At 43.9% G+C, this 143,321-nt stretch overlaps 4 protein-coding genes, 1 long non-coding RNA gene and 1 pseudogene across 5 annotated transcripts; 4 read left to right on the top strand and 2 right to left on the bottom strand.

Annotated features, from left to right (window-relative positions):
- The first annotated feature begins 294 nt into the window (after nt 1-294).
- On the top strand, nt 295-30,062 carry RHBDL2 (rhomboid like 2). The gene is made up of 7 exons (XM_059044378.2): nt 295-555; nt 5,018-5,166; nt 9,429-9,541; nt 22,879-22,979; nt 24,638-24,698; nt 29,054-29,115; nt 29,883-30,062. The coding sequence occupies exons 1-7, from the start codon at nt 310-312 to the stop codon at nt 30,060-30,062; spliced, it is 912 nt and encodes a 303-aa protein (XP_058900361.1). The 5' UTR covers nt 295-309.
- LOC131765793 (protein LTO1 homolog pseudogene) lies at nt 3,827-4,899 on the bottom strand (annotated as a pseudogene).
- Nucleotides 19,384-47,350, bottom strand: LOC136792394 (uncharacterized). Its single transcript, XR_010836123.1, has 3 exons — nt 47,030-47,350; nt 25,033-25,300; nt 19,384-19,535 (listed from the first exon to the last, which is right to left on the bottom strand). It is a non-coding gene; the product is annotated as an uncharacterized lncRNA (long non-coding RNA).
- GJA9 (gap junction protein alpha 9) lies at nt 34,743-36,287 on the top strand. Its single transcript, XM_059044008.2, has one exon. The coding sequence runs from the start codon at nt 34,743-34,745 to the stop codon at nt 36,285-36,287; it is 1,545 nt and encodes a 514-aa protein (XP_058899991.1).
- Nucleotides 37,576-44,414, top strand: MYCBP (MYC binding protein). The gene is made up of 5 exons (XM_059044591.2): nt 37,576-37,664; nt 37,859-37,931; nt 41,491-41,539; nt 41,785-41,914; nt 43,180-44,414. Exons 1-5 carry the CDS (start codon nt 37,581-37,583, stop codon nt 43,222-43,224), a joined length of 381 nt encoding a protein of 126 aa, XP_058900574.1. The 5' UTR covers nt 37,576-37,580; the 3' UTR covers nt 43,225-44,414.
- A 160-nt stretch (nt 47,351-47,510) lies between the features above and the next one.
- RRAGC (Ras related GTP binding C) lies at nt 47,511-63,583 on the top strand. Its single transcript, XM_059044151.2, has 7 exons — nt 47,511-47,850; nt 49,579-49,782; nt 50,743-50,942; nt 53,441-53,555; nt 54,517-54,659; nt 56,669-56,817; nt 60,620-63,583. Exons 1-7 carry the CDS (start codon nt 47,614-47,616, stop codon nt 60,769-60,771), a joined length of 1,200 nt encoding a protein of 399 aa, XP_058900134.1. The 5' UTR covers nt 47,511-47,613; the 3' UTR covers nt 60,772-63,583.
- The last annotated feature ends 79,738 nt before the right edge of the window (nt 63,584-143,321 follow it).

Below are 143,321 nucleotides of genomic sequence, written 5' to 3' on the forward strand. Positions count from 1 at the left end.
CCAAAGTTCCAGTCCATCCTTTGGGTGGTGTCAGTAGGTGAATCCATAAATGACTTCTGGGGAGTCCTCTCCCTCAAATGGGGAGACTCTAGTACTTTTTCACCATTACACACTGGTGATGAGGGTATGGATATTACGTGTATTTGGGCACAAGATCTTCAGCTGCCTTCTATTAACACACAGGAAAGGCATTGGAAACCAATGGTTGTGCCAGAGAGCCCAGGAAAGAGCCATGGCCCCAAAACTATAGGGTCATCTGTTTTTCCCTGACATTCATGTCCCTTTCAGGTGGAGGGTGGACCCAGGACAATGGCTGCTGCTCATAATTTGGAGATGGAAGAGGATGTGAATCTGAATAGGGATAGAGAGATGAAAGAAATGCTGGAAGAGGAGAAAATGAGAGAGGACAGGGCAGATAAAGATCCCTTCAAGCCTAAAAAGGTCCACAGGATTGTCTCACAATGGATGCTTCCTGAACCGGTGCGAAGAACATACCTGGAAAGAGCTAACTGCCTTCCGCCCCCCCTGTTCATCATCTCCATCAGCATTGCTGAGGTAGGCATTCTGGGTGGTGGGCACTGGTGCAAGGACCCCTGGGGTGTTGCACACACACTGCGGCTTTAGATCAGGTCTAGATAAGAGACTGGAAAACGTAAGAGGAGATCTTGGCGATGGCAAGTACAGCACACACAGAACTCGACCTCACCCTCTCCAGAGTTCCCTTCCCAGGTTTTTCTTAGGTTCCCAGCCACTTTTAGGCAAGGGTTGAGTTTTATTTTTCAAACAACTCCCCTGCCCAGCAGTGACCACAGTTTTAGTGGTTTCGTTTCATTTTAGTTTGTGGGGACTTTAAAAATCAAATAATTTGGGGGTTACAAATTGGTTTGATCTCATGAACCAACTTTGATTGATTGGTAAGATCTATCAGGAGCCGTATGTTTAGAAGAATTATAAGTTGCCTCCAGATTTCAGTAGGAAAAAAAATGGGATCCTCTAATGATGTCTATTATGGGCAGCATGTAGTGGGTTTCAGACTCTGGTCTAGTCAGCCCTTTTGTTTTCCAGAAAAGAGTGCAAGGCCCAGGGACGTGGGGCAATTTGCCCAAGGCCACATACTTAGTTATTTGGCCAGGACTGGGCTTCTCCTGAGCCTCATCTCACCCAGCTTTTTCTCCCACACCATGATGCCTCATAAAGGAATTGACAGAGGATGGCTGCCTGTGAGGTGTGACTTTAGGGCCATTAGGAAGTCATTCTCTTAATTCCCACTGATGCCTCAACTTCCTTATCAGGGACTGTATTAGTCAGAATTCTTTAAAGAAGCAGAACCAATAGGATGTATACACCCTCGCGCGCGCGCGTGCGCGCGCGCACACACACACATTATCTATCTATCTATCATCTATCTACATACACATGTATATGGAGATTGATTTATTTTAAGGAATTGGCTCATGTAATTGTGGAGGCTTGGCAAGTTTAAAATCTACAGGGTAGGCCAGGACTGGAGACCTGGGGGTAAGACTTATAGTTGAAGGCCAAAGGCCATTAAAAAAAATTTTTATTTTATTTATTTAATTAATTTTTTTGGCTGTGTTGGGTCTTAGTTGTGGCATGCGAGGTCTTTTTTTGTTGTTGCACTGTGTGGGCTTCTCTCTAGTTGTGGTGCACGGGCTTAGTTGCCCCGTGACATGTGGGATCTTAGTTCCCCAACTGGGAATCAAACCCGCGTCCCCTGCATTGGAAAGTGGATTCTTTACCACTGGACTGCCAGAGAATTTCCTAATTAAAAATTTTAAAACAAATTTGGGAATTCCCTCGCAGTCCAGTGGTTAGGACTCAACGCTTTCACTGCCAGGGGCCCGGGTTTGATCCCTGGTTGAGGAACTAAGATCCCACAAGCCATATGGCATGACCAAAAAAAAAAAAAAAAAAATTCTTTTTTAAAACAAATTTTTTATTTTGGAATAATTTTAGCTTTATAGAAAATTTGCAGAGATAGTACAGAGAGTTCCTTATACCCCTCACACAATTTCTCCCATTGCTAATATCTTATATTTCCATAGTACATTTGTCAAAACTAAGAAACTCATATTAGTGTATTAGTATTAACTAAACTCTAGGCTTAATTTGGCTTTTACCAATTTTTCCATTAGTGTCCTCTTTCTGTCCCTTTTGTACCCTCGAACCCAGGGTATCATGCTGCATTTAATTTTCACATTCCCCCCCAGTTTACTGTGATCTGTGACAGTGTCTCAGTCTTTTTTTTTTTTTTTTTTTGCTTTAAAATATGCTGTTTATTTTTTCTCCAATTATAAAAATAATACATCGTCCAAACAGATAGTTGAGAAAACACAAAAATCCACCCAGGAAAATGACAACAAAAGCCCTTTCATCCCAGCAGCCAGAGATGAGCGCTGCTGGTGTCTGTACAAAGGCACATCTGAGGCCGTGCGCCCAGCCCTGGGCTCCGCAGAACTGAGGTTGGGACTGCAGGCTAGGAACCTACAGCGAGACACACATAAGACAGCCGAGCAGGATAAAGGCGGAGTCTTGTCCAACAACTAGAAGCTGTTTCTTCCTCCTCGGCACATGGTGAGGGCCAGCATCACAGGCCCCACAGAGATGCCCCCAGCAGCTGCCAGGGGAGCACAGTCTACCCAGACGCTCTGGAATGATTTTGAAATCTGGAGCAGATTCACGGCCTACCCGTGTGCTAATTTCACTCACGGCTTCCAGATCTGCTCCCTGGGCCAGTAGCGGGTGGGGAGAGGGCTCTGGCCGGGATGCCTGAGGGGCCTGGACACGGGCCATCACTTGCAGAGAAACGTCCGGGAGCCACGCATCTTACGGGGGACTGGCCTGCCGGGACCTCACCACATATAGGCGATGGCTTTAAGGCTCCAAAGTTTCTGCACATAGAGCAGTGGCCTTAAAATTCCCTCCCCTTGACCATTTTTGATGCTGCAGAGCCCCATCCACCTGGGGACACAGGAAGAGCACGTCTGGGCTCCCTGGGGACAGGGCTGTCCTTTCCTCCTCTCAGCCAGACGCCCACGTCCATGGCCACAGGCGACGCCCCAGGGCTCCACGGGGCACAGCGGGGATCTGCAGGCAGGGATCCCGAGCCTGTGGGTGCGACCACGGGTTCCAGGGCGGGCACCAGGAGATGGGGGTTGGATTCCCACCTCAGCCGCCCGCTGCTCTTGGACCAGGCAGTCTCTTGGGCTTCCGTTTCCTCGACTATAAAACAGGAATAACGCCCACCTCATGGGCTACTGAAGGGACTAAATAAAACATGAGAAGCAGGTCACAGCACTGGCGCATCTCAAGGGTCAATAAATGTCACAGTCCCCGTCACTCTTTCCCATTAACCTGCTTTGTGTCAACCCTGTGGCTCTCATTAAAAAAAAAAAACTGTCCCTCTGAGCACTGACCAAAGCCTGGTGGGGTAAATGGGAGGTTTATCCTATCCAGAGCCAACCTGAATCTATATCCAGCCAGGTCTGCCAGGTGGCAAGAACCCATGAGCCAACGGCCTGGACCCTGGATCAGAGACAGCAGCCCGGCGAGGGCTCTGCCAGGGCTGCATTCAGACTGAGAGCAGACAGGGCTCAACAAAGGACGGTCTTGTGTTGAGGGGCCCTGTGGGGGGCACCGAGGCGATGCAGGCAGACCTCGGGGGGAAGGAAGCCCTTTCACCGGCCAAGCTGGAACCCTCCCTGCAAAACAATGAATCCTCCAACATTGTTTTGCCTTTAATCACATTTTTAAACACTTAACATACGAACATCTGTTCCTTGATGTTTTGTCTGTTCGTCTGTCATCAAAATGAAAGCCCAGAACCTTCTGTACCAATTTTAAAGTCAGGCTGAACGTTTAGTAATGAACAAAGCTGCTTAAATTTCCCTCTAATTTTGTCTAAGTCTTCGTGAAGTTTATCATAAGTAGGGTCATCATAAGGGAATTTCTGAATCATTGCAATCAACGATTCTAAGACCTTCATCTATTTGCTGTCTTTCTCAGTGGAGCAACCGTGCAGGAGACATCTCCAAGCAAAAGCGAAACCTTGGTAGCACCTGATCTCAGATCCGATTTTAGCTCCATGAAACGTGCCATGCTGCATTCCTTCAGTCATACCCAAACTACTTCCTTCTTCATAGCCTTCCTGATACCCTTCCCCGTGAAACCTCTCATCCGCCATCACGATGGCGTCGAATGTGTCCTGACTCCCGGCCGTGGTGGCAGCCGCCCCGCCCCTGCCCCTGCCCTTACCCCTTGTAAGGGCAGACCTTAGGAGGTCTGCCGCTGCAGACCCGCGAGGCTCGTGCACGGATGCACCACTCCTGAGGAGGCGAAGTCCACTTCCCAGTTTCAGTCTTTGCTTTCCATGGCTTTGATAGTCTTGAGGAGTACTGGCCAGGTATCCTGTAGAATGTCCCCCAGTCTGGGTATGTCTGATGTTTTTCTCGTGATTAGACTGAAGTTATGGGTTTGAGGGAGGAAGACCACAGAAGTGAAGTACCCTTCTCATCAGATCACGTCAGGGAGCAGAGGCTAGGGGACATCCCCATGACATCCCTGTGACATTAACCTTTATCACTTGGTTAAGGTCGAATTTGCCAGGTTTCTCCACTACAAAGTTACTATTTTTCCCTTTCCCTCCTCTATTCTTCAGAAGCCAGCAGTGACTTAATTTCATATTAAGTTGTAAATGAACGACCAAATAGTGAGTGTGGGAAGATGAGGGCAGTGGGTATTGAAGAGGGGAAAGTGGATTCGAAAGATTCTTCTTTGCAGTTTGGTCTACGGCTGCTCCTAACCGCTGGAGGAAGTGCCCACAGTTGTATGGTCAGATATATGGCAGGGAATTGAATTCCTGTCATCTTCTGAGCACATGCTAGGGAGTGGCCCTCTTGAGAGCTAATTGTTTGAAAGAGGTAGTGCCCGTGGGCTTTAATGGGGCCTCTCTCAGCAGAAGGTGTGGTTAACGTCTGTGTCTGCCCCTCTCTGTCAGCTGGCAGTGTTTATTTACTATGCTGTGTGGAAGCCGCAGAAACAGTGGATCACCTTGGACACGGGCATCTTAGAGAGTCCCTTTATCTACAGTCCTAAGAAGAGGGAGGAAGCCTGGAGGTTTATCTCATACATGCTGGTGCATGCTGGGTAAGGACTGACAGTTAAGTCACTGATGTCACAGGTGACTGTAAGTCATTGTAACCCCGAGCATTCGTTCGGTGCTTTATTTTTTTATTTTAGTTTTTTTTGCGGTACGCGGGCCTCTCACTGCTGTGGTCTCTCCCGTTGCGGAGCACAGGCCCCGGACGCGCAGGCTCAGCGGCTATGGCTCACGGGCCCAGTCGCTCTGCGGCATGTGGGATCTTCCTAGGCCGGGGCACGAACCCGTATCCCCTGCATCGGCAGGCAGACCCCCAACCACTGCGCCACCAGGGAAGCCCCCGGTGCTTTGTTATTGATCAGGCACTTTCACGTCCATATTCTGGTTTGATCCTCATGGCAACCCTAGGAGGCATGTATTACTCCTGCTGTTTCATGTCTGAGGCTTACGGGATGTAGACTCTTGCTCCGTGTCCCACAGCTAAGTTGTAGAGTGAGGATCTCAACCCATTAGTGCTAACTCTAGGTCCAGCGTACTTTGTATTGCATTGTAACTGCCTAATATTGGTATGTATGTAGGAATATTAATGAGAAGGGAAATCGTTACCAAACCAAAAGTGTGTTCCTCAAGCTGTGTGATGTTGTTAAATGTTCCTTTGAAAATGTAAATCATCAGTCCCATCCTCCCCACCTCTGCCAAACACTTAAAAAATTAATTCATGAGCATTTCGATGAGTGTATAATAATGTTCATTTAGAATAATACAAGCAATAGGTGATGTAGAGCCTGCCATTTTTGGCAGGTACAGTTTTTTTAAAAAAATTAGTTTATTTATTTTTGGCTGCATTGGGTCTTCGTTGCTGCACGCGGGCTTTCTCTAGTTGCGGCGAGCAGGGGCTACTCTTTGTTGTGGTGCACAGGCTTCTCATTGCTGTGGCTTCTCTTGTTGAGAAGCACAGGCTCTGGGCACGTGGGCTTCAGTAGTTGTGGCTTGCGGGCTCTAGAGCGCAGGCTCAGTAGTTGTGGCGCACAGGCTTAGTTGCTCCGTGGCATGTGGGATCTTCCCAGACCAGGGCTCGAACCCGTGTCCCCTGCATTGGCAGGCAGATTCTTAACCACTGCGCCACCAGAGAAGTCCCTGCTTACAGTTTCTTAAGTTCTAATAGCCTTCAGTGACCTTGCTCAGAATCCGTGATTCACCATGCTCACTGCAGACAGTGAGCTGCTTGCTGCTGGCCCCTCCTCTCTGGTGGACTCCTGGGGTTTCAGATGAGGTCAACTTCATATATGCAACCTATCCAGCCCTGGACCTTGAAAGATAACTCTGGCCAGTGCCTAAATAGGGATCCATGGCAGGACATAAGGCTCAGAGGCTTGACAAGTTAGGGACAAAATCACCAATTGCCCCATTTCTGTGGATACTTCCACACTTTAGTTTTCCATTTAACAAGTATGTTCGAAGCAAATGTGGCTTCTGCACTCAAAGACTTTAAAATTATAAGGGGGAACAGTCAGTTAAGTAGTAATGCAAGGCAGTATAGTATCACAGTATAATGTAGTTATTTAACCTCTTTGTGCCTCAGTTTCCACATCTCTAAAATGGGGTAATAGTACCTACCTCATAAGGTTGCTGTGATTAAATGAGACAATGGTTTTAACAATTTTTACAGCATCTGACACATATAGTAAGGTGCTCAAAAAGAATTCGCAAGGCTGTGTAGGACATGTCACATATGGGGTTGTATAAATTAGGGATGCTTTTGGATGCAGGTGACAAGAAAATGTAACAGGGGCCTAAACAAATGTAGGTAAATCTTTTGCCCATATAAGAAGCCCAGCAGTAGCTGGTTGGTTCATCTGTTTAATGAAGCCAGGACTCTTGATCCTGTGTTGACATCTCTGCTTTTCCCTTCACCTTTCTGTCATGGTTTCAAGTTGGCTGCTGTAGCTCTGCATTCAAAGCAGGAAGGGGGAAGAGGTAGTACCAGGTACTTGTGACATCCATCCCTTTTGTTTAGATAGACGCTCTCTTAAAAGTCTCCTAGCAGTGTTCTTACCTGCGTCTCATTGGCCAGGACTACGTGACCTGGCTACCCCTAGCTAAGAGAGATTGGGAAAATCAATACCAGTTCTTCTACCCTCACTAGAGGAGGTAGACAAGGGATAAAGAAATGGATGTTGGGGCTTCCCTGGTGGCGCCGTGGTTGAGAATCCACCTGCCGATGCAGGGGACACGGGTTCGTGCCCCGGTCCAGGAAGATCCCACATGCCGCGGAGTGGCTGGGCCCGTGAGCCATGGCCGCTGAGCCTGCGCGTCTGGAGCCTGTGCTCCGCAATGGGAGAGGCCACAACAGTGAGAGGCCCGCGTACCGCAAAAAAAAAAAAAAAAAGGATGTTGGATTAGCTACATAAATATAAACAGAAAAATGGGATGATGAGGATGCGGATGGCTTCACAGGTGACATGGATTCAAGTTGGACCTTGAAGGGTGCATAGAATTTGGATGAAAAAAAATAGTATTTCTCTTCTGGGTATATGATAGGATCTCAGCATTATGCCACTTCTACTCTAGCTGTTGAGCAGCTCAAAGAGTGCTTGGGGTGATTCTTTGGGGTTTTGTGCTATTAGTCACTTTGTCCTCACACTATTCCCAGAGGACAGGATGGGACAGCTTTCTTTGAACTTGTTCCAATTCACAAGGTACACATATTTCAAAAACCTGTTTATGTCTGAGGTCTCCATAAGATTGGTGTAACTGTCCTGGCTAGACTGTTCTGTGCTGAATTACGTGTTACCTCTCACGTCTTTGAAGATGGCTTGCACAGTGATAGTTGTAGCTGGATGTACATGTGGCCTAAAGGTAAGTAATCTGTTCTATAGGGTTTGCCCAGAGAACCTCTTCAATGGTCTGCTGGATATCTGTTAAGTAAATTAGAATTCAAAAACACAATCCCTAAAACTAATATGAAAGCGGCTGCACTTTGTGGAAGATTCAACACCTGCGTTATTTTTTAACTTTTTGGTTTAACCCCAAATCTCTTTAAAAAAAATAAAGCATGTGCTACATGGCAAGTAAATTAAGGTTTACTGTAATGTGGTAATTTGCTAAATTACATTCAGAGATTCTCCAGAGATGCTTGTGGGGTTTGACAAGTAAAATAATGTGAATTTCACTTAAAAATATTTTTCCCGATTTAAAAAGTATAATAAAAAGCATCTGTACTCAAAAATGTTATATGCCAAATTATGGTACATGGGAGATACCAACTTTAGCTATTGTTACTAGGTAACTGCTTTTTTTTTTTTTCATTCTGGTAAACTTAAAAAAAAAAAAACTTTTAAAAGTAGAACTGGGAATGAAGTTTCTCTTCCCATCTCTGTTTCATTAAAGACTATCCTGAACTTGCAAGACAGGTTATTTAAAAATCTATGGAAATTTTGGGGCTTCCCTGGTGGAGCAGTGGTTAAGAATCCGCCTGCAAACGCAGGGGACACGGGTTCGAGCCCTGCTCCAGGAAGATCCCACATACCGCGGAGCAACTAAGGCCATGCACCACAACTACTTTGCCTGCGCTCTAGAGCCCGCGAGCCACAACTACTGAAGCCCGCGAACTTAGAGCCCGTGCTCTGCAACAAGAGAAGCCACCGCAACGAGAAGCTCACACACCGTAAGGAAGAGTAGCCCCCGCTCCCCGCAACTAGAGAAAGCCCGCGATCAGCAACAAAGACCCAATGCAGCCAAAAAAAAAAAAAAAATCTATTGAAATTTAGACTCAACATGAGTGAATTAGTATTTTCTCAGTACTACTGTGCAACCGAAACAAAAGCAGATGCTCAAGCTGACATATGATGGCAGTTGTCATCTAAACCCCGTAACTGCAAGCTTATTTTCCTTAAAGAAGCCTCGTTGCTCTTTGTTTGACATTATCAGTAGTTGTTGTAAAACAGAGCTTATAAAATACATGTATACTTCTGGAACTTCCCTGGTGGTGCAGTGGTTGAGACTCCGCACTTCCACTGCAGGGGGCACGGGTTCGATCCCTAATCCGGACACTAAGATCCCGCATGCCTCACAGTGTGGCCAAAACAAAAAACAAAAGTGTACTTCTAAAATGTCCTTTTATCTGCTTTACATATGGAAGCTTCATGTAAATTTTATTTTTTAAAAAAGTCGCCTAAAAAAATTGGAAAGTGGAATTCAAGTTAAGCAAGTTCTTAACTAGAAAGAACACATCAGTGCCTGTTAATCTCCCAAGGAAATAACTGCCTGGGCCAGTCATAATATTTGACAACTGTGTTTGTCTCTGCAGAGTTCAGCACATCCTGGGGAATCTTGTTATGCAGCTCGTTTTGGGTATCCCCTTGGAAATGGTCCACAAAGGCCTCCGCGTGGGGCTGGTGTACCTGGCAGGAGTGATCGCAGGTTAGTGCTCTGAATGCAACACAGAATCAACACCTCTGGACTCTTAGGAGCTAATAAACAAAGGTAATAAACATTTTTTTAAAAAAAATAAATTTTAGTTATTTATTTTGGCTGTGTTGGATCGTCGTTGTTGCCCACGGGCTTTCTATAGTTGCGGGAGCAGAGCTTCTCACTGAGGTGGCTTCTCTTGTTGTGGAGCACAGGCTTTAGGCGCGTGGGCTTGAAGAGCTGTGGCTCGCGGGCTCTAGAGCGCATGCTCAGTAGTTGTGGTGCACGGGTTTAGTTGTTCCACGGCATGTGGGATCTCCCCGGACCAGGGCTCGAACCCGCGTCCCCTGCATTGGCAGGCGGATTCTTAACCACTGTGCCACCAGGGAAGCCCGGTAATAAACATTTAAATCAAGATTTATTGCATTCCTCATATGTGCTAGGGTACCTGATAAGTTTAGAAATAACGTTAATTAGAGATAAGATTAGAGTATAGAGAGGTCTTTGTGCCCATTCTCAGGTACCTCACAGTCAGACAGGGTTTTGTGCCATTAGAAACTGAGTAGTTTGGTGTTCAGGTGTATATATTGGATAAAGAACTAAAGCCAGAAGGTCCTTATTTGTCAAGACTAATGATTTGGGGAAATAAGGTGATCAAGATTGCATTTAAGGAAGATAACTTCAAGAGAATGTTGAGAATAGCTAAAGGGACCCAAAGACTGGGTAGGACTATCACCCCAGGACTAGCAGCGTATGCCAGTGATCTCTCATGTGGGGCGTGCCAAAGATGATTCATTAGGGTGTGGGCAGAAAATATTTGAACTCCTATCTATCCATTTATTTCTTAGAAACTTTAAAAAATTAAACTTTTTATTTTGAGATAATTATAGATTTACACCGTAAGAAATTAAGTACCTAGAGGTCCCATGTACCCTTTAACCAGTTACCCACAATGGTAACAGCTTGCAAAACTATAGTACAGTATCCTAATCAGGACATCTACACTGATACAAAGTACAAAATATTTCCGACACCACAAAGATTCCTCACAGTTGCATTTTTACAGCCATACCCTCTTCTCTCCCACCCCTTACATGTTCCTTTACCCCTGGCAACCACTAATCCATTGTGTCTATCATTTCCTCACTTCAAGAATGTTATATAAATAGAATAATACAGTATATAGCCATTTAGGATTAGCCTCCTTCACTCAGCATAAGTCTGTGGAAATTCACGTAGGTTGTTGCATGTTTCAAGAGTTCATTTTTATTGCTGAGTAGTATTCCATGGTGTGGATGGAAAACCACCACAAGTTTAATCCTTCATTCATTGGAGGACATTCCAGTTTGGGGCTATTACAAATAAAGTTGCTATAAACATTTGTGTACAGGGTTTTGCAAACATAAGTACAGTTTTGTGAACATGAGTTTTCATTTCTCTAGGATAAATGTCCAGGAGCAAGTTGGTTGGGTTGTATGGTAGTTGTATATTCAATTCAGTTTTTTAAGAACCAGCCAAAATGTTTTTCAGAATGGCTGTTTCATTTTACTTTCCTCCCAGGTTTGTATAAGTGATTCAGTTTTCTGCATCCTCACCAGCATCTGTCACTATTTTTAATTAATTAATTAATTAATTAATTAATATTTTTGGCTGTGTTGGGTCTTCGTTGCTGCTCGCGGGCTTTCTCTAATTGCAGCGAGCGGGGGCTACTCTTTGTTGTGGTGTGCAGGTTTCTCATTGCGGTGGCTTCTCTTGTTGCGGAGCATGGGCTGTAGGTACGCGGGCTTCTGTAGTTGTGGCACACGGACTCAGTAGTTGTGGTGCATGGGCTTAGTTGTTCCGCGGCATGTGGGATCTTCCCGGACCATGGCTCGAACCCATGTCTGCTGCATTGGCAGGTGGATTCTTAACCACTGCACCACCAGGGAAGTCCCTGTCACTATTTTTAATTTTAGCTGTGCTCACACATGTGTGATCTCATCATGGTCTTAATTTGCATTTCTCTAATGGCTAATGATGTTGAACATCTCTTCATGGGCTTATTTGCCATCTGTATATCCTCTTCAGTGAGATGTCTGTTCATGTCTTTTGTCCACTATCTAAATAATTAGATTTTTTTAAACTGTTGAATTTTGAGAGTTCTTCATATATTCCAGATCCTAGTCCTTTATCAAATATGTAGTTTACAGATATTCTCTTTCAGTCTGTAGCTTGTGTTTTCATTGTCTTAACAGGGTATTTCACAGAGCAAAAGTTTTTAATTTTGATGAAGTCCGGTTTATCAATTTTTCCTTTTATGAATTGAGCTTTTGGTGTCATGTCTAAGAACTCTTCACCGAGCCCTAAGTTTTGAATATTTTCTCCTATGTTATCTTCTAAAGTTATGTTTTGCACTTTACATTTAAGTATGTGATCCGTTTGAGTTGGTTAGTTTTTGTATAAAGTGTGATGTTTAGATTTTCTTTTTGTTTGTTTATTTGCCTATGGATATCCAAATACAATGGAATAATCTGTTGAAAACACTATTCTTCCTTCACTGAGTTGCTTTTATACCTTTGTCCAAAATCAGTTGGCTGTAGTTTTTTTTTTTTAATAAATGTATTTATTTTTGGCTGCGTTGGGTCCTCATTGCTGTGCTCAGGCTTTCTTTAGTTGTGGCGAGCAGGGGGCTACTCTTCGTTGCGGTGCATGGGCTTCTCACTGAGGTGGCTTCTCTTGTTGTGGAGCACAGGCTTTAGGCGCGTGGGCTTGAAGAGCTGTGGCTCGCGGGCTCTAGAGCGCATGCTCAGTAGTTGTGGTGCACGGGTTTAGTTGTTCCACGGCATGTGGGATCTCCCCGGACCAGGGCTCGAACCCGCGTCCCCTGCATTGGCAGGCGGATTCTTAACCACTGCGCCACCAGGGAAGACCTGGCTGTAGTTTTGTGGAACAATTTCTGGGTTCTCCTTTTTGTTTCATTGATCAATGTGTCTACCCCTCCACCAATACCACATAGTACCACTGTAGCTCTATAATAAGTCCTGAAATCGGTGAGAGGGATTCCTCTCATTTCTTGCTCATTTTAAAGATTACTTTATGCATTTTTCTTTTACATAAAGATGGGTGTCTAATTTTCTTTTTTTCTCTGATAACAAAAAGCTTTCAGTAGTAAGCTACTTAACAGACGTTGCTGAAAAGACAAACACAAAATATGTCTCTTCAAAGACATAATCGTATATTTCTCTTAAGGAGTGATAATGTAACTACTTTTCCAAAAATACTCATGCTATGAAAGGGGCATTTTGAAAACTGGTCAATGGAAATCATTCCATCATTATGTGATTTTGCTCCTGAAGAAGATGCAATAACTCTCACAAGTTCACACTTAAAAAGCCAGGAAACAATTTTCTCAACTGATTTAAAATTTCTCAGTGAAGAGTTTTAGCGGGTTTTAAACTTATTGACTGTAACACTTTCTTGATTAGTTTGCAAGAACACATGACTGATGTTAGGGAAGGTGGGAATTAATAGCCACATGACAACAACATTTTTGCCTAATTGGAATAAGTATAGGCAATGATGCAATTCTTCCATTTGAAACTGGACATTGTTTTTAAATTTTATATTTTGGTAATGACAGTGATTAAGAGAAAACTTCCATGGAAAATAATTGAACTTAGAAGTATATCTTTGCATTTCTGTGTCATGATATTTAACCAGGACTTTTTAAAATAATGAAGCTTATTTAATAACACTGCGCATTGAAAGGTTTTTCTTTTTTTTTTTTTTTTTTTTGCGGTACGCGGGCCTCTCACTGTTGTGGCCTCTCCCGTTGCAGAGCACAGGCTCCGGACGCACAGGCTCAGCGGCCATGGCTCACGGGCCCAGCCGCTCCACGGCATGTGGGATCTTCCCAGACCCGGGCACGAACCCGTGTCTCCTGCATTGGCAGGCGGATTCTCAACCACTGCGCCACCAGGGAAGCCCGAAAGGTTTTCTTTTTAACGACTATTTTTTAGAGCAGTTTGGGGTTCACAGCAAAACTGAGAGGATGCTACTGAGATTTCCCATTCACCCCCTGCCCCCACACAGGCACAGCCTCCTCCATTATCGACAGAATGGTTCACTCGTTACAACTGATTAACCTGCACTGATGTATCACAATCAACCAAAGTCCATGAAAACTAGGGTTCACCCTTGGTATTGCACAGTCTATGGTTTTGGACAAATGTATACTGACATGTATCCATCATCACAGTATCATACAGAGTAACTTCACTGTCCTAAAAATCCTCTATGATCCACCCATTCATCCTTCCCCATCCCCCAACCCCTGGCAACCACTGATCTTTTTACTGTCTTCATTGTTTTCCTTTTCCAGAATGTCATATAATTGGAATGTCATGTAATTGGAATCATACAGTATGTAGCCTTTTCAGATTGGTTTCACTTAGTAATATGAATTTAAGTTTCCTCCATGTCTTCTTTTTTAAAAAATAAATTTATTTATTTATTTTTGGCTGTGTTGGGTCTTCGTTTCTGTGCAAGGGCTTTCTCTAGTTGCGGCGAGCACGGGCCACTCTTCACCACAGCGCATGGGCCTCTCACTATCTCGGCCTCTCTTGTTGCGGAGCACAGGCTCCAGACGCGCAGGCTCAGTAGTTGTGGCTCATGGGCCCAGCTGCTCCGTGGCATGTGGGATCTTCCCAGACCAGGGCTTGAACCAGTGTCCCCTGCATTGGCAGGCAGACTCTCAACCACTGCGCCACCAGGGAAGCCCCCTCCATGTCTTCTTACTGCTTGATAAGAATTTTTTATATCATTAATGAAGTAAAAATAATTTTAAAATATTGTGTAGCCAATATATCCCATCCTTTAAAATTCTGTTTTTGTGTTTTTAAACACATATACATGTAGTGGTACATATACATGTCATTTGTAAGTGAATTTACCTATACTGCAGTGGGTAGTTGTATTAGTTTCCTAGGGCTGCCACAGACTGGATGCCTTAAAACAGTAGAACTGTATTGTCTCACAGTTCTGGAGGCTAGAAGTCTGAATCCAGGTGTCAAGGGCCATGCTCCCTCCAGAACCTATGTGGGAGGATCTGTCCTTGCCTCTGCCTGGCTTCTGGTGGTGGCCATCAGTCTTTGGAGTTCCTTGCCTTGCAGCTGCAGCATTTCAACCTCTGCCTCCATTGTCATATGGCGTTCTCCCTTCATGGGTCCCTGTCTCCTCCTCTTACAAGGACACAGTCATGTTGGTTTAGGGGCCCACCATACTCCAATATGACCTCGTCTTAACCAGTCACATCCGCAACAATCCTATTTCTACATAAAGTCACATTCCGAGGTGCTGGGGGGTTAGGAGTTCAACATATTTGGCGGCGGGGGGGACACCATCTGACCCATGGTAGTACTGAAAATTTTACCCATCACAACTGTGCCTGCTTCCCAGAGCAGGGGGGACAGAGAGCAGGAAACCATCTTGAGACATGGTAAAGGGAGGCTTGGCCAGGCTTAGTGATGCAGCTCCCCATCCTACTTTCCTCCTACCTCTGTGGATCCTGTTCTTCCACCTCCTCCTGTTCCTGCACACACCCGTATTTCCTGGCTCCAGCACATATACCCGTTTCTCCCACAGCTTGATTTCAACCTGTGGAATCAGCTCTGCCCCAGTTTCAGAGTAGAGAGAGAGGAGAGAACGTGAATAACCTGTTCCCATCCTCTGGCTATTTCTGCAATAACTTTTGGCAGGTATCTCTTTGCCATGCCAGTCTCTCCTTCACGCTGCTGCTGGTCACCTTCCTCAAACACAGATTAGATCGTATTACACTCTTCCTAAAACATTTACGGTGGCCGATAGAAAGCTGAAATGTCCAAGGTTGCTCTGCGTTACCCTCCACTGTCTGGCCCCACTGCGTTTCATTCTTTTCTTCTTCTCCTCCTTCTTCTTTTTTTTAAGGAAGAATAAACTTCTTTATTATGTTTTAAAAAAAGAAATTATATATGAAGAGGTTAGAGGGAGACGACGTAAAACTTTTTAAAAATCACTTTTGAGGTGTGATTGACATACAGAATTTTGTATATATTTAATGTATACAACTTGATGAATTTGGACATAAGTACACACCCGTGAACTCATCACCACATTCTAGGCTGTAAACGCATCACCTCTGAAAGTTTCTTCCTGCTCAGTGTCTTTCTTGCTTTGCTTTTTTTTTTTTTTTTTTTAAATGAGAAAAGCAGTAATACTTTATTTTTACCTTTTGACCCCTTTCATCCATTTCTCCCATTGCTTTGGTTTTTTCCTAGATTCCTTCATATGTAACATCATTTTAGTTTCCCCGCCCTTGCTCTTGGCAAAGTGTGGTCTTGAATTAGCAGTATTGGTATCAACTGGGACCTTGTTAAAATGCAGAATTTTGAGCCCCACACCAGACCTACTAACTTGCATTTGAACAAATCCACAGGTGATTAGTAAAGATTGAGGAGCGCCGGCCTGCACTCCGCTCAGGGTCCCCCGACCTGACTGACGGTCAGAAGCACCTGGAGAGCTTGTTACAACTAAAGTTATCCAGATCCCACCCAGATCTACTGAATCAGAATCTCTGAGAACATGGCCCTAGGATCTGTGTTCTTTTGTTTTTCTGTTTAGTGAGGTATAATTGACATATAATAACTGCTGATGTTTTGATATGTGTATATAACCATGAAACTTATCACCACAGTCAAGGTACTGAATGTTACTCCCCTCCAACAGTTTCCGGTAACCTGTTGGAATCTCACCTTCCTGCCTCTCCCTGTCCTTCCCTCACCTTCCCCTGGAAGCCACTGATTATCATAGGTTCAGTTGTATTTTCTAGAATTTTATATAAATGGAATCATGGAGTATTTTTTTTTTTTCTGGTACTTCTGTTATTCAGCATAATTATTCTGAGGTTTGTCTACGTTGCTGTGTGTATGAATAGTTGATTCCTTTTTGTTGCTGAGTAGTATTTCATGGTGGGAATATACAGCAATTTGTTTATCCATTCTCATGTTGATGGACATTTGGGTTGTTCCCAGTTTGGGCCTATTACAGATGAAGCCACTATGAACACTGGTGTACAGTCTTCGTGTGGACAAATGTTTTCAGTTCTCTTCGGTAAATACCTAGGAATAGAATGGCTGGATTCTATCATGGGGTTACATTTAACTTTTAAGAAACTACCAAACTTTAAAAATAGGTTTACTGTGATAAAATTCATATACCATACAGTTCACCCATTTAAACTGTATAATTCAATGTTTTAAAATTAATTTACAGGGTTATGCACCCTTTATCACAATCTAAATGTAGAATATTTTTGTGCCCCAAAGAAACCCTGTGCCCATTAGCAGTCACTCCCCACTCCTCACCCCAAATCCCTTCCCCAGCCTTAGACAACCACTAATCTACTTTCTGTCTCTTTAGGTTTACCCATTCTGCACATTTCATATAAATGGAATCATAAAATGTGATCTTTTTTGACTTTTTTTTCCACTTAGCATAATGTTTTCATCCTTCATCCATGTTGGAGCATGTATAAGTACTTCATTCCTTTTTCTTGCTGGACCACATTCCATTGTATGGATATACCACATTTTCTTTATCCATTCACCATTTGGTGGACATTTGGGTTGTTTTCACTTTTTGGCTATTATGCATAATACTGCTATAAACATTTGTGTACAAGTTTTTGTGTGGATCTCCTGTGTATATACCTATGAGTGGAATTATTAGGTCACATGGTAACAAAGTGGTACCATTTTACATCCCCACCATAAGTTCCAGTTCCTCCATATACTCATCAACACTTGGTATGGTTAGTCTTTTAATTTTAGCCAATCTGTTGGGTATATAAAGGTATCTCATTGGGTTTAAATTTGTATTTCCTAATGAGAATGATGGTGAACACCTTTTAATGTGCTCAGTTGCTATCCATATATCTTCTTCCGTAAAGTATCTGTTTAAATCTTTTGCCCATTTAAAAATTGAATTACGGGGACTTCCTGGTGGTGCAGTGGTTAAGACTCTGTGCTCCCAATGCAGGGGGCCTGGGTTCGATCCCTGGTCAGTGAACTAGGTCCCACATGCATGCCGCAACTAAGGGTTTGCCTTCCACAACTAAGGAATCCCACATGCTGCAACTAAGGAGCTCACCTGCCGCAACTAAGACCCAGCACAACCAAATTTTAAAAAATTGAATTGCATTCCTTATTATATATTATATATTTTTATTACAATTTCTTTTTTTTTTGGCTGCGTTGGGTCTTCATTGCTGCATGTGGGCTTTCTCTAGTTGCGGTGAGCAAGGGGATACTCTTCATTGCAGTACGCGGGCTTCTCATTGTGGTAGCTTCTCTTCTTGCAGAGCATGGGCTCTAGGCACTTGGTCTTCAGTAGTTGCAGCATGCGGGCTCAGTAGTTGTGGCACGCAGGCCCTAGAGTATGTAGGCTTCAGTAGTTGTGGCACATGGGTTTGTGGGCTCTAGAGCACAGGCTCAGTAGTTGTGGCACACAGGCTTAGTTGCTTTGCAGCATGTGGGATCTTCCAGGACCAGGGATTGAACCCTTGTCCCCTGCATTGTCAGGTGGATTCTTAGCCACTGTGCCACCAGGGATGTCCCTATTACAAGTTCTTTAAGACATATGTGACTTACAAATATTGCCTTCTAGTCTGCTGCTTGTCTTTTCATTCTCTTAACAGTATCTTCTGAAGAGTCAAATTTTTGAATTTTGATTAAGTATAATTTATCAGTTTTTAAATTTTAGGAATTATGCTTTTAGTGTCATATTTAAGAAATTTTGCCTAGCCCAAGGTCACAAAGATTTTCTCTGTGTTTTGTTCTAGAAGTTTTATAATCTTAGGCTTTACATCTAGGTATACGATCCATTTTTATACATGGTGCAAGTTATGGATTGAAGTGTCACTTTTTTGAATGTAAATGTCTAACTGTTCCAGCATCATTGGTTGAGAAGACAATCCTTTCTTTACTGAATTGCCTTTGCATCTTGTCAAAATCAGTTGTCCATATATATGTGGGTTTATTTCTGGACTTTCTGTTGTGTTTCCCTCATATATTTGTATAACTTTACACCAATACCATACTGTCTTGATTACTGTAGTTTTCTATTAAGTCTTGAAACTGGGATGTGTCAGTGCTCCAACTCTTCTCTTTTTCAAAGTTGGTTTGGTTATTCTAGGTCCTTTGCATTTCCATGTGAACTTTAGAATCAGTTTGTCAATTTCTACAAAAAAGTCTACTGGGATTTTGTTTGGATTGCAATGAATCTTTAGATCAACTTGGGGAGAATTGACATTTTAACAATATCGGAGTCTTCCAACCCATGAACAAGGTATAGATTTCTATTTATTTAGGTCTTTCAAAATTCCTTTCAACATCTTTTTTTTTAGAGAATAAACAAACTTTATTTTATAACAGTATTACAGAAAGCAAAATATCATTTAATACAACTTGAAGCTGCTAGGAATCTAATCTGGCATCATAACTATACATAGGGCCAAAGCAAAGGAAAGACTGTTCAATACATTTAATAAGTCCCTTCAACATCTTTTTTATTTTTCAGTGTTTAGGTCTTGCACATTTTTGGGGTCAGATTTATTTCTGTATTTCATATTTTTGATATACTGTAAATGGTACTATTTTTAAAATTTCTATTTCTGATTTTTCATTGCTATTACATAGAAATACAGTTGATTTTTTGTATATTGTTCTTGTATCCTCCAACCTTGATAAGTTCACTTATTATTCCTAGTAGTTAGTCTAATAGTTTAACTGCTAAACAATGAACTTCTAAAGAGATTTAAATAATAACAAAATCTTGTATATTTGCCCACGTCCTTACCATTTCTAATGCTCTTCATTCCTTTGTGTAGCTCCATATTTCCACCTGATATCTTTTTTTGTCTTCCTGAGGATTTCCTTTAACATTTCTTTTAGCATGGGTCTGTTAGTCATCAATTCTTCCAGCCTCTGTATGTCTGAAAAAGAATATTTATTTTGCCTTCATTTTTGTAATATATTTTATTAGGTTTGGAATTCTAGCTTGACAGTATTTTTCTTTCAGTACTTTAAAATGTTGCACTAGCATTGTTTTCTCATTTGCATTGTTTCCAATGAGAAATCTGTTGTCATCCTTATCTTTGTTTCTCAGTATGAAGCATGTCTTTTTGTTCTGGATGCTTTTAAGACTTTTAACTGTTTTGAGAATGTGATTTTGTTATGCCTTGGTGTGCTTTTCTTCACGTCTCTTGTGTTTGGGATTTGTTGAGGTTCATGGATCTGTGGGTTTATAGTTTTCATAAAATTTTGTAAAAACTTTGGCCATAATTTCTTCAAGTATTTTTTTCTGTATCTGCTTTCAGTCCTCTTTTCTGGGGACTCCAATTATGTAATTATTATTATACATATCAGAAGACTGCCTGAAATTGACCTATAGCTCATTAATGCTGTATGCATTTTAAAAAATATTCTTCTGTGTGTGTTTTATTTTGGATAGTTTTATTGCCATGTCTTCATGTTCACTAATCTTTTCTTTGGCAATGTCTAATCAGCCAATCAACTGAACAAGTTTATGTTTTCATTTTAGACATTGTAGTTTTCATCTTTAGAAGTTTGATTTGAGCCTGTTTCATTTCTTATATAGTGCTATTTAACTTTTGAACATATAGAATATAGTTGTAATAATTATTTATTGCCCTTACTTGCTAAATCTTACAGCTGTGTCAGTTTTGGTAGGTTTTTTTTTTTAAATTGAAGTATAGTTGATTTACAATATTGTGTTAATTTCAGGTGTACAGCAAAGTGATTCAGATGTATATATATATATATATATATTTTTTTTTTTTTTTTCCAGATTCTTTTCCCTTATAGGTTACTACTAGATATTGAGTATATTTCCCTGTGCTATACAGTAGGTCCTTGTTGGTTATCTATTTTATATATAATAGTGTATATATGTTAATCTCAAACTCTTAATTTATCCCTCCCCTCTTCCCTTTTGATAACCATAAATTTGTTTTCTATGCCTGTGTGTCTATTTCTCTATTGAAAATAAGTTCATTTGTATCATTTTTTAAAGATTCCATATAAAGCAGAAACTAACACACCACTGTAAAGCAATTATACTCCAATAAAGATGTTAAAAAAAGATTCCACATATAAGTGATATCATATTATATTTGTCTTTCTGTCTAGCTTACTTCACGTTGTATGATAATCTCTCTGTCCATCCATGTTCCTGCAAATGGCATTGTTTTCATTCTTTTTTTATGGCTGAGTACTATTCCATTGTGTATGTATACCATTTCTTTTTTTTTTTTTTAACCTCATCTTCTTTATCCATTCATCTGTTGATGGACATTTAGGTTGCTTCCATGTCTTGGCTATTGTAACTAGTGCTGCAGTGAACATTGCAGTGCATGTATGTTTTCAAGTTATAGTTTTCTCTGGATATTTGCCTAGGAATGGGATTGCTGGATCATATATGGTAACTCTTTTTTTAGTTTTGGTAGTTTTTTTTGTCTGTTTGTTTTTGGTTTTTGTTTTCTGGCTGTGCCATATGGCTTGTGGGATCTTAGTTCCCCAACCAGGGATTGAACCCAGGCCCTCAGCAGTGAGAGCTTGGAGTTCTAACCATTGGACTGCTAGGGAATTCCCAGTTTTGTTAGGTTTTAATTGATTTTTTTCTCTTCATTATGGGTCATATTTTCCTGCTTCTTTGCATGTCTGACAATTTTTGTCTGGATGCTAGACATTTTATCTTTGGATGGTGGATATTATTATATTCCTATAAACATTCCTTAGATTTGTTCTGTAACTCAGTTAAGTTATTTGGAAGCAGTCTGAACTCTAGCTGCCTGGATCTATATGGACCTAGACTCTAGACTCTATCTCATCAACTTAAAGTTTACTGTGATCTGCCTAGGTTCCCCCTTCATGTACTGCAGCCTACAGTCTCTCTCAAGGCAGTAAGCTGGGCAATTAGTCAACTCATCTTATTTATTTCTTGTTTCTCAGGATTCACTGTCCTTTGTTATCTGATGTCCAGTATCTTGAAGACCATTGTTTCCTGTATTTTGTCCACTACTTTCAGCTGTTTCAAGCAGGAGGAAAAATTTTATCCTTGTTACTTCATTGTGGCCAGAAGTGGACATCTGTATTTTAAAAATAAATTTCTCATGATTTAGACACAACCACCCCAGCCCTAGTTTGTAGGTTAACATTTGAAAACCACTGCATTAATCCTAATGGCCTACTTCTCACTGATCTTCAGTCATCCATATAACTTTGTTTCTATGTCTTTGCTATTCCAGATCCCCAAGTCCTGACCTTCTTCCCCCTTATTTTCCCTGTCCAATCTTAAAGGGTCTTCAGAGTTTAATCAAAATGCTGTCTCCCTCCTCTCAGAGTAGCAGGGCTTCCACATCTCTGCTGAGAAAGTCATTCTTCCCCAAATGCTTCCATAGCAAATTTATTACATTAAAAAAATCATAGTAGTTGTTATATTCTGAATTTTATGATAACCATTTGCTCATCCATTTTTAAGATTCCTAAGGTCAGACACTGTCTTTTTTGCATAAAGTAGTTATTGTATTGTATTGTATCCTAAGGAATGAAGGAGGGCCTTGAAGGCAAGAGAATGAGTAATAGAACTAAGCAGTACAGAGAGAACACCTCAGAGTTTCATAAGGTGGTTCTAAAGTCTTATTTTGGTTCAGGCAATATAAGATTGGGTTAGCAATAGGTTTCATCTTGCCTGGTGAATGTGACTGAATAGTATGTTAAGAAGGATTCTGAGACCACATCTTGACTCCATGAGAAAGCTAGCCTTTAGGTAATAAAATGGTGGAATGTCTCAGGTATTTTGATAGTTTTGGCTGAACATGTAGGATATCTTGAAACAATGGCTAACAAGTATAAAATACATGTCACAGAGTGTTCTAAGCATGATGCACATATAAACTCATTTACTTCTCCTGACAATGCATTGAGGTAAGTTCTATTAATACCCCATTTTGTAGACAGGGAAACTAAGGCACAGAGACATTAAGAAACTTGCTCAAGTCACATTTGGTTATTCTGGCTCCAGAGCCTGTGTTTTTATCACCGTTATACTGTCTTCATATTGAACATTTAATGTTTCATAAAAATTGAGAGAGTTAGCCCACATAGCTATACTTTTCTAGTATGGAAGGGACAAAGTGAATTTGTTGTTTGTTAATATAATTGTCCAAGCTTCCCCAACTTTTACCTTAGATTAGAAAGATTTATCCTTCATGATTTCTATAGTCATATCTGATTCTTTGTGTTTTATTTCTTTAGGATCTCTTGCCAGCTCCATCTTTGACCCACTCAAATCTCTTGTGGGTGCTTCAGGAGGAGTCTATGCTCTGATGGGAGGCTATTTCATGAATGTTCTAGTGGTAAGAACTTTGGAAGTGGAATCTATGGACCTTAAATTTTTTTAAAAAAAACCAATTACTGGTATTTGGTTCAGGGGTTCTTCATTTATCAATGTTTACTAAGAACACATCTTCCATTTGGCCACAAGAGTTTTCCTTTTATATTTTATCTTTATTTTTTCTCCCGATCTCAAAAATAATGAATATTAAATAAAATTCAAAATTGAAAAATAGGAAGTCAAAGTTCCCAATTTAGTATCTGTTAACAGTTTGATATACATCCTTTCAGACATTTTCTATGTGTATTCAAAATTCTACCAATAGTAATGCTACAAAAATGGAACTACCCTTATATTGTTCTGCAACTTAACATAAAGTATCCTATCTATTCATGGCATACACAGAAATCCAGCTCAGTCTTTTCAGGCGCTCCACATCATGCTCTATATAGCTGTATCCCGACATTTAATCCTTAATTGAAAAGAAATCTCGGGTGATTACAGCTTTTCACATTTCAAAATAATGCTGTAAGGAATGTTCTTTCACACCTATCTTTTGCATTTGTGTGATTCTTTTTGCAGGTAAATTCCTAGAAGTGGATTTACTGGGTGAAGGCTTTACATTTTCATTGATAAATGCCTCCAAAGTTGCATACCATTTTACACGCCCATGGTATAGTATGTGAGATGCCAACCACTTTTTAAAACAGGCTAAAATCCTGACTAAATTAACCCTTTAACCACATAGGTGTGCTTTAAAGATCCTTTAGGAGGAAGAAATATGAATCAATTAAAAAACTGTTCAAAAAATAGAAGTCATTTAGAAAAATGTTTTTCAAACTTTGGATTGCAACCCATTAGTGGTTGTGAATGCAGCTGAAGGGACTGTGAAAATCCCTTTACAAACAAAAATTTCAGTACACATCACGTGTAATAAGGATAAGTACTATTTGATTTATGTGTGTTATGTAAATTATTTCTTACTGTAGGTCATGGTCACAACAATTTGAAAATAATTGATTTAGAATAAACACAGCTACTTCATCTCTACTCTCTGGGAAGAGAATTAACTTGAAAGGGAAGGGAGAGGTAACTCGGGCTGAAGTGGGAGTATCTTTCTGAGTCTGCTCTGTCCTCTAGTAACACAGGAGGGAACTGCAAGCTGGTGTGAGATTTTTCAAAGCTAAAATTCAACTGGGTTGTTTTTAGACCGACATTTAAAATTTTTTGAAATTATCTAGAAAAATAAAGGTAATACTCAAATTTTAGTTGTATTTGCTAACTCCTACTTAGAAAGAGGGTAAAGATGTATCGAATGAATATTAACCAGAAGACTTGGAAATATTTCATCAGATTTAGTTTGACAACATGCATTAACTATTTATCCATGACATATTAAGTGTTGATTTTTTATTACTTATATTTAGATTATTTCCTGCTAATAAAATTGTGTTTACTTTATATCAAGGAATCTAATATCATGTTTCATTTTCACTCCAAAATGCACTACCATTGTGCTTCCCAAATACATTTGAAAACTGGGCTGTTACACCGATGCTTTGTTTTGCAAATATTTGACACTCACACTTTATTTTAAATGATAAAGCAGATGAAGGGGGAGGACAATTGAAGTTTCATTTGCCAATAGATAGCTTATATTATTATTTATCTCTTTGCAAGAATTTTCGAGAAATGATTCCTGCTTTTGGAATTATCAGACTACTCATCATCGTCCTTATAAGTAAGTGTGTTTTGTGAACACTTCACACCTTCAATTTTATGGGTTCAACCTTCAGAAGGCCTTCTCACATTTCCCAGACACTAACAAGTAGGATGACCATCAGCCTAAATTTAGTCAGAAAGAATGGTTCAGCTTCATGGCCCTAAGCAGAAAGGTGTGAATGGAGTTTTCACAGACCCTGATGGGTGGTTCTTAGAGGTGCCTCTGTTTCTTTCTGGAGTGCGGGGAGTCAAGAGAGTAGGGCTCGAGGCACTCCGTCCACTTCAACCACAATACCATCGTTTATGGATTTAAAAATATATATATATATATTAAAAAATATTTATTTATTTACCTTTGGCTGCGTTGGGTCTTCGTTGCTGCACGCAGGCTTTTCTCTAGTTGCGGTGAGCGGGGGCTACTCTTTGTTGTAGTGCATTGGCTTCTCATTACGGTGGCTTCTCTTGTTGTGGAGCACGGGCTCTAGGTGCGCCGGCTTCAGTAGTTGTGGTGCACGCGCTTAGTTGCTCTGTGGCATGTGGGATCTTCCCGGACCAGGGCTCGAACCTGTGTCCCCTGCATTGGCAGGCAGATTCTTAACTACTGTGATGCCAGGGAAGCCCCTGGATTTTTAAATTAAAAAAAAAAAATTTTTTTTTAATTGGAGTATAGTTGATTTAAAAGGTTGTGTTACTTTCTGCTGTCTTTTATGTTTTATATACTGGATTTTTCTTGTTCACACATTAGATTCTGTGTATGATTTTGTCAGAAAGGGAAAGCTTGAAAACCATTCATATAATCCATTTTCTTCCTCAATTTCAGATAAAAAAAACAAACTGATCTAGGTTATAAGCATGGAGTGGTGGCTGAGGATTGAAGATGAGAGCAGAGGTGAAGGAAGAGAGGGGTCAGGGAACTAGGAGCATGACTGATGTGGCTTTGGAAATCTCCAAGAATGACAGTCTAGAATTACATGCTGAAAGAATTTAGGAAGTACGTTCAATCTGGGTTCAATCTGGAGAAGAGGTGGAATTTTAGGCGGGTCTGAAAGTCCGGATTTTGGCCGGGTGGCAGGCCATACAGAGTAGAAGCAAACAAGAGTGAAGGCAGGGCTGGTAACTTGTATTTCTGGATCTGCTCCTGCTGAAGCTGTATCTGCATGGAGGGTGCGGGGAGAAGGCTGACCCTGGGGCCAGACTGTTGGCTCAGACTTGAAGGCCAAGACAGAAGTGACACTTGATACAGGCTAAGCTTTTGGCTGTCCACATAGTAGGAAAAAATGATTCTGTAACTTGGTATCAAGAATTCAAAAGAGAGACTAAATTAAGTTTATGAACGGTTTAACTGTAAAAACGATATTTCATCCCAAGAGAAAAGAAGTGACTTGTTTCTAGTTTATACCATAACATGTATACTGTTTTTCTCCATAAGAAATCAAAGAAGTGAGGGAAACTAGTCAGCACAGAAAGGAGGACAGATGTCTGGGGGTTAGTTAGGAGAGTTGCTGTGTAGGCAGAGCTGTCTGAGTCACAACCAGAACCAAGGGACAAGTCCTTAGACAGAAAAATATTCTTACACAAGTTACCTGGGTCATCAGTCAATCTGTTTCTTTCAGGTAATTATGAATGACTTTTGTAAAATAAGCCTCAAACCCTAAATGAGGGAGAGGTTTTAATACTCTAATACCCTTTAATGCTGGAGTAAAAGCCCTTTCCTCATGCTCAGGGCTATCTCCAAATATAGTTTATGTAACATTCTGTCATTCTTTCTCTTCTTTTTTTAATTGCGGTATAGTTGCTTTAAACATTCTGTCATTCTTGAGGTAAGTAATACAATCACTGAACGATGTGCTTTTATTATATCCTACAAACATAGGTAGGACACACTACCATCAACCTTCCCCACAGGCCATTTCTAAAAGTTCTTTGGCCTGGTTTACCTACTACTGAAAATGAGAGAAGTTAGAACAAACTCCGGATTAATGAAATACAAGTACATTTTAATTTTAAACATGTTTCCTTGGGAAAATGTATCATTTCTTTTTTTAATGGTAAATATGATTCCTAATTGTGAAGGACAATTGGCCCTAGGACCTTCCTTCATTAAGCATTATTTGTTGGATCTGTTTTCTTGCAAAGCAACTGAGCTTCCCTGGAAAAAGTTCAGGAAATCTCACATTTTCATCCTTCAAAAAAATCCATATAAAGGCAGCTCCCTTAAAATGAGTGTCAAATTTTATTGAAGACAATGATTTGGTTTATTGGAATGAGGGCTTCTTTTCAGGTGGGAAGACAGGTCTCAATTTAGAGACTGCAGCATCTTAGAAGTAAACTCCCCTGGGAAGCAGATAGGGCCAGGCAGGTGTTAGTCAGAAGGGGCCAAAAGAAGAGAGAAATTGAATGGAGAAATTGCTAAGGGTTACAAAGAGTTTTTGAAAGGAGGTCTCCTACTGTGGAAGACTAGACCAAAGTAACTGTTTCCAGTAAGTCAACCCTGTTTTCCAGCAGTGGTTTTCTTATACTTTCCTAGTCCTATCTCTGTTATTTACACTGGATCAGGAATTGCAAATGATCGAAAAAACAGTATAGCCACATTTATCCAGCATTTTGTGTGATAGTCATTTACAATTAAATTAACATTGAGTACTTCTCCTCGACCTCAACTTCTATCCAGTGACTTCAGTGTCAATACTGTATTGAAAGGGAAACTAGCCAGAACACATGGTCCTGATGCTGTTTTCCCAAAGGCAAGGACTAGGTCTTTCTGTCTCCTAGGACATTCACTAAGTAGAGCACAGGGAATTGGGGGATGGGTGTGGAATGTGACAGCTGCAGGAGATGTTTCCAAGTGCACATGTAGGGCAGAGTTCTTCTAAGCCAAGAAACCTGGAAGCTCTTTTAGCATCAGAGGTCTGACTTATTTGAGGAATGTCTAAGTTCTGGCTCTCACTGTTCCATTAGAAAATGTGGACTCATTTCCTTTTTTGGCCCATCTTCTGTACTCCTGATGGTAATTAGAGGCGATTCGTGTGGTGGGTGACAGTGAAGCTTCCCACAGTCAGGCTGCTTAAGGTTCAAATCCCACTACTGCCTCTGAGATGGGCAGCCTTGGGCAAGTACTAAACTCTGTGTTTTGGTTTCTTTATGTATAAAACGCCACCATCATTCCTCACTTGGGTTGCTGCAGTAGTAGTAATTAGCTTGTCTGCTTGCTCTTGTCTTTGCTTCCTTAGAGTATGTTTCCTGTACAGCAGCCAGCTAGTGGGAAGCAGCCGCAGGGCACAGGGAGATCAGCTCGGTGCTTTGTGACCACCTAGAGGGGTGGGATAGGGAGGGTGGGAGGGAGGGAGACGCAAGAGGGAAGAGATATGGGGACATATGTATATGTATAACTGATTCACTTTGTTGTAAAGCAGAAACTACACACCATGGTAAAGCAATTATACTTCAATAAAGATGTTAAAACAAAAACAAAAACATAAGTCAGACATGTCACTCCTGTGCTCAAAAGCTTCAAAGCGTAAAAGTCAAAGTCCTTACAATGGTCCATAAGGGTCCTACATGATCTGCATCTGCATCTACTACTTTATCCCTAACTTTAGTCCAGAATCACCTGAAGGTCTTGTTAAAATACAGACTGCTGAGCCCTACCTTTAGAGTTTCTGGTTCAGTAAGTCTGGGGTGGGCCTGAGAATTTTCATTTCTAGTAAGTTCCCAGTGATGCTGGGATCCCAGTGGGGCAGGGAACCATCCTTTGAAAACCACCTATGCGATCAGATCAACTGCTTTGGTATTCCTCAAACACACCAGGCGGATGGTCCTGCCTTAGGGACTTTGCACTTCCTTCTGCCTAGAGGACTCTTACTTCAAAGGTCAGCATGGCTTGCTCCCTTATCTCTATCAAATGCTGCATTCTCCTTGAGATCCTTCCTGACTCTCCAGTTAAAAATCACACCCTACTCCCAGCATTCCCAATTCTCCTTCTCTTTGTGTGTTCTCCATAGCACTAAGCACCATTCGACAGTACTGTTTCACTTATTCATTTGCCTTCCCCAACTAGACTTTCAGTTCCATGAGGCAGTCTGATCTGTTCACGGCAGTATCTCCACGGTCTAGAATAGTGCCTGGCACATGGGAGATAATCAATAACTTCTTGTTGGATCAACACATCTATAAAATGGGATAATGATAGTACCTATTTCATGGGGTTGTTGTGAGGATTAATGATGCAGGTTAGTACATGTAAAACTCTTAGAACAGTACCCAGCACAGAGTAAGTCTCAGTAAACGTTGCTCCCATTGCTAGAGGGGAACCAAAAATAACTGGCGCACTATTTTGGAGATCGTGGGGCTTCACTGGGCTGTTTTCCCTTCTAGTTGTGTCGGACCTGGGATTTGCTCTCTACAGAAGGTTCTTTGTCCCTGCAAATGGGTCCCCGGTGAGTTCAGTTTATTATTTTTAAAATTACCTATCATATCAATAGCTAAAAAGGGTCACCAAATAGGGGCAACAATTCTGAGATTTAGGGCAGTCAGTTTTACACTTGGAAGTTAAGAAGATTCCTGAGGAAATCAGCCTTTTGGATTGTTCTTTTCACTTTTCTCTCTCATAGCCCTGACAACTGGCTCTAGTTCTCTGGTAGCTATTCCAAAAAAATCTGGTAGCTATTCCAAAAAACAGGAGTGAAGGGACTTCACAGAGAATAAAATGCAGATTGGAAAGCAGCAATAATTTGGGTCCAGATGAATTTACAATAAAAAGAAAACTGACAAAGATTTCCAGTTTTATTGAAATTGGTCTTTGAATTTGGTAGTTTCCGTTTGACTATCTGTGTGTATTTTTAAATTTAGACATTCCATTTATGTGGGATCAGATTATGCTCCTATAGAGATCCCTCATGGCACCTCAACTCTTACTCTCTTGGTTGGCCTTACATAGAACCATCCTAAACAGAATGATGACCAAGAATAAAGAGAAATGATGGCTCTGTCTTGTGTATTCAGAGTCAGTGAACTGATATTTTTTTTAGCTTTGCATGATTTGGAATATCTCCTCTCTTTGCACATGGAGTTTTTTTGTCTCACCACCTTGCTCTTCAGACTTTTAAGACTCTTTGACTGGGATGGTATTTGTTTTTTAAACAGCTGAAATATGCAATTAACATTTTCTTCACTTATTCCCATTTTTTTCCCCTTTTTTCTCAAGGTGTCTTTTGCAGCTCACATTGCAGGCGGATTTGCTGGAATGTCCATTGGTTATACCGTGTTCAGCTGCTTTGATAAGGCACTGCTGAAAGATCCAAGGTTTTGGATAGCAATTGCAGCTTATTTAGCTTGCGTCTTATTTGCTGTGTTTTTCAACATTTTCCTATCCCCAGCGAACTGACTTGCCCCTAACACAAACCAATTAATAAAAAGAGCCATCTGGGAAAAAACTGGAGAACTCTCTATGAAGAAACAGAGAAGTCCCAGCAAATGCTAACAATTTTATAAAGAGGACAAAACACCCTTGAAGTCATCAGTTTCAAAGACTGCATACAAAAGGAGTTAGGGTTTAAGGAAGGGGCTCTTCTGTGCATGAGGGGGAAGAGGAAGAAAGAAAAGGGAAGGGAAGTGAGAACCAGACTGGCTCTTTCCCAGACGTGCCGCATGAGGGTATGTATCTTCTAAAAGAGACTTGCTCTCCTAGGAGGGTATACTATAGAGATTGCTTGATAGAATCCACAAATAATGTTCTATGCTGAAAATAAAAACTTTTCACATCTGTCAGACTATTGATTATCACTTTCCATCACTGTTCGAGTAGATAAGTCACTGTTTGGGGTGCTTTATATGCATTATTGCTCATCTTTTTAACAACCCAGAAAGTTATGATTATTATAAACAACAAGAATAATATCTTTGCTTACACTTTAAAATGCTTTGGATTGTTGGGTCAAAGCGTATAGTACTATTAACATAATAGAGTCAAATAGAAATGTTCTCTATCTCAGGAATACAACTCAATTTTAGAAGTTTGATGCTTCTGCAAGTCTTTTGAACTATATAAAGCTTTCAAAAAGGAACTAAAGACTCTAGAACCTGTTATGGCTTGTGGGATCTTAGTTCCCCGACCAAGGACTGAACGCTGGCCATGGCAGTGAAAGCTCCAAGTCCTAACCACTGGACCACCAGGGAATTCCCTAAATTACCTTTTTTTAAAAAAAAATAATTAATTAATTAATTTTTGGCTCAGTTGGGTCTTTGTCGCTGGGGCTTTCTCTAGCTGTGGGGGTTACTCTTCGTTGTGGTATGCGGGCTTCTCATTGCGGTGGCTTCTCTTGTTGCAGAGCATGGGCTCTAGGTGTGAGGGCTTCAGTAGTTGTGGCACACGGGCTCAGTAGTTGTGGCTCGCGGGCTCTAGAGCGCAGACTCAGTGGTTGTGGTGCACAGGCTTAGTTGCTCTGCGGCATGTGGGATCTTCCCGGACCAGGGCTCGAACCTGTGTCCTCTGCATTGGTAGGCGGATTCTTAACCATGCACCACCAGGGAAGCCCCCCTGAATTACCTTTTAAACAGCTGTATACATTTATATTCTTACTGATAGCATGAGCGTAACAGTTTCCTCATACTTTTGCCAAAAGCAGGTATTATAAATCTTGAAAACATTTACATTTTGATAGTTAAAAAATAATACTTTATTTTAATTTGTATTTCTCTGACTACTAATGAAGCTTAGTTTTTTTTTTTTTTTTTTTTTTTTTTTTTTTTTTTCGGTACGCGGGCCTCTCACTGCTGTGGCTTCTCCCTTTGCGGAGCACAGGCTCCGGACGCGCAGGCTCAGCGGCCATGGCTCACGGGCCCAGCCGCTCCACGGCATGTGGGATCTTCCCGGACCGGGGCACGAACCCGTGTCCCCTGCGTCGGCAGGCGGATTCTCAACCACTGCGCCACCAGGGAAGCCCCGAAGCTTAGTTTTTTAAAGTTTACTAATAATTTATAATTTATATATTACACATAATATATAATTTATATAATACATAATATACAAATATGAATATATATATATTTTCCTGATGAAAGGGTTGCATTTAATTTGAAAATTAGCTATAGTTGGCAAAGAAGCCCAGGGAAGAAATATTTATCTGCCATCACCAACCCACTAGGTCACTAGCTCTGAAGACAGATCTTTAATGACCTAAAGTGCAATGTAATTGTTAATAATAGAAAACTAGACAGAGAAACAGGATTCATCTAACTATGAAATCGGACATGACCCATTGATTATTCAGACTGATGACTAAGAAGTGATTATCTAGCTAGATTATTTTGGTACTAGAAACATCGTTCACATTACCAAAAACTGTGATGTCTTTCTGGGTTCCCCGGGGGGCAAAGTTACCATTAAAAAAGCACACAAACATCTGGTGTTTTAAATGTGACATCTCTGAATTATAGAGGAGCCATTTATTCAGCTTAATTTGGGGTTCATAATTTTAGTCTCCTAAACTGTGTAGTATTAGAAATGTTGGAAATATTCTTTATGTGTGCTGCCCAATAAGGTAACCACTAAGCACATGTAGCTATTTACATTTAATTAAAATTAAATAAAATTAAAAACTCAGTGCCTCTGTTACACAAGCCACGTTGCAAGTGCTCAATAGCTATGTGTTTCTAGTGGCCATCTTATTGGACAGTGCAGATAGAGTCTATTCCAACATTGCTGCAAAAAGTTCCACCGGATTAAAAAAAAAAAAGTTCTATTGGGTAGCGCTGTTTTAGAAGCAGGAATGAAGACGGAGATGGATTTTAGCTGATGCCTGACTCACTCACTGCACTGAACCAAACTGAATCTACTCTACATCTGCAAAGGGACACATTCAGAGATTAAGCTGAAGATGACTGTGGTATAACTTTTAAGCATGATCTGCTTCAGATTTACCTAAACTGAGAAAGGTCTGTGTTAATCTCTCTGTCTTAGCTAATTAAGAGTCATTTGAAATTTTTTTTTCTTTTAAATTCTAGAGTACTGTATCTGTGTATATTAGTATTTGTGTCATTTGCTATGAAAGCTTTAGGACCTAAGATTTGAAGCTAAATAACAGTACTTCTTCTTTCAGGAAATACCATGCACTTGTCCTTTAAGGAAAAAAAACCCTTTAATTTCTTTTGGTGATTTTAACAGTAAAGTGCTCATGGTAAAAGAAAAAATTTAAAAATATATAATTATAAAAAATTAAGTCAGTTGTAATCACACTACCCAGAGATAATCATAGTTAATATTTTGATGAATATCCTAGGCTTTATTGGATGCATCTCTACATATAAATAAATTTACAATAATGGGGCCATATTATTCTATATTTTGTAATGTGAATGTTACTGAAACAATATATCAATGTCTTTTTATGTTAGTATATATTTATTATTTCTATTGGTTGCGTAGTACCACACTGTGGATGTACTATTATTTATATGTACAATACAGTCTTTCTTGTATTCATAATTATTTTGGATATTTTCAAGTTATGATTATTATAAACAACAAGAATAATATCTTTGCTTATACTTTAAAATGCTTTGGATTGTTGGGTCATTTATTAACATAATAAAGTCAAATAGAAATTTTCTCTATCTCAGGAATACAACTCAATTTTAGAAGTTTGATGCTCTGCCTTTTGAACTATGTAAAGCTTTCAAAAAGGAACTAAAGACTCTAGAACCTGTTATTTAAAAAGTCAAAACTTTCACTATTTGACATACCTAATTTAAATAATTAAACTTGTAAGAGAAAACAGATGATTTCTTAATATCTCTTTAATGTAAATTTCAAGTGTGCTTAGAGAGGAAAAATAACAGTTTAGTAAAACAGTTAACAGCTGACTTTAGAGCCACAGTGATTGAGTTTGAATACCAGTTCTAGCTGTGTAATCTTGGGTAATTTAAGGTGTGCCTCAGTTTCCTGATCTGTAAAATGGGGGAACAACATACCTACCTCATAGGATTTTTGTGATGAACATATCTTGTAGCTATAATATCCCAGTATGTTGTTTGATTGTGTAACATTTCCCTTTCTATAAGGGATATAGGACATACATTTATATGTTAAATGAAAGTGAATGAAAACATTCACTCTTTTTTTCTTTCCTTTGGGATATATTTTCTCTTAGATATCCTAGGGTATCAACTCTAATATGGAAACTACTGGCTCATAATCCAAGCATCTATATTATAACTCGCCCCACTGCTCCCTCCACAAAGCAAGCTACATGTCTTAAAAAGGTCAAATACTGTTATAATGAAAATTTCTATAATACTACCACCATACCAATGATCCATTTATTTCAAGCAATATCTAATAACATCCTGGTAGTACAAAATAGTTGAGAATTTTGGGAAAAATTTCACAGCAAAGTTAGTAATAATTTCATAAATATATTACTGAAATGATTTCTGAAAATGCTCAAAAACTGCCAGAAAGAAACTAGAATTTAGACATTTGAATGTGGATTAAAAAACTAATCTACATTGTTATAGCGAGAGCCAGATTTGTTTCTTTTGGTTTCTTTAAATGCTGTATTTTACTGGATTATTAAATGAAACATGCCTTTTCCTTTGTGCATAAATGAGATTTTAAAATCATTGACTTTGGTTATAGTTTTAATATAAAATAATCTTAATAGGTTTGTAAGATCAAGTCAGTGGTTTTAGGAACCTCTCCAAAAGTTCTCCGTTAAAAAAAAAATAAAACAACAAACTTCAGGTGAGTAAGAAGACTCTTTTCTTACAGGAATTCCTATAATTCTATTCTTCATAGGAGGGAATATATACACCCCTCCTCCAGGTATCTTTTTTTCCCCATTGCATTGTAAGGTCTAAACATAAATGATTTTATATTCCTGACATTAGCAGATTATTACAACTTTCTAGGGAAAAAAGCAGAGCAACCAGCATGCTGAAAGAGTGATGCTTTGTTCATATTTTGGCCATAGGTTTGCCTTAAGAAAAAGCACACCCTTCAGAGTGGAAGAATTCATCTGCCTCCTATTTGATGGGGTTCAGAGCTAAGATGGCTGACTAAGTAAACATGGGGGACTGGAATTTCCTTGGAGGCATTCTGGAGGAAGTTCACGTCCACTCCACCATGATTGGAAAGATGTGGCTCACCGTCCTGTTCATATTTCGAATGCTTGTTCTGGGTGTAGCTGCTGAAGATGTCTGGAATGATGAGCAGTCTGGCTTCATCTGTAATACAGAACAACCTGGCTGCAGAAATGTATGCTATGATCAGGCCTTTCCTATCTCCCTCATTAGATACTGGGTTTTGCAGGTGATATTTGTGTCTTCACCATCCCTGGTCTACATGGGCCATGCTTTGTACCAACTGAGAGTTCTGGAGAAGGAGAGGCAGATGAAGAAAGCTCAACTGAGGGGTGAACTGGGGGAGGTAGAGCTTGAAATGCCTGGGGATCGGAGGAGACTGGAGCAAGAACTGCGTCAGCTTGAGCAAAGGAAACTGAATAAAGCTCCACTCAGAGGAACCTTGCTTTGCACTTATGTGATACACATTTTCACTCGCTCTGTGGTTGAAGTTGGGTTCATGATTGGACAGTATCTTTTATATGGATTTCATTTAGAGCCTCTATTTAAATGCCACGGCCACCCGTGTCCAAATATAATTGATTGTTTTGTCTCAAGACCCACAGAAAAGACGATATTCCTATTATTTATGCAATCCATAGCTACTGTTTCACTTTTCTTAAATGTTCTAGAAATATTCCATCTAGGTTTTAAAAAGATTAAAAGAGGGCTTTGGGGACAATATAAATTGAGGGATGAACATAATGAATTTTGTACCAACAAGTCAAAACAAAACCTTGCCAAATATCAAAACACATCTGCAAATTCACTGAAACGATTCCCTTCTGCACCTGATTACAGTCTGTTAGTGGAAAAGCAAACACACACAGCAGCGTACCCTGGTTTAAATCCACTTGCGTTTCAGACAGATTCTGATAATCACAGTGGAAATGATGACAAAGGCATTTTGGATGAACAGGAAACGCTACTTTCTGAGATGTGTATGCTTAGTACTACCTGTGGTCATCTTCAAAACATCAACTCAAGTAATAAAGAAGACACTCATAAAATATCTGGAAAAGAAGTTAATGGTAACCAGTTGAGGGGAAAAAGAGAAATTGATGGCAAAGACAGCAAAAGGAACCACTCCTCTAAAGGTCACTGTTCTATTCCAGGTGATGCTATAGATCTGAACAACCACACGGCGCAGTCACCCCAAACAGCTTTCTCTCTGCCAGCTAACTACACCTGGAAACCGAAATGGCTTCGTGCTACTTGGGGTCCCTCTGCAGAAAATGAAAACCAGGCATTACCTCCTAAAGGTAACCTCAAGGGCCAGCTCAGAGAGGGCACAATCAGAACGCTTCCCCCTTCACAGGGAGACTTCCATCCACTTGACATTCCAGACACTCCTGATTCTTTGGGAGGGTTGTCCTTTGAATCCGAGTTGGTCAGAACCTGCAGTAACCCTATTGCTTGTCCTCCAAATCATTTAGTGTCGCTGACAAACAACCTCATTGGTAGGCGGGCTCCCACAGACCTTCAGATCTGAACAGCTGTTGGCTTTTAGACATTCTGTGTATTACATTATCAAAGAAGTAGTTAATGATGGTTGAGCACAGAAAAAACAGATAGGGCAGCTCTACAGACCAGCTGTTTAGACAGGGCAGCTCTACAGACCAGCTGTTTAGACAGACAACTGCAAACCCATTTAAAAAAGGGAAAATGGCTCTTATTCTGAATTGGGAAGTAGTTTCAAGTTCAAAGACATAGAGTTACCAAATCAGGACTACTTTTCTACAGGCTTCCTTCAGAATAACACTAATTTTGGGAAAGTCACATGTTGGAATCGAAGCTAAATGGAACCAGGTTTTTCCTTGAAGGGAACACAGCCTTCAGAGATTGTTCTTAATCTATGTAATTCTCTCTTTTGGTTATTAATATTTTACTTCTGGACACTGATTATGCTTTGTTTGCCCCTGGGACTTAACGCAGTTTCTTCATAGACTGCAACCTGATCTGTCTTGAATATAATCATAATGTTGCTATCTAGGGGAATAAAATCCTAAAAAGATTGGTCGCTTTCTTTCACCAGTTTATAGATAGCATCGTGATTCAGTGCCAGGATCAGAGTCTTGGCTCTACTACTCACTGGTTATCTATACTTGACAGTTTACTAACAGTACCTACCTTACAGGGACGGTGTGAGAATTAAAATAAGAAACGTATGTGTTTAATGCACTGCCAGGCACACAGTAAGCGCTCAAAAGTGCTAGCTATTATTAGCACATTACTGCTCACCCTCCGGAGGCCCACATCAAGTTCGCCACAAAACAAGGAAACTCCAAATATAAGAGCTGGAGCCCAAACAGACGATTCTAAGCAGTCCTCCAGCCATTGGAAATCCAAGGGTTGCCCTCGTTAGTGCGCCCTTTTTCAAGGTGGGAGTCGACAAGCCAGTACACACACGCTGCCAGAGCTCCTGGGGTCCTAGTTGAGACAGGTCCGCCCACTCCCGGTGTCAGGAGACCCCAGTCTCCGGAAAGAGTTCTAGTGTTCCAGGGCTCAGTAGGCCCCGCCCCCTAGCGCCAGGCCCATCTTTGGCCCCACCTGGACATTTGTCCGGAGTTACCAAAACCCAGCCTCCTACTAAGTAACCGAATCTCTGCGAGAACCGGAAGAGGAAGGAGAAGTGCTGCTTTCAGAGGGGCGGGCGTACGCAGTCTCCTTTGGCTCAGCTCACTATGGGGCATTCAGAGCGTCCTGGTCGCCATGAAAACGAGCCACACCCCGGCGGTCCCGGACCGTGGTTCGCAAGTGCGCAGGCGCGCGCGCCCTTCCGCGCATGAGCACTGCTGCTCCGAGCCCGCCCGCCACGGTCTCCGGCGCCAGCTACGCCGCTGCCGCTGTCACTATGGCCCATTACAAAGTGAGGGGGGCGCGGCGTGGCTGGGGGCGTGCGGGCGGTAGCCAGCCGCTGGTCGGCTCGGGTGGGAGTGGGGGCGCGCGCGCAGGTCTGGGGGGCTTGAGGTGGCGAGGCGGAGGCGGCGTTGCCGGACTCCCAGCGCCTTCTTCCTGCTCCGGCCCCCGGGCTTCGACCACTGACCCGCCGTGTCTCCTCAGGCCGCCGACTCGAAGCGCGAGCAGTTCCGGAGGTACTTGGAGAAGTCGGGGGTGCTGGACACACTGACCAAGGGTGAGCATGGGCCAGAAGAGGGTGCCTCGTGACCTCGTCGTGCTCCTCGGCACTGCGCCCCAGACGGGCTGTGGCGTGGGGCAGGAGGGGAACAGGTGGGACCCGTCCCGGGTCCAGCGAGGTGGGCCTCGGTGTTTAGCGGGAACCGGCTCACGCCTGGCTGCCGGCCGCCGCCGGGGTCGGGTAGCCTCGCTCTCGCTACCGCTCTCGCCGCAGGGAGTGAAACTCTTGCAGCTGTTGCGAAGTCCCTCCAACTTCCGTTGCTTTGCCTTGAGCAGCCGCAGTGAATATGTTTGCTAAAGATCTTGAGAGCCCAACTCCTCCCTCCTGATACTTTTTTCGGAGCCCTCAAAATCCTGTACAGAAACACTTTCCTTTGAACAAAGGGCAAGTGGGGAAATGACCAGGTTTGAAAGCGGGCTATAAAGTAGCTAAGTGAACCTAATCCCCGAAGTAGCGGTTTGGCTGTGGCTTTTCAACCGAACCCCGTTTCGTAGTCTATATCAATTCCTACTTTGTGCAGATTTCACAATTAAAGTAGAATCACAGCTTAAAGAGCTGAGGGCACATCAAAATGGTTATATTGTTTTCACTTTAAAAAATGGAAGCTGTTACACTGTATCTCTTACTCTGGGGTTCAAGATCTAAGTAGATGAATAAGGTGCTTGAAACTGGAGGGTTCCAAGAGGTAGTGTGGATACTGCTTATTTCATTAGTTAAGCCGTAAGGCGAATGCCTGTTATGTATCACTCAACTCACTGGCTGGAACTTCCAAGGGTGCAGAACAGAGGAGTTGGCAGCGATGATGATCTGGGTCCATATGAGGAGTACAGTTAAGTATCTGGGAGATAATTTGGTAACTTCTCTTTGGCCAGAAGCAAAAGTTAGGAGAAAATTCTAGGAGAATAACAACTCTGGGTCTTAGCAGAATGCAGGGCTTGTAATTCCCAAGCATGGTCTGGTAATTTTGAGTTGCTACCTTAGGTTCAGGTACCAGTTTCCTACTTCTTTGCAAATAAGTTTCAGTAAACATTTGAGGGACTACGTGAAAGCACTTGCGCTGTCATCTGGGGAGGTATCACAGACTCTTGGAATTTCATCGACCTCCCCCACCCCTCAAAAAACTCCACAAGCGCACTTCTTTCATTTATTTAAGCATTTTATTCAGGTGTCTGTTCTAGGCACCGGGGATACAACAGTGGGGGAAACAAAAAGTCCCTGCTCTAAACTTATATCCTAGTTGGGGGAGACAGATAAACCATAGTGTCAACCAGCGGTAAGTGTTATGAAAAAAACATAGCAAAGTAAGGGGATAAGGAGGATGGGTGTGCCATTTTATATAGGGTGGTGAGGCAAGGCCTCTCTTAACATTTGAGCAGAGACCTGAATGAAGTGTGATGTTGAGTTTCAGGAAGTGTAAGGAGGCCAAAGTGGCTGGATGGAGTGAATGAAACATACACTGGTAAGGACAGAGAAGTGACGATAGTGGGAGGCAAATGAAGATATTCAGCCTTGTGGCCATACATGGATTTTTCCTTCATGAGAGACTGGAAACCACGAGAGGCTTCTTTTCCCTTTCTGACATCTACTGGTATTCCCCCTCAACTTTCCCAGATTTCCAGTCTCCTAAGTAACATCAGACAATAGAGTATCTACTGATAAGATCTATTTAAAGTTTGATTTTGTGTACTTTACACAGATTTAACTTATAATTTTTATCCAGCTTATTTCCACATTAAAATGCTATAGGGATGGCTAAAGATAAAGATAAGTCATTTGGAAGAAGAGGCATTTTAGTTATTCTGAGCACTGTATCAACCTCTAAAAATCCGGGCTGCTAAGGCAAAAAGGGAAACACTGGGTATAGAGTTCTTGTCTGTTTAAAAGGAAGTATATTTCATCTATAGAAAAGCACAGGAAACTTGACATTTACATTATGTTCTGTAATTATCAACCTGTAACTACCATTGACAGAAATTTACAAGCTAAGAGAAAGGGTAGGGGAAGAAGGGAAGAGTAAGAGTAATCATATCTTATAAAGTTAGAATTTGGTAGAGATCAGTGGAAATTAATGGAAGACGAAACAGAGGCTTGAGTACATAGTTTCAAAAAAAAGGTAATAAGAGGAATTAAAGTGTACTGTAACACTGAAAGAAGAGGGAAGGAGAGGAGAGGGTAGTGATGATGTAAATATGCCAATTTCTCAAAAAACAGTGCTGTAAGTACGTTTAGAAGAGTATCAGAACTTAAGTTGTTAGTATTAGTTGCCCATTTGATTTTTTTAATACTGTCTATATTTGAAGGGTTATTACAACTCAGAAAAATAAAAGGGAAGCATGTAAGTTGGTTTATGAGGTGTTCTTAAACTGGTGTCTGGATATGCACATTTTTTTGTGTGTAGATATTTTTTTGTCTTTGATCAGATTTTTCAAAGAGTTCCGTGCACAAAAAAATTAACGACTGGTTTAGAGAGATTTTTACTTGAGTAGTATATCCTAGAAGGAATGTGTTCAATAATAAGATGGAAAAGGCAGTGCTGACATGAACTATTGGATATGAAACCACTAAAGTATATATTTTAATATTGATTTGAGCATGTTGATTACTGGTAAAGTTTTTGGTTTGTGTTTGTTTAGCATCTTGTGTGTGAAACTTCATTCTTGAATTCAGAGCTTCTTCCTTCCAACAGTTAACTGTAGCCCTGTTGATTCTCTACAGAGTTTTTCTTAAATGTTTCATCCCTCTATCACTCTAGTGCAGGTCACACTCTCCCTTTTTTTTTTTTGGCTGTGCCACGAGGCACATGGGATCTTAGTTCCCCAACCAGGGATTGAACCCGTGCACCCTTCAGTGGAAGCGCAGAGTCGTAACCACTGGACTGCCAAGGAATTCCCAGGTCACTCTCTTTAAACTGGGTTATTACCATATCAGCCTCTTAATTGCTCTTCCTGCCTTTACATCCTTGTCCCACTTGTCAGTCTTCCACACAGGAGTCAAGAGTGATCCTGTCACTCCCCTGCTTATAACTGTTTAATTACATGCCATTTTGTTCTTAGGACCAAGGCCTGACTGAACTTGGAGGATCCTCTAGTCTCCTCCCTAACCACCTTTCCAGCTTCCTTTCCTGCCCGCCTTTTCACAACTCCATCTAGACACACTTGAATTTTCAGTTCCTCAGTATGTTGTTCTTTTGCCCCTGGCCTTCCCTTTTTATCTGAAACCACTGCCTAGGTCTCAGGTCTTATTTCTCTTTCTTGGGGACGCCTTCCCTGGTGCCCTGGGCTGAGTTAGGTGTTCTTCCAATGTGCTCCTATAACCCATTACCCTATATTGCTGCTTGATAGTCTTTTTATGTCTAGTTCCTTGTTTATCTTTTGCACTAGACTATAAATTCATTGAGAGGAGCGACCTTGTCTGTCTTGTTCACCATGGTATGGACAGTCCTAGCAATGTGCGTGGTGTATAATAGACACTCAGTAGACACTGGGGTATGGAATATAATTTAAGCCATTTTAATTTAAGACTTTAATTGTTATTTTTTCTGCTTTTTGATTTGCAGTTTTGGTAGCCTTATATGAAGAACCAGAGAAACCTAATAGTGCTTTGGAGTATCCTTTTCATTTTTCAAGTCAGAAAAAGGCCTTTATTTTTTTGAACTCATGTTTTTTCACATAGATAATAACCTTTAAAATACTTTTGATTATTGAAAAAATTACTTTCTTTTGAGTATTTGGATTTTGATCTCTGGGTAAATATTTGTGGTAGGGTGGGGTAACTCTCATCAGAGAATTATTTCAGAAGGCTATTTCATTAGTTTCATTGAGCTCAAGTAAATTCTTAACTTTTATATTAGTTTTTTAAAGCATCACTTAGGAGCTGCTACCCCAGAAAATCCAGAAATAGAGCTGCTTCGCCTAGAATTGGCAGAAATGAAAGAGAAATATGAAGCTATTGTAGAAGAAAATAAAAAACTGAAAACAAAGGTAAAATTTTTGAAAGAATTCATATTAAAAATAATGTCACCTTTAATAATTATATGACCAAAACCTCACTAAAATGGACAGTAGGGGAGGGAGGTGGGTGAATATCAATCTCAGTTAACTGCAAGGCCAAGCTGATGCCCTGTCTAGAAAACCACAAGCAAACTGTAAATAGGATGAGCAAAGCGTGGTCAAGAAGAGGTTCTTGGGAACCTTCATCGACAAAAAGATGAAAATATTGGTTAATGATTAGTGGTTTATAAGTAAATGGAGATTTCTTAGAGTCTTAGGCAGTTGACTTAATAGGTCAATACAGGGCCACTGCTTTGCTAATGGAACCCCTTAGATAGTGCAGTGCACAATCTGCATAGTCACGTGGTGGCCCTGTAATGTGTTAACTCTGTAAACTTGTTTGCACTTAACCTCCGTACATTTGCTTGTCCTTAATTTTGTCTAGTGCTGGAGTTTTTTCTTTGTTTAAGCTCCCGTGAGAATTTTCATAAAGTTCAAACTAGTCAACTCTTAAGTCTTTGAGGTTTTACCAGATCTGAATCACATAATGCATTTCACGTGACTCTAGGCATTTCTCACGATGTGTTTTATCTTCTCAACCTTGTGAGATAAGTGACACAGGTGCACAGACCATTTTGTAGGTGAGGAAACTAAAGCACAGTGAAGTCTAATTAGCTTCTCAAATCTGACAGCTAACTGGAACAACTCAAATCTTAGCGCAGTGTTGCAGCAGACCTCAGCTCGGCATAACAGAAAATTCAGTGTCTGAAATTATCCGAGATCCCACAGTGTGTAGATGCCACACAACTTTTTGGCACCTTTTAAGTCAAAAGCGTTAGCTGCTTCTCATTGACTGGCTAGATTAATGTACATCACGTAATTCTTTTTTGCTGCTTTTTAGGAGAAAGTTCAGTAAACTTATGGTGGAGAGGAAGAAAGTACCTTACTATCAGCCACAACATCTTTGGGAAGATATAGATTATTGCATATCAAATATTTGTGTAGTGCAGTCATGAATGGGAATTAAGTTTTATTTTCCCAGTAATTTTAAAGGTTTATTTAAAAAGAACTTTCACTAGGTTTGATTATATTAAATATTAAAATCACTGAGTGGTTTAAAAAGGATAGGCTTTTAATATAAACTTACTGATTCAGTAATTAAATGGAATATAATAGTTAACTCGTTTTGTTACTATTAAGTTTTTTACCCAATTTAGAATCAAATTCACCTAAACTCCTCTGTCTTTGCCCCATAGCTTGCTCAGTATGAACCACCTCAGGAGGAGAAGCGTGCTGAATAGGATTCTTCTCAGTTGAAAAGACACTGAAAAATGGTTTTGTATGACTTGAATAGTTTGTATAGTATATAATCTTTTCTGAACAGATGCTATAGCACTCTTTTAATATGTTAAATTCACCTATCACACTCTTTAACTGTTATAAACACATATACTTAGAATCACCAATAAAAACTCAATATAACTTTCTTTGGGTCTTAAAAGCAGGAGAATCAAAAGGGAATCCTGACAAAAATCTAAACACAGCCATCTAATTCATTACCTTAAAAGACATTCTGTTTATTAGTCTGACTAGGAATGATGGTACTGGTTGTATTTTAGCCAAGGAAGTTTAGCATGGAGCTATTCCTTGGTTTAGTTCAGGATATGAACACAGGTACAGTCATTCTTTAAAATGAAGATGACACTGTTGTTTATATTCTCTGTAGGCAGCTGGAGAGATCTGTGTGACATAAGATACTGTTACATGGGGTCTCATGAATCTTCTGCTCTTGTTTATATAATGTGGAACAAATGACTCTTCTTTGCCACCACTTTGCCTTAGATAACTGTGTGTGTGCCAGCGTGAACTCTCTGACACCACGTTTCCTTCTATGCAATCATGCCGTATCTGATAATGTTGCCTTGCTTTACTGTGTGCTTCCGTGGGTCCCAGTTGCACATTGGCCTTTCTGTGTTGTTTTTCAACTTGCTATAATAGCAGTTATCCTGATTGTAATTTATATAGCTTTAAAGAGAATCACACTGTTCCCCTGCCTTACTTGTTGCTTAGCTGAACACAGAACAGAGGCAATATAAAATTCTGGGTTCACGCACAAGCTGGGACAAGAAGGGGAATGAGCCATATATTGTGGAAAATTATAGTTTGCGGGTATAATTATATAGTGCTTTTTTCCCTCAAGGTATTTTTCTAGCCTTGAATTCATTTTATCTTCATTATCCCTGTGAAGTAGGTAGGCAAATATGAGGGGAGGTGGGGTGTTGAATTTTTAGGCCAAAGACTGATATGAATACAAATTATTTACTAATTGTAGAACCTTGGGCACATCAGTTAATTGCTCTGAGATTCACTTTCCTCATCTGTTAAATGGGAATAATATCTGTGCTGCCTACCTCACAGGGTTGTTGTGAGGGTCAAATGGAATGTATGTGAAAGATTTGTAAATGGTAAAGCACTATATTCTTGTTTGTTAGTCCTTTTTCCTTTCTTGGAAGACCTACAGTCAGATGTGTTGTGTTACTGATCACTTAAATTTCCTTATTGATCGACTAGCATTATTAAGAAGTAGTCCTATTTCATGTATTCTGTCCCTATTGTTAGAGAAATGTCTTTATTTTTTGGTGAAAACACACATAGAAAACAAAATCCAATGAAAGCTGGTTTAACTAGCAAAAGCCTCAGCACCTGCTGGAAACTGTGACCAAGCCAATCATAAGGACATTTTAATCAGTCATGTTGGCAGGAATGTGGCAATGGTCTGTGCCTCTTCTAGTCACAAGTCTGTTTTTGGAGGGGAGTCAGATACAGTTGGAAGAACATTTACTTGAATTGGTTTATGTTTTACCAGTTCGGGTGCCTCCTACATGGACAGCAGTGGGCTGAGTGCTAGGTGTTATAAAGGTGAATGACTTGAAGTTAGCTATAAGCCAGGTATATAACCAACTACAATGTGGGACAGGATGTGCTAAGAACCGTAAATAATAATAAAACATGGCCCCATGGGGGTTTTGGAAGAGAGGGAGACTTGGCTTCCTTAAGCAATTGGTATGACAGTCCCTTTGTGGACAGGCAAGTAGGAATTTTTTCTGGCAGCCAACCCTCATTTGCTTTTTCCCCAGTGGGACTGGTATTAATATTTATGTAAGTCAGATGACTGTCTCTTGTATCATCCTTTTGAACAGAATGGCAACCTGTGGGTTGGATAATCAGATCTTTTGGGGGAACTGACCTGCTTAAACTGCTGTATCAGTCAGTGCTATGAATTCAGGGCCAGCCTGGCCTCTGGAGGTCCTTTTCAACATTTCTATCAAGGATCTGGATGAAGACAGTATACAAGAAGCTGCTCAGTGGAGTAAAAAAGGATCCAATCCATTTAGTTCCTGTTTGTTTTAGCTGCCTTACCTATAAAATGTAGATTTCGTTATCTTGCCTACCTCACAAGGTATTGTAAGGATCAAATTAAGCATAATGGATGTAAAAGTACCTTGCAAATTGTAAAGGACTACATATGGGTCAGATGGTAGTAATGCTAATTCTCTACGTGCCACAAAGTTGGAAGGGCTGGTTGGTAGACTATATTGAAATGAGCTTGAAAATGATCAACAACTTGAACTACCTAAACTTCACAGCCTAAGCCAAAAAGTTGAAATATCAAGTCTTACTTTTAGGTTAAAAAATGTAGCTATACAAGTTTAGGCACTAGGATTGCTGACAAAGTACTAGTTCCAGTGACCATCAATGGGAACCACTTATACTCCATGGATATTAAAAAAAAAATTCCATTCTGGAAAGCATTAATAGAAATATTGTCCAGGTGCCAGGTGCTAAACAGTCACCCCGAAGGCTGTATTGGTCAGTATTGCATTGTAGGTGTCAGACATTTGATGGATGTTGACAAGCTCAGTTGCATATAAAGGAGAGTGCATTTGAAACTATAAGGCTGTGTTGTCCAATACGGTAGCCACTAGCCACATCTGGCAATTAAAATTAAACAAAATTAAAAATTCAGTTCCTCAGTCACACTAGCAACAATTGAGCAGTGTAGATGTAGAACATGTCTATCATCACAGGAAGTGCTATTGGACATTACTGTAGAAGGAATGGCTGAAGGAACTGAGTATGTTTAATGTGGAACAGAGAAGACAGTGGGTAATGAAGACTGTAATCTAATATTTGAGGTACTGTCATGAAAAAAATGAAGACCACTGCTTATAGACTCTGGTATATAAGCTCCAGGGAGTGTGATTTTTGTCCTGAATAAGAGACTTAAAGTTTTACCACAGTGGAATTGGATGCCTATTGAGATAGTGAGCTCTCTTCCCTGGGATCTATTGAAGTGTATGCTGCATGTCTATCAGAGACACTGTAGAGTGGATTCTCTTTAGGTGAGAGGTTGGACTAGATGACCTCTAAGTATGTGTCCTACCTTTAACTTCGACTTCAGACAGAACCAGGTCCCAGATTTGCATACATGCTTTCCCTTCATAATCAAGAAGTTAGTTTCCTTGGAAGATCAGTACCACCACCCATGTCCCCTTCAGGAAGAGGATCCTCTTTTGTCAAATTTCCAATTCTAAAGCCTGACCAAAGAGTAAAAATTCCTCTAGCTTTCCCAAACATATTGGTGATAAGCATTTGCTTTGGTTTGCTTTCTTTATTCATTCCTTTGGTTTCTGATCTGAAGGCGGTCATAGAAGATGCAATGTTCTATGGGTGGACAGAATTACTGAAGAAATAGACTTTGGGTGGGGAGGAGGGGGAATCTGGTCCTGATGAGTGTGAAGTGGCAGAAGTATTCACTGTCAGTGATTTGCTGAAGAAAGAGGATAAGACATCCTCCCTTGCTTGCACTTGCTTTCCTATCAGGGTCCAGTTACCTGCTAGAATGAACTATCTCACCCATGACTCTGCCTTGGTTGAGGCTTTGCCCGCTCCTCCTCCATACCTTTGCACATCCCAACCATATCCATCCTTCTAGAACTATTCAGACGCCAGCTCCTTAGAGATGCTCCCATCCACCCAACTCCCGAGCATTTTAATCTGTACCTTTGACCTTACGATTTGATATCTCGTACGGAAGCTACTTACGCAGAAGTCCGATCCCCATTAATCTTGGAGCAACTTGAGGGCAGGCAGGGTCCAAGGAGGTTCCAGTTCTGTGCCCCTTGTGCCCCAGGATTTCGCGGGCATCAATAAATATTGGTTGGGCGAGCACAATGGTAGTAGGAGGACAGTCAATTGTCCCAAGTGCCCAGAGAGCATCTCCCATTGCGATGGCCTCCGGAGTCCGGAAGAAAGCAGGAGATCGGTGAGGAGCAAGGTACGTGGCTGGGCAGGGCCGAAGTGCGGGATGGGGCGGAGGGCAGAGGGCTCAGCGCTCAGTCGGGCAGGGCCACCCTCCTCGTGACTCCTCCTCCCCCCTTCACGGCTCCGAGTCAGGTGATTCCGGGCACGTGACGGGTACCACCTACCTTGCTGCTCCCGAGTGGCAGCTCGGGCGGCCAATGAGAGGCCGGGCCCGGGCGCCGAGCCTATGAGAGCCGGGCTCCGGGGGGCGGGCCGCATGGCGGTGGCGGCTGCCGGGGGCGGTGGCGGCGGCGGCCGGGGGAGGCGGCGGCCTGGCTCGGCCTGGCGTGGCCTGTCAGGGCGCGGGCGGCGGCGGCTCCAGCACCATGTCCCTGCAGTACGGGGCGGAGGAGACGCCCCTCGCCGGCAGTTACGGCCCGGCGGACTCGTTCCCAAAGGACTTCGGCTACGGCGTGGAGGAGGAAGAAGAGGAGGCGGCAGCCGCGGGCGGCGGGGTTGGGGCGGGGGCCGGCGGAGGCTGTGGCCCGGGGGGCGCTGACAGCTCCAAACCTAGGATTCTGCTCATGGGGCTCAGGCGCAGCGGCAAGTCCTCCATCCAGAAGGTGAGTGGGGCCTCGCCGGCCCCTCCGCCCCTCCCCCTCCCTCCTCTCCCTGGGGGCGCGGGTGGCCGCTGGTGGGGAGGCCCAGAGGAGGGCGGCGGCCGGGGTGGCCGGTCGGGCTGTCCCAGCGCACTTTCTCTTCTCCTCTTGGGAGCAGAGCCCAGGTGCGGCCCTCGCCGGGACCCCGATCTTGGGAGTCCACGCCCAGGTCAGCCGAGGCCGACTGGGTCCCCGCGCTCCCCGAGTGGCCGGAGCGAGGCAGGTGCCCGTGGCACCACCCGGGACCTCGCCTCCTGGGACCCAGCCCCTGTGCCATTCACGAAACTGAGACTTGCTCTCCGGTTCTAACTTGGAGAACTTCCCACACTCCCTCCCTGGACCCGGTTGCGTTTGTGCCTTTCACTTCAGGTGATCTGAGTTCTCAGGGCTTCCCAGGTGAGCCCCAGGGAGCAGCGTCAGAAAGAGTAGTGCCTAACTCTTTGGCCTTTGTAATGCCTGCTCTTGTACTAGTACGAAGGAGACTTCACTATGACATTTGTGGGATTTGGGGGCTGTTCTTCCACCTATTTTAGTACTTGTGGCCCGGTGAGTATAATTACTAGTGATTTTCCCCCGTTTGTGTGTGGCTCCAATCTTGAGACCTGGAGAATATTTGCAGACCTTTGTCAGTCCATGTGCTTTTACTTGGGGAATGTCGGGAACGGATGGAGGGTTCCTCACTTTTTAATAAGGAGGAAATAGAGGTAGGGTTGACCTCCTTCATCAGCCATGGCTCTTACACACAGAGTGAGCTGGTGATAAAATGCTAGATACCTGGCCTTTTGCCCTTTCCACTCTGTTGCAGAGGTCTCTCCAAAATAAATCTCTGCATGATATTCTGTAGACATGATGTTTTTAAAAAGTAGCCTTCTTCCACATGTAATGGATTACTGTGTTTTATTTATCTTTCACTTTTACAGCAAAATCTGAGTACATTTATGGTAGGTTTTTAGCAAACTGGTTTTAATTCTTTTCACTTGTTACTCACTATCTAAGCCGTGGGAGTAACTATCCATTTTCCTCATCTAGAAGGTAACAGAGAGGCAAATTAGTTTTGTGTTAGAATTGTATAGATTGTGATAATTGTGATTCTTAACAATTGCCTTTACCATTTCTTTGGGAGCTGTCTTTTCCCTGTAAACTCCCATTCTTTCCCCTCCCCAGATATATTCCTCCTCCCTCAATATGTCACATTCTGCTTGGTATAATTTGCCTTTGTTTCATTTCTTCCACACGACTGCAAACCCATTGAGGGCAGGGTCCAGTCAGTTTCATTTCTGATTATTTCTCAGAGCCTGATGTGGGCATTCCGATAAGTTTTCAGTGAACAAAACTGCTTAAACTTTAGCTATAAGTTTTCATAATTTTAAAGCAGATTTTGGCAGAATTGATAGTTTTACAGAAAAAAAATCAAACTGAAATGAGAGACATTGCTACTGCTAGTATTGAATACAGACAGAAAATAGCAGAAAAGTTTCAGCTTTTCTGGTGATTTGGTTTCAATAATTTGGTGTCTTCTGTTAGAAGTTAAAGGGTAGTGGGTACCAGTGGATACACCATTCACTTTTTACCTCTTTTAAAATTTTTGCTATAGGATCAAGTTCTTTAAATTATGTTAATCCAGGGTGGAGTTCTGTATTTTAAATAAAAAGAAGTGGAGTAGTCATTAAATTGTTTTCTTTCTTTTGACAGGTGGTGTTTCATAAAATGTCACCCAACGAGACCCTCTTTTTGGAAAGTACCAACAAGATTTACAAAGATGACATTTCAAATAGCTCCTTTGTGAATTTCCAAATATGGGATTTTCCTGGGCAAATGGACTTTTTTGACCCTACTTTTGACTACGAGATGATCTTCAGGGGAACAGGAGCTTTGATATATGTCATTGATGCACAGGTAGTTAGAAATGATAATGTTTACTTCTCTGGTGACAGAAGATGTAGGAACAAAGGAAAGTTGTTTATTTGTCATGTGCTTCTTGCAGCTTATTTCTTTGCCAGTAGATTCCCTAACAGTGCGAGAGATGTACCTGCAGAGGTGCTTTGGGAACAGGCATGCCATTGTACAAGTACAGAATATCAGATGACTAGGAGATATGGTTTATATCCCTGAGTTCTAGTTAGTGAGCAGTGTTCCATTTTTGTTAATAGTAGATATTGCTGTACTCTGTTAACTATTACAGTAGTGATGTCACTCACTGAAAAGGTCTCATCAGTGCCCATAATATAAGGAGGAATGTGAGAACTGAGTCGGTAAATACTAAAGTGAATAGTTTCTTTAGTTGACCAAGTAGGGTTTAGCCCAAGGAGCACTTATTGAGGGCCTAGCATGTGGCGGGCACTCAGACTGATGGGACGTGTCTCCATCCTTAAGAATCTTACTTTTTCTAAGCTTAAGCATTAGTTAGGAATGCTTTCTGAGTGACAGGGTCTGTAATGGCTGCTTTCATGTATATGACCTAATTAATTTCTTCACAAAACTGGGAGGTAGGTACTGTAATTTCGATTTTATTGATAAGTAAACTGAGATCACAGTTTAAGCAACCTGCTTAAAGTCACACATCTAATAAATGGCAGAGCTGGGATTACTTTAAAAATTCTATTGGGAAGAAGTGTCCACTTCCCATTTCCTTTCCTTACATTATCAGTATTAAAAATTACAAGCATTAACTTGGTAGTTGAATTCTTTACCTTGAGCGAGTGAAGATCTGTTTAGTGGTATAAGTTAATGTATTTGGATGTTTGAATATTCATGAATAATTAGGATAATATATTTTCTGTGGTTGGGGAAAGAGGTAGTTTGAGGCTTTCTTAACGTAAGATTTCTTTTTAAAAACTATTTTGTTCTGACTTACAGGATGACTACATGGAGGCTTTAACAAGACTTCACATTACTGTTTCTAAAGCCTACAAAGTTAACCCAGACATGAATTTTGAGGTTTTTATTCACAAAGTTGATGGTCTGTCTGATGATCACAAAATAGAAACACAGAGGGACATTCATCAAAGGGCCAATGATGACCTTGCAGATGCTGGGCTAGAAAAACTCCACCTTAGGTAACAACCTGTGTGTTTGATATGAGAGCCCTGAAAAGTGTGTAAATGTATTCCCATCTCTGTCATTACAAACACGTAGCTTTCTTTTACCTGTATACCCTTCACAAATCTGTAATGGTTTTGATCTCTGTTGTTGAATTCAAGCAGGTTTGGGAGCCTGATGTTGTTGAGAAGTTACTTTCCCCCTTTTTTGCATTTTCCCAGAGGTGGAAGTCATGTGAAGTGTGTTTCTGTAGGTGTGTTTACAAATTTATCTCAAGAGACTGGAGTCAGGCTGTTTCCTCATGGCATAAATCTGCTTTGGGGCTTCCCTCTCATGGTTTCATTATTATTATTATTATTATTATTATTTTTCCTTCTTGCCTCAGTTTAAGGAATCTCTGTCGCATTTGTTGTAAAAGTTTGTAGCTTGAGCTTTCACAGTATCTCTTGCAGTAGGAAGAGCTTTTTAAAGAGGGTACACTTTAATGTCTGGACTCTAATGTATCTTTATGTTTTTTAAAACATTTATGCTTTTATGAATCTAAAAATTGGGTTAAGTGAGTGTATCTTATCAAGTTTAAAGAACTCTCAAGTTTAAAGAACTGCTGATTCATAATTAAATATTAAGAAATTATTAAAGAGCACCTACTAGATAGGATTGATGATTTGTGTACTTGTGTTCTGAAAGTGTATAAGAAATACTTCCTACATCTTATTTATTTTTTTATGGCTTAGGTAGAAATGACTAATAAAAAGTACCCAAGAAAATGTTCTTTTGATGATATAAACAGCTTAAAGGGGAAGAAGGCGAGAGACAAACCATAGCTATTTCCTTATCCCTGATCTGTTACAATGACTTCTCTATAGGCTCAAGCCAACCCCCATTTTTCAACCCCTAATATTCTCTAGGGCCTCTGGCTCCAAGATCTTTCTGTTATTCTCCTAGGAAACCACATAGCCTCTAGCCTGGATTAAAATATGTGCAAGTAATTCAGGCTTTAAAAAAATTCAGCAGTAATTGTAGGAGAAAGTGAAAGTATCTTCCCATAAAATTCTTCAATCTTATTCTTCCACCATGAATGATGGATTTTAAGCCATGATTGTCCTGTGTTCTCCAGTGCCCATGGGAACCCTCCTCTTAACACCATGTCTGTGTCCCTTTCCAGGGCATCCCACCTCATTGGTACGCACCATCCCTTTTTCCAGTTCTCTGTGGGGCCCTAGGCCTTGTTAACAGCATTAAGCTTTATTAATAACTAGCAGTCCTATGGATGAGGCTGTATTTGATTTCCAGTTTCCAGAAACTTAGCTTACTATAAAATGCCCTGTGGCTTGGAGGTTCTTCCCTGTCCCCATCCACCTCCAAGCCTCATAGTTCCTGCAGGACCTTCTCACATTGCTAAAATATTCCTTTGACCTTAGTGCCTGTGGGGGGATCATCTTGGTCTCACCTGTGCCATTGTTCTAACATCTAGATTCGAGCCGCATCTAGGTTCGCTTCTTAGGTGAGCTCTTTGAAAGTATCTTTAAATTAGGTACAAAGTGTGATATAAATGATTATGTGTCTCTGACTTTGTAATTTGTGTTTATAATTATATGATGGATACAACTTTATAATGAAGAGTATATTTCCTGAGTGAAAAAGTAGGTACAATTGACCACACTGTTATTGTTGAAGGTATCTCTCTCTCAAATACGTGCTTTGTTAAATCTACAAATTTTACTTCTCTGTGCATCTTCTTAGGCCTCCAGATAGCTGTTCCATTCTCTCTAGAGCCCCTGCTCTCATCCTCCTTAATATGTTAGAATTTACATAAATTCTAAGCTCCAGTTTTATTCATTCATTTATTCACCAAATGTTGATGAGCACTGTTCAGGGTAGTGGGCCTGCAGCTGTGAGCAAGGCTGACAGGGTCTCTGTCCTCATGCAGCTTATATTCTGATGAATGAGACACAAGCCCTTATAAATAAATGTATAGTATAATTTTAAGTACTTACCAGTGCTGTGAAGAAAAACAAATTAGGGGAAAGGGGTTGAAAGTAATGGGTACAGGGGTACTATTTTAGGTAGGGGGGTCAGGAAGGAACTTTCTGAAGCAGTAACATTTTAGTAGAGACCTGTACTGTATTCTTATTTAATAAATGTGACTTATCTCCTTTGAGCTTTCTTTTGGTTTTTATCTTGGTTTTTGTCAGTTATGGGCTTAAGAAACCAAGGCTTTTGGATCAGATTGCAAAGACTTAGGTGAATATTCAGGTTTCTGCCTCTGAAAATGCTTTCATGCGTACTGCCTCAATTGCCCTCTGTGTAAATGCAGTAAAGGGATGGAGAGCTACAAGCCAGGTGGGGAAACCACATTTGTCATCTTGCATGATGGGGATGGTACACAAGATAAAGAGGCTTTATTTGAACTTATGGAAATCAAATGTTAAGAAACTTAAAATTTTATGTATCATGATAATTGTCACTGGACTTAATATTTTTCAAATTAATCAAACTATGTTGTGTTTTTCAGCTTTTATTTGACTAGTATCTATGACCATTCAATATTTGAAGCCTTTAGTAAGGTGGTGCAGAAACTTATCCCACAACTACCGACCTTGGAAAATCTATTAAATATCTTTATATCAGTAAGTGAGCTATTTAATTCACTGTAGTTTCTGGTTCTGTTTTTGTTGCATATATTTGTGTTATCAAGTTCTCCAAAAAATGGCTGGAATTAGTCTGAATCAAGCTTAAGGACTAAATGTAAAGTAAGTAATAAAAACATTTAAAAAATGGCTTGAGTTATTTTCTGAATTTTTTCCTTAATAATCACTTTTTTTTGTTTTAAAATGCCCTGATGAAAAATTTTCTCATGCTTTCTGAATTAATATCTTCATGGTATCTGTTTCCTGAAGGAGGAGTAGAAAGTAGGATAGATTGGGTTTTGGGAATTGGACTTAATCTCTTCCTTATTGGAGGTCACACTGAAAAATGGATCCTTTCCTTGCTAACTATAATCTGTCATATTTCACATTTCTTATTTTGAGGATTCAGCTTAATAAAAAGGATATTCTTCCAATAAATTTAGCATTCAGCCACTATATTTCCCAAACATTTCTTTGAAGGACTCAATGTGTAGTGATCCCCAATTCTTTGGGCTTTTTGGGTTATGCTAGATGTTGATGTGAAACATTCTTTTATGATTTGCTAATTGCCACATCAAGCCTTTCTGGTAGCAAAGTCATTTGAATCAGAGATTGATTATTGCCCCAAAAAGGATTATTGAAAATGTAGCATGGCTTGATTTTTGGAGAATTTTTTGGGTGTGTGTGTGGCGTCTTAGGAAATAATTCATTTAAGTAAAGAGGATGAAGAAAAAACAAATTTGGTGTGATTATGTCAGGAAATCAGAGCAGAGAAATAATTCCACTTTTATTCTTTGGATGAGAGAAATGTCTCCTTAGCAAGTACTATTTGCTCTTTTGGTTTTAGGTTGTATAATTTAAAATGCTCTTGGATATTAATCAATGATTCAAGATCTTTGATAAGTTTACAAATTGTGATTCTTAAAAAAAAAAAATGAACACTCAATTTTGTTTTTTCAAGAATTCAGGTATTGAAAAAGCTTTTCTCTTCGATGTTGTCAGCAAAATCTACATTGCAACAGACAGTTCTCCTGTGGATATGCAGTCGTATGAACTTTGCTGTGACATGATTGATGTTGTAATTGATGTGTCTTGTATATATGGGTAAGTTGTACATATATATTTCTGCAAGATCTCAGATATGGGGAAGACTACCGGCTTGATTTGTCAGGGAGATTAATTTCTAAGGCGTCTAGCAAGTACTGTATGAAGTAGAATTGTTCTGACCATAGTGCTTCAACTTGGAGCAATGATTTCTGTGTGGGTGGGCTGCTTGGTCTTACTCCTTTGGAATAGGTGGATAAGAGTGGTGTGACTAGTGCAAGACTTACTATCACTGAAAGTTTCACCCGCTATTATTTGGGTGGTTTGTACTGTCTTCTCACTACTGTGACTTAGCTAGATCAATAAATAAGATTAATTTATTTAAAACACTGAATAACAAAGTATGTACTGGTTCCTAATTTAATCTCAGGTTTTGTGGAACTGAGGGATCCTTAGTCTTTCAGAGAGCTCAGAAACAAGGAAATCAGAGTTCTGGATGTCAGAAGAACTTATAAACATTTGACCTATACATCTAAGTTTCCAAAATAAGTCTGTAAAATATAAACTCTTGTTTTATGCAAATTTACCATACTCTATCCAGAAATTTGTAAAAGCTGGCAAAGAAGTGATTTTGTAGAATAGCCCAGAGGACAAGTGAAAACTTTGGTGAACTTACTGGTGTTTCAAAAGCCAGTAACCTCTGCAGCCTCTCATAGCCCTGATTCATCTCATGTATTAATGTCAGTCCTCACAATGCACTTTCTTGATGCTCTGACATTACCTTTGCTTTCTGATACCTGTGTTCTTTATCTGTTGTTCCTCTCTGCTCCACCTAGTCTAAATTCCTCTTTCATCTCTCTGTCCCTACCCTTTACCTTGCTCTCTCCGCCTAACTTCTCAGTGTCTTTGTCCAGCTGCCTCTGGGTAGGAGAATGCATTTGCGTTACCTCTTCTTTACCTGTCTATTCTTGTCTTGCATTCCTGTCTCTTTTTCAGTTTTGTGATTATATGCTCTCCTTTGTTTTTATTCTTTCCACAGTGAAAATGAGATTTTGTCTGTAGGTTATGCAGAAAAGTTTCATGTTCCTATTCCTAATTTAAAAAATGGATGAATAGAACATTCGCTTTTTTTTAACAAATCAAATTTTCATAAGCTGATTTTTATAATTAAAAAAATCAAATTTAGTTATAAAGTTTATTTTCAGTATAAGGTACACTATAAACTACATTATATATGATAAAGTACATTATAAAAAAGAAGAGAAATAGCCATTACTTCGTTATTTTTAACACAATACATGTGTGCAATTCGGTATGCTTTATTGAAGTTCCATTTGCTGCTTATTTCATTTTTTTTTTTTTTTTTGGCTGCTTTGGGTTTTCATTGCTGTGTGCGGGCTTTCTCTAGTTGTGGTGAGCAGGGCTACCGTTTGTTGCAGTGTCCGGGCTTCTCATTGTGATGGCTTCTCTTGTGGAGCACGGGCTCTAGGTACACGGGCTTCAGTAGTTGTGGCACGCGGGCTCAGTAGTTGTGGCACGCGGGCTCTAGAGTGCAGGCTCAGTATTTGTGGCGCACAGGCTTAGTTGCTCTCTGGCATGTGGGATCTTTCTGGACCAGGAATCGAACCTGTGTCCCCTGTATTGGCAGGTGGATTCTTAACCACTGTGCCACCAGGAAGTCCTGCTTACTTGACTCTTGATTTATGTTTTTTTGAATGGGACCGTATTTATTTATATTTACTCCTTTTCACTGATGGCAGTTTTCATATTTCAGGTCCTTCTTTATTTGTAGAGGGTGTCAGCACCAATTAGTGTGAGGGAAGATTGGAAACCTGCTGTGTTCCATGCATCCTAGGTGAACAAGGTGATGTGAGCGCATGGAATGAATACTGCAGCGTGGGCTGGGCACCCATAGCTAAACACAGCTTCTGTTCCAATAAGGGCAAGCGGGCATTCTCCTTTCTCAAAAAGCGTTCAGGAAACTGGGTGGAAACCCTTATTGTTGTGCAAATGTGACAAAACGCTGAGTTGGGAAACCTCTAATGGATGATACTTTGTTTTAAAAACAGGTTAAAGGAAGATGGAAGTGGAAGTGCTTACGACAAAGAATCTATGGCCATCATCAAGCTGAATAACACAACGGTCCTGTATTTAAAGGAGGTGACTAAATTTTTGGCACTCGTCTGCATCCTTAGGGAAGAAAGTTTTGAACGAAAAGGTAGTGTATTTTAAAAAGATTTCTTTAAGTTCTTTGTCGTAATTTCTTAGGTTCTTGAAAGCAAGAAAAAACAATATTGCAGTGGTAGAGGATTTACCAGCTCAAACTACTTTTGTGCCTTCCCGTCCACGTACAGTGCAGACTTTCTCCTGCCTTCTTTTGGTCTTTTATTTTAAATCAAGTTTTTTATTCCAGCCTCTCTCATTTTACATCCTTCCATTCCCTGTCTGACTGCCTACGGTTTGGCTTCCACCTGAACCAGTCTGCTGAGGCTGTTTGAGAGGTTACCAGGTCTCCTTCTTGCTGCATTCAGTGGCCTTTTCTCATTCTGTGGCCTCTTCAGGCTTCTGAAGCATGTGACCCTGTCAGTCCCTCCTCCCTCAAGCTTTCTTCTCTCTGCTGCCCTAAAGCAGAACTCTCCGGGTTCTTCTATGTGTGTGTTTCTCTGACCACCTGTCCTGTTTCTTCTGTTTTTCTTTTTCTGAGTGTTCTTCAGAGCCAGGTCTCCTGCTCACTTCTTCACTTAATCCTCCTGGTCAGCGCATCTCATCTATGCCTTCGGTTAATCTTCTCTGTGTAGCTGATTGAAAAATTTACCTCTCCCAGCTCTGGCTTGGGCCTGTGTTTCCATCCTGTGTTTGGAGCTATTAGTAAGACATCTTCACTTAAATATTTTATCTTGTCCATGGTGTCAAAAACTGATGAATATTTTCCCCTTTGTTTCATGACCATTGTGGCTACTCTACTTTTGTTACTCGTTATGCCATTTTTCTGGTGTCCAAGCTTAGCTGTGTGCAGTCAGGTAATCATATGGTGTAACTGCCCATGAGGCTCTTGCAGATCATCTCACAGAGGGCATTCTGTGTTTTCCTTTTTCCATTCTTTCCTGTGTTTACATTCAGTTTTCACCAAATCTTACCATTTGTTTCTTGGAACTGTTTCTCGGGTGTCCTTTCCATTTCCACTGTTGGTGACTCCAATCCAGGTCCTCATTCCTCCAGCCTGTGGTGCTGCATTCAACATATATATATTAAGGGCTCAGCAGGTATCATCTTTTATTCTAAAGGCAGACTAGGTTTCAGAAAATTCCTTTTATCATGTTATTTAACTACTCAAGGATCTATAGTAACTCTCTGTTATTCACTGCAACAAGTCCCTGCTCTTCTGCCTGGGTTTGTGATATTAATTAATATTGAATGAATTAATATTTCACTGATGTTGATATTAATGAAATATTTTAGATATACAAAGTGTTTAGGGTACAACAAAAATGTGAGTATTCACCTTTGAGCTTAAGAACTGAAACATGACAAATACATATTTGTCTTCTGTGTGTTTCTCAGTTGAAACCCCCTCTTGCGCTCTGTTGAATGTAGTGTTTTCTTTTTCCCGTGCATGATTTAGTCTTTCACTTCATATCTATCCTTAAACAATATAGGGTATTGTGTATTTTTGTGTAATGATGTCCAAATGTAAGTTGTCTTCTGCAACTTGCTTGTTTCTCTGTATTCAAGATTGTTTTTGAGATTTATCCGTATCAATAGATGTAGCTCCAGTTTGTTCATTCAGTTGTCACTGCCACACAGTAGTCTATGAATTGCATACACCACAATTTATATTCTTCTTGCTGGACATGTAGATGATTTTTAAGATTACAAATAGTTTTGCAAGAAATGCTCATGAACAAGTTTGCCTTTGCACATATGGAGGATTTCTCAAGAGTAATAAGTATTTAGGAGTGGAATTTATAGAGGACATACGTCTTCAGCTTTATTAGGCATTATTGAATTGCTCTCCAAAGTGGCTTTATTTTCACCCCAGACAGTGCTTTGTGGGAGTTCTTGTCACTTCATGTCCTTGATAATGTTTGATATTGTTAGACTGTTCAGTTATGTTAGTCTGGTAGGTGTGAAATGGCATCTCATTTGGCTCTGGTTTTTATTTCTTTAATTACGGGTTAGAGCAAGCATCTTTTTCACTGCAGGTACCCTTTTATGCCTGTTCAGGTGTCTTCTCTGGTAATTTATCTGTTCATATACTTTTATCTTTTTTGTACTGTGTCTTTTTTGTACTTCTTAGGAGTTCTTTATTTTTCTCCATTCTAATCTTTAAAAATTTTAAAAACTTTTGGTTATGGAAATTTTCAAATATACACAAAAGTAGACTAGCACAGCGATTCCATGTACCCATCTCCCTGCTTTCACAGCCATCAAGACATGGTCAGTCTTATTTTCTGTATATCCTCCTCACAACTAAATTATTATCTTTTGCTCTTTTGTTGTGGAAACTATCAAACATAAAAAAGTAGAGAAAATAATGCGAAGAACCCCTTTTTATCTATCACCCAGCTTCAACAGTTATCAAAATCATAGCCATTCTTATTTGCTTGCTATACCTTTTTCCCTACTGGGTTATTTTAAAGCAAATCTCTAACATCAAATCATTTTGTCTATACAGATTTCAGCAGGCGTCTGTAAGAGGTAGTGCACTTTTTAAAGCATAGCAGTATCAGTATTACCATCAGTAGATGTGTAAAAAAAAAAAAAAAAAATTAACAGTTATTTCATAATATCATCAAATATCCAGCCAGTGTTCACATTTCCTTGATTGTCAGTTTAATTTTACCATTTGCATAGAAGTCAATTTTAATGTAGTTGAACTTATTAAAACTTTTATTTTTTCCTCAATCTGAAGGACCTCCATAATTTGACTCTAACCTGCTTATTCAGACTCCATTCCCAGTACTTCTCCCCAAAATTCTCTGCCCCTATCTCCAGCCAGACCAGTTTCTTTCCTGGTTTCCACCTGTGTGCTGTGTTTCCTCATTGCCAGCTCCCTGCTGTTGTCTTGTGATTCTGTTCTCCTTTCCTGCCTATTAAATCCTGCCCGTATCCTCAGAGCTCTGCCTCTCACCTGAAGCTTTCATTGCTGCTTTTGCCCTGCACTTGGCTCTCCCACCTTTGGACTTCTTTCACAGTAGTCATTTTAACATCAGATTGTTGTGATTTCTTTCTCGTGTGCTGTCTTTACGTCCCAGTACCCTCGAGGACGTAAGTCCTCTCTTTCTGCTCTGCCCTTCTCAGAACTGGCTTCTATTCTCAAGTTCTCCTTGTGATCTGGAATGGCTCCTGGAGCTCCCGCAATCTTATCCATATTCTGGACATTAAGGAGGAATGGGGAGGAATAGGGAAGTCTTCCTTTTAAGGAGACTTCAGAGAAGTCTCACACACTTGCATTTATCTCAATGGCCAGAATTGGCCATGTGTCCATACGTACCTGTAGGGAGCCCTTTGTTTGACTGAAATCTTATTTGGAAGCCAGTTCATAAAGCAGATGAGGATGGAGCTGCCTTACCTCCCCTATAGGGGAAGCAGGCTTCCTGGGGCTCTGCCTGATGGGCCTCTCTGACACCTCCCAACCCCATGGCTCTACTGAGCAGTTTGCAAAACTGTTCCAACTGTTTCCTTCAGCTTTACTTTGGCTGCCTCAGAGACTTGTAAAAGGAAAAAAGCTTGATAAATCAAAAAGTATTTTACTTTCACTTTAGATTTCATTGTACATTTTCTTAGCAAATTTGTCTTCCTGATTGCTTTTTTATTTACCCTGTTCACTTCCAGGCTCCAGAGGTAACCAGTGTTAACACTTGGGCATACACTTCATCATGTTTCCAGTGTGAAGAATTCCTCAATTGGATATGTTTTTAAATACATAGCAATTATTTTTTTCCATCACCAAATGTTTCCTAGTAGATAGTCCCACAGTTGACATTCAGGAGGCCTGATCTCCTTTTTCTCTCCTGCAGGTTTAATAGACTACAACTTCCATTGTTTCCGAAAAGCTATTCATGAGGTTTTTGAGGTGGGTGTGACTTCTCACAGGAGCTGTGGTCACCAGACCAGTGCCCCCAGCCTGAAAGCGTTGACACACAACGGCACGCCGCGAAATGCCATCTAGCCTGAATGCCGGTGGTCGGGGTCTGTGTCAGCTTATTCTTCACTCCAGGGTCACTTGCCACGTGCTACAGGACATGGAAGTTGCCGCTTGTGGGAATCTGGTGCCTGTTGCACTAGAGACAAGGGGAGAGTTTCTCATTTGGATGAAAACCCCTTCAACCAGTGGTGTGCAACTGAAGCTACTATTTCTTTTTTTTAAAAAAATGGCAAAAATGAATTCTATAGACCACAGACCTCAAGTGTCTTTCTCCTCTTGGGGGTCCTACTTTAAGTAGTTGGGATATTTTGGACCTGGAGATAACATCACTTACCCATCCTTACCAGAGAATGTTGCTGTCAATTACCAGTTGAAAATAATAGAAAGAACTGAGTTTTTATATGCTTCGCTTAGATTTTCATTTGAGTAGTCTCTGAAAATCCTGCCTTGCTTAAGTTCTAACACTGCCTCTCAGATTTCAATTTCGGACCTTGCACACCTCAGACCTTCTAAATGCATTTGCTTGCTAACTCAGAAGACACATGGTCTGACTGCAGCAAAGGACATTCCTGTATTTGTTTCTGAGGAAATGAGAAAATTTTATGCTGCATCAAGTCAAGAGCAAGGCTCAACAGTGGCCGCTGCATTAGTTCCCTCGGAAGTGTTGAAGAACAAACTTTAAAACAGAAGAAAATTTTTGCACCTGTGTTTTGGGTACCAGGTATCTGGGTTCTTGCTCCCACGTTAGATAAATGATTCTGATCACTGTAACAAAGGGAATTAAAAAAAAATTTGTTTTCCCCGCAATCTCCTCTTAGGAGGGAAACTCATTATGTCACTGAATTATGTAGCTCACTTTTCTTTAAACTTGATACCAGCCCCCACATTCCTTTTATTCTAAGCTATCGAGATCCTTTAAGAATTGCTGTTTTGTTGATCCTGAATGACCCTAAGGCGCTGGTGGACTGCCCACTGGGACTTGAAGAGAGCACATGACACCACGACGTGTCGTTAAACATGCTTCATCTTCAGTATTCTGATGCCAAGTGTCAACTGTGGTACTTTCTTCACCTAGGATATTAATTCATAATTGTTTCTTTTTGTTGAAGGTTGATACCCTTTTCCATTGACTTAAACTTACACGTTATTTTTACTCCACATGCCCAGTAGTCATATATTCCAAAGCCACTGGACCACTTGAGTACATAAGTGCCACTGTTTAATGAAATATGTATATTCAGGTCTGTAAACCTAACCGTGTGACTTGGAGTGCTTCCTGCAGGCGATTCTGACTGTTGAGTATTTACATGGACCATGGTGATATCCAAAAAAAAAAATGCTTTTATATTTATAGATTATTTCATTGAACTATATAAAATGGGTATCAATAAATGTATTTACTCCAGAATAAGGTTTTTATTTGCCTAAGGTAATAGAAGTTTGGGGTGATGGAACATTGGCTTGTCCTGCTCTGTCATTATCCATTTCTTCTTCTTCTTTTGCTGCCTTTTATGGTTAAAATGCCTTATGTTTCAGGACTTCAGGTTCTGTCCTGTTGCAGGAATGTCATGCCTTGTGTCCAGAGATCATCTGGCCCGTTTCTGTTTAGGGTAGGAGGTCTAGGTAAAAATGGTGTTTCATACCAACAGATCTCACTCATGGTGGGGAGTATCCAGGGCCTGGCATAATTGATATATGATATCCAAACCAGAAAGCGGTTCAAGGGATGAGATGAGTAGAATACAGTATACAAAATTTGCACCGATTCCAGCTCATTTTTCATTTCTTCCAGTTTCTGAGATACTCATTATTGACCCTTCAGTGTTAAGTTCTGCTTACATAGTTAGGTTGGGTCTCAACTAGTTGGAGTAAAGTATACATCAGTTTATAGAAAGGAGGGAGGTAGAGGTTGAAAGATCTTTAATTTCATGATTGGATTACTTTAGTTAATTTTAATACAATTGGAAATCACAAAAAAAATTTTAAAAACTTAAAATACTATCTAATCCTGTATCCTTTTTCAAATTATGGGAACTGAAGTCCAGAGGAGTAAAGAACATTGTCTAGGGTAATAGACGGGATGAACATGTTAAACTCCAAATCAGGATGCTGTTGAGAGTGGAAGGGATGCCATTAATAATCATGCCAGAGCAATGGGTGTAAACTATGCTGTTCTGGGTAAACCAGGGGGCAACCCATTCATAGATCTAGTTAGTAGTGAAGTGGGGGCCTGTGCTGCAGGCCCGGCAGCTCAGTGCTGCCTGCCTTCAACTCCAGCCTCAGGCTCCCATGGGCTCAATGGAGATGATGCCTCAATATGAGTGTACCATGGCACATAGGTGCCCAAGAAATATTTTTTCCTACTACTATGGAAAATTATAAATTCAGAGAGTGATTAGGAGAACAGGTGAAAAATGGTGGAATAGAAGTAAAGTGAATGAAGAAAGGGGACAACTCAGGAAAAGGAAATGGAAAAACCAGAAAACTATCAAGGAGGGTTTGCCTGAAATGTTTTGCATCTCGATGGGTGTTTATCTTCAACTGGCTACCTCAGAGAGCTGGGAGAGATGGTGAAATAAAACCTTTTAAATCTTTTGCAGCAGGGTGTTTGAGCTGTTCCACATTACCACTACCTCTCCTGTTCACACACATTCATACATACACACGTTCACACATGCATGTGTGTACACACACAGACACGTATGTAATGATGTCCCAATACAGAATGCTCAAGGTATTTGGAATTGTATTAATTTCCCTCCTACGTTTAGAATTCTGTGTGTACACAGAGTAACAAGTGATTTTAAAGATAAAATTATGATTGTCACAAGCTTAATGTGTGTGATTCGTGGGCTTTGTTAAGATTCTCTACCTGTCCTGTTTTGTTTTGCAAATGCTGAAAGCTCCTCCAGTTATATCCAGAAGAGGTTAATTAATGGATATCATTATTGTTTGTCACCTAAGCTAGCAAAGTAACTTTAAACACTCCCCTTCTTTCCCCCAGAGACCCTGAAGGAACACAGTCTTCCGAGGGACTATAGGTGGCAGCTGGGCATAGCTGGAGTGTATTTCTGTTAATAGCATCTTCCTTGAACTGCCCCTACAGAGTTGGGAGTCTGGACGTGTAAAGAGCACGCAGGAGGGACACGAAGGGACAGCAACTACTACAGATTATTTCAGGTGGTTTCTATGTGTATTCCCTCATGTAATCTTCACAGTACCTGGTGAGGTAGGTCCTCTATTCTATTTGCAGGTGGTGAAACAGGCCTGGAGAGGCCTAATAGTGAGTGGTGGAGCTAGAATTGGAATCCATGCAGTTTGATTCTAGAACCTGCATCCTTAAATCACCACTTGACCTTGCTTCCCTAGTAGGGAGGGAGGGTTTACTCATGGGGTGTTTTGCAGAACATGAATTCTACAGTTAAACTTTGGAAACAGCATTCTGTAGTCTCTTCTTGGAGACTTACTATGTACAGTCAAATATTAAATTCTCTGAAAAGACCTGTAATAGAGAAATCTGTTTACCTTGGTTTTTATCCCATGTTCCTAAGTTTGACTGTTTTAAGAAATGCCTATTCAAGCAGCATATAATAAATATACTGAAGGACACTTTACTGGAATATTTTCAGTGGGATTGGAAATAGGATTTTTATCCCATTTCCCAAGTGTCTTAATACAACCTTTAGTGGACTGGTGGTAAAATAAGAGGAAATCTTGTGCATTTTCACAATTGAGATTAGTAGTTCATGCTGTTCCTCCAGCCTGGAATCTGCTTCCCTTGGCTTATAGAAATTCTGTTCATCCTACCAAGGTCAGCTTAAATGCCATATCTTCTACAAAAGCCCTCTAACCGCTCCCCCTCCGCAGCACCTTGACATGGGTGGGTCTGTTCTCGGCTCCCTTTCTTGGTGACCTGCTCATCACCTGTCCTTATAGGTAGTGATGGGGAAAGCATATTTTCCACTCTGTAGCATTTCTCCAATATCCCGTATGTTGAAGGAAACCCGTGCTCATTTAAATGTCCCATGTGAAGGCAGTGATGCTTTTCTGGTGTGGGCAGTAGCTTGTCCAGCTTTTTACCCGGTCTGGCTGCAGTGTCCGTTTCCTTAGTGCTTGACCTCTAGGTGGCGGTGTTGTATTATTTAAACTCAAGCTTTCCGGCTCTTGCCCGTTGGCTCTGTTCTGAAAGTTTAAATTACCTGTATCACCCAAGTGTACACTTAACTTAGAGATCCAAAGGATTGCTTAAGTTATTTATCCTGAAATCATATTCAGTGATGATTTGAGACATTGTGTTGGAAGTGAAGCAGTTTGGGATTTTCACTTTTTCTATTCATTATCAGCTTTTTAACAAGGGGTTGGATAGGATGAAGGTCATAACATTCTTTGTTTCATGGATTATGGGTTACAAAGGGCCTTTAAGAAGACCACACCATCCTCATGCCTATAGCAGGCAGAACGACTTGTTCCCTAAGCCATCTGCTCTAGATGTGTATGCTCTTAAAGACTCCCATGGAAGGAAATGCCACATATTTGAATGATAATATCTGCTTTCATCACTTTCTTTTGCCTCAGATGAGGTTTGCTGTAATTATTTCACACTTGAGAGCTAAAACACTGCAAAGGAAAGGCTTTAGCACATTATCCTTCCATGGGCGTATCATCTCTCCACAAGCCCCAGCTGTGACTTTGTTCTACAAAGACAAATTTTAATGTAAAAAGAACTAGATACATCAATGCATCTTCAGAACTGTTTAAAATATAATTGAGAAAATTGCAAAAGGACAGTTATAATGAGGAACTGAGTGGAAGGAAACTAGTTACCCCCTGACCCCTCCAAGTACCCGTTACTACCAATGTGTCTCTGGACAAGTGCTGCAACTTCCACTGTAAGATCCTTATACTTTAAAAAGCAACTTTTTGTTCAACATTGCTAATTATTAGAGAAATGCAAATCAAAATTACAATGAGGTATCACCTCATGCTGGTTAGAATGGTCTACTACTAATAATAATGTACAAACAATAATTGTGTACAAATACTAAATGCTGGAGAGGGTGTGGAGAAAAGGCAACCCTCTTACACTGTTGCAGCCACTGTGGAAACAGCCACTGTGGAAAACCTTTTTAAGTAGGTTCCTTAAAAAACTAAAAGTAGAGCTACCATATGATCCAGCAATCCCATTCCAGGGCATATATTCAGAAAAGATGAAAACTCTAATTCAAAAAGATGCATGCACTCCAATGTTCATAGCAGCACTACTTACAGTAGCCAAGACATGGAAGCAACCTAATGTCCATCGACAGAGGAATGGATAAAGATATGGTACATATATACAATGGAATATTACTCAGCCATAAAAAAGAATGAAATAATGCCATTTGCAGCAAACATGAATGGACCTAAATATTATCATACTAAGTGAAGTAAGAGAAAGACAAATATCACATGATATCACTTATATGTAGAATCAAAAAAATGATACAAATGAACTTATTTACAAAACAGAAACAGACTCACAGGCATAGAAAACAATCTTATGGTTAACAAAGGGGAAGGGGGGAGAGGGATAAATTAGGAGTTTGGGATTAACAGATACTACTATATATATAATAAACAACAAGGATGTACTGTATAGCACAGGGAACTATATTCAATATCTTGTAATAACCTATAATGGAAAAGAATCTGAAAAAAATATATGTATGTATGTATAACTGAATCACTTTACTGTGTACCTTAAACAAATACAACATTGTAAATCTATACTTCAATTAAGAAAAGCATCTTTTGAGCTAAAGTGATGAAATATCAGGAGACATATGACAATTAATTTGGTTTAATACAACATAGCCTGCAGAACAGACAGAAGCTTGGTCTGTAAAAATGGAATATTAATCTACAATGTTCTTTTTGCTGTTTTTTTTTTTTTCCTGCATGGCATGCAGGATCTTAGTTCCCCAACCAGGGATCAAACCTGTGCCCCCCACAGTGGAAGCACAAGTATTAACCACTGGACTACCAGAGAAATCCCTTGCTTTTGTTTTTTAAGAGAGGTGCTGGTACACTCATTTTGGTACATTGTATATACTCTTTCCTTTGTCCTCTCTCCTGTCTCTATTCAAATAGGCATGCAAATTTTGCGTTCCAGGTAATGAGTCAGCTGAGAAGGGAATGTTAATTTATTTGAGCCTATCTTATTCTGAAAAGCAGTGGTGGAACTCTTTGTACTGGGGCCTTGTTCCAGCAAGGCATTGGCTTTACAGTTTTTCAAGATGAGCTAAGATGTAAACCTAGCGCCCTAACCATTTCCCAATAGCTGTGTTTGGAAATGGGAGCTGCCTGCCATTTCTGTGCTTGGAGGATGCTTTATTGCTGCATTGTAGTTCTTCCTGGTTAGAAGAGAAGATTCTAGGACTGAAGGTTCCTTGGGCTCTGTCTCCTCACTACATGATCCCTGTGGCAGGGTATTGATGGAAATGGAATCATTGAGAAAGGCAGGCTATTTGGCAAAAAGGAACTCATTTAAGTGTCAGGGGTCATAGGATCTTAGTGGAAATGTTCTCTGGACAACTCGAGTGATGAGGCTGGAAGGAGGGGAAGGAGGCTGAGCTGAGGGTTGAGAGAGGACACTGAGCGGGTGGGGGCAGGACTAAGCAAAGGCCACAGTAGATCAGTGGAATGAGGATCGCTGGGGAAGAAGTCAGAATGATCCTCACAGTGAGAGGAAAACCAGGTAGACTGAAATGTGAAATGCAGTGAGAGAGACCTGACGGGTGAGAACAAATAGGCCTTAATTGTGCCTAGGAGTATTGGAGACTTGGGAAAAGCCTCTGAACTGGAGAGCAGGACCATTTTCAACTCTGTAGGTCCTTTACTCCCTTCTCCCAATGTATTATTAAATCCTGAACTTATTTATTCTTGATTTCTTTCAGATTCAAGATAATGGTTATAAAAGTACTTGTTGAACACTGGTATTCTTTTTTATTTTACCCCAGGCCAGATCTGTATCACATTTTATCTCAATTCTTACAGAAGCCTCGGCTTGTCTCTTAGATTCTTCCTTTTCAAAATCTGGACTAGCCTATAATAATAATAGCATTATTTTTGTTGTAATTATTAACAGTAGCATTGGTATTAGACTATTTGACTGCTTACAACTTGCCAGCTGTCGTGCTGAGAGCTTTACTTGTGCCTTCTCATGCAATCCACCAATGTCATGCAGTTGGAGCTATTGTTGTGGTCCATTTTACAGGTAGGAAAACTGAGGCCCAGAGAGGAATTTCCAAGAACCTATTGTTAGTTACTGGCAGAACGTGAACCTGAAGTCCCTTCTATCTGATGCCTGAGCAAAGGCCTGCCTTCTTGGTAGTAACAGAGCTCCTTAGAGGCTGAGTCTACAAAAGGAGGAAGGAAAATGGCTAATGGGGACTCTGAACAGCTTGCCCAAGAGCAATTTGAGAGTAGCTGTAGTCATCCATTGTGGCAGAGGCAGGATACCTGTTCGCCAAACAAGCTTTCTCTTCTTGGGCACAGGAATAACATTTCCAGCTTCCCTTGCAATTATGGGCGGTTATGATTGAATTCTGGCTGTAAGAATGTGAGTGAAGTGGTGTACACCACTCCAAGCCTAGCCCATAAAATCCTCTCATGCACGATCCTCCGTGCAAGATCCTTTCTTTCCACCAGATGGCTGCCAATGAGCACAGCAACACTGCTGAAAATGCAGAGCCTTGATGTGGAAGGAGCCTGGATCCCCGGGACACATTGTGCAAGGCTCATCTGCTAACAAGAAACAGTTGCATTGGAATGTTACATAAACTGTGAATAAGTGTCTCTGATGTGAAGTCTTTGAGATTATGGACTTGATTTGTTATAGCAGTTGGTATTATCCTAACTTATACACCTACACACTATGTGGGTTGTGATAATTAGCTAGGAACTCAGGCAGGTAGTGAGTGAGAAAGGAAATCATCTCTGGAAAGGAGTGAACCAGAAAGATTCAGATTTTGTGGCCAGTTGCAATATGCCAAAAATAATGTTCTTCAGGCCAAGGAGATTATAATAATTACAGAATTTGAAGCCTGGGGTTTGCTGGATACTCTTCAGGGCCAACTTCTGATGCAAGGAGTTCACTGTATGACTCTAGGAGTCATTGGATGGGCTACCAGGGGTTCGAGGGCTCCTGCATTTGTGTGCAAAATTACATGTACCAACTGGACAGAAGGAACCTGGCTTTTCTTCTCATTCTTCAATGGGTCTGCACTCAAAAAGTTGAAGAACAGTTGTGAGTCTAAACACAAACCACTTAGGAGGCTGATTTAGAACAGAAATGAAAACCTGACTAGGCTGAATGCTCTGGATTTCACATTTTTTCCCTGGGTTTCCAATTCTAAGTGGAAAAGGAGAGCTTTTCTTGAAACCAGTATATTAGCACATGGTGTGAGTGCCAATGAGCGAGTAAAATAGTCCTGGTGAGGGAAATCATGAATATAAAATGTAATTGTCTTGTGGTCAAGTAGCCCATTAGGCCAATAGTCTTAGGAAAAAAAGCAAGCCTGGATCATGGTTTACCACCTGGCCTTACCAGCCTCCTCATCTCTGTATGTCGGAAGTGTCTTCATCCTTCAAATCCCTTGCTGGGGACCTCCTTTAACAAGATTTCCCTGGTCCTGCTTTTCCCTTCTTGATCTCACTTCTCAGTAAGACTCCTGGCCCACATTCTGGTCCATCTCATCTCCTCTTTTAATTATTCTGTATGTATAATGAAATCCTACAAGAGCCATCACTAAGTTAAAGGCAGAGTCTGTGCAGTAGCCCTCTTTCGTATCCACCAGGGGTGCTCAAAACAGGCCTGTCCTTAGACTATGTACTCAATACATACATTACTGGGCTGGGGAATAATGGAAAAAATGTAAATGGCAGGACTAGGAGATACAAATTCTGCCCGTTCAAGACAGTGATGTCTGGGCTTGCTGTGGGTGACCACTATGTACTGATTGCCTGCCTTGGCTTAGGGTCCAGGCCAGATGCTTCCCACTCATTTAACAAATATTTACCGAGTGCCTACTGAGTACAAGGCTCTGTTCAAGGTCCTGAGGATGTATCAGTGAACAGGATAGCAAAGTTCTTGCCATTAGAGTAGTGGCTGAATTTCATCCTGACAAAAGTTGGGATGCAGGTGAAGGAAAACAGAGGTTCAGAGAGAAGTGAAGAGGTGCCCTCAATTACACAGCTGGTAAGGGAATGTTGATCTTCTAATTCCAAGTCCCAGGGGCTTGTCAACACTCAAAGAGGGTATGGAGGAGAAATAAGAAAGATATTAGAGAACTCCTTTAAGAAGGAGTTCTGTTTATTGCTTCCCCCCCATAAGAAAGGAAAGCTTCTTTATGTCAAAATGTACTATAAACAAAACAGGATTAAACAAGAAAAAATGTTTGCAATGTGTAATAGACAAAGTTTATATATATAGATATATAGCTATAGATTTTGGCCTCGCTGAGCGACTTGTGGAATCTCAGTTCTATGACTAGGGATTGAACCCTAGTCATGGAACTGAGATTTTCACTGCCACGGCAGTGAAAGCACTGAATCCTAACCACTAGACCACCAGGGAACTCTCAACAAAGTTAATATTCTTAATATAATTTTACAAATCAGTAAGAAACACATTCCAAAATAAAACAAGGAAAAAATATTAGTGTGTGGTATGCACACACAAAGTAGAGGAGGCCCAAAACACGACAAACCATAAAACCTCACAAGTAATAGAAGACCTGCAAATTAAAAAAACAATGGGCTTCCCTTTCTCTTTTATCAAATGGACATTTTTTTCAAGGGATGATGCTGGATGAGAGTGTAAGGACAGAATCTTCCATACGTGCTTTAGCAGTCAATTTTAGGATGGTTTAAAATTGATTGATTCTTATACATCTTTAAAATAACAGATTTTAAAAGTCTCTTCCTTTTTTTACCTTTTTAACAGTTTTCCAATTTTTCTACAATGAATATGTATCCTTTTTATAATTAACCATATATATATGCATTTAAAAATATCCTATAATTATTGAAGGGAAGATGAGGAAGAGAGGTTTAGTGGTTTTTAACATGCAGTAGAGCATGGTCCTAGACTCAGAGTAGGGGGACTAAATTGATTGTCTGCAGTTTCCGGTGCATCAAATTGCTCCTCTTTTGTGCTTCCTCACCTGGCCCACGTGTGGCTCTCTTCCTTTTCCCTCCTAGTCAGAGCCTCATCATCAAGTCCTCCAACTTAATGTGGTCTGAGCAGTCTCTGTTGTTGTTATGCTGTATGCCTTTTTTTTTTTTTTTTTGTGATACGCGGGCCTCTCACTGTTGTGGCCTCTCCCGTTGCGGAGCACAGGCTCCGGACACGCAGGCTCAGCGGCCATGGCTCACGGGCCCAGCCGCTCCGCGGCACGTGGGATCTTCCCGGACTGGGGCACGAACCCATGTCCCCTGCATCGGCAGGCGGATTCTCAACCACTGCGCCACCAGGGAAGCCCATGCTGTATGCCTTTTTAGCAGTGGTTCTGAACCCCAGCTGCATGCTAGAATCACTTGAGGCTGATTTTAAAAAATAGCAATACCAGGTCCATCCCAAACCAATTAAATAAGGCTGTCCCTTTGTGACTCACTGTCTGTTAGTGTCGTTGAGACCCACTGGATCCAACCACATGCAGTTACTTTGGGTGCCCAGGCTTACGTCATGACCGTAATATAAGCTTGTTGAATTGAGTTAAATAGGTTTGGTCTCCCAGCTCCTCCGTCACAAAGGATCTGATTTTGCCAATCTTTATTATTATTTTTTGATGCTAACCAAAAGTGTCAACAGAGACACATGAGAGGTGTCAGATGTATAATCTGCTAGTCGGTACACTGTTCTTTTTTCTTTTAAATTCCTGGGTTGCGATAGCTCAAAGTATCTGCCGTTAGTACCAGGTTTATTGCAAAACTTTCAAAGCAAGATGAATTTTAATTCACTTGGTTAAACAAAGAAATATGTTGCATTGCACTGTTTGACAGAAGCAATCATTAGCCCCCAGAGGGAAGTGACTGTATTTATCCATCTCTGGCACTTGGTAGGTGCCCAATAAATATAGGTAGGATGAATGAATGTATGACAAAATTGAAACCATGGTAGTACAGTGTCTCTAACTTTATACTTGTCTCTTACAAGGGTCTCTGTCTCCTTCAACTACCCACAGATTACCTTGAACCACTAAATTATTATTTCAGACTTAAGTTGAATATCATTGTTTTGGTGATGTTTTACCCTAAACAACTTTCAAGCACTAAACACTCTTCAAAGTAAACCAGTTCATGGGCTGGGAAAATGCCCAAGAACATTTTCTCCAGAACTGGGGCTCCTGTAGACGGCCTGTCATTTTCTCAAACTCCAGCGTTTGCTCTCATACAAAATTTCCCCTTCCTCTCTCCTCTGACTAAAGACTCTATAACACAGGTAGGAGCCTCATCAAACTTCTCTTGTTGCATCTGCTCTGTCGGCAGACGTGGTACTGTGAAAACAAATGTCACTGCAGCAGCCATAATTCAAGATGTCCTTTTAAAAAATTCCAATTTCATCATTTCACAGAAGAATAGATCAATATTTCTACAGTTAAGAGTTTAGTTAAAAACCCTGCTGTGCAATGAAATAATGCATCTGCTATTGGCGTAGAGCGACTGGGATGTTAATTCCCTGGTTTTGTGTCAGTTAAGGGCAAATTAGCCTTCCAGCACCAGTCATGACTCATTATGTCATTATGTAGAAGGCACTTACTGTACCTCCACTACTATGCAATTTAGATCCAATAAAAATTGTGACAGCGTTTTTATCCACTTCATTAAGCTACTAATTTCTTGTAAAAAAATGTACATTAATCTTTTTATAGCTTCATGCAGAGTGGCATATTTTTAGACTCTAACATTGATTAGGTCCTGGTTAAGAATAATTTTCACAGTACTTTTAAGAAATGTAAATAAAGTTACAATAATTTAATTTTTCAACATAGTTATGACAGTATTGATCTTAAAATGAACATGTTGGCTGAATTAAATGTGGAGCCCAAATGAAATACAGACTGAATATTTAAACATGCAACAAATTACAAAGCATGGCTTAACAATACCCTGCAAACAGAATGAAGAGAGGGAGCGTGAACCTCCGTGGAAAATATTAATTGCTTGTATTTTAAAAGATGTAAATGGGGAGGTTTTTTTTGACATCTGACTTTTCTTACCCAAATGTTTAAAAAATACAGTAAAAAATTGTCTTCCTCCTTTGATTTTTCATTCTTTGTGAAGTATTAATGACTTTTCTGCCGGAATGCATTAGGGAAAAGTAGAAAAGGAAAAAGTTCCCTCTGCCAGGGTTGCAGTATTAGGTTGGAGTCAAAGAAGATGTTGCCCAAGGCTTTCAGAGGGTCCAGTGGGTGGTCAAGGTCAGGGTGTTGGCACCTGGGTACTTGGTGGCAGGAACTGCTCCTATTCACTCCAAGCCCCCATCCTACCCAGGTCTTTTTTGAACAGGGCTGACCAAGCCATGAGTCACGTCCTCATTGGCTGTAAAGGTGAGCTCTAAATGCTGGCTGGCATTTGGTGCAATTACACAGACTTCCCATTAGATCCTGACCTGCCGCCCTGGACCTGTCTCTTTGCTCCGGAGTCTGAGCTGCATTCTGACTTTGCTCTCCTCTGGCAGTGGTGTCTTCTGCTCTCCCAGGCTAGGGAACCCCAGCCCTGTCCTGGCCTCCAAACTTACCGCATCCTTGGCACGAGTCCACCATGCTGGCCCCAAGAGGCATGCAGGGAATGAGAGGGGATATGGGATGATTCGACTTTATCACAGGAGCTACATAGAGTGGGAACAATACTGTATTGGTGTCAAAGACTTCGATTCTTCCAGAAAATAGCTGTGTCTCCTCTCCAAGTCTGTCCCTGTCTCCCATATGAAGACTTTGTGCTGGGTGATTACAAAGGGTGGCTATAGAACTACATTTCTGGGACTGAAGGCCTCCCTCTCAATGAAGGAATTCCTCCCCGGGACAGCCCTGGGGGGCTGTGCATGGATGCTTCCAATGTTGGGAAGCTCACTTCTTTTTGTTTTGTCTTTTGATTTGATTGAGTCCTGTATCTCTTGCAAAAGGATTTACAAGTGGGGATAGAGAAGAGCTTCCTGCCTTGTGATACATTTTTCACTTTCCCTGAGACAGTACATGTCAGAGCAGTTCTAAATGCTGCTGCCAGCCAGTCATGTCTCAGTATGAAAGGTGCTACGGCTGCTGCTAAGGGCAATTATGTTCCTGTTCCTGCTGTCCAGGCCCCTGGTTCTGGGAGTGCGTTGTCCCCAGATAGGCTTTTGAGGGGCCAAAGGCCTGTCCTTCGCCTGTGGCCCAGTTCACATCTCCCTGGCCCTTGTCTGCTCTCTAGAGAGCCCGCAGTGGCTGGAAACGGTCATTCTGCTTTCTGGCTGCCTCAGACACTGGGCTCAAACAGAGCCTCCTTCCCTGGTGCTTCCCCTTTGCACTCCTCTTTGCAGTTGCTGCACTGCTTCCCAGCTGTTTCCTGCTGGTCCACGCTGCTCTCCTAGGAGCAAGGCTCGTCGTGGCTGCTGTTTTCATCTGTGCAGTGCTTTACGCATTAGGAAGAGCACTTAGTCTCAGACCTCATCTCCTAAGAGCATCACTGCCACTCAGTGAGGCAAGCAGATAAAGTGACAAACCCAAGGTAACACGGCTAGGAATCGGTAGAGCCAGGACTGGAACCCTGGCCTTCTCACTCAAGATCCTGTGCTCAGTATATCAGAGCTTACAAAATGCTTTTGGGAGGGGGACAGAATAGTGGTCAAGTGCTTGGACACTAGAGCTGGGTAGATTTGGTCTCAAACTCCAGCTCTCTTACTTACTTACTTACTTACTAGGTTATTTAGCTAGGATAAGCTTAGGTAGCTTACCTAACTTCTCTGAACCTCTGTTTCATCTTGTATGAAATGGAGATCAGTACTTTTTAACCTCACATGATTGTGGTGAGGATTAGATGAGATAAAACAGGAGGCACTCAGCCTTGTACTTGGCACATATTAAACTCAGTAAATGGTAGCCATCAACATCATCACTATCATCAGCAGCATCACGACTGCTTCACTCAAAATCTCACCATAACCCTGTGCAGCAGGTATGCATTGATTCATTTATAGATATTTATAATCATAATAGATACAGCTGACAGAAGGAAAAAATGAGGTTCAGCATGGTTTGTGAGGATCTCCTTGAAGCCTGATCCTGTATTTCTTTTCTTTTTTTTTGTGGTACGCGGGCCTCTCACTGTTGTGGCCTCTCCCGTTGCGGAGCGCAGGCTCCGGACGCGCAGGCTCCGGACGCGCAGGCTCAGCGGCCATGGCTCCCGGGCCCAGCCGCTCCGCGGCATGTGGGATCTTCCCAGACCGGGGCACGAACCCGTGTCCCCTGCGTCGGCAGGCGGACTCTCAACCACTGCGCCACCAGGGAAGCCTCGTGCTCTTGTATTTCTTTCTGCCTGTGCTCAGCACCACTTTGACAAGCCCACACCTACAAGGCTCCCTCCTTCTGCCTTGCCTTCACATGCCCACACTCAAGGATGATGGCCTCATGGCCCGGTGGTCCCTGGTTCTCAGAAGGCCACCCAGTGACACGGATGCAGTGGCTGGGGAAACAGGATCCAGCCCAGAGGAGGAGCTGAGCTGTGCCCGGAGCACCCAGCCTCCCTCTCCAGGAAGAACTTGTGTTCTGGGGTCACCTAGTTACTCCCTGCAGAAGGCTCTTTCAACTTCAGTATAGGGTTCTGGATGTGATGCTGTGTGCAAGGCAACCCCGAGGACTGGCGGGTGGTTAAGTTCTGTTTCTCTTCCAAACAATGATCCTTTTGAGGTTTGTATAAATACTCAATCAGTTTCCTATTATGGCAATGTGAAGGAGCAGTTGGTTGCATCTTCATAATTAAGACTTGAAGAAAAGTCAACGGCAGTGAATAAATTAGATGTTTTTACCCTTCCTGTCCTGCTCTTCCTTGTATACCTCAGTCCCCTCCTGGGATCAGCTTGTTGGTGGGGCCCTGGATTCCCAGGCAGGCCCATCCTGAGCATCAGGCTGCGGAAGAGGAGGGCTGTGGGTTGCCCTCACCCCACCAGGCTGCAAAGTCCCAGAGTAGGAGGGGTTTAGGTTTGCACGCTCCTTTGCCAGATGGCATTTGATATGAATATTGACATTAATGGCGTTTGGATAATGATGCTGTCTGTGGCAGGGGCTTTATTACTGTTACGAAGAGCGTGGTCCTGGAGGGGAACCATTCCGATTAGTTACTTTTGTGTGTGAGTTGCAAATGTTTAACAGACAATTATCAGGAGACGGCGTTCTAGGGGATTCGGGTTATTCCTGGATTCCCAGGCAGGTTCTGAAATCAGTTTGCACCTTGGAGGAGTTGGTCGGGGCTGCCTGAGATCATTGCCTTCTATGCAGAGCCGATCACCCCAGTCTTTCCCGTTCGTCCTCCAACAAGGCTTTCCCATTCTCGGGGGTTCTGCTTTGTTGCAACCTCTCCACATCAGATACATCAAAACCCTACCTTTTACACTTCCTGGGGGAGTTTGAGCCTCTTCCTATTAAAAATGAATAATAAAATCCTCCGCTTTCATCCTAATGGGGTTAGTAGGAGGTGTTTAGCTTTTTATAGCTACCTCGATGATGGAAGGAGGCAGATGAAGCCATCACAAAATTAAGGAAGAGGTCATCATTAGAAGCCAGGGACCCTAGTCTTTTAAAAGCATTTCTGGTCTTAATTCAAAGCATCTCTCGGGAGAGCTTCAGTGAGCAGAGGCCGTGGGTTTCTTTGCTGGAACCAAAGCTTTGGCAAGGTGGCGACTGTGTGTGTAGCAGGTTTCTCTACAAGTCCTGTGGAAGGACCAGTACCTTCAGAGCAAATAGGACCCTTTCAAGATGGATTATCTGGCAGACAGTTAGACCTGTTTCTCTACATCAGGCAAAAGCCTTCTGCCCTTTTGAGAAATGAGTGAACGAATGAATGAATGGGACCCTTAGGTGTTTGGCAGGGTTCTGGAATGGCTTCAGAGACCAGGCTGGCCATTGCTATGGACCAGATGCTCCTGGGATTTTAGCTGTCAGGTAAAGTGGGAAGTCAGGAGGCTGAACTGAACTTCTGGCAAACAGCATAAAAATGGATTGTTGTGTGTGTTCCCAGTGCAGCTCTAAATCTGAATACAAAATAGAGAGGATGCTCTTTTGCTCCTTTCAGACTAATGATTTTGTCCTTTTTCCCTCTCCTCCTCGTTTTATTTTTTCATCTATAACATCTGCAAGAGGCCAGTCAGAGTAATAAAACTGTGCTAAGCTCGCCTAATGCCAGCCATTGATCCAAGTGTGGGACACGATTAATCAATGGGATTTTAGCGGTGTTCATGTCCCCAAGGGCCATCATGCCCAAAGGCAGCTCTTGCCTCCGCCAAGGGGAGGCATCTGAGAACTGACGGTGCTGTGATTCTCTAGGTGTGGATTCAGGGAAGTGGTGAGAGATGGGGTGCCCACCCCCCAGGAACAGCCTTTGCGGCAGTTTCAGACAGCCACTTTGGGTGTTTGATGGCCTTGCTTTTAGGATGTACACTCACCACTCACTTCCTCTGCAATGTGACATCACTGTGGGATTTGCTTGGCTCCAGGGTACGGGTCCCATGGGAGATGGAAGGGGGTTTCTAGAACAGAGAAAACCTCATTCAACTTACTAGGTACCTCTCACATAACTGCAGCCCTGGGGAAATCATCTCCTCGAACTCCCTCATTGTGCACTCAAGGAAACTGAGGCTCAGAGAGGGAAGGGACTTGCCCAGGGTCACACGGTGAATTAGTAACACATCAGAACTAGAAGTCAAGTCTCCTGGGCTGAGCTCTTCCCCATCCCTGTATCTATAAAGCTGAGTCAGGATTAGAACTTGTTGCAGTCACATGAGAGAATCAAACAGAAGGTTGATACAGCAGTTATAGAGAATTCAGGCAGGGTAGAGACACTCAAACTGAAGAATTCAGTTTGAAAAAATTATAATACTTTAAAAAAATAGGCTGGACGTTCCTTTTTTTCCTTTTTCTTGAATGTGTTTTTTTTTTTTTTTTTTTTTTTTTTTTTTTGTGGTACGCGGGCCTCTCACTGCCGTGGCCTCTCCCGTTGCGGAGCACAGGCTCGGGACGGGCAGGCTCAGCGGCCATGGCTCACGGGCCCAGCCGCTCCGCGGCACGTGGGATCTTCCCGGACCGGGGCACGAACCCGCGTCCCCTGCATCGGCAGGCGGACTCTCAACCACTGCGCCACCAGGGAAGCCCTTGAATGTGTTTTTTTATTGTGAGCTATCACACATATATAGAAAAGTGAATAAAACACAGACACGATTTGACAAATAATTTATAAAACAAATACTATTGCAGCCACAATCCAGGTTAAGAACTAGAGTATTACCCACTCCCCCAAAGCCCACTGTATGTCCCTTCCTTATCTCAACCACCTCCCTCCTAGAAGTAATCCTACCTAGACCATTTCCTTGCCTTTTTGCATAATGTTCCCACCCAAATAGCTTATTGCTGCTTGCTTTTAAACTTCGGATAGATGGAATCATCTTGTATGTATGTGTTCTTTTGTGTCTTGTTTCTTGGCTCCAACATTATGAGATTCATCCATGTTGTTTCCTGTAGCTGAATTTCATTCATTTTCATTGCTTGTACTTTTTTTTACATGGAAATTGTCTTAAAGAAACCTATTAGAACCCAGCCCTGTGAAATAAGCGTGATATAACTCAGCCTAGAGGGTGGGAGTTGGAACAAGGGTGCCCCAGAGAGGTTGTTTTTTGGGCTTTGGTTCTGGTTCTCCTGATTATATGCCATCCTTTTTTTTTTTTTTAATAGCATTAGGGACCTGATTGTTTTATGAATTCCCTCAAAACATACACTAATTTAAAGGACACAGGTTTGTGCTGGGGTCCAGATCTCCACACGGCCAGGCCAGGGAAGGGAATCCCAGAATTCCTTGCTTTGCAAAGGAGGAGCCTGACACAGACTGCAAGCCCCCTAAGGGCAGGAGCTGTTTTATCTGTCTTACATTCCCAGGATCCAGTATAGAGTCAGTCCACAGCAGGATATCAATAACATTTGTCCACTGAAGGGAAGAATAAAGGTTCTTCAGAGCAGCCCTCTGCAGGATGCCCGAATCTCCTCTACAAAAGGGTCTTCAGTGACCAGTCATGAAGGAACTGTTTCCTTGGTGGGCTGATGGAGGTCTCCCAAATGCAAAAACCAGCTTAGTGACGGAGGCAGGAATCTTGATCATCCTTAGTAACGTTTGTGTCTTACATTCAAAAAGACCTTAGAAAGGTCAGTGTTAACCAGAAACTCACCATTTCTCAAGAAATTACATAAAAGGGAATGTGGGGAAGAGAGGTCTTCTTAAAAATAAACACAGCCTGTGATGTGCTTTTGCAGAGAGCTCTGGAGAGCTGAGTGGGGCTGCTCCAGGTCTCCTGCTCTGAGTTGTAGGGTTTGTACCACCGAAGCTTCTCCAGCTGCCTCTGAGCCTCCTGCTTTGGTGGGAGAAGCAGCTGAAAGTGAGGCTGTCTGTGCTGCTTCGTGAGTTGGGCTGGCTGGACAGCAGTCTGATGGGCTCAGTGACCCCAACCTTACCCAGCCAGGTCAGGCATCACGACGGCTACCATGGCAGCAGCAGATGTATATGCATCTTGCTGAATTATTTTTGTTTGTTTGTTCATTTGTTTTAGAGCCCATCCGTTGAAGAAATATCTTAAAATATTTAGGACACTCAATGCACATTACAGGATCAACCCCCAGCCCCACCCCCCAGAGCTCCTGGAAGCTTCCAGAACTTTTATGGAATCCATCCTGGAAGTTAAAAATCTATACTTTTCTTTCTTTTTTTTTTTTGAGACACCTACTGTAATTTGCATGGAGTTATTTCTGGGATCATTTATTAAGTCAACCTTTCCCAACCAGATGTGAATTCTACGTCTGTTTTGACCACCAGGATTCAGCTAAGGGCTTGGTAGGTACTTGGTGATGGGCGAATATTTGTTGAATGAATGATGAGTGCGTGCTGAGGGGGACTGACTCAGTTGTAGACTGAAGGAAAAAGACCAGTCCTCCTCTAACCCCATCCAGTTCTCAGTCAAGGGCAGTTCAGAGCTTTCCGCAGAGAACTACTGCCTGTTAAGCCCCCGGAGAGCCCTGGAAGGCGCCGCGGGGAGGCCCGCCTTCCTGGAAAGCTTCCCTTGGAATTGTCTTCAAAAGCTGCGACGCAGCCCCCGGAGTTTGAGCACGAATAAATCATTAGCATTTTATTTACAATTCTGGGTTTACAATTCCTAGAAAAGGATCCTGCTGTTCAGTGTGGATTCCTGCTTTGCTGGCTTTCCGTGGCGCCGCCTTCTTCTACCGTCTTTGGGGGACTGGGTTTACTCAAGACTCATTTGGGCAGGAGTCGGGTGTGGAGCGGGTGCGCGGAGGACTGGCCTGGAGGAAGGGGGATGCGCCTTTCTCCCGGTCCCGTGTTTCCCGACGACCCTGAGCGGAGAAGTCGTACCCTCTCCGTTTTACCAGGAAAGCAGGTTTGATTCAAGAAGGGTCGGGGACTTGTCCAAAGTCACACAGCTCGTGCTGAAGTTTGCTCCGAATGCTTGGCTTCCAAACCCGTCCGGGCTGCAGTGGACCCCTGGAGCCCTCGGCGCCCTGGCCCGGCTCGGGTCCCTCACGGCGCCCATCCGCCGCGCCCGCTAGATGGCAGCCTTGGTCTCCGCCGCGCCCCGCGGCCGGTGGGGGCTCAGCGGAGGCCGCCGCCAAGCCAGGAGGGTCCGGCCGGAGGCCCCGCGGGCTGCTCTGTGGGAGGCGCTGCTGTGGGCACGCAAGCCCAGGGTGACAGAGTCCAAGTGACCAAAGGAAGAGGGTTGCTGGAAGCAGTCCAGGCTCCCCTGCCTGGAATGAGCGGGGGCTTGTTCCGGGTTCTCCCGGCGCGGGGTCCGAGGGCGCGGCGGCCCGGGCTCCAGGACCTCTGCGGGGTGGCGGCGCTTTCAGCTCTGGCAGCCGGGGATGCGCGTGCAGGGCCCGCAGCGGGGGCCGCCGGGCCTATCCCGATCCGGTCTCTTTAGAAGTGGCCCACGGTTAAGCCTTCTCCCTTCTCTGGGCCCCAGACTTGGGCGTTCTGAGCCCCGCACTAGTGACCCTGGGTCAGTCACTGACGGCCTCTTAGCCACGGCGACGCTCCCCCACCCAAGACGCACAGTGGCTGGCTGAGTCACCCCTCCTTTCCCCATCCCCAGGGCCGCACCTCTGGGGAGAAGCGATTGGCTGGCACACCTGGGGACCTGGGCCCAGCCACTGGAGAGAGAGATTTGTTTGTGTAGAGAAGGTGGCCGTGGTGATAGTGATGGGGCAAACACTGTCCTTCCCAGAGTAGGGGGGAGATGGGACCCAGGGGGCTGGGGTCAGTCCTGATGTCTCTGGAGTGTATGATACGAATTCATGGATTTGTTTCATTGGCCTCTTTCTTTGGGGATCCAAGTCCTAGTCCTAGGGCCTCTGCCTTCAGGGTCCTGTGTTACTCTTTTGGGAGCTGCCTCCTGGGCAGGTGAGGTTTACAAACACCCTCTCCCCTCCCTTCTGCAGTCAAGTTCCTTCTCTCCAGGTGGCTTCTCTGCTTTCTAGGAGGAAGGGGGCTCCACCTGAATATGTCTTGGCTTAGCGGCCATCTTTATGCAACAGACGTGATCTGCTTCAGGTTCTGGGAAATTGGGCCTTATCATGGCACTTGAGGTGGGGACACTGAAGATCCAGGGGGCAGGTCTTTGTCAAAGTCACTCCCAGGCATCCAGTTGTCCCACACCAGGACTCTTGCTGCCGTAAGAGCCGTTCAAATGCTTTTCTACTTTAGATCTGACAGTCCTTGCAAAGTTCTGCAGTTTGCATTGATTTTGAGAGGCATCTGAGGCTTCTGGGTGGAATGCATGGGTCATTAGGTCCTAGGAGTTGGGTCAGGCATTGAAGGGGCATTGTTTTTCCTTGCTGTGGGTCTCCAGGCCACGCCTTCCCCAATCCAGCCCCAGGTCAGGTCTGAAGAGGACAGGTCTGTGGAGTTAGAGAATGGTGATGAGAACATCCCCTGATCGCATCAGTCAGGCAGGGAAAGGGGCCTGCCAGGCAGTGTAGATTGGTGCGAATAATTGGTATCCACCACATACCCCTCTGTTAAGACCACAGTTTCCATGACAGAGCTGCTCTCTAATGGAGCCTGTCAACTCGGCTTAGGCCACAATGGCTCAGGCACACCTGCCCCAGAACCCTTGCAAATGTGGTATCCCGGGCGTTAACCGTGCCTTGCCCACGCCGGACGCAGAAGGCGGCGGAATTCGATTTCGAAGGGGACTTGGACCTGGCACCTATCAGACCCGCCATCGAATTACTCGGTAATTATTCCGCACAGCCGCCCAATCGGCCCGGGTCCCCCGGCGTGGCCGCCAGCAGACAGAGGGGGAAGATGAGTATCCCCGGAGGCCCCAGCGCACGCCCCGGGCGGAGAGGGCCTCTCCGAACCCGCTGGATAAGACCCCCTTTGACCGCGTGCCTGGGCTTAGAGCCGCCGTCTTTACTGGCAGCCGGAGAGGCTGTTTGGGGAAATGGAAAAACTTGTGTCGGCGGCGTCAGTCTTGCAAAGGGGTAGCCAAGCAGTTTGCAGCGCGTTCTGTTCCTCGCGCTGCCGCCACCGCCTCGGCTCCTCGGAGGCTGCTGGGGAGGAGAGAGGGGGAGGAGGTGACCGAGTTCACGTCCCCACCGCTGCCTCTCCCGGAGTGATGGATGGCTGTCTACTCGGGCGGGGGAGCGCCAGCACAGCTCCCTCTGCAGGGGGAGCTGCGCTCAGCCTCCCACACCGGGCGCTGCGGCTTTTGGCAAACTCTCTTTCCCCAAATGCTCGGGGAATATGGACTCTGGGTCAGTTGATTTGGCCGGTTACTTCGCGTTAATGAGACCATCCTTGTCGGTTTCATCCCGATCTGTGGCAGCCTTGCGCAAACTTCCATCTCCCCCTCCGGGCTCCGCTGACACCCCCCAACCCCGCCATTTACAACTAACCCACGTGGGTCTTCCTTCCAGGACTCACCTGAGTTTCCTTGAGGTGGCACTTTGCGCTTGGGCTAGGGAACAACTTACCTCTGGGAAGACAGATCAGAGATGGTGGGTATCCATTCCTCTCTTCTTTAAAATATCCTGGTGGCGCAGTGGTTGGGAGTCTGCCTGCCGATGCAGGGAACGCGGGTTCGTGCCGCGGTCCGGGAGGATCCCACATACCGCGGAGAGGCTGGGCCCGTGAGCCGTGGCCGCTGGGCCTGCGCGTCCGGAGCCTGTGCTCCGCAACGGGAGAGGCCACGGCAGTGAGAGGTCCGCGTACCGGAAAAAAAAAAAAAAAAAATTCCATTAATTGAAAGCTCTAGTTAAGCAGTTAATTACAGGAATAGATTCTGTTTTGTCTTTCTTTTCTCCCTACCCCCAAATGTCCTTAGTAAATCTTCAGTAGCTGGGAATTCTGAGATCAAAACCAGGGGGGTGGGGGTGAGGGCTGAGGAGGAGAAACTCTTCCTGTTGGAAGGGGCCTTAATTTTGCAGTTGCTTTTGGGTCTAGTTCATGATGCAAAACCAAATCCCAGTTGTTGGCTTCAGGGCAGGATGTATGGATGCTACTGCATCTGGGGGCCAATGTCCTTCAAAAACGACCTCACCAACAATAATGATGGTGAAAATAATAATATGAGGCAGCTAACATTTCTTGGGCACCTAGTATGTGCCAGGTGCTGTGTACTCTATCTCCCTTATCTTATTTAATCCTCAGAGCAGACCTATAAAGTAGGTGCTCTTGTGACTCCCCACTTGGCAGGGGAGGAAACTGAGGCTCAGAGAGGTTAATTAACTTGCTTATGGTGACACAGCTGGAAAGGAACAGAGACAGAACTCAGCCTAGGTCCTCCCGATTTTAAAGCCCTGGACTTAATCACTCTGCTCTATTGTTACAGAAACTTGCAGTTATTTTGCTGCAAAGCACATTTGTATGCTGGGAAATACCCTTTGAAATTATTTTACAGTTTTGCAATGAGTGGCTGTTTGGTTTTGCTGTTTCTCTTTTTTTTCAAAATAGAGTGCAAAACAACAACAAAAAAACCCCATCTCCTACTTTCCAATGGGTCAGCCAGATCAGAGGAGGAAGAAACCACTGAGTTTCATTGCTGGCTTATATAAAAGAGAAGTTGCCTTAGAATTATTTGTCTTAAAAAAGGATCCATTAATTTAACTAATATTTAATGCACTTACTGTGAAGTCTTATGGAGTGTCTTCCTTTTGCCACTGTGCCCTCTTTCCAGTGTGCCCAGCTGGAGCTGGACAAATCTGTCCTCCCTGGGTACCCACTGTACTTGCCCTTCACCCTCTGTGAGGATGGAGAGGGCCACCCAATGAGAAACCTTCGTACAAGCTGCTCAACTGAGTTGGCTGTGAGTTGGCCAGAGCCATGGAGAGTGAGAAACTTTCAAATTTCAAAACTGCCCTGGGCCAATTTAATAAAATTCTGCCACCTCCATCCTCTCCACATTTTTGAATTCTCAAAAATTCACTCCCATCTAAGATGCGTACAAGAGTGGAAGGATTTTGGAATGTTAATAATGCAGACTTTTACAGCACAGCAAGGTGAATTCTCAAGGGGTAACGGTTAACATCTGCTTTTTCTTTCCCAAGATAACAATGGGGAAGGCTGGGCTCTGCATGCACACACACCAAGCCAGGACTGTGAGAGCCGTTTTTCTTTCAGCAAAGAGGTAAATTGTGCCCAGATCCAGCACTAGGAACAATAACCAGAAAACTTGGATGTCGCAAGAGTGACACTGATAGAAAACAACAACAACAACAACAAAAAAATACAAAGCCAAATCTCCCATGAGGCTGTGAACAAGACCCTATCTTGCAGAGGGTCTGAACGACGGCAAGAAGCTCTGTGCTTCCTCCCAGTGGGGTAATTCTTAGCAATCAGCATCAGAGCCCATGGTCCTGACATGTCCCCTGGGAAGCAGCAGGATGCTTTGTATCAGGAGACAAACAGAGAGCTCAGCCTCTGGTTCTGGATACAGGCTCTGGGGCATTCCAGGGGTTGACGGGGCGGGGGGGACTTGTGCTTGTCTTCTTTGAGGGTTTCTATGCTTCTGCCATTATCTCTGCCCCCCACGGTAATGGGTAGTGACTGCCAGTGAGCTCTGGAAACAGGAACCTGGGTCCCAATCCCAGATATGCCCATGTGAACATAAGTGAACTCTCTGAGCCTCAGTCTTCTAATTTGTAAAATGGGGGTAATAAAACTGGTGGGTTGTGGGTTGCTTAGCACAGAGTATGGCTCAGTACATGGTAACTATTTTTTGAAAAGCGCACATAAATATCTATAGTCCACACTAGTTTTCTAAGACCCGTTGCACACCTTTTGAGCTGCTCATTTTGGGGAATAAAATGCTCTGTAACTTGGAGGAAACTAGGTGACCCAGAATACAATTTCTGATCTAGCCTTGCCCTATAGATTCACTTGAATGGTTCTATGGAAATGATCCAGAGTCAGATCTAGAAGCAGTGCAGACATCCTTTTAAAGGGAATCTCTTGGTTAGTTTTATCAGTAAAAAAATGACCTAGAAGTTATTTTTAAAAATGAAGGGTGCCAACCTTGTGCTTGCAGCTACCTAGGGATTTTTATCATGGGGTTTTGGGGCTGAAACAAATGCTCTTATATGTTGCAGCAACATCTTGCAGCTCAGAGAAATGTGAAGAAATGGTCAGGCTTCATTGTACAGATGCCATCCTAGCCGCATATTGGAAGTCCTGAGCTGGTGCACTGGCTTCTTGGTTTCTATCTTTCGCTTGCATAATGCAATTTAAATCCCTTGTTAATTTCCAGGTCGAGTTTCATTCATGAGGATAATCTTTAATAGATGTTAAATATAGGGATCAAGTTAAGTGCATTATTTCTTTTTTACAAAGTGCTAATTGTTCATGTTCTCATAAATTATTTTCTCTTCTCATGTAGCAGGTTTTATGAAAGAACTTTTCCGCCAGTGCTTTTAACCCCATTGTATGAATATTATCCTGTAATCAGCAGGTCGGTTCACATCCTTCCTGTGCTGATGATCTCTATGTCACCCTTCAGAGCAGAAAGGAGAAGAAAAATGAGCTCGTTTGGAGCATATGTATATATGAGTGGCTCACAGACATTTAAAACAGATTTTATACCCAAACATTTAAAACTTTAAGCGCATCTTTTCAGCTGCTCTGTTCCTACTGAGACTCTTGAGGGATTCAGCCTAAATCTACTATTTTTTAAAGGTCTGAACAAGTTATTGATTTTATTTTATCTTATTTAGTTTTAATTGTGATAAAATACACATAACATAAAAGTTAGCATCTTAACCTTTTTTTTTTTTTTTTTTTTTTTTTGTGTGTGTGTGTGTGTGGTACGCGGGCCTCTCACTGCTGTGGCCTCTCCCGTTGCGGAGCACAGGCTCCGGACGCGCAGGCTTAGCGGCCATGGCTCACGGACCCAGCCGCTCCGCGGCATGCGGGATCCTCCCGGAGCGGGGCACGAACCCACGTCCCCTGCATCGGCAGGCGGACTCTCAACCACTGCGCCACCAGGGAAGCCCAGCATCTTAACCATTTTTAAGTGTACAGTTCAATAATGTTAAGTACATTCACAATGTTGTGCCACCAATTTCTGGAATGCTCTCTGTCTTGCAAAATGGAAACTCTGTAACCATTAAACAACAACTTCCCATGCCTCCCTCCCCTCCTCCCTGGATACCACCATTCCGTCTTTCATTTTTATGAATTTGACTACTCTAGGTACCTTGTTTAAGTGGAATCATATAGTTATTTTTTTGTGTGACTCTCTTATTTCACTTAGCATGATGGCCTCAAGGTTCATCCATCCATATGTCAGAATTTCCTACCATTTTAAGGCTGAAGAATATTCTATTTTATGTAAATACCACATTTTGTTTATCCGTTTATCTATTGATGGACACTTGGGTTGCTTCCACCTTTTAGCTGTTGTGAATAATGCTGCTATGAACATAGATGTACAGCCTGAAACTACTTCTGATTGTTTCATTTATTCTAAAAATGTTTAACCACGTTCAGGAAGGACCCTGTGCTGAGCTCTAAGGAGATGAGAAAGATGCCATGTCTGCCCTCAAGGAGCTTGCATCAAGAGAAAAACAAGACAATAGTAATAACAACTATTTATTGAGCTCTTGTGTGCATCATTTTATTTAACCCTCACCATGACCCTCTGAGGGAGATGCTGTGTTATTGCTATTTTACATGCGAGGAAAGTGAAATTCAGCACCATTACGTCACTTGCCCAAGATCATAACACTCTGGGGAACTGGCATCTGAACCTAGGTCTGTTTGACTCAAAACCTGCATCTTTAAAAAATTTTTTTTTGGCTGCCCCACACAGCTTTCGGGATCTTAGTTCCTCCACCAGGGACTGAACCAGGGACCCCTGCAGTGGAAGCATGGAGTCCTAACCACTAGACTGCCAGGGAAGTCCCCAAATCTGCATCCTTGACCCAAACAGTATTGTACCTCTTGCAACGGCAACACAGCCTCTGGAGTCAGACAGATGCAGGTTGAACCCACCGCTTTGTGCTATAGTTTTCTCAGTGTCAACAGAGGAGTGCAGTCGGACTCTCCTGCAGATTAAGTGAAATACCATCTCGAAGGGAGGGGGGGTGCCTGGCATTTGGAAGCACTAGTTCAATGTTAGGATGGTTGTGGGTGTTCCCAGGATGGCTCAGCAAGATGTTTTCTCCTAAGTGGCAGCCTGTTTGGGGCAGTCAGCACTGGCACTGAGGCTGAAGATCCTGCCCCTGATCTAGAACAACAGAGAAACCAAAGAGAGCCCAAAGGCCGATGTTGGGTGTCAAAGCCTGATGTTTGGATTTTGAAGGCCCTGCTTAAGTCAGAAAAGCTTGCTGCTTGGGACTGAAGAAATCAGACCTTTCTGTTCTTTCATCCCTTCCACAAATTATTATTTGTTAATGGCCTACCGTGGCAGGCATTTTCCAAATGATGACCCCACGTGGAGGTAACTGAAGCCCCACTCCAGCTTGGTAACTCCTACCCAAGGCATGTCCCTTCACGATCTATTAGAGCTTTTTTGGTGCCTACTTGTGGCAGGATCTATTTTTGACATATGAATGCATTGTACTTTTTTTTTTTTTTTTCTATTCTCCAATCCCTATGCTCCAAGCCAATAGCCTGGCCCTTTGAATTCCTCTGCCTCAGGGATTCTTGCACGGAGCAAAGCAGGAGTTGATTGAACTCCTTGAAAAGTGATGCTGGCTATCTTAGAGAGTAGGGACTGCCTTGGAAAGCACTGAGAGAGAGAGAGAGAGGACAGAGCCTTCATGAACCTGGAATGGGAGAGGGTAGTGGGTTCCTCCAAGGGGATCCCGGGGACCCATTTCTAGGAGAGACAACACAACCTCAGAAGGCTGGCTGTGTGGCATGGGGGTAGCAGAGCTGTCTGACCAAAGGGGCTGTGAGGCTGGGCCTCCTGGGCATGTACTTTGGAGCAAGTAGGGCAGGTAGTGACCAGAGAGCCTCTCTGAGGCTTGGTGCTGCCCAAGACCCAAGGATCCTGGAGCAGCCTTGGGGCAAGGAAGAGCGCCAGTCATGCCTGATTAAATTTCCGATGATTTAGAGGGCCGGGTCTTCAGAGCTGGACTTATATTTACTTAAAGAAAATTAAAAAGATTCCTTGGCCACTTGAGTTTGAAGATTGCACTTAATACCTGCCACACTTCATTTGAGTCGCACAGCCCTGGGAGGGAAGTGGGCAGGCACTGACGACCCTGTGACAGGTGAGTAAGCGTGCTCCAAGAGGGCAGCACAAGCTCACGCAGCCAGGAGGTGGGGGAACCAGGGTTCCTTCTGCGGTGACTACGATGCTTCAGTGTAGGGCTTTGCTTGTGCCTAGAGATGTTTTCCAGGGACCCAGGGGAATGTAGATGGATGGCTTTCAGCTGAAGTTATTCTTTCACCTTCCATTTGGTCACTCATTCAATACAGATACAGAGCATTTCCTACACCTAGGGACAGTGCTGGCTGAATATTTCATTGTACTGATAACCCACATTTTATTTTTCCATTCATCAGTTGATGAACATTTGTGTTTTAATACATTTTAGCTATTACGAATAATGCTGCTGTGAACATTCATATACAAGTTTTTGTGTGGACATATCTTTTCAGTTCTCTTGGGTATATACCTAGGAGTAGAATTGCTAAGTCATATGGTAATTCTGTGTTTAACTGTTTTCCAATCCCTGCACCATTTTGCATTCCCACCAGTAGTGTATGAGGGCTCCAATTTCTCCATATCCTGCCTTTTTGGCTATAGCCATTCTAGTGGGTGTGAGGTGGTAGCTTATTGTATTTTTGATTTGCATGTCCCTAATGAATGATGCTGAGCATCTTTTCATGTGCTTATTTGCCATTTGTATATCTCTTTTGGAGAAATGTCTACTCATATCTTTCCCCATTAAAAAATATCAGGGCTTCCCTGGTGGCGCAGTGGTTGAGAGTCTGCCTGCCGATGCAGGGAACGCGGGTTTGTGCCCTGGTCCGGGAAGATCCCACATGCCGCAGAGTGGCTGGGCCGTGGCCGCTGAGCCTGCGCGTCTGGAGCCTGTGCTCTGCAACAGGAGAGGCCACAACAGTGAGAGGCCCGTGTACCACAAAAAAAAAAAAAAAAAAAAATCAATGGACCATAAATGTAAAGGTGTGTTTCTGGACTCTCATTCTATTCCATTCATCTATGTCTAACCTTATGCCAGTGCCATGCTGTCTTGATTACTGTAGCTTTGTAGTAGGTTTTGCAATGGCCCCCAATACCCTTCCCCAGGCTAAATGCGGGTGCTCAGCATATACTTGGTGCATGAATGGTGGAAAGAGGCAACAGTGCTTTTTTTTTTTGTTTTTTTGCGGTACGCGGACCTCTCACTGATGTGGCCTCTCCCGTTGCAGAGCACAGGCTCCGGACGCACAGACTCAGCGGCCATGGCTCATGGGTCCAGCCGCTCCGCGGCATGTGGGATCTTCCCGGACCCGGGCACGAACCCGTGTCCCCTGCATCGGCAGGCGGATTCTCAACCACTGCGCCACCAGGGAAGCCCCTAGCAGTGCTTTTTGATTGATGCTGGGTCAGCGGGTGCATGCACGCTTACATCTGAACCGCAGGGCTTCTTAGCCCCTTCTTTAAAAGTGCCACCCCAAGCACAGCTTTCTTCTCCAGCCTCCTCCTTCGAACTCATTTGTTCCTGATCTGCTTCCTAGGCCAGAAAACTTTAGTTGCAAAGTGCACGCCTCGATCTACCTCAGAGACAAATACTTCTGCTCTTGGCTGCTTCTTCCAGCAGTGCGGTAGCTCCCTAGCTGTCAAGACCTCTGCCACTTCACCCTTCTGAGCCCCATTTACTTTGACAGTATTAATACCCACCTCTCAGGATTGTTGAAGAATAAATTAGATAACGTGTCAAGCACGAAGATAAGTGCTTTACAAGCATTTACTCCAATGAGATAGGTAGGTACCCAGCTTCATTTTTAAAGGTGGGGAAATCGAGGCACACAGAGAAGAGGTTGTAGACCAGGGCTCCATATCATTCTGTGGCAGAACCAGGACCCAAGTACACTCCGGTTGGGCTCCGGAGCCTGTGCACCCCGGCCGGAGTTGCAGAGACGATGGCAGCGAGCTTTCCAGGCAGAAGACCCCGCTCAGGTTATATTCTGGGGCGAAGCCAGCGCCCCTTCCCGGTTCCCTTTCCAGCCTCTCCTTCCCTGGCGGGCCTCCCAAAGGAAGTCTGGCCGGGCAGGGCAGGAGGCAGGGGGTGCCCCGGAGGCTGCCGGGCCCACGGCCGGCTTGGCTTCCCAAAACCTGGGCAGCCGCGTTCTGCCTCGGTGGCCCCGCTGCTAAGGACGCGGCCCGGGATGTGCCGAGCATTCGGGATGGAAAATGAGCACAAAAGAACAAACAGGAAGGCCTCGAAAATGCTAATGCGGGGCCCGCGCGGCTGGCGGCGGCGCAGCCCCGGGCCGCGGTCACGGCGCTCTGCCTCATTATTGCTGCCGGGGGCCCGCGGCCGCGAGCAGCGGGGGACGCGGGGCCGCACGCGGCGCGGCTGATGGCGGCGCTGATGGCACGGCAGCGAGGCCCGCGGGCTCAGCGTGTGCCTGGCCTGCCTGGGCTGCGCGCTCCGGGGCCCCGAGCCCCCCGTGGCCCCCGTGGCTCCGTGTCCCCCCGCCCTCGCCCTGCGCCCCCTCCACCCCCATACCCCCGCGGGCCCCTCCTCCCTCGATCCCTTCCCCCCTCCCCGTCCCTGCGGCCCCGGTGCCCCCGTGTGCACCCCGCGGCCCTCCACTGCTGGAGCGGGCTGGTTCGGGGCGCGGGGGTGGGAGGCTAGGGAGGTCGGGGCGGAGAGCTGGGAGTGGGTGCCTTGCCACCCCACTTCCCCGGCCCAGCTGCTGAGGAAGCGTGAGCCAGATTCCTAATTCCCATTAATTTTCTAATGAAAAAAACTTCAGTGCTAGTCGTGAAAAGCTCAAACAATATAGCGATGCATAAAGTAAAAAAGCGAAAGTCCCTCCAACCCTTTCTTCCCCAAACTTCCTCTCCAGAGATAACCACCGTTTACGGATTGGTATGGAGCCTTCCAGACTTTTGAGTACTCGTAGCAATTTGAATTTTAAAAAAATTCAAAACCGAAACATAAATAATATAGGTACCCCCCCCGCCCCCCCCCGCAAGTTGCAGTCCTGTTATACATTCTGGTCTCTCACTGCTTTCTTCGCTTAAGAATGTGCCTGGAGATCTTTCCACGTTGTCAGGCGTAGACCTATGTAATTCTTTTCAAAAGCCATATAATAATATTCCAGAGCACCAGGGTACGATAATTTAACCTTTCTCCTGCTACTACTAATTAAATGCTTGCTACATGCCAGGGCTTTAAGCACCTTACCTGTATTATGTCATTTAATCATCATAACAGAAGACAAGTGTAACAATTCCTTTTTTAAGGAATGAAGAAACGAGCACAGAGAGGTGAAGGAACTTGCCTGAGGTCACACAGCTAGTAAGTGACAAAGTCATGATTCAAGCACCGGTGGACTTGACTCTGTAGTCTTGCTTTTCTCCCAAAGTTCAGTGCCCCTTCAGATGTATCCTTTAGGTCACTGAATATTGGTGGCGGGGCTCTTTCCCTTCCCTGCTAGTTTTTTTTTAATCCCACACACAAGCGCTACATCTCTTTCTGTGAGATTCTGCTGATTTCATCGTGGTGATTCTAGCCCAGTGATTTTGATCTGGGAATCGAATAATTGAAATAGTATTGTATTTACCTGTTAAAAAACAAGCATTAGTGGGTATGAAATGAAAGGTAATTCTTCCACTCCAGATTTCTAGTTTCCTTATCAGAGGAAACCGCTGTTAGCAGTTTCTTATGTATCTTTCTAGACATTTTCAGTGCATATACTTTGCCACATAAATGGTAGCATACTCGACAGACTTCTGAACCTTGCTTTTTTTTCCCACTAACATATTTGGAGATCATTTTGTATTGGCATATACAGATCGATCTCATTCTTTTTCTTGTTGTTTTTCAATTCAATTTTGTTTTTGGAATAGGTAATACATTCAAAAGATTCAAAAATCAGAATCGTAGAAACAGGAATACTTTGAGAAGTCTTACTCCTATCCCTGTCTCTCCTGTGAGTGTTCCCCTCCCACCTTGGGCATCTACTTTTATTAGTGTCTCTTTCCAAGGTGTCTTTATACAACATGCACTATATTTTTTATGTGTTTAGCTCTCCTATTGATGAATGTTTGGGTGTTTCAGGGTTTTTTTTTTTTGGTGATCACATAAAAAAGCTGCAGCAAACATACTCTTTGTACATGTGTGTGAGTATATCTGTAATTTTAGAGGTAAAATTGCAGGCTCAAAGATCAGGTAGTGTGAAAATTTGAAACTTATTGCCAATTTACCCTTTAAAGCAGTTGTGTCCATTAATAACCCTATTGATAGTTCATGAGCATGCTGGTATCTTCATGTCTTCGCTTACATAGGTATTATTACATTTTTTAATCTTTACCAATCTGCTAGATAAAAAATCATAATTCATTGTTTTAATGCCTGAGGCTGAACATCTTTTTAAATGTTTAAAAGTCATTTGTGTTCTTTTTTTGGTCTTTTTTTCTATTGGGTTGTTGGACTTGTTCTTGGTTTCTGAGAGTTCTTACATAGTATTATGGAAATTATCTTTTTCCCAGTTTGCCATTGTCTTTTTTTTTTTTTTTTGCGGTACGCGGGCCTGTCACTGTTGTGGCCTCTCCTGTTGCGGAGCACAGGCTCCAGACGCACAGGCTCAGCGGCCATGGCTCACGGGCCTAGCCGCTCGGCGGCATGTGGGATCTTCCCGGACCGGGGCACGAACCCGTGTCCCCTGCGTCGGCAGGCGGACTCTCAACCACTGCGCCACCAGGGAAGCCCTGCCATTGTCTTTTGATTTGGTTTTTATTTTGTCTGGCAGAAATTTTCACACTTTGGTGTAGTTAAATTTGTTAATTTAAAAATAATTCATTGGATATGTATCTTACTTAGAAAGATCTTAAAAATATTTTTCACATTTTCAAAAATATTTTTCATGTTTTCTTTCATATTTTTATAATTTTATTTTTTAGTGTTTAAATCTTTCATCTACCCAGAATATGTTTTAGTATAAGAAATGAGGTAAGAATTTAGCTTTTCTCCCCCAAATGACTAGCCAGTTGTTCCAACACTGTTTATTAAATAATCAAACAGTTCCTCATTGTTTTTAAATGTCATGTTTATATACCAAATCCAAATATATGTTTGTGTCTATTTCTAGACCCTTTATTCTCTCCACTGATTGGTCTATTCATATTTCAGTACCAAATTGTTTTAATTACTGATGCTTTGTAATTTTTTTAAAAAATAAATTTATTTATCTTATTTTTATTTATCTTTGGCTGTGTTGGGTGTTTGTTGCTGCACGCAGGCTTTCTCTAGTTGCGGAGAGCAGGGGCTACTCCTCATTGCAGTGCACGGGCTTCTAATTGCAGTGGCTTCTCTTGTTGCGGAGCACGGGCTCTAGACGTGTGGGCATCAGTAGTTGTGGCACACGGGCTTAGTTGCTCCACAGCATGTGAGATCTTCCCGGGCCAGGGCTCGAATCCATGTACGCCGTGTTGGCAGGCGGATTCTGAACCACTGTGCCACCAGGGAAGCCCCTGTAATTTGTTTTAACATGTTAGTAAGATCAGCCACCACGCCATTACTCTTTTTTTTCCCCCAGAATTTTTCTGGTTATACATATATGTTTATTTTTACATATAAACTTAAGATTTTCTTGTCTTGTTCCAAGAAATACTCTTTTGGTACTTTGGGATTATATTACATTTATGACATAATTTAGGGAGAATTGATATCTTTTTTTGTCTCTTACATCAAGATCATAATATGACTTTCATTTAATCTTGGGCAGAAAATGCTCAGCAAGTATTTAATTTGTTCTCCTACATTTTGCAGCTTCTCAGACATGGCAGGGCAACTAACTGGTTCTGGCCAGTGAAATATGAGTAAAAGTGACATGTGACACTTTGGGGCTGAGACAATGACAAACACATGTGTGATTCTCTCTTTTTCCTTTGCTTTGGTGATCATGGAAGCATGAGGTATTGCAGGATCAAAGTAAGCCTATTGCCGAACCAGACAGGAGGGCAGCTGCTTCGAACACTTGCCCAGATACACGACTGAATTCAGGTGAGAAAAATAGGCTTGTATTGCATTAAGCCACTGAGATTTTGGTGCCGGTTGTTTCGGCAACATCATTTAGCCTATACTGCCTGATACACCTTCAGCAGTGTTTTAAAGCTTTACTCTCTTAGATCCTGTGCATTTCTTGCTAGGTCTCTTTCTTTTGTTTTTGCTATTATAAATGAGATTTTTTTCCTTCCTGTATATTTTCTAATGACTTGTGATTTATATATAGGAAAGCTATCAATGTTTATATATTAAATCTGTAATCAGTCCTCTTACTGAAACTCTTAGATTTCCTAATAGATTTTCAGTTGATATCTTGGATTTACCTTTCCTTTACAATTTTTAATTTTTTTATTGAGGTATAGTTGATTTACAAAATTATATTAGCTTCAGATGTACAGCACAGTGATTCAGTATTTTTACAGACTATACTCCATTAAAAGTTTTTACAGGATAATGGCTATAATTCCCTGTGCTGTACAATATGTCCTTATTGCTCATCTATTTTATACATAGTAGTTGGTATCTTTTAAACCCATACCCCTATTTTGCCCCTCTCTCCCTTTCAGTAACCACTAGTTTGATTTCTGTATCTGTGAGTCTCTTTCTGTTTTGTGTATACGTTCGTTTGTATTGTTTTTTAGATTCCGCATATAAATGACCTTTTCTTTTTACATTTTTCTTATTTGTTGCTGGTCTGGAGGCTGATAAATAACTAAGTGCTCTAGGGCAAGGTGTATTTTCTGTATTTGCAAAACAATTAAATCATCTTGAAAAAAATTGAGTTTCGCACATATACCAAAGCTGGAATTCTAGATTCATATGAAGTTTTCGGTGATTAGACCACACTGGGCTGGTATTCCTGCAGGAGAAAATGCACTGGAATGCATGTGCTGTTGCTCTAAGGTGGGTCATGACTCCAGAGTTTAACCAGTCCCTATTTTTTTAAACCTAACTCTCTTTACCTTTTTACATTACCTGCATGGCCCCTAAAGGCATTTGAGTTTGCAACCTTGCTGGTACTTTCAGAAAGAAATTAAGTTAATATTGATGAGAGTAGGTATCCCTGACTTATTTCTGACTTTAATGGAAATGCTTCTAGTATTTTACTGTTAAGTATGAAGCTGGCTTTTTCCTCTAACATTTTATTATGAAAAATTTCAAACATACAGAAAAGTGGAAAGAATTGTATGTAGCGAACACTCACATACCCAGCACCTAGTTGCTACAATTAACATTTTATTATACTTGTTTTATTACATATCTATCCATCTATCCTTCCCTTCATCCATTCATCAATCTGTCTGATTTTTTTGGATGCATTTCAAAGTGAGTTGAAGACATCAGTACACTTCTAAAAATTTCAGCATACATCTCATTAACCAGAGTACAATATTTGATATGGTTCCTTTTTTTTTTGAGGGATAAAATTTAATACAATTCAATGCACAGGCCCTAATTATACCATTCCATGAGTTTAGATGAATTCGTACACTTGCATAACCAAATCCTATCAAGATATAGGATATTACTATAATTCCAGAAAGTTCTATTGTGTTCATTCTTCGCTCAGTTCCCATCCCTCTACCTTAGGCAACCACAGTTGTGATTTCTTCCTACCATAGATTAATTTGACCTATTCTAGAATTCCATATAAAAGAAATCATACTCTTGTGTAAATTTTCTTTCACAAAGCATAATGTTTTTGAGGTTCATCTATGTTGCTACAGGTATCAGCAATCCTTCTTAGTGCTGAGTCTTACTTCATTGTTATGAACTAAATGTTGTGTTACCCCCAAAATTCATATGTTGAAGCCTGAACCCCCAATGTGATGGTATTTGGAGATGGGGCCTTTGGGGGACAGGGTTAGATGAGGCCATTAGGGTGGAGCCTTGGTCTGATGGGATTAGTGCCCTTATAAGAAGAGACACTGGAGAGCCGTCTCTCTCTCTCCCTCTCCCTCTCTCTCTTTCCTCTATGTGCAGGCACAGTGAAAAGGCAGCCATCTGCAATCCAACGAGAGCACCTTCACCAGAGCTAGACCATGCTGGCACCTTCATCTTGGACGTTCCAGCCTCCAGTACTGTGAGAAAATAGACTTTTTGGTTGTTTAAGCCACCCAGTCTATGGTATTTTGTTATAGCAGCCTGAGCAGACTAAGACATTCATTATATGAATATATTACAGTTTGCTTAACTATTATCCTGTTGATGAATACTCAGATCCTTTACAGTTTTAGGCTAATATGAATAAAGGTGTTATGAACATTTATGTAAAAGTCTTTTTGGGGACTTTTGCTTTCATTAATTACTCTAGGGAAAATACCTAGGAGAATGGTTGGGTTGTATTTAATTTTATGAGAAAGTACCAGACCTTTCTCAAAGAGTTTTACATGTCCATCAACAATGTATGAGAGTTCTGGTTGCTCTGTATCCTTGCCAACACTTAGTGTTGCCTAAATTTTGTTTTGATGCTTAAGATGTATAAATCATGTTAATGAAGTATCTACCTATTCCTATTTTATTGAGTTTTTCTGTTTTTAAAATCTGGAATGAATGATGAAATTTATAAAATCTTTTCCAGCACCTGCAAAATGATCATATAGTCCCTATTCTTTAATTTGTTAATTATAGTAATAGATTTTCTAAAATTGAACTAGCCTTGCATTCCTGGGGTGAACTCCATTTTGTCCTGGTATGTTAGTCTTTTAATATGTGGTAGGATTCTGGCTGCTAATAATCTATATAGATTATTATTCACTATGCATAAATAAGACATTTTCGTTTTGGGTTCTTTTTTTGTAAGGTTTTGGTTTTGATATTATACGAACTGTGAAAACAGATTCTGAAACTTTTTAGCAACCTCTGATCTCACCCAATGATTTTGGACTTGTGGTTTCTGTATGATTTTCTCAGCTTGTTTATTGGTTGATTTTGGCCTCACAAAAATTACTGGCAGACCCTTACTGCCTGTTGTGTAAGCACCATGCCTATAGCTGCAATATACTGAGGCAGTGTAGCTAGTGATTAAGAGCATAGGCTCTGAAACCCAGTGGGGTCGAATTCCAGCTCTGCCACTTGCTAGCGGCATGGGGCAACTGAGGCTCAGTTGCAAATGACTGGGTCAGAGCACAGAGATAAAGAAGGCTTTGAAATCCTTGTCTACAAAACAAGGACAATAATGGTATCTGCCTCCCAGAGAGGTTAAGAGATGCGGTGACAGGTAAAGATACTAGGAGACCCTGGTACACCATAAGCATGTGAGAGATGTTACGGCAAAGCTGGTTCCAGCCCCGTAGTTGAGTTGAATCCGTCAAACTGTTGCATTTCTCTGCTGATCCACAAAATTTGTGGCAGTGTTTTTTGTCCCCCTAGACACAGTGTAGGGATGTGAATAAAGCCAATCTGCATTTCCCTGGACGTTCACTTGGGTGGATGGTAGGAGCTATCTCCCAGATGGGGCCAGCTGGCCTCACTCCGACCCATGGAGATTGGGTACCAGGAGTGATGTCTTCTCCATCACCTACTCTCTTCACTTATTCCTGTTTTCCTTTGAAAAGGGAAATTGACAAGTTCTTTGGAGCAGGCTAGGTTCCAGGCTGTGGCTGTATTGTCTGTTTCCCTTTGTTTTGAATGACTGTTTCTAATTTTAATGTTTTAGAAGCTAGCTCAGTGGGAGTGGAAGTCTTCCTGGCTCTCCGCAGAAAAGAGGCAAGAAAGACTAAGGGTGCTGATGGGGGATGGAGGCTGCTTCAGAAAGGAGTGAGCTCCCTATCTCTGCAGGTGTTCAAGCAGAGGCAGGATGGCCACTAGATATGGAAGCCACAGAGGAGATTCAGGCATTGGATGATGGTGGTGGGTATGGTGAGTGGGGTGGGGGTAGATTGGACTACGAATAACCACTGAGAAGAGCTTTAGATCTGGATACACCTGAGTACAAGTTCCCACCTCTGCAACTTCCTCATAGTGTGATTTCTGGCAAGTCACTGCTTTTCAGAGCCTCAGTTTCCCCATCTATGAAATGGGGACAATAATACTGACCTCACAGGAGGCTGTGAAGAGCAATGGGATAATGGGGAGAAAATGCTGCTTCTTTTCACCCAGAGGTTTTGTGAAGAAAGGAGGAGGATTCTCTCTAATGTTCAGGAAGATGAACTCTGTTGTTTTTAGCACTTGCCCATCTTTGCAGCTCACCCCCATCTTTTCCACACAGCACAGGGAGGGTGTGCTTGGGTTTAGAGGTTTCCGCATTAGAGGGTTTAGATTATGAGGAAGCTGTGGCTAGACCAGGCCCAAATGTCACAATGAGTGGGTACTGTAGTGTGTTTGAGTGGTTTCTGTTACATTTGGCTTCACTGGTAACTCTTCCCAAATTTTGTGGGAATATCAGGGCAACATTGGGATGTCCAGTTTTGCAAAATGACCTTCCTTGGATAAGAAGTGCAGCTGCCTGGTCACTTCCTGTGGTCTCGAGGAAAGTCAGATTTGAGTGTTAATTCTATTGTGCTGAAAAAAAAATACAGTTGAATACCAGTGCAAACCATTAGATTTTTGGGTGTTCAGCTAACAATCCATATGCAGAAATTTCCAAGAGAGGAGAGATTTGGAATTTTGAAGGACAAGGCTGTCTTGAGGTTTGATGGTTAAACATTATGTTCTAGAACTGCAAGATGTAATAATAAAAAAAATTGGGGGATAATTTCCCTATAACGGCAGATGGAGATTAAAATGCATCTGGGGACATTTCTAACATGAACAGAGTAGATGAAAGCAAGTCCTAAAGGAGCTAACCTGTGGGAGCCAAGCTCTGCCCTCACACCTCAAACTGAGGGGTGCATTCAAGAGACAGAGAGGTCTTTACCTAATTCAGTTTTAAGGGGAAGGGTAAGAACTAAACAGCTGCAGCGGCAGGTTGGTGAGATACAGTGATTCTGGAACTGGAAAGTAGTTTTGGTTTGGAGTTTCAGATTAGAAAAGACGCTAAAGCGGTGAAGAACCGCTCATTGCCATTATGTATGCAGAATAATGCCCATTCGCAGCTGGGGTAAACTGAGGTTCAGAAGCACACAGATTTCTAGAGGCTGCCTGAGGAGTGAGGCATACTTGAGGCAACAACGCACATCTCCTTATCCTGGCCTTCCGCATGGATCCTCTCCAGCTGGATCTAAATACCCTGTTGTTTAGACTGGGCTGGCATGATCCGCACCAGGATTATAGATTCAGCTTCTGCAGGTGCTAATTAGCAACGTGGAGCAGTGAAACCTTCAAATCCCAGCCAAAGGCTGTATCCGTCTGCCCCAAGCCCTGCAGTTGGTCCTTCCAGGAGGCTGAGAGTGTGGAGGACTCTGGCTGCTTTATCCCCCGCCCCGTTGCACAGACAGTTCGGAGACAAGCGTGCCTGCTAGAGGGAGTGTCACTCAGGTGGTGGAAGGATCATTGCTACTTATAAGCCGGGGGATTATCAGTGAACTGGCAGTGCGGGGCGGGGGTGGCGTGGGGAGGCGGCATGCTTTGTACTGTCTGATGAGGCCCCTCTCTCTCCTCTCTCCCCACTCCCCTTCCACTCCCTTCTTTATAGATTCTACTGAAACTCACTAAAGGCTCAGAGTGAATGGATTTCTAGGGACACTAGTCAAGGGGCTGAGCTTTGCACCTGGGGTGATGTGGGACAGGGCAGAGACGTTGTGGAGGAGCAGAATCCAGACCACAGGTGTGTGAGTCTGGGGACTCAAGCCGCATCCTGGGCAGGTTTGAAAAGCCCCTCTGTAGGTCCCCCAGGCTGGGGTTACATTTGGCGGACATTATCCATACCCCCTACTTATAGTGGAGGCATCTGAACCTTGAGAGGCTGTGGGCTGGCTGGTCAAGGGCTCACTTCTTTTCCCATCTGGAGCTTTAGATCCTGACAGAATCCTCATACCTGGAGGGAGAACTGGTCTGCTGCTGGGGGTCAAATGGAGACCCACTGAGAGATGAGCTGAGAAAGCAGGGAACAAGGTAATCTAGGAAGCGGGACTTGCTATGGGTCAGGCCACTCAACCTATGATCTCTGAGGATTTTGGAGGCTGCTTTCTAGGTGCCTGAAACACCCAAGGACCTCTTTGTTGCTGGCTGGTCAGAGGCCCGACCGCTTCCTGCAGCAGCCCCTGGCTCCTCCCCATGGCTCTGTACCCTGGGCCCTGAGCCCTGGAGGTCAGCTTCCCATCCCAGCATCCTCACCAGCTTCACGGGCATACATTTCAGTGTGAACAGCAAAAGCACAGAGAAACGGGGACTCTTTTCTCTAGAGCATTTATTATTAGGGGCCAATGGTACCTGGAGGAAAAACACCGACTTCCAAATTCTGCACTGGAAACCAAACCTAATTTAGGGAAGTACAACGTGCTGAAGAAAGATTGCTTCTTAATTTTAGATTCATGAGGAATGCAGGGAAGAAGGCAGAATCCCTTAACCTAACACAGGCTTTTTGGTGATGTAACAGAATAATAAATCCTTGAGGAATTCCCCAAGCAAGGTAAAGTAGGATAATGTACATTTCTTAATATTGCAGAAGTTTCCTTAATCTTATTGTTTAAACTTTTCAATAAACCGCAATGTTTATTAGTAGTTTTTCATTTCCAACTGTCAGGTAATTCCTTTTGCTAAGTTGGGATGCACAGGGTCCCCCAGTGCCTCTGGTTTCAGTTTCCTGTGATATCTATCTGACCAGACATTTGATGTAATAGAGAAGTATTGTGTTTTCCACTGTGGTGAACTTAGAGGTTCAAGTGTGTTAATGCAATTGAATTGATTGTAATATTTCATAAAAGTTTCTCCAAATGGAAATATTGTTAGCAATTCGAATTGTCAGAGGTTATGAGAGCAGAGATGGAGACCTGTTTGTGGTGCAGGAGGCTCCTGGCTAAATACTGGGTGGGGATGTGGAGAAGGAGGCTTGGTGTCCGGGAGTTCGTTTCCCCATTTTCTAGAAAGAGACCTATCTCAAGGAAGAGCAGCCAGGCTTTCCCCAGAAAGGTCTGCCGGAAGGACAAAATGAATTTGTATTTAGTAAGAGGTATGCATTTGTCCGTGGTGAGCACGGCACCTGGTTCCACATAAAATCTCCTTTGCCGAGCACCACAGCTTGGGACATTGCAGAGGCTCCACCAAGCTGGAGGTTGGACTGAAGAATTCCAAGCCCCTTTTGCAGGAAAGGGGTGGGAGATGGCAACATTAATCGCCACCGAGAGAGAACTTTTTCTTTATCAAATGCCCTAGAAGGACTGTTATTCTTTGCAGTCGCGCTGCAGGGGAAAAATCCCATCTTCAACGAGCAGCACCAGTGATGAAGAAATTCATTTTTACCCTCTCCCTGATTCATTTTTAATTGATTTTTCCCCCCTCTCAGAAATGGCAAATAATTTAACATTGTTACAAAATTCCTTCCGCTCAATAGCAGAGTGGGGAAAAACCTCCGCAATCAGAGTAAGGAAAAGGGTAAAATCCCACCCACTAATGAGGTCTATAACTGAGTCATTAGTTCTGCTTGAAGCCGCTGTCTGCCCCAGATTAGGTTGATGGCAGGTCCTGGTGTTTTGAGATACCTTTGGTAGCACACTCTGCATACCCTTTCACCACCTGCATTCTGGTCTTTCAGAATTAAAAGACAAAAAATTGGCCTGAGATGTTTTCTGCTTTCTGGGCAGGTGCCGGGATGATGAGAGCATGCCCAAGGCAGAAGCCTGTTGGTTTTCTGCTGCTAAATTCCAGCTCCTCGGCCTTCTAATATTTAGCGAGAAAAGCAGTCTGAATATAATTTTCAGAAAAGACTGGATTGAATGGGGCAATCAGTAAAGAAGGGTTTTGAGCTCACCTTTTGTAATTTCTTCTTTCCTCTTATTTAAAAAAAAATAAATTTATTTATTTTTATTTATTTATTTTTGGCTGCATTGGGTCTTCGTTGTTGCACGTGGGATTTCTCTAGTTGCAGTGAGCAGGGGCTACTCTTCGTTGCCGTGCGTGGGCTTCTCATTGCGGTGGCTTCTCTTGTTGCGGAGCACGGGCTCTAGGCACGTGGGCTCAGTAGTTGTGGCATGCAGGCTCAGCAGTTGTGGCTTGTGGGCTCTAGGGCACAGGCTCAGTAGTTGTGGTGCATGGGCTTAGTTGCTCCGCGGCATGTAGTATCTTCGTGGACCAGGGCTTGAACCCGTGTCCCCCTGCACTGGCAGGTGGATTCTTAACCACTCTGCCACCAGGGAAGCCCTTTCCTCTTCTTTAAATAATGCTCCAAGGTAGTCAGGAACCAGGGGGTTCAAAGGCAGAGAGGTGAGCCTGTCTCCTGTAGGGTTGTCCTTGAGCCTTGAATCTCTTCTCTGTCTTAGAATTTAGGCCTGCCCTGAGGCCTGAGAATGGAATCTGTTCTGTCCAATATGGTAACAATTAGTCACATGTGGCTATTTAAATGTAAGTAAGTTCAAATTCATGATTTGGTCCCTCAGTTGCACTAGTCACATTTTAAGTGCTCAATAGCCATCTGTGGCTGATGGCTACTGAACTGGATAGAGCACAACATTTCCATCATTACAGAAAGTTCTCTTGGACAGTGTCTGCATGAGACCTGGGTCTGGTTACCCAGGCTTGAGGGCTTGATTATACTCAGGGCATAAAACTGGAAAGCCCACAGAATTTGATGTTGCTTAGATAGCAAGGCTTACTGTTTTTTTTTTTTTTTAAAATTTTAATGAGGTATAATTGACATAAAAACATTATATTAGTTTCAAGTGTACAACATAATGATCCGGTATTTGTATATATTATGAAATGATCACTGTCATAAATCTAGTTAACATCCCTCACCATGCGTAGAAGGCTTACTGTTTATTGGCAGAGAGCAGGAAGGAGCCCATATAGAGCCCATGGAGGAAAGAACAAATGAACTTGGGCTCTTTCTGAGCAAGGCTGCTGGCAGCCACAGGCTGGGGTGCAGTGGGACCCTGCCCATGTGACTCTGCCAGGTGACCTGAGGATTCCCAGCAGAGGATATGCCAAGGCCCCGAGGCAGGAGGAGAATGGCACATTCCAGGCATCGGAGACATCACTCATTCTAAGGAATTGGCAGAGGGTAAAATGCCAGGCAAAGGCGTTGGCTGTGATTGAACCCACTGTGTGCAGGGGCTGAGCATCATGTCAGGGTAGCACCCTCAAGACTTCTTCCCACTCGAGTTTCAGAGGGTCTATGGGTGACCTTCGATTGAGACCCCAGGTTTCACACCCTCACTCAGAGCTGGAGCCATGAGCCTTTTTTCCCTGGAGATGGTGTCAGTCTGACTTCCAGCCTCCAGGAGAGTATTCACGGAGGGTGTGGCAGATTGTCATTTCCAAAGATGGCCCCACTAAAAAATATCCCACTCTCACTTGTCTTATGACGTGAAGTTGGTCCTCTCCTTGAACCTGGGTGGATCTTTGTAACCGCCTTGACCGAGAGAGCGTGGAGGAAGTGAGGCTTCATGACTTTGGAGGTTATGTCATAGAAGGTGATAGGTAGCCTCCCTTCCCCCTCCCCTCCCCTCCTCTCCCTGTTCTCTCCATGCCGCTTCAGAGCCCTGGGCTGCCATGTAAGCCATCTGACTACCTTCAAACTCGTGTGCTGGAGACATCGTGTGAAGAGGCTACATGGAGAAAGAGAAAGATGCTTAAGGAGCCCCAACTGGTTCAGCATCTAGTGGGGCCCCAGGGATCATGGAGCAGAGACAACCCATCCTTGCTGTACCCTGTCTGGATTCCTGACTGGCAGGACCCACGAGTGTAATAAATGAATATTTTAGGATAATTTGTTACACAGCCATTGTAACTGGAACAGTGGGTCTGGTGGCACCCTTGGAGGTTGGGAGAGGTACCAGCTTTGCATCTTGGGTGGCCTAGAGCACCCTTGGCAGGTGCTGGAAGCGGTAGGGTGCTTTTGCAAATGCAGTCAGACCTTACGATTTGAGGGGTTGGAATTTGGTTTGGTTTCTAATCAAGGTTGGGCTAGAACCTCCAGAGCAGCTTCCATTGAGAAAGGGTTTGCAAAAGCAAATAGGAATGGCAAGGAGGTGAGGGGGAGTGCTTTAGTTACCTAAGAGGACAACTGATTTTGAAGAGACCCCGCCAAGTGTGCATTACTATTTACACATGAACGATTGATATGCTTACCACAATGCCTTGTCAATCCACAGAATCAGGCCCTTAAGGACCTAGTTATAGGAACTACAACTAGGTTCGTCAGACTTAGAGCCAATGTCAATCTAGTCACTTGCACTTAAAAAAATAATAATTGACGAGCATTTCCCAATGGTTCTTAAAATCCAGTTTTTACCTCTTGAGATTAGACCAGCCCCCACACTGGTCTGGTATACACAATCGTTGCTATTATTTATTGAGAGCTTTAAATGTGCCAGACAGGCACTGTGCTGGGTACTTTAACCTGGAATATTCTCATTTTAACTCTTGCAGCGTGCCTTTGAGGAAGGTTCTAGAGTTATCCTTGTTTTGCAGATGAGGAAGTAATGGCTCAGAGAGGTAAAGCAACTTATCCAACTTATCCAAGGTCATCCAGTGGTCTGACTCCAGAGCATGAGTGGTGGTCACTCCAGAGCAGTGACCACCATGCTGATTCAGCCTCTCCAAGGGAGCCTTGCCCATCTTCCTAAACTGGTGGAGGGCTACTGGCCCAGCAGCCAGGAACGTCTGAGCTCCAGATTATATGCTCAGGTGAGAGGTCACCTTGGGGGTGCCAGTGCAGTGGGCTGTGTGACCTTGGGCGAGTCATGTCCCACTCTGGGGGATGTTTGGCCTTGAAGATCTCGAAGCCTCCTTCCCAGTCTTGTCACGAAGACGCTCCCTGAACCCGAGGTAGCAAATATCCCCTTAGGTTGCAGCTCCCGTTTGCAAAGCTTGCTACAGATGCCTTAATTAATTATTCAGGCTGACATCTCCAGCTCCAAAATCAGAGGGTTGAGAAAAGATCATAGGGCTATAATCAGTGCGAACCTGGCTGATAATCGCTGGTCCCAGGGTGCTGTGAAGAGAAGAAAACCCTCCAAATTGGTCTTCCCTTACACTTTGGCCCCGGTTCTGCCAGCGGCCAAGATAAAACCGTCCTGTCTCAGTAATTAATGAGCGGGAGCACCCCCGGCCTGGGCCCCTGGAGGAGGCCTCTCACCGTGGCAGCACCTCCCGAAGCCCCCAAGTGCGCGTGCGCATTCACGAGTGCCAGCCGGTTGCGGGGCGCGAACACTGAGTCACCGCGGCTGACCCAGCAAAGTGCTGGGAGTGTGACCGGAATGAAGGGTTGCTCTGTCTGTCTCTGAGGTGGCGTGGCAGATCAAATCACAGCGGATCAGGCGCCGAGATGTTGCCTTGCTCTGAGTGACAGAAGTTAATAATTAGTGACAATGATTGACAGATACACTCCATCTGCGGCTCCGACGCCTAGGAGCAGTTATTCCACAACTGTCTGCGGGCACAATGAACTCCCCCGGGAGCCCGGGCTGGCCCGTGATTGACAGCTGCCTCCACGAGAGACAGGCCACAGACGGGAAAGTCGCTGTCAGCAGCAGCACTCCGGTCCCCCCCGTGTTCCCGAGGAGGCTCACTCGCTGTATACATTTATTCTGTTTCATTTATCATGTCAGCCGCGGTTTTAAATAGATTACTAGCCAGCCTGTTTTTTTTTTTGTTGTTGTTGTTGTTGTTGTTTGTTTAACTGAAGAGATTTCTATGGGTAGGTTAGAAATATCCACGTCTGTTGACTACTTCCGGGGATGCTGGTCTTACTCCGGGCTTGTTCGCTGCATAGATGGAGGAGAGGAGGTAGGAGCTTGCCTGGGTTGTAGATTTAACTGATCTTCCCATTAACATCAAAATGGCACCTTTAGCCAGAAGCCCTGCAAAATGGTGCTGAGCATTACTTGGTAAACTTGGGCTCTGAAGTCCAAACTAGAGCAGAATTCCCTATTTTTCCCCCCCCCCTAAGAAATAAAAATGTCTCCGAGCATGCCTTTTTATTTTATTTATTTATTTATTTTTTGCGATACTCGGGCCTCTCACTGTTGTGGCCTCTCCCGTTGCGGAGCACAGGCTCCGGACGCGCAGGCTCAGCAGCCACTGGCTCACGGACCCAGCCGCTCCGCGGCATGTGAGATCTTCCCGGACCGGGGCACGAACCCGTGTCCCCTGCATCGGCAGGCAGACTCTCAACCACTGCGCCACCAGGGAAGCCCCGGGAAGACCCTGAGCATGCCTTTTAATGACATAACTTGTAACGATTGCTCCTTAAATGATATTTGCATTTTTAGAGGTGAGAAAAATGCCTTCACAATTCAGACCCCCGGATTTCTCAGGATGAACTGTTTATTCCCTTGTGGTTTCACGGTTAAAATCTGGAACTAACTAGCTGGTGCGTTACAGATCTATCTAGACCAAAGTCCCTGCCCTCATTTCTCCTCTGAGTATTTTTATCCTAAATTAAAGCCTAACTTCAAAACCAGCCCACATGTAACTGGAGGGCTCTGACACCTTCTAGCTCTATTATAAATAGGAAAACAGAAATATATATACTTTCTATTAGAAGAATTGTCATCACCTAATTGTTCCTACTTATAATTTGTTTGGTTTTCTGGAAAAATGCATTTTAATTTTGCTTCATTTAGGACCCACAGACAGGCTTTCCGGGCCATCACTTACTTCTCGCTCTCCTTTTATCCCCCTGATGCTTCAGCATAATTTAAAGGACCGTCCATCCCGTTATGAATAAAAGCCTACTTAAATCCTGCTATTTAAAATACAGTGAACCCTGTTTATATTGATCTCATTCAGAATGTTTTCCCGCATATGATGTCCATCTTTTAAAGGATAGGTCATGTTTCCTCTTAAGATGTTTTCTTATCTTATTTCCCTAAAATGATATAAACAGTTTCAGTAGTCTTGATAATTAGGTATGCGGGTAAAGAAAAGACATCCTGTTCTTGTTCAAGTTTTTAAATGATCAGGATACCAGAAAATGAAGTCATAGGGAGTACAAATGTTTGCCTCTCATCCAGGGATATGTTTTCCTCTCTGTTTCTATAAGAAGGACATTTATTAGGACACAGGATGGTAGTGACATCTTAGCCTGCCCCTAGGGCAAATGAGTGCTGCACCAGACAGCCCCGATTGTCCTGCCCCAAAGCTTTGGAGTGGGACTGGGGTGGGGGTGGGGCTGGATATTGGAGAAAAAATATGTGAGTATGATTGTGCGTGCCACCCCTGCCTCCCTGTCCTGGAGTTAAATATGTACCTGCGTGTCCTATAATAAATCAGAGTTTGTGCGGTCGATGTCTCTCGTATGTATTCTAGAGAGACTTTGAAGCAGGTGGGTTGATGGAACTTGTTTGTTTATCTATTTATTTTTGGTCCATCACTTGGAAGGTCACTGTCCTCCATTTTGCTGCCTAGAACCTGCCCCAGTTAGAGCTACAGGGGAAGAGCAAGTAACGGGAAGCCTGGAGGAGAGGTGCCCCCTGGGTCTCCAGTGGTCAAGGAAGCTGTTCTGGAAGAACCCTAATGAAGGAGAGAGGGGGCTGGGTGAGAGGGAGGGTGTTTCAAGCAACAAGAATGGCTCATGGGGAGGATCTAAACAAAGTTCAGCGGGGTGGCCTTGTAAATTGGGGAAGGAAGCGACAGTCATGTCACTCAGGCCTTCATGTCGAAGAGTCCGGACTTGATGTTAAGCTTTGGCACTTTGAGAAGGTCACTCTGCAGTGATCTGCTGAATGATTTGGAGAGGGGGGAGATGGGAGGCAGAGGGTGGTTAGGAGGCTGTTGTAAGGATGACCTTGGCCTCGGTTAGGGGAGCAAAGGAGAGAAAGGAGAGGCAGAGAGAGATGGCAGAGGCCTCTTGGAAGTAGATTCAATAGGCTTGGGTGATGGGATAGGGTGAAGAAGGGCTGCACTCTACTTGAGTGACTGGGTGGGTGGAGGGCTGGAGGAGGAGCCTGTTGAGGAGAGAGAAAGATGATGGGCTGAATCTTGGACATGCTGAGTTAGAAATGTCTGCAGTCAAGGCTGGCTTCGGGGGTTGCCCTGCGCTCAGAAGGGCTCCATGCTTAGTTTAACCATCTGCTGTCCCTGTCTTGATATTAATCGTAGAGTTTCTGTGAGGGGCCCCTCATAGTTTCACTTCGCACAGGTCCTGTGTACAGTTTATCCGAGTGGAAAAGTCAGGTAAGCAGCTTGTTATCTGGTTCCGGAAGTCAGAGCTGGAGGACTGGTCTGGGAGGTGTCAGCACAGAGATGGGTATTTCAGCCCTGGAGAGGGTGGGCTCCTGAGGGAGACCATGAAGACTGAGATGAGAAGAGAGTCAAGGTGAGGACCCCGAGACACACAGCACTTTAGGGACAGGATCTCGGGGGAAGAACCTCCAAACGCAAAGACTCTGTTGCCTGTTGCTGCTTTTTGCCTTTGAGATGAAGCACTGAAGGGTAAGCATTGCCTGAGGTCTGAGGAGCATCTGGCTGTGTCTCAGGTTACCAGCCAAACAGCAAATCCAGTCAGCAAATGGAAAAAAAAGTTATGAGCAGCCATCGATAGTTATTATTATAGACATTGCAGCATTCTCCAGATTTCAAAGGCTGTTCATTCATTCAACAGCTATTTATTGAGCACCTACTGTGTGCCAGGCACTGTGCTGGGTGCTAGGGATGTATCAGCAGGCAAAAGAGACAAAACCCCTACCTCGTGGAGCTTATTCTAGTGAGGAGAGACAGACAGCAAACAGTCAACATAGTAAATGGATACCTTACATAGTGTAGTGGAAGGTGATAACTGCTTGGGGAAAAAAAGAAAATCTCTCTTAATTTTTATTTTTAAACAAGAAAATGGCATTTTGCCCCACGTCATAGGAAGCATCGTGGATGGGCACTGGGGCTGAGCGTCGTCCTCTGCTCTGGTTTCTTTCTCTGCTTCCTCTGTGCTGACTCTATTAGTAGGAGGAGCCCACCCTCGTGGATGGTCAGAGACGGCGCCACAAACAGCCAAGTGCAAATCCAGCAAAAGAGAGTGGGTGTCTTCTCCCACCTTGCTGGCCAGAGCCCAGAGAGATGCTTGGCACAGACTGACTTGCTCCTCTGCCCTCCTCTGAACCATTCCTCCCCTCTGGAATCTTCACAGGGTCCATGGGGAAGTTGGCCTCATTTTCATGTCACAGCTGAGGAAGACAGGCCAGGAGAGGCAAGTGACCTTCCTAGGGCCCTGCACTTAGAACGTGGTAGGCCTGGGAGCAGGCTCAGGCTCTGTGACCCTAAAGCCTGGTCCCGAGGCAGAGTATAAATAAATTGAAAGACATCCTGTCTCCCCAAATCTACTCTAAGGCTTAAAGGTGAGAAATTTAAATAACTATGAAAGACTTAATTAGGGACATGATTAGGCAACCAGATGAACGTGCAAACAACAATTGCTTAGGGATTCAGCACAATCCTGTTTTTAAAAAATTGAACTATAGTTGATTTCTTTGCCATTATAGTTTATTGCAAGATGTCGAATATAGTTCCTTGTGCTATACAGTAAATCCTTGTTGTTTATCTGTTTTATATGTGGTAGTATGTATCTGTTAATCCCAAAGTCCCAATTTATCCCTCCTCTCTTCCCCTTTGGTAACCATAAGTTTCTTTTCTATGTCTGTGAGTCTGTTTCTGTTTTGTAAATAAGTTCATTTGTACCATTTTTTTAGATTCCACATATAAGTGATAGCATATAATATTTGTCTTTCTCTGTCTGACTTATTTCATTTAGTAGGATAATTTCTAGGTCCATCCGTGTTGCTGTAAATGGCATTTTTCATTCTTATTTATTGCTGAGTAGTATTCCATTGTGTATATATACCTCATCTTCTTTATTCATTCATCTGTTGATAGACACTCAGGTTGCTTCCATGTCTTGGCTCTTGTAAATAGCAGCACAAATCCTCAAATTATAGGGATTTAGGCAGCAAAAGGCCCTCCAGTCCAATTCTCACTTCTGATAGGCAAGAGAAGGGAAGGAATTTGTCCTGTCGCCCAGCAAGTAGAGAAAGGGCGGGGCTGGGAGGGAGGGGAGGACTCTGTCAGTCTGGAACAACGTCAGGCCTGTAGGGTGTCTGGGCCATTGAGTAACCACTTCGTTGTCTGCGCTTGGCTAGTGTCTACCAGCTAGCTAAATACCACCACTGGTAGGATACCTAATGAATATTCACAGCCTCTTAACCTCATCATTTGCTAGTTTAACTCTCTGCTGGTTTTTCTGGGTGATAATAATATCACACTCTTATTGAGTACTTACTTAATGCTAGATAGTATGCTAAGAGCTTTACCTGCATTATCATGTTTAATCCTACCAAAAGATAGGTACTATTTCTCATCCCCTTTTACAAATGAGACAGATGAGCCTTTGAAGGATGAAGTAACTTGCTCTTGGTCATGAATAGTGAGTGGTAGAGAGCCTGGATTTAAATTGAAGTCTGTCTGATTCTCCAGCCCACGTTTTTAACCACTGGCAGAGCAAAATTTTTCTTTTTCCCTTTAAAAAATAATATTAAAAATGGGTAATGGATACAACATACAGCTTGTCACTTTCCCAAACCCTACAAGCACTTTTTTTTTTTTTCTTTTTGAGGTGGAGTCAGTCCTTTCTGGGAATAGAAGCCATCAGTTAAGCAGCAAAATGCACCTGATGCTGAACTTGATTGAGGCTCAGAGCCAAAGACCTTGATAAGGCACTTGACTGCTTCAAAAGGACTTTGAGGCTGAATGATGCAGAAAGCTACAAAGCCCTGGGACAGAGTCTCTTACTGTCCTCTGGGCTGTGATGTCCCTCTTTGGAGGGGATTTAGGCATCTCTGTCAGATGCATGGGCTGTGCAAGGTTTTCCTAGGTTTCACTGTCATCAAAAGTGACAAGAGATTACCACCTCGAAATAATCATAACAGCTACCACTTACTGAATGCTCCTGTGCGGGGACTGGCTGAGAGCTTTATGTAATTGCCTCCTTTAATCCTCATAAGAGCTGGTAGGAGATAGAGGTCCTGTGAAGTCAGTACAATTTTAATCCCCAATTCACATGAAACGAGTTGGAGATTTGCTTAGAGGGCTTGGGTGACTGGCTGAGGGTCACAGTTTCTAAGCAGTAGAGCTGGAATTTGAACCAAGTAAAGGCTGCCACCTCAGCCATCGTGCTATAAGACCTGCCACAGAACTCAGAGGCACTTTTGAGGTCGCTGAGGTTAACTGAGGCCAATGCAGGGCAGGGACCCTCTTGAGGTCTGGGAACAAGCTGGCGGCAGAACCTGGGTAAGAATGAAAGTGTCCCGACCCCTCATTGAGCTCCCTTTCAACATATTGGCGAGCTTTTGAGCAACTTATTCTGCAGGGTTTCCTAAAACTGTCCCAGAGGAAAAACTGATGAGTGTTCTGCTCCTAAAACACTTCCCCAACTCAGTATGCAATTGGGCGTCATTACTCAGAGAGCTTGGCTTCAGCCTGCCCACCGGCCTGCATTTTTCAGTGCTGTCGATGACCTCATCTGCAGCTTCGTGAGTTCATCTTTGTTGAGGGACAGTAGTTGTCCGACCAGTGAACCTTCCACCCTTAGCGCATCAAGCCATCCCAACCGTAAGTCTCTTTGGGGCTCCAGAGATATGGTTATAAAATAGGCCACCACCAGTTCTGCACAGCTTTGTCACGGTAAATGTACACACTGCTAGGAGGAGCCATCGTTGACGGGATTTACCACGTGCCCGGCTCTCTGTAGAGCTTGTCTCATTTCATCTTTACAACTGCCCATTGGAGGAAGTAGTCTTTTTAACCCCATTTTACAGGTGCAGCAAATCAGGCCCAGAGAGGTGAAGAGACCTTCCCAAGAACATGGCCAGGAAGTGGTGGCGTCAGAACTCGAGCCTCTAGGGTTGGTGTGACCCAAGATTTTGTGCTTTGCACCATGACTCCTGACCGCATTCTGGGGAAGCTTATCCCAGACGGTGGGGGAAAAGTTAAGGAGACATTTTTCTTGCACATGGGTCACCTTGTTCTTTGGACATGGACCCAGGGCTCCCCCATACCCCTGGACAAGGACAAGCTGGTGTGCCCAAGAAGTGCCCACCTCAAGGCCTGAGGATGATCTAACTGGATTGCCAAGCCCATGCTCCAACCTCACTTAAGCGACCTTCTGTCTTCCCCTCGAACATCCAGCAGCTATCTTTTTTTTATTGAAGTATAGTTGATTTACAATGCTGAGTTAGCTTCAGGTGTACAGCAAAGTGACTCAATTTATATATCTGTTCTTTTTCAGATTCTTTTCCATTATAGGTTATTACAAGATATTGACTGTAGTTCCCTGTGCTATACATAAGGTCCATGTTTATCTATTTTATATATGGTGGCGTGCATCTGTTAATCCCATACTCCCAATTTATCCCTTCCCTCTTCCCCTTTGGTAACCATAAGTTTGTTTTCTATGTCTGTGAGAATGTTTCTGTTTTGTAAATAAGTTCATCTGTCTAATTTTTTTTTAGATTACACCTGTAAGTGATAGCATATGATATTTGTCTTTGTCTGACTTACTTCAGATAATCTCTAGGTCCATCCATGTTGCTGCAAATGGCATTATTTCATTCTTTTGTATGGCCAAGTAGTATACCATTGTGTATATATACCACATCTTCTTTAACCATTCATCTGTCGATGGGCACTTAGGTTGCTTCCACGTCTTGCCTATTGTAAGTAGTGCTTCTATGAATACTGGGGTGCATGTATCTTTTCAAATTAGAATTTTCATCTTTTCTGGATGTATGCCTGAGATCGGGATTGCTGGCTTATATGGTAGCTCAATTTTTAGTTTTGTAAGGAACCTGCATACTGTTCTTCATAGTGACTGTACCAATTTACATTCCCACCAACAGTGTAGGAGTGTTCTTTTTTCTCCAGCATTTGGTTTTTGTAGACTTTTCAATGACGGCCATTCTGACTGGTGTGAGGTGATACCTCATTGTAGTTTTGATTTGCATTTCTCTAATAGCTATATAATTATAATAATACAATAATAATTATAATAATAAAAAGATGCTTAGCAATGTTGAGCGTCTTTTCATGTGCCTGTTGGCCATCAGTATGTCTTTGGAGAAATGTCTATTTAGGACTTCTCCTGTCCATTTCTGATTGTGTTGTTTGGTTTTTTTTTTTTTTGATATTGAGCTGTATGAGCTGTTTATAAATCTTGGAAATTAAGCCCTTGTCGGTCGCATCATTTGCAAATATTTTCTCCCAATTCATAGGTTGTCTTTTTGGTTTGTTATGGTTTCCTTTGCTGTCCAGCAGCCATTTTTTAAGCTCCTTGTTTGTGTCAGGTACTGGAGCAGTTACTGGGGATGGTGACAAGATTCATGCTTCCTGCCTTCCCTCAGCTCATAGTCTAGTGTGGAAGGTAATAAAACCAGTAATTACAGTGTTGTGGGGTGAGTACAACAATGGGGCAAGTACAGAGTGCTCAGAGGCACCCAGCAGGGGTATTGAACCCAACCTGGGGGGTTGCCATCAGGGAAGGCTTCCTGGAGGAGGTGAGGTTGAAGCTCATTCCTAAAGAAAGAATTGGTATGTATTAGACAAAGAAGAGGTACAAGGATGTTATAGGCAAAAACCTGAGGTGAAAGAGAGAAGATGGGGAGCTCCTTTCAAGACAGCCCATTCCATCTTGGCTGTATCTTTGCATACGCCTAACTTGCCTATGGTCGTGTACCTAGGAAGCAAAGCTGTCTGACTCCAGAGACAATGCTGTTAGCTCCCGCTCCACGTTCCCTTTCTTCCTCTGGACATTGTTGTGTCTGGATGTGATGCCTGGAATTGTTGCCACTTTCTCAGCACCATGAGGGGAGCCAGCCCTAGGGCAGCACTGATTCACCGAGGATGCACTGTGGAGAGATGTAAAGAACCTGAGTCCTTGGTGACAAAGTGCAGCTTCTGAATCAGCCAACCCTGGAATCAGGCTCACCCCTGCTGCTCTTAAATAGTATAATGTTTGACAGCATAGGGTTGAATCCCTGCTCTGCCTCTCACCGGTCATGTGGCTTTGGGCAAGGTAACTTCCGTGTCTTGGCTTCCTCATCTATAAGATAAGGATAATAATAATTGATAATAATGGTACTTCCCCAGTGAGTGAGGTTGTGAAGATTACATGTGTTAATGCATGTCATGAGCATACAATAATGCCTGGCCTTTGGAAGTGCCAACAGATGGAAGCTATTAGTATTGCCAACACACATTTCCGGAGTCGGCTCACACTCCCAGCCTTTTCGAAGCTCTCAATTAATAACAGAGGGACTTGGGCTAATCACAGTGCAGGTCGATCAGCGCTGTGATAGAGCCCAGAGCGGGAAGCAGTTAACTTTTGCAGTGGTAGCAGGTGAAGGTCCCAGAGGCCATGTGTTTGAGCAAGGACTGAAAACACGAGTAGAGGTTTAAGGGCAAGGAGGAGGAGGAAAGGCTTTCCTGGCAGTGAGAGCGGCCTGAGCAGGGCATGAAAGTGTTCCAAGTGTTTCGTAAAGGTCAAGTGGCTGTTGTGGTTAGAACCTCAGGTGCGGGTGCGTGTGTGTGGAAGGAAGGTGGTGAGGCTACATGTATGGGTTGGGGCCAGGTGTGGAACCCAGACTCAGGGGTCTGCTGTCAGTCTTAAAGGTGTTCCACGGAACCACAGTCCTGAGGGATGCTACTTGGAACTGGGATTCCATGGTGGTCAAGTCAGGTATGGAGATGCTTCGATATTGCACTTCCTGGCAAAGACCAATGCACATGTGCATCATAAGGGCTCTGACAAGTCCTGCAGGAGCAAAACCTGTTTAACTTGGTTGAACACAGAGTTTTACAAACTTATTCACCATAAGGAGCCCTTTTTTCACCTAACATCCCTTCCTGCAGGTCACACTTTGGGGGAGACACTTCAAGGCACTGGGGAGCTATCAAAAGGTTTGAAGAACAGGAGTGAGGGATCAGTTGTGTGTTTTCCAGAGATTCCTTCTAATTATTTAAACAATAAGGTCAAATTAAGTTGCAAGTAAGCTGAGCAAAGGCTTGTCTTGCTCAGCTGAGGATCTCTTATTTTATTTAAAAAAAATTTTTTTTCTTTTTTTGCGGTACACAGGCTCCAGACACGCAGGCTCAGTGGCCATGGCTCACGGGCCCAGCCGCTCCGCGGCATGTGGGATCTTCCCGGACCGGGGCACAAACCCGTGTCCCCTGCATCGTCAGGCGGACTCTCAACCACTGCGCCACCAGGGAAGCCCGAGGATCTCTTATTTTAAATGGGTGACTTCTCTAGGCTGTGTCCCCCTTTGAAGGTCTTCTACCTTTCAAGTATCTGAAGCAGGGAATCTTCCTGCAACATACCGTAGTTTTTCTTCTGACCTTTTTGCTGTGGCTCTTTAAAGCTGAAGGTCAGATAATTCAGGCTTAGTACTTGGATTGACACTTGAAAGCTATGATGGGGGTTAAAGGTTATAGTCACTGGAGCTGCAGTTTGACTTGGAAATTATTTCTTGAGGTTTTTCCTTTTCATTCTTTTTCTTCCTTTTTCTTTTCTCTCCTCTCTCTCTCTCTCTCTCTTCCTCCCTCTCTCTCTCTCCACAGAAGGGCCAGTTTAAAATGATGCTTTCCAATTTGTCAAATACTGCTGAAGGTGGAATATGTGCTAAGTAGGTTTTTTTAGATGGTTTTGGCTAAGGCTGAAATTTCTCAACCACCCGGAAGGGGGAAGGAGAGGAGACATATGAAAAATACAGATTCCAGGGAATCTGCTTCTGGGGTGATACAGATGCACAGTAAACTTTGTAAGCTACCGTCCTGGGAACCTTCAGATTTCACACATCCAACTTACAGAGCCGAGGTGGGAACCCGCATGCTTATCCATCTATCTCCCCTCAGTGCTGCACATCCCTGCCCAGTGCCCAGCCCTAGGGCGCTCCCCCCGGTATTCAGAGCAGGTCCTATCCCAGTCCACACAGACTCTGACCCCATCACCTGGATCTTCACTTCCTTTCCTTGTGCTCACCCCCTGCTGCGGCCACCGTTCTTGCTGCTGGGGGGTGAGGATTGGGGCTCAGGTGCAGCAGCGAGGACTTAGGGGTGATAGCCATGGTGACGGAGGTGGTGGTGAGCATTGTCAGAGATTAACGCTCTCGGTGCTGGTCCGGCCCTATAATGCTGTGAGTGGTCCCATTTTATGGGTATCAGACTTCCGTATGACCTCGTGCTGTAGGATGGATATATGGGGAAATTTGCTCTGTGTGGGGTCCCAGGGGCTCCTTCTCCTTCTGGCTGGGTTCGTCTCCCCCACCTTTTTTTTTTTTTTTTAACCTCTTCATCACTGGAATGTTGCCTTTGTCCTCCATGCTGTGACGGATCATCTCCTGGGGCTGTCATTGGAGGCAATACTGGTCATAACAAATCCTATGACTGTTCTTCTCATCCCCCGACCCCAATTCTGCCCTTAAAGGAAACATCCTATCTCCTACCACACCGGGATCCCCATTTAGGAGGCCTTATCTTGCTCCTTATCCTAGAGAACTATCTTAGCTCTTGGGAAAAAAATGCTTCAGGCTGGGCTAATTATTGAAGAGATCATTAACTGTTTCCCTGCTTGGAGCTATTGCTGCCCTAGAGCTTTTGTCTCTGTCTTAGGCAGCTTGGGGCTTTCATGACAAAATACCATAGACTGGGTGGCTTAAACAATAGCGAGTTATTTCTCACAGTTCTGGGGGCTGGAAAGTCCAAGATCAAGGTGCCAGCAAGGTTGGTGTCTGGTGAGGGCTCTCTCTCTTTGGGTCGTAGATGGCCACCTTCTTCCTTGTGTCTGCATGGCCTTTCCTCAGTACATGCACATGGAGAAAAAGAGAGGAAGTCACCTCTCCGGTGTCTCTTCTTATAAGGGTACTAATCTCATTGTGAGGTCTCCATCCTCATGACCTCATCTCAACCCAGTTACCTTCCAAAGGGCCCACCTTGAGCTACCATCGTACTGGGGAGTAGGGTCTCATCGTGAATCTTGGTGGGACACAGTTCAATCTGCAGCAGTCTCCAAGTCTATGTTCCAAACATAGCTCATCTATAAGAGAACTCATCCTCCCCTCCATCCTTCCTTTTCTCTACTGTTACCCTGAGTGGTCTCATCCAGCCACATGACCTTAAATATTATAAATATTGGTCAGGATTCCTGACTGTGAGCAAAAAAATAAGTCTATGGAAAGGCTATTGGGGTGCTCCCAGTTTACATGGGAGCTGGGAGACCAGGCCTGGAAAACAGGTGGGGACTTGGCAGCAGAAACCTCAGTGAAGGTCAGGCCTCAGGGAGGGTCTCATCCTCATGCACCCTGGCCACCACCATGACTCTGACCTTTGAACACAACCTCCATCTTTGAGGCACTTGCTCCAGCTTCAAAGCACCAGGAACGAGAGTCTGATAGGCCCATCGTAAATCACGTGCCTGCCTCAGGAAGGGAGTGAGATGCAAAAGACTTTAGTGACCCACACGTTCCACAGCTCAGCTGTTTTGGTCAGAGCTTCAGTAGATGGGGAATTAGCCTCCTGCCAAGATTACAGGAGAATTCTATCAAAAGGGAGATCTGGTTGCTCTTTGGGATTGGCTTTTAGGCCACAAAACAATAAATATTCACTACACCATTTGTTTGCAGAAGGCTCCAGATTTAAACTCTTAGCTCTGGGTCTTCCCTGAGCTCCAGTCTTGTCAATTGCCTACTTGACAGGGCCACTGGATGTCTCATAAGCACCTTGAACTTAACACAACCAAAATAAAACACTTGGTCTTCTTCTTGCTCTTGCCCGAATCAGTAGTACCAGCCCCCACCATCTTCCCATTTAAGTAAATAGGGCCACCATTCATCCAGTTTCTCAGATCAGAAAACGAGGTGTCAACTCCATTCCTTCCTTTGCTTCCTACATCCGTCCATCAGCAGGTTCTGTAGGCTCTACCCAAAATATAGCTGTGTATTCTCCACTTATTGTCATCTCTGTTGTTAATATCCACATCCAAACCACCACCAACTTTCACTGGACTACTTCGATAGCCTCTGAATTGGTCTTTTTGCTTCTCCTCTGACTTCCCTATAATCTATTCTCTCCACAGTGGCTTTCTAAAGCAGGAATCATATCTTGACTCGCTAAGTAGAACCTTAGAGGCGCCTAAGAGTTTCCCTTTTCACAGAGAATAAACTCCAAACTCTTTGCCATGGCTTCAAGCGCCCCTACCTGATCTGGCCCTTTTCCATTTCTCCAACTTCGTCTCATACCACTCCACCCCCCATACCTGTGGCACTCCCACCATGCTGGCCTTTTTCCATTCCTGTGATATCCGGCCTCTATCTGGCTCTGACCTTGACTCCCACTTATTGGAATGCCCTTCCCCCAGATCTTGGCAGGGCTCCTTTTCACCGCCCAGATCTAGAATGAAATGTTACCTCCTCTGAAAGTCTTCCTCTGGCCACCCAACCAAAGGTGCTCCCCATTTGGACTCTCTGTCATATTACTGATTTATTGCCTTTACCGTACTTACTATCTGAAATTGTCTTTGTTCGTTTATGATTTTCTTTGATGTCTGCCTCTTCTCATTAAAATATAAACTCGCCAAAAGCAGGGTTCTTGTCTGTCTGTTCTCTGCTCTGTTCCCACTGCCTAGGACAGTGTCTGGCATATGGTGGGCACTCAATGGCTATTGGCTATTTGTGAATGATGGTCACTGATGCTCCTGGTCTGGGGCTCTCCAAGCTCAGGGTCCCACTCAGGGCCAAGCTCCCTTGAATATGAGGGGAGGAGGACATGGCAGCAGCTTAGAGGCTGGAGCCCCAGCCTCTATCCAACTGTGTGCTCACCAGCCCCACCTGGGTACTGTCCCCTCGGTTCTCCTGTGCCAGTGAATGGCCCCAGTGTCTCCACCTTTGCCCAAACCCAAAGACCAGGTATGACTTTTAATTCTCTCGACTTCCACATTCCCCACATCCAATCAATCACCAAGCCCTAAAAATCAATACAAGGAAGACAAACAACCCAACAGAAAGTCAGAGCAAAGCTGTAAACAGACAGATCACAGAAAAGAAATAGAAATAGCTATAAACATACGAAAAGATGCTCAACCTCATGGAAAAGAGCTCAGTAAAGTGAACCTTCTTTGACTCCCTTAAGACTGATAGAAATTCATAAATATGTGTAAAATATCTAGTGTTGGGAAGGGGTGAGGAAATGAATGCTCTCATGCACTGTGGATGGTAATGTGAGTTGGCTGAGACTCTTTGGACAGCCAGTGAGTAGCGACCATCAAAAATCAAAATGCACATACCCTACAGCCTCCTCCTCTGCCCCCACGCCACCTGTAGTTATCTATCCCAGAGAACCATGCACGCAAGTCATCAGAGAGCAAGAATGAACATTGCAACGCTGTTTATAAAAGCAAAAAATTAGGCACAACCTAAGTGCTAAAACAGATGTTGGTAAAACAAGGGAATAGGTAAATAAGCTGGGTACTTCCTTCTTATGGTTCAGTGTGGTGAGCCAGTGGTGCAGTGGTTTGAAAAGAGCAAGACACATCTTTCAATATTGACGTGAAAATGCCTCCAAGAAATACAAGACACACTAAATAAGAAACAGAAGCTGCAGAATAGCCACAGTATAATCTTATTTATGTAAAAAGAACCATAACGTATATTTATAATAATAGCTAGTATTTATTTATTAAGTAATAATAATAGCTCATATTTACACAGTGCTTACTCTGTACCAGACACTCTTCTAAGTGATTTAGGTACATTCATTCATGTAATCCTTATAATAACTCTATGAGGTAGATACAATTATGATCATCAGCCCCATTGATAGATGAGGAAGTTGAGGCACAGAACAGTTAAGCAACTTGCCCAAGGCTGCACAGCTAATAGATAATAGAGCTGGGATTCAAAACCAGATTGATTGTGTCTTTTAACTATTGTACTGGTGTGAAATATTTGCTATGCTTTTATTAGTATTATCCTATTTTTACAGATAAGGAAACTGAGCTATGGAGAAGTAAAAGAATTCACCCAGAGACACCCAGTTTTTAAGCAGAGGGGCTAGATTTGAACCCAGGTGTCTTACATCAGCACCTGTGCTCTTAACCGCTTTAATTTTTATATAGATCTATGGCAAAGGTCTAACTTCCAAACAACTGAGAAGAACACAAAGTAAAAAGAGGTTGTCTCCGTTTCCTCCTCCCCACTCTTACTCCCTGTCTTAGACTTCAGGTGGGAGCCTTGCGAGGCAGGACAGCCATTTGCCTTCTTAACCTGGCAGAGGTGGGGCTGGGGCTGAGACTGGAGGCTGGGGTCAGCGTGGACCTGGTTGGTCCTGGAAAGACCACTTTCTGGTGGCCACCCACGGTGGGAGGGGCCTCACTAGTGTGATTGGAGCACTGGGGGACCAGCCAGGTTGGGCAGATGGCAGAAGGTCTCCCAGAAACGCTGTGTGACCCCAGGTGGCGGGTGGCCTGGTCCCAGGTGCTGGGATGTGGAGCAGTCCTTGTTGTGTTTTGCATGGGCTCTGAGCTCAGCGGTCCCAGGGCACAAGTGAAACTGCCTGGTGGGGCTGCCAAGGGCTCTCCAGGGAGACCAGTGACAGCTGCTGCGCCTTGGCTTGGCAGAAGCTGGGATGAAACGCCACAGCTTCTGACACAGCCTCACGAGGACATCTACAGGCACTCCGGGTCAGGAAGGATTTTTACATGGAAGTTTGTACAAATCAAAGCTAGATTCCCCTCTGTAAACACTAAGTGACCCTCCAGGCCCCTAGGGGAATGAAGAGGAGTGAGTCAGATGTATGGGTTGCTCAAGTCTGGTGACAGAGCCTGGGGTGACCCAGCTGCTGGGACCAGCTAAGAGTGTGTGAAGGTACCTGGTGGCTCAGTATAAAGGCCCTGAAGCCGGACAGGCTGGGACTGAAGCCTGGTACTGCTATTACCGGGGTTAGTGTAATGCTGGGGAAGCTACTCTGTCTGCTGAGCCTCGGTTTCCTCATCTGTGAAATGGAGATGATGAAACCATAGTAACTTCCCATCGGATTATCACGCAGATTAACAAATGAGATAACAAGTACGAGGAAGGCAGATAGGTGAGCAGGCACTCAATGTATGTCAGCTCTTATTTATTTTAAAATTTCATGGTTCGCATTCCCTTCCTGATCCTTTTTAAAATTGTTTTTATTGAGATATAGTTGATTCACAATTTTTAAAAATTATATTCCATTTATAGTATTGTAAACTATTGGCTATATTCCCTGTGCTGTACAATATATCCTTGTAGCTTATTTTGTACATAGTAGTTTGTATCTCTTAATTCCGTACCCCTATCTTGCTGCCCATCCCACGCCTTCATGATCCTTTGCAGTCTGGTTTTTGGCTCCTTCATGTCCTCAATACTGTTCTCCCCTTGGGACACCCCTGACCTGCTAATAACCAAATCCAACAGCACCTCTTCTGTTTTCATCTTTATTTCTCATCTCTGCAGACTCGGCCGCCAGGGATGACTCCTTTCATCTTGAAAATCCCCGTGGTGTCTGCGATTCTGCAGTCACCGCGTTTTCTTCCAGCATCTCCGGTGGCTGCTCCAAGTTTGCCTTCACGGGGTCCTCTTCTCCCCTCTCCCTCCGGGCTCTGTCCTCCCCCCACCGCTATTCTCACTCCAGGCTTTCACTCTCCTAGCCCGCATTTTTAACCATCATTTATATGTGGTTCTCTCCTATCTCTGGATCCATTCCTGAAGCCTCCCCTGAGCCCTAGACTTGAATACACACATTGAGTGGTGTGCAGGACCCATCTAAAATTAGGCCCCTCCTCTCTGCCCTCAACCTTGGTTAATGGAGCCAGAACTGGGTGGCAGCCCAAGCTGAAACCTTGGAGCCCTCTTGGATGCCTCCTTTCCCTTCAACTCACACAATCCTGTAAATTGCCAAGTTCTGTCAGGATAGCCCAGTGGTAGGCTGAATAATGCCCCCCAAAGATATGTGTGTCCTAATCCATGGAAACGGTGACTATTACCTTACATGGCAAAAAGGAATTTTGTGTGATTGACTTAAGAATCTTGTAATGGGGAGATTATTCTGGATTATCCAGGTGGGCCCTACATGTAATCACAAGCATCCTCATAAAGGGAGATTTGACTGCAGAAGAGGAGGGAGGAGATGTGTCGATCAAAACAAGAAACTGGAATGATTTGAGGAAGGGGTCATGAGCCAAGGAATGCATCAACCTCCAGATGCTATGAAAGGCAAGGAAATGGATTCTCCCCTGGAGCCTCCAGAAGGGACTGGCCCTGCTGACACCTTGCCTTCAGCCCAGTGAAACTGACTTCAGACTTCTGGCCTCCAGAACTCCAGGGGAACGCATCTGTATTGTTTAAGCCACAAAAACTTGTGGTAATTTGTTACAGCAGCCATCAGAAACTAATACAACCCCCTTTCTAAAAAGATGTTTTTCCAATTTGTCCTCTTTTCTCCCCATCCTTACTACTCCTCATCATTTCTTGTCTGCATCTCTTCCTAAATCTTGCTGCATCCTGTAATGACTTTTATAACATATATGAACAGCAGCCCATCACACCTAGAACTATGCCCAAGTCCCCTGACGTGACAGCCCGGGTCCGTCCGTGTGACAAGTCTCCTGCCTGTGGCTGCAGCCTCATCTTCTGCCTCTTCCTGTCTCACTCACTATGCTTCAGTGCAGCCATTCTTAACCTGGGGTCTATGTACTGGCTTTATTCCTTCCCACCAGACCTTCGTGGCTAGGCTTCATCGTCTGTGAACTCCTGAAATTCAGGTCAAAACTTGTAGGCACGAGTTGTACACTGTTGGTGGGAATGTAAGTTGGTGTAGCCACTGTGGAAAACAGTATGGACGTTCCTTAAAAAACTAAAAATAGAACTACCATATGACCCAGCAATTCCACTCCTGAGTACATATCTGAAGAAAGCAAAAAGACTGATTCCAAAAGCTACACGCACTCCAATGTTCATAGCATCCCAGTGGTAGGCTGCATAATGGCCCCCAAAGATATGTGTGTCCTAATCCATGGAACCTGTGACTATTACCTTATATGGCAAAAAGGAATTTTGCAGATGTGATTGACTCAAGAATCTTGTAATGAGGAGATTATCTTAGATGATCCAGGTGGGCCTTACATGTAATCGCAAACCAAGACACGGAAACAACCTAAGCGTCCATCAGCAGATGAACGGATAAAGAAGATGTGTATGTATACAATGGAATACTACTCAGCAGTAAAAAAAAGAACAAAATTTTGCCATTTGCACAACATGGATGGACTTGGAGGGCATTATGCTAAGTGAAATAAGTCAGAGAAAGACAAATACTGTATGATATCCCTTATACGTGGAATCTAAAAAAGTACAACAAACTAGTGAATATAACCAAAAAGAAGCAGACTCACAGATACAGAGAACAAATTAGCGGTTACCAGTGGGGCGGAGGGGAACATAGGGCTGGGGGGTGGGAGGTACAAACTATTGGGTGTAAGGGGCTCAAGGATATGTGGTACAACATGGGGAATATGACCAATATTTTGTAATAACTGTAAATGGAAAGTAACCTTTAAAATTGTATAAAAGTAAAAATTAAAAAAAAAAATCTTGTCATGCACATGTGCACATGTGTGGTGCTGGAGACAAGATCCACAGGTGGCCCTAAGCAGCTACTATGTCCCTAAGAAGATTGCATGCCAGTGACAGCTTCTAGTTCCCTGCAGCTATCCCGCTGCTTCAGCCCGGTATGCCCTCACTCCTGTGTTCCATCCGCCTGGAATGCCTTTCCCCCCACATCCCCTCATTCCATTCATGTCTCCACTCTGGACCATCCCCCCACAGAGGACCCTGGGGGACGCAGTACTAAAGGGAGACCTTCCCTCCCCCACCTTTCCACTCAGGAACACAGATGAGAATCCTCCTCCCATCTTTCTTGAATCTGTGAACCCCAAGGGAGGGACTTGGGGGCTCGAGTTCAAGGTATTTTCCCAAAGGACAACATTTTCCTTCCTAAGAGAAATTCTGGTGTCAGCCGTTAGATAATAATTTCCCCACCTCATTACCTAAACCACGAACCTGGAAGAAATAAATGTTATAATGCTGGTATTAGAGCTATGCTTTGGAGGCGAAGAGAATTGGGTGATTAATTCCAACCTGGAGGATTATGGCAGCTCCGCAGAAGAAATGTCATTGGAGCCATTTCTCACTGAAGAATGAGAAGGATTTGATAAGGGGAAAAGAAAGAAAGAAACGGGAGAAAGAGAGGCCTGGAGGCAGGAGAGGGCTTGGTGTGGGGATGGTGAGTCGTGCTGTTTGAACCCGTGGGTGTCTGGACGGGGCTGTGGCCAAGAAGGTTAATGTGAAGAGGTTAATTCATCAGGGAAGGCCCGGCCTGGTGTGCTAAGGAGAATGGACTCTTGCGCAGGCAGTGGAAAGCCATCAAGGGTTTTTTTTTTTTTTTGCGGTACGTGGGCCTCTCACTGTTGTGGCCTCTCCCATTGCGGGGCACAGGCTCCGGACGCGCAGGCTCAGCGGCCATGGCTCACGGGCCCAGCCGCTCCGCGGCATGTGGGATCTTCCCGGATCGGGGCACGAACCCGTGTCCCCTGCATTGGCAGGCGGACTCTCAACCACTGTGCCACCAGGGAAGCCCATCAAGGGGTTTTGAACAGGGGAGGGCAAATGACACTTAGAGGGTTATTACGAGAAAGGTTTGACTGGGTTTATTGCTCATGGGGTGGGGGAGGGGCAGGGTAAGAAAGGGGATGTTTGGGGAAGACTGAGGTTTGTGACCTACAAGAGGGTGGATGGTGGCCCCATTCACCTAGTGGGGACCCCAGGAGGAGAAGCAGGTTTGGGGATGGAAGGATGGAGAAGAAAGTGAGGCTCTAAGGAGGCTGGTTTTGTGAGATCTCTCAGGTGCCAGATTCACGGGGCGGGGATGGAGTTGGGAAGTGGGGAGGTGACATCCTAGGTTTTACCAGTGTTCTGGGTTATGCACCCTCCTCCCATTCCGGGTATCTCCCCAGAGAGAGAAGTCTACACTGTACTTCCCCAAGGGCAGGAGCCTCATTTGTTCTATGTCAGAACAAAGCAGCCCTGAAACCAGCTGAAAGCAGTCATTTTTCATCCCTGTCCTCAGCCACCAGCTCCTCTTGGGAGCCCTCACCCTGTTATCTCTCAAGTTGGCATGGCCATCAGTTTGGACTGGGACAAGGTACTGTATCTCCTGGAGATTACCCTGATATGCTATCAGCAGTGGGCTTTCACTTGGGGTCACAGTGTTTTTAAATGTCCAAGAGAGGAACAGCCCAACCTGATGGAATGTTAATTATTTGGAGATCTTGAAAGTATTTCCAGATCATAGTTAAACTATGGGGTACCCCCTAATCCCTTACCCTGAAGGTGCCCCAAGAGTCCTGGAGGAGGAGGTACATAGGGAATAGTCATGGCCATTTTGGGACATAGACAACATGTCCTGTGGGACCCTGAGGGGACTGGGGCTCAACTAATTCCCCTGTCCATCCATCCATCTATCTATCCACTTACCCTTTCATTTCACAGACAGTCATAACAGGACCATGCTAGGTGCTAGGAATATCAAGGTCATCAAAATAGATTTGTGTACTTTGTTGCTTGGGCAGGGGAGTAAACAGGCACTTACAGTGCTGAGGGCTGAAAGTTCAACTGTGGACCTGGTATAAGAAGAAGAGGTAGCTAGGTACAAAAGGGGTAAAGTATGTTCCAGAAAGGGGATGCAGCTGGTACAAAGGCCTTGAGGTATGAGAGGAGAAAGCACGATGAGTTCAGGAAGTCAAGTATTTCAGTATAACCAGAGCATAGTGTGTGCACTCATATGTGTATGTGTGTATGTGTGTATGGCCACGTGACTGTACATGCATGTACACAGGAACATAAATGTGCACATGTAACCAGCACACATGTATACACACAACATGCATTGGACTCATGGGCTTATGTATGTGGGTGCATGTGTGTACTTGCATACACACTTGTGGCTGTGCACACATGTATGTGTATATGCACTTGTGTCTGAGTGTGTGCGAGTGCATGCACGCGTGTGTGTGCATACGTAGGGTGGGGGAACTGGAGAGAGATGAGGATGGAAAATGTGGGCAGGGAGAGAATTACAGACTCCTTCTTCAAAGAGTTCAGGGTTTAAGAAACAAAAGCCGGGAAGGGAACTGTTTCGCAGGCAACCTCTGCCCCCTTTCTGGACCTCTTGTCATCAAACCTCCCCAAGGAGAGGAGGCACTGAAAGGCCTGGCCGCCTTCATGGCACAAGTTCAAGGAGGGCAAAGGGAGAATACCGAGTCTTAGCTACTCAGTACGTTACCCTGCCCACACCCCTGTTATTATTGCAAGAGGAAAGCCTTGAAATATTCCGGGTTCCTGAGTTCTACCTTTGCTCTTCTTCGGTTTCAAGTACATTGAGTGGTGCTCAGAGAGCAAAGGTGTCTCACGTCTCCCCGGGCTAGTTCTCCCAACAGTAGAGAGCGACCTTGCTAAATGGAAATTTTCCAGGCCAGTGGCTGACAACCTACTCGTGCATTTGGGCACAGGAATAAATGCAGACCAAGCACCCTCTCTGATCCATGCGTGTGCAGGTTAACTGCTGGTGTGGGACCTTCCTTCCGCAAGAGTGACCTCCTAACAGGGCGCAGGAGTTGGGGGCTCAAGCTGCTCAGCCTCCCCAGCCCAGCCCTGCGAGCTGACAGTGGCTAGTCTTGGGCCACCTGTGAAGCCTGGACAGCGGCCCCCACTTTCATCCTGAGAGTCAGAGCCCTGGGATCCACCCCCCAATGCTGTACCCCATCCCCCGAGAGGGGCAGGGTCTGGCCGTTACTCAGCCCTTCCTGGACCATCTCCTGGGAGCCTACTTTATGCCAGGCCCCGTGGGAGGCCAGTGCTTCCCCGACTTGTGTTGCTTTCCTTGAAGAGATGGGGAAAGAAACACATAAACAAATTAAGTACAATATAGTGCAAGAAATGCCATAGTAGAGGAATGCTAAGATAACTATAAGTGAAAGTGTCCAGTGTAAAGCTTAACACACGGTAGGTGCTTAATAAGTGTTTAATTAAAAAATTTAGGGTGCAATGGAGAAGGACATTGGCCTTTGGAATCAGACCCTGGCTCCAGCAGTGCTGGGAGGCCCAGGGACAATAACGATCACAATGATATTTAATATTTATTGATCACTTATTTGCAATAGGTATAGGGTGGGAGTGGGGAAAATAAGAATAATAACAGGTAATGTTTATTGAGGGCTTACTAAGTGCCAGGCACTGGGTTTAAACTGTTTACCTGCTTTATTTTATCTGACCCTTAGACACAATCGCATGAGGTATATGTGGTGGGCAGGATAGCGGTCCCCAGAGATGTCCACATTCTCATCCCTGGAACCTGTAAATATGTTACCTTACATGGCAGAAATGACTTTGCAGGTGTGATTAAGTTAAAGATTTTGAGATGGGGAGAATATCCTGGATAATCCAGGTGGGCCCAGTGTAATCACAATTGTCCTTGTAAGTAAAAGAGGGAGACTGGAGGGTCCGTTCTCTGGCACAGAGGTGGATATGCTGTAGACTTATATCTATACTCGGAAGATAGTCTGGCAGATAGCCTCATAGTCAAATAGTCTGTAGTGATGGCTTGAAATACTGTGTTGAGAAAGATTTGGAGGCTGTGTTGGGAGGAAAGACACAGTGCTCCATTAGCATGTCTTCCACGGATGTGGGAAGGGAGGATGGGGTATATTAGTTGGTTATTTCTACCATCCTAACTCTGGTCCCCCCACTCTTTTTTTTTTTTTTTTGCGGTACGCGGGCCTCTCCCTGTCGCGGCCTCTCCCATTGCGGAGCACAGGCTCCGGATGCGCAGGCTCAGCGGCCACGGCTCATGGGCCCAGCCGCTCCGCGGCACGTGGGATCTTCCCGGACCTGGGCACGAACCCGTGTCCCCTGCATCGGCAGGCGGATTCTCAACCACTGCGCCACCAGGGAAGCCCTGGTCCCCCCACTCTTACACAGAAGAGGTAAATGAGGTCTAGTAAGGAAGCTGACTTGCTGATGCCTCTTCTTGCCCTTCTAACAGCAGCGTATTACTCGTGGTGGCCAAATACCAGCTCCCATATGGAGTGCTGGTTTAAAAATGGGTATCTCTGTACCATCGGGTTCCTCTATGTCTTAGATTCTAGTACCCACCTGAGCTGGCCCAGGTGTTTTGTAATTTTCTGTTGGAGCTTCCCCAATGTATGTAGGCTGGTCTGCTGTGAGGTACTGAGCTGCTTCCCATCAGCTCTGGAATCATGGAGAGAGTGCTGGACTCGATCAACAAATCTGGGTTCAAAACCTGGCTCTACCACTTACTACTTGGACAAAGTGCTTGATTTTTCTGGACCTTGGTTCCTCATTCGTCAAAAAGGATTAATGCTACTAACCTTGCAGGTGGTCATGGAGATGGAATACAATAACTACAAGTGAAAATTTCCAGTGCAAAGCTTAACACATAGTAGGTGCTTAATAAATGTTTAATTTAAAAATTTAGGGTGCAATGGAGAAGAGCATTGACTTTCGAGTCGGACCCTGGCTCCAGCTGAGTGGCCATAGGCAAGTCATTCAGTCTCTCCAAGCCTCAATTTCAACTCTGTCCTATGAGGAAAACAGTAACAATGGCTTCAACTTCATAGGGCTGCTGGGAATCCCGGTTGGGCGCTTTCTGTAAAACACCTGGTCCTGTGCAGGGCACGTGGTAGGTCTCGATAGACGTGAGTGTCTTTCTTTTTTCCTGGTCACTGGAGGGGTCAAGTGGAGGCTTTAGAGATCCCTGCATCTTGGGCTTGGTAATCTCTGAGGTTTCTCCTGCCTCTGCAAGGAGGAGACCAGAGGCCCCTGGGCTCAGCCCACCCTCCATCCCAGCCCCTCTTGGAGTCACAGCTTACCTGATTCTCTGGTGGCACTTGGGCCTCGACTTCCCCTGTGGCTTCTGCTCCTGGTGTTCCAAAGTCTCAGGGGAGGTCACCCCAAGCTCCCCTGGATGCCATGAGGTCCAGCTGGGTCAGGCCAGCCCTCACCCTCCCAGGCACCCATAGCTGGATTATTCATGGGGCAGCTGGGCAGATGGCAGCTGTATAAGGGGCATCATTGGACCTGTAACCTGATAAAGAAGGTGGCATTTTCTAGAAATCCTTTGGGATGAGACAATAAAGGAATACTTTGATAAGCTTCTTGTCAGTGGGGGCTGAGACCCCAAGAAGCCTGCTGAAGGAAGGAGACATGGTCTTCAGACTGCCTTCTAAGGAGCCCTGGCCTGGGCACCCAGAGGGCTTTGGCTTTGTGGAGTGGGGAAATGCAGGCTTGGGACCAGTGCTGGGTTGCTCACAACCAACAGAGGAGTGGTGGAGGAACACTGCCTTTTTTCTGTCTTTCTCCCACATAATAGCTGGCTTCATGGGGGTTGGAGAAAGGAGAAGAGAGAGCATTCTTGGACGACGGATGGGTGTGAGCAAAGGCAGAGTCATGGCCCATGGTGGAGGTCTCACAGCAGATGGAAACTCACTGGAGCTAGTGTAGAAGATGTCAACATGGTCCTCTCTCTCTTGGAGTTGGCTTAGCCTCTAAGACAATTGAGAACTTGTCTTTCTGAACAGGTTGTTGGAGTGCTATGCCATTTCCCTCCCTGGCCTCATCCACTGAGTGGATCCTTACCCTAAGCCTGAAAAGAAGGACTGTGTTACTCCTGGAGTTCGAGACACACAGTGGAGTGGTGTCCAGCATGGGCTCGAGTACCGTTTGCAGCTGAGAGGCTGGCAGAGGTGGCTGTGGCCACACTGAACTTCCACAGGCCAGAGGGGTGTGAACCAGAGCCTATATCCCATGGACCAGCGTCATTTAAAAACAGATACCACCTGTGATGGTCAGTTTTATGTGTCAGCTTGTCTGGACCATGGTGGCCAGACACCTGGTCAAATACTATTCTGAATGTTTCTGGGGGGTGCTTTTGGATGAGATTAGCATTGAAGTTGGTGGATGATGAGTAAAGCAGATTGCTCACCGTAATGTGGGTAGGCCTCATCCAATCAGCTGAAGGCCTGAATAGCACCAAAAATTGGCTTCCAGAAAATTCTGTAGCATATGGCCTTTGGACTTGAACTGCAACACTCGCTCTTCCTGGGTCTCCAGCCTGCCAGCCCATCCTGCAGACTTTGGACTTGCCAGCTTCCATACTCATGTGAGCCAATTCCTTAAAATAAATCTCTTTATATATGAGAGATACATAAATATATATCGTATTGGTTGTGTTCTCCTGGAGAACACTGACTAATATATCACCCAAAGGGCTTCCTGCCTGGGATGAGGCAACCTCAGCAGAAGGGTGCTGGAGGGTTATTCCTGGATGCAGACTTGCGGGGGAAGCAGTCATATGGACCATCCTGTTAACATGCACAGGATGACCAATAGGATGACAGGCCTACATCGAGGGGGCTGCTGTTTTGCATTCCCAGTGAGAGTATTTCCAAGCAACCCGTGAAAGCCACTTACTCCAAATGTTTTGTAAGAGAAAGAACTCATCAGGATATAGGGGTACCTCGCAGGCCCCAAGAGAAGAAAGCCCAGTGAGGAGTCTCAAGACAGATGTAGGAACCCAGGCCCATCCTCTCTCCATCTCCATCCTGTGGCATCTTGAGTTTTTCTCTCCATGGGGTGACTCTCTTTGCTTGCTCACCATTCCATACTACCTCAAAATGTCTTCCCCATCCATGGGCTCAAGACTACTACCCACCAACTACCATTTGTGTCTCTTAGATGAAATTTCCAAGAGAAATCTGATTGGCTGTTGGCTAGCCAATGGACTGCCTCCCTGGGTCAGGTGCTCCCCTCCCCCTCAACAACCAGGGTTGCCCTGGTAACACATGGTATCTGGGCTGCTCCCTTCCAGGGCTGTGAGTGGAAATTAAGTGTGCAAGAAGGTCATCAACAGTAATCAAAGGGCTGGTGTGGCTACAGTCTGCAACACATGAAGATTGTACTGAACGATGAGGTTGTGAAGGGCATTTGGAGCTAGATCATGGAGGGTCTTGAGTGCCATATCAAGGAGTTTGAACTTTAACTCCTGTGACCAGGGCCTGTGAAGTAACATTCATCAACAGCTGCATCCCTTCAGGTCACTGCCAGGTGGCTCATTTACCTGGCTAAGTAGTCTGACTGAAAGGTGGCAGATAGCTGGGGAATGCTCTGAAGAATGTGCCTTTTTTGATGGACGCCTGAAATGATGCTCAGGCTTTGGAATGATTCACTTCAAGGACTCTTGGCTTTTGTATGTTTCAACTCTCAATTGCAACACTCCACTAATGTGGTTTTTTGCATTGAATTAAAATTAATCTAATACTTGACAACTCTGGCTGGACGCCTGCCAAATATGGAGACTGGAAATGCTTCCTGTAAATTCTGCCACAGCGGATTCTTACGATTCAGGGAACATCTCATTTATCTCACTGCTATGCACTCCTGACCCTAATTCTCTGGAGATTCCTTCTGTAAGACCTTCTTGCACAAACGTGAGCATGTTCCACAGCAGTTACTTTTTCAAATCTGAATCATCTCTGGGGGCCAGGATCATCCGAGGTGCAGGGAAAGGGTCATTTAGATGAACCAACTCTGCTCAAAGTCAGCCTTGGATTTTTTCCAGTAATAATCTCTTTTGTCATTAATGGCCTGCTGGGTGAATCTTATTATATCTCCTTAAAATAATTTAGATGCTAATATCTCCCAGTGACCATTATGTGGGGAATGCAGGGCTGGAGGTGGTGGTGAGGACTGAAAGCTGTCTTCATTCTACTCTCCTTTTCACAGCGGGAGACCCTTGTCCGATGGACTTAGAAAAAGCTGCCCTAGCAACTAGGATTTTCACGCCTTAGCCCTCAAAATGCCTTTGATTGGTATCCCCAAAGTTCTACTTTCTGAATGAGGAGCCAGGATTCTGGGTGGGCAACCCCAGGGGATTCTGGGTAAATATTCCAAGAGAACTCTGGCTAAACAATGGAAGGACAATTGTATTTTTGATCAGATGTGAGCTTGAGGGTGGGCTGGGGAGGCATGAAGGAAGAGGAAGGGTCTGGCAGTCAGGAGGTATGACTTCTGCTCTAGGTGTGTTACTACTAGCCGAATTCCTCCCTCCCTCCCTCCCTCCCTTCCTCCTTTCCTTCCTTTATTCAGCAGCTATTGATTCCTACTCTGTGTCAGGTCCTGAGAAAACAGAGACAGACAAGCCATCATTCTTCTTCAGGGAGATCACAGCTTGTGCGTGACTTTCTCCTTCCCGAGCCTCAGTTTCCTTATCTGTAGGGGAGAAAGTTGGAGTAGAAGTTTCTCAGAGGGCTCTTCCAAGGTCAGTGCTCTGCCACTGTGAGAGCCTTGATAACTGGCACCTTTTCTTTGATCTCATTCACTAAACTCCACCCACGCATTGCCTCATGGGCCAGGGGTGCCGACTTGCCGTCAGTATCCTGCCCTTGAGGAGCTCAGGGTCAGTTGGAGCAGAAACACACATGAGCTGGTGGTAAACGGGCCAATGCATGTTTGTTGAGAGCCCTGTGGGAAAGCTGAGGAAGGAACAAACAGCTTTGCTTAGGGATGCTGATTGTGAAGCTGGAGGCTCCCCTATTTTCATGGGTTTCAACCTCCTAGAATCCCCAGAAAATCCCAGCCTGATTCCAGCCGACTGTTTAACTCCTTTAACTGGACAAAGGGTTGTGTGGCTCTTTTCTAACTCTTGGGACCTCCTTTCTGAGTCAACCCTGGGGAATCATGTTGAAAAATAAGCTGAGTCTGCACTGAGGTTCTTGATTTTGGGCACCGGGGAATATGCCACCACTTAAAAACAAAGTGTTTTTAATGCTGTTGACATTTTAAGAGAAATATTTATTGTTGGATGCTGGAGAGTACGCCAGTGTTGTTTCTTAGAACAGGAGGAAGTGTGAGATGTGAGTATCAAGCTTGATTGTATAGCATATGGGCCCCATTAGCCAGGGGAAGGGGTCAAAATGACATCCCAATTATTGTTCTAAGGATGCTATGTCCCTAGCTCTGTCTCAGGCTACCCATGGGAACCTGGAGCTGATTTATCCCCATAGCTCCTGGGAGTTCCTGGCTATCTTGGTTTGGGTTCCCCCAGAAACAAGGAGTATTGGTGAGGATTCAATCAGAGCAGTGCCGCTGCCACCAGGAAGAGGCAAGACCACCATGTCCGTCTCCTAGTAGGGTTTGCTCGAACCCTGAATAATACTTTTGTTTAAAAAATTATTTACTTATTTTTGGCTGCGTTGGGTCTTTGTTGCTGCGTGCAGGCTCTCTCTAGTTGTGGTGAGCAGGGGATACTCTTCGTTGTGGTGCGCGGACTTCTCATTGTGATGTCTCCTCTTGCTGCGGAGCACGTGCTCTAGGTGCGCGGGCTTCTGTTGTTGTGGCATGTGGACCTCAGTAGTTGTGGCGCATGGGCTTAGTTGCTCCGCGGCATGTGGGATCTTCCTGGACCAGGGCTCGAACCCATGCCCCCTGCATTGGCAGGTGGATTCTTAACCCCTGAGCCACCAGGGAAGCACCTGAGTAATACTTTAATACTAAACTTTGTCTCTGATTTTTCTTCTGGGAGGTTATATATCCACATTTAAGGGATTTGTTACAAGGATTGGACTTTACACATTGTGGGAGTCTCTGTAAGGTGCAGTTGTAGTGCCTGATACTGGAGGTTGATGTCTGGAGGGTAGGCAGTCGGGGAGGGAAGACGGCTGGAAAGGGAGGGAGGGCAAGGCCAAGCTGGAGCCCACACCCTCGATCAGGGACCCCCGCAAGAACGCTCTGAAATCAGGGTCTGTTCTTGTTGCTTCTGATGGTAAGGGGGGAGTCCTTTGTCACAAAGCTAAACGCATCTGCCTGACCTGGCCATCAGCGAAGTGAAGGAAGGTCCAGAGGAAAGTGGAGCAGAGGTGGATCTCACACCACCGGCAGGTGAGTCAGCCCCTCAGCCACAGTGTGTGCGAAACACGAAATAGCCTCTGCTTCCCTTCCACCCTCCAAACCTCCCACAGGAGTTTCTTTCGGCCAACCTTAACTGGAAACATTGGGGAAATGGAGTTCTGGAAAATATAGATTAACCTAGTCAGGCTGACTCATTACAAAATCACCAAACAAGGATTCAAGTCCCAGTGGTTTATCTGGGAGCTGATCCCAGGAAGCATTGGCGGTGGTGGGGGGGTGGGGGTCGTGGTGAGGATGAGGAACAGGGAAAGGGAAGAAGCAGTCCACATGGTCACCTGGAGCGTGATCTCCCAGGAACTCTGAGAGGCAGCCTGAAAACGGCTCAGAGCTATCTTTCCCGCGGGCTGAGGAAGCCTGCATACGGTCTCTGATCTGGTTGAGCGTTGCTTCCATCCAGAGAGAAGGCATTCGGGCAGGAAGTTTCAGGTGTTCATTCATGTTGGCAGCCTTTAGGGCTGATGGGGATGCTGGGGGCGGGGCTGAAAGGATTCCTCTTACACGGGGGCATCACTTGTATGATATCAGCTACCAAGTGTCCCACCATCTTCTCAAGCTCTTGCTTTGGCTATGGTGGTGGCACCTCCTCTGCCTCCTGTGGTCACTTGAAGTGGACAGACTTACTTCCATACCCACTACGGCTGCTTTACAATGTGGTCCTGACAGTGGGGCTGACCTGGGTTCACTCTCAGGCCTCTCAGAGACTTGGGGGGAAAGAGTTGATTAGGTATTAATTTGTCCTTGCCTGGCTCTCTCCTGGATTCAGCTGAACATGGCCCAGTAGACATCTGCTGGCTGATCATGTTGTTTTCTGAACCAGACTTCTTTTCTGACCAAGACCCATTTGCACGGGCTCGGGGTGTGCTCTGCTGGGCAGACCTGGGCTCCGCTCCACTCAGGCCCGGCAGGACCACAACACAGCCGAGGCTTGGGGCCCCAGGGCCCCCAGGATCTCTGTGTATCACACCTGAAAGGCGCCTGCCAATCCAACTCACCTATCGCCCTCACTTTACAGATGGAGAAGTTGAGGCCCCAGAAAGGAGATGGATTTTTCTGGGGTCACATAACCGTTGAATGGGGTCCCAGACTCTCTGCATCCACGACCAGCTGATTTCCTGTAATGCCGTGTTCTGTACCAGGACAGAGTGTCTGGGTGGCTGCTGCATCAACAGGGACCTCATCATAAGCAGTTGGGAAAGCTCTTTTGTGAATGACTTTGAGCCTGTTTCAAATCCTGGTGTAGACATGCCCTCAGAGACAGTCCATCCAAAGTAAGAAGAGCTCGGACTTCAGACTCCGAGAGCCTGGGCTCGAATTCCAGCTCACCCCTTACGTGACTTTGGGAAAATTACTTAACCTATGTGTCTCACTTCCTCACCTGAAAAAGGATAATGAAATGTATCTCTCACGGTTGTTGTCCAGATTAAATGTGCTAATGTACATAGAACACTTAGCACATTTCTCTAGGACATAGTAACTATTCAGTAGGTAGTGGTGATGATGATGATTGTTGCCGTTGGTATTGTTGATGTCACGGCCATTTGCCTTCACTGTAGGGGCAGCTGATCACGCTGCCTGTGTAAGTCTGTCTAATCAGGGGTTCAATTTTAGGAATCCCATCGTTACTGTACATCTAAGCCCCCCTTCCAGCGCTGCCAATATCAGTAATAAAATTGATGCTTTGATTTCTACCTGTCTTTACTCTTTTGTCTTCTCTTTAGTTAGTTCAGAGGTTGGATGGGGAAGCCAGAAGTATTTATTGAGCCGGCTCAAACCCCAATAATGTTCAGTATGGATATGATGAAAATTCAAAGAAGAAAAAAATTTAGCCACAATTGTGTCACCCGGAAATAACCTCCTTAAGCTTTTTCTTTGCGAGTCTATATATTTTTAACCAAAGTTGTATTATGTTGTATGTTTTATAGGTAGTTTTTCACTGAAAGATGGAATGAGTTCCTCTTCAATAAGTATTTTGTTCTCAACGTGATTTTTAATGGCTAAATGTTTTTCAATTGAATGAGTATTCTGTGATTTAGTGAGCCAGTCTCCTATTGGTGATGTGCCAGGTATTTTCTGTTTGCTCTCAAATCCACTCTTCATCCTTAGCATGGACCCATCAACAGGCTGCTGTGCCTAAAAGCACTGTGGGCCCCCAGTGTGGCAGAGAGAAGAGCAGAGCGCATGTGAAGATCCTGATAAGGAAGGGAGGACAGACTGGGCTATGCCAGGCAGATCCTCTCCTAAACTCACCCGTGAGGGTGAGGAGGGAAAAGTGCCCAGCAAAAAACCAGAAGTATTTAGACACACTTCCTCTGTGTAGACCAAAAGGAGTGAGGAAGAAAAAAGGCCATGTAAAAAAAAGTTCCAGGGACTTCCCTGGTGGCACAGTGGTGAAGAATCTGCCTGCCAATGCAGGGGACATGGGTTCAAGCCCTGGTAGGGGAAGATCCCACATGCCATGGAGCAACTAGGCCGGTGCATCACAACTACTGAGCCTGTGCTCTAGAGCCTGCGAGCCACAACTACTGAGCCCGCACGCCACAACTACTGAAGCCCGCGTGCCTAGAGCCTGTGCTCCACAATGAGAGAAGCCACCAAAATGAGAAGTCCGCGCACTGCGGTGAAGAGTAGCCCCTGCTCGCCACAACTAGAGAAAGCCCGTGCACAGCAACGAAGACCCAACGCAGCCAATAAATAAATAAAAGCACAAAGATTTGTATTAAAAAAAAATTCCAAACACTGGAATTTTGGAATTCCATCTTACCTTGTTTAATTGTCACAGCTAACCTGTGAGGTAGGTAATGTTACTGGTTCCTATTTTACAACTAAGACTGAAGCTCAGACAAGTAATTTGCCCAAAGTCACACAGCTAATGGGTCACAATGCCTGGCTCCTGCCCCCAAGTTTCCCCTCTCTGCATGAGTTCTGAATGTCTTAAGATGTTTGAAGGAAGGTTGCCAGAGTGTGGTGGGCCAGGGTCTTGGCACTTCTAAGGCCAGGCTGCCCGAGACCGCAGTGAGAGGGGAAAGAAATGGTAGTGAGCAGAAGTGCAATTCTTGCTCAGAATCTGTGAAGGTTGCCATCAAGGTCTTCTGGCAGCCCCTGTACTCACTGCAAGCCCCAACCTTGCCTGTCCTGGTTTCCGCCCATGCCCCTGTGCTCTGCCTACCTCTGTGCCTTTGCAGGTGCTCTTTTCTCTTCCCAGAATGCCTTCTCTACCTATCGTTCCTTGTGGACATTTCTGTCCTGGAAGGAACAATTGAAATGTTCTCCACTTCCACAAAGCCTGTCTTGACCCCTACAACTGAACATGCTCTCTCCTTCCTCCTAATCTCTTTGATTTCTGCATGGAAGTGGACCATGAACCCCACAGGAGCCTCAGGCAGAGCCCTTCCCCGTGGCTTCAACAGCAGCAGCTTGCCCTTAGAGGCTGTGCAGCTGTTTGTCAAATCACATCAGAAGCAAGGAATTTTGCCTTTTGATGTTGCCCCGTGCATTCCAAGATGGGGGGGGGGCTCAGGTTCTGCTCAAAGTCTGCAGAAGCGCTTCTAGGGAGCCCCCCCCACCAACACACACACACACACACACACACACACACACACCAGCTGCAGGCCTGGCACTGTGTGCACATGTTGTGTACACGACCTTCATGTTGGTTTTCTCCTGACCCTCATAATAGTCCCTCCCATCCTTCTTCACCTCACCACCCCTCTAGGTATCAGTTAGCTATTGCCGTGTAACAAAGCGCACCAAAACCTAGTGGCTTAAAATGACAATTTGTTGTTTCTCATGATTCTGTGGGTTGACTGGGTTCAGGTGAGTGGCTCTGATACCCACACTGGAACAGAGGTCACTCCTGTGGCTTCCTTGGGCATCTCAGTGCCCAAGATGGTTGGTGGTCTAGTTTGAGCTTCTCTACATGGCAGCTGGCTTCCAGAGGGAAAAGTGTTAACTCTCACAAAGCCTGCATTCTGTGGTCAAAGCAAATCACAGGTCCACCCAGATTCAGGGAGAGGGGAACTAGTCTCCACCTCTTGACGTGAAGGGCAGCTGTGCACAGAGGGATGCGAGGAATTGTTGGTGGCCATATTTGGAGCCTGGCTCCCCTCCCCTCCCCCACCTCAGGCTTGGCTTCATCCTGAGCAGCCTCCTAAAAGTTCCTCTGCTTCTGTCCCTTCTCCTCCACTCTATTCCTTAGCCAGAGGGATTACTCCAGGATGCTAATCTCAGCACATAACTATCTTACTGTCCTTCTGTGGTTCCCGTTGCCCGTAGACTTAAGTCCAAGTTCCTCAGCCTAACATCTCCCAAAGTACCCTTGAAGCCTCAGAGTTTGTTAATTTCCTCCCGCTTAAGCCTCACCTCTGGCAAAAGTGTCGACTGTTTGCCAGAGGTACCAAGATTCTCCACCTGTCTGTGAATGGCATAGGCTGTCCTTCATCCAAGAATGCTCTCCCCTGGCTTTATGGTTTATTCTTCCTTTTGCTTCAGGCTCCTGCTCAAAGGTCACCTCCGCCACAAAGCCGAGAGAGTCAGTTCTTCCTCCAGCTTCTAGAATGGTGTAAATTTAGTTAGCCCAGGTCACACTAGAGCACAATTACCAAACTACTGTAGTTCATCACTTCTGAGATTTCCCACGTGTTCACATCGCTGCAATTGGGATGCATTTTCAGCAGGCATGACCTTGTCACAATTGCTCTTGGAGGGGTAACAGTCATGATGTGGTCACCGTTGCCTACATATGCCAGAAGGGGACCGCTATTCCTGGTGGCTCGTGCAGACAACACCAACCCCTCCATGGTCCTGTCATAAACCAGTTAGGGACCATTGGAGGAAGGAATATGAGTCTGGGTTCTTGTTTGTAAATCTTCTGTTGGCACCTTCTGATACGACCAAGAAGGTCTGGAATTGAATGCAAAATGGGTGTCAGCAGCTTGGAAGAAAATCCCAGCGATGGTAGCAGACCCCTCTTTGAAGAAATGCAGCATCATTTATGCTCTAGATGTCACAGAGAACAATGTTATATGAAAAAAAATGTGGCCATAAACCACTCTAGGCAGAAAAGTGATTCAGGAGATTTGGACTCTGTGAAGAAGTTTTAGAGACCTTAACCAATTAATTTTGCTGATAGTTTTCTTTTTATGTGTATGCTCAAGAGTGATATATGATATAAAAAGGTCTAATTAAGTTGAATAGAGGTCATTAGATGAGAATAAAATAAAAATTCAGTGATAAAAAGCATTGTATTGTATTAGTTTCATTTGCAGCATTTTTCTTTCTTATTGGTGCAAAAATAATGTTGCATTAATAATCAATGCTATTATATATTAATGGAAATAAGGTACTTATTTGGGCAAGTGTCAGGATTCTCTTACCAAATCGAACCCCTGCAGGGCAGGGACCATGCCATTCATCTTGTAGCCTCCAGACTAGGCATCCATAAATATCTGTCAAGTGAATTAATTTAATTCTATTCCTACAGGAAGAGATGAGGAAGGTGAGGCTAGAGAGGTCTGAGGACTTGCCCAAAGTCATGCTGCAGAATTGGAATTTGAACTTGAATCTATTCAAACTGCAAGATCAGTGCTTTCCCCGTCATGTATCAATTAGGTTTCTTTCAGCTATGAGAAATAGAAGACCCAACCTAAAATAGTTTAGGCAAAATAGTTTAATGCTCCATAATAAGAAGACTGGAGTTAGGGCAATTTCAGGGTTGGTTATTTCTGCCTTCCACTGACCTCACCAGGGACTCAAGTTCTTTTCATGTCTTCTCAGCTGTTTTCCTCATGGTCACAAGATGGCTGCAGCAGCTCCAGGCATCTCTCTTTAAGATCAAAGATCCCAGAAGTCCTCCAGCAGACACCTCCCACCCTGCCAACCTCTTATGTCTCAGTGGCTAGAATTACATTCTATCCCCATTCCTAAACAATCATTGGCTGGAGGGGTAGAATAACCTCAATTGGCTTAGACCAGTCAAAATACACTTGCATGAGTCTGTAACCTCCTGATACCAAAAAGAAAATTGGGCTTCTGTAAACCAGGGAGGGTGGGGATGACATCAGGTAGTCAACCCACAGAGAATGCCACACCATCCCCAGACCTGCTATGCACCCTAGGAGGGCTCAGACCTTTGAGAAACAATGGAAAATGTTGCTATAGTTAGAGACCTTTACCAGCTTTCCTGATTTCTTCCTGTGTCCAGGGAGGCCTGGTTTGGCCTGGCCAAGGGGACTGAGCGGCCACTCCCCCAAGCACACCTCCTGGGTATGGAGGAAGAAAGGTGCTTTTCTTTCTTGGGCCCAAACATCTTAAGAATAAACACTTCATCTCTTGGGTTTCCCTGGTGGTGCAGTGGTTGAGAGTCTGCCTGCTGATGCAGGGGACACGGGTTCGTGCCCCAGTCTGGGAAGATCCCACATGCCCCGGAGCGGCTGGGCCTGTGAGCCATGGCCGCTGAGCCTGCGCGTCCGGAGCCTGTGCTCCACAACGGGAAAAAACTTCATTTCTCTTCACTCTCCCCCACAGTCTTGGAGGTCACAGTCGTTTCTAACCTCTTATCTCTCTGGCTTACACACTTGTCAAGTGAGGATTTTACTTCCCTTCTCTGGCTCAGATAACAGGTGATATGTGAGGGGTTGGCGTCTTTAAGAGCGATTGGTTCGGGCTTTATGTGAATATATTTTAAGGGTTTCAAGATTAAACTTTTCCTCCTTCCACGCAATTCACTTTGGAGAGGCAGCTTCATGCCTATTTTATTTCATGGTAAACTCAGTCTTGCACACAGAAGATCCTTACGGCCTATACGACCGGGTTGCATCTTTCCTGGAGTGTACCGTACTGGTTAAGAGCCCAGGCTCTGGACTCTGACCCGAATTCAATTCCCAATGCTGTCACTTATTAGCTGTGTGACCTTGGAAAAATTGCTTCAGCTCTCTGATCCTCAGATTCCTCAAATGGGCTCAATGACGGTCTTCACCTCACAGCGCTTTTGTGAAGAGTAAATGAGTCACCATGAAGTCACCATACAGTGCCATTCCTCCTTAGTATTACTGAAGGCACTTTTCTCAGTTGGCTCAGTCAGGGAAGGGAGGCAGCTCTTACAAGACAAGACCTCCTCCTTCCCTCCTTCTCGCCTTCTTCTACTTTCTTTCTTCATCAAATATTTATTGACCTCTATTATGAACGAGACACTGTACTTGGAGTTAGGAATGCAATACAGAGAAGAACAAGACAGATGTGGCCTCTACCATCCTGGGGCTTATAGTCTAACAAGGAAGAAAGACACATATATGACAAGAATTTAAGAACAGGGGTGATAAGGGTTCTGCAAGGAAACATGGGCACCATAGAAGGGAAAACATGGAGCTCATTTGGGACCCAGGGTGAGTGAGTGATGATTAGGGAAGACCCCTTCAGGGGTAGTGATATTTAAACTGAGCCCTAAACAATTATGGAAGTTAGTAGAGAGTTGGGAACAGTGTTCTAGGCAGAGGGAACAGCATGTGCAAAAGTCCAGAGGTGAGAGAGTGGGGCATGTTTAGACCAAGTGAAAGAATTCCTGTATGGCTCTATGGGAGAGGTGCGAGACTCAATCAGGGAGGGCTCATGAGGGAATTCAGTTATTTTCTCAAGTGATGGGGAGCTTTTAACAGTTTTTAAACAGGAAGACAGTCAGGTATGCATTCAACAGATTTCTCCTGGTTGCCTCATGGACAATAGAGGAAGTGAGGGATGGTGATAAGGGAGGAAGGGAGAGAAGTTAGGTGGCTGTTACAGTGGTTTGGGTGAGAAAGGATGGGTGTGTGGCCGAGGATGGGGACAGCTGAGATGTCACCCGAGTTCAGGTAGGTTACAGTGAGGACGGTCAGCTAACTGGGGAACTAGAATTGGAGACCCCATGACCACTTCCATAGCCTCCTGTCCTCGGCCTGCAGCTTGCATCACTGGGCAAATTTTCAGGCCTGAAAGAGCCTTCACTGGGTTAGGGTCTCCCAGGCCTTGTGGAGTGAAGGGGTTCATGGCTTCCCAGAGGCCATATTTACCTCAAAACAGCTTTTGTTTTGGGAGCTTGTAATGGTCAAAAGATAGACTCCAAACCCACGGCTCTTAGGGGATGGGGATTGGGTTAGCAGACAGACCATTAACCAGGGGTCAGGAGCCTCGAGTTCTGGTCTCAGATCCATTCTGTGACTTAGTAAGTTCCTTCCTTGTCTGGTTTCAGGTCCCTCATCTGAACAATGGCACTTTGCTGTGTGCCACATATTGATCCTCTTCCCCCCCTCTTCTTAGGGGGCTAGAGATGATGACGGGGTAGAGGTAGGGGAGCTGGTGCCCCGAAGATGCAAGGCAGGTTTGGAAGGAAAGAGCAGCAATGCTGTGTGGCTCTGTCCTGCTCTCACTTCTGATCTTCCTCAAAACTTGATGGGCTCACAACAGGTCATTCTGGAGTCCCTGCCATAAGCGGTGT

This window comes from Kogia breviceps, chromosome 1 (genome assembly GCF_026419965.1).
Source record: "Kogia breviceps isolate mKogBre1 chromosome 1, mKogBre1 haplotype 1, whole genome shotgun sequence".
Taxonomy (NCBI): Eukaryota; Metazoa; Chordata; class Mammalia; order Artiodactyla; family Physeteridae; genus Kogia; species Kogia breviceps.

What these genes read in the sequence shown, in the direction of transcription:
- MYCBP (XM_059044591.2), top strand. Translation starts at nt 37,581, where the DNA reads ATGAGCACTGCTGCTCCGAGCCCGCCCGCCACGGTCTCCGGCGCCAGC. An exon ending in GCTGGACACACTGACCAAGG is followed by an intron (nt 37,932 to 41,490) that starts GTGAGCATGGGC and finishes TTTGATTTGCAG; the next exon opens with TTTTGGTAGCCTTATATGAA. An exon ending in AAACCTAATAGTGCTTTGGA is followed by an intron (nt 41,540 to 41,784) that starts GTATCCTTTTCA and finishes CTTTTATATTAG; the next exon opens with TTTTTTAAAGCATCACTTAG.
- RHBDL2 (XM_059044378.2), top strand. Translation starts at nt 310, where the DNA reads ATGGCTGCTGCTCATAATTTGGAGATGGAAGAGGATGTGAATCTGAAT. An exon ending in TACATGCTGGTGCATGCTGG is followed by an intron (nt 5,167 to 9,428) that starts GTAAGGACTGAC and finishes TTGTCTCTGCAG; the next exon opens with AGTTCAGCACATCCTGGGGA. An exon ending in ATTTCATGAATGTTCTAGTG is followed by an intron (nt 22,980 to 24,637) that starts GTAAGAACTTTG and finishes TCTCTTTGCAAG; the next exon opens with AATTTTCGAGAAATGATTCC.
- RRAGC (XM_059044151.2), top strand. Translation starts at nt 47,614, where the DNA reads ATGTCCCTGCAGTACGGGGCGGAGGAGACGCCCCTCGCCGGCAGTTAC. An exon ending in CTAGAAAAACTCCACCTTAG is followed by an intron (nt 50,943 to 53,440) that starts GTAACAACCTGT and finishes TGTGTTTTTCAG; the next exon opens with CTTTTATTTGACTAGTATCT. An exon ending in GATGTGTCTTGTATATATGG is followed by an intron (nt 54,660 to 56,668) that starts GTAAGTTGTACA and finishes TTTTAAAAACAG; the next exon opens with GTTAAAGGAAGATGGAAGTG.
- GJA9 (XM_059044008.2), top strand. Translation starts at nt 34,743, where the DNA reads ATGGGGGACTGGAATTTCCTTGGAGGCATTCTGGAGGAAGTTCACGTC.